Genomic DNA, 138,612 nt, shown 5'->3' with positions numbered 1-138,612 from the left:
TCCGGAAGCCCAAAATGACAATATAACCATTTGGGAATGTTTTCTTTGGATCGGGGGAGCTTCCTAGAGCCTGGCTTTAGTTTTTTTCTAAATTTTCTTCAATATATTATGAAAAAACAATCCCGGCTGGGCTTGGGGACACCAGGAAGGCTGATCCACTCTGTCACCTGTGACAGTAACCCCAGCAACAGCTCGGCTGCCAGCAGAGGCAGGAGAGGATGCTGACTCACTGCCTGCTTCGCTTTCCCAGCTCACCCTTCAGAAAAAGCATCGCTGGAAGAGTCTTGCTATTTGTTTCATCCAACCCTTGCCTTGAAAAAAATAGCTTAGAAACCTTTAACATAAAGGAATGTTTCAAAAAAGAAAAAAAAAAAAAAAAAGTAGCAATGAATAGCAAGAAATTTAGTTCCACAAAGGAATTCATTCTGGTTCAAAAAGCAGTGCCCACCACCCTGAAGTCATTCCAAACAGAACTGACTCTGGAGATGGAAGGATTTGCTGCAAATATAAATCACTGAATTATTAACAGGCTGGAGACAGCAAGAAAGGGAAGGAAACTTGAGAAGACCTTCTTAAAAGAAGAATTCTCCCCAAAATGACTGGAAGTCTCCTCCTTTCTTCCCTTTGACCTTATTTCTTTGCTGCTTGCTTTCTTTTTTAATGCAAATTTTGTGCTTTCTCTGTTGCTTTGTTCCTCTTCTTCTCTTGGGGAAGCACAAAATAAGATCCAGAACAACCAAGAGAGAGGAAATCAGTTGACTTTGTCTTTTTCTCACAGCTTTTCCTCCTGGTAAAGTCATTTTTGCCAGAGAGCAATGGGAATACAGCGCAGGCAGGACATGGTGATGCTGGCCAAAGTGGGACCTAAGGGCATCTTCCAGCATCCCAGGGAGGGAGAGAGTGGGGTGGGAACAGAGACTTCTCGAGGGTCCCCACCAGGACACAATTCTGCAGCTGCCCTTTTAGGAGCAAAGCTATGGGGCATCCCTTCTCGTAAACAGGGAATTTGGCCATGTTTTTTACTTGCCAGGGCTTATTTCTGCTTGTGATTCATCTGTTAGGTCCATAACGAGGAGCACATCCAGGTGCCCCAACACACTGTAAAGCCTGGATGGTCTTGTCAGACGCGGTCCCTCGGTTGAGTTCCCTCTCCTCCTGACCCCAACTCCCGCCACCCAACAGCATTGGAAGACCCTTGCCTTTTGCTCAAAGAGGGAGTTCCCAGCCCTCACACAGAGCCATTAAAAAGTCCTCCTGAAGGTATTATTATTGTTATTATCTTCCAGAAACCTCATGAAGTGCCTACCGATTTAGGGGAGGGGGAAGAGCAGAGGATGAGATCTGACTCACGGTTGGGAAGCGTACGAGGGTGGCAGAGCCTTTTGGAGAAAATTAGCCCAAGAGATCCTTCCTTGCTCGACAGTTATCATAACAGGGAAATCCTGTTAAATCCAATTTCTGCAACACCCACAACCACGTTTAGCGCTGCAGGAACCCTGCGATGCCAGCGCCCAGGGCATGTGGATAACGTGGGTCTGGGGATATGATGGGGTGCTGAAGAAGGTCCGCTGGCCATATGGACCCTATACACACCCTACACTCACCTTTCTTCCTGATTCACCCACACTCATCGTGATAACCATCATCTTCCATAAGGCTCCCAAGGAACATTGATGCCAAAAGGCCAGGACCTTCCACCCTCAGCAAGCAGCATCTGTGCTGTGGAGATGCTGGGGGCAGATCCAGCCTCCTCCTCCTGCTCCTGGCATGAGAAATGTGGTTTTCACCCCATGCCCTCTTCTATGGAGTTTCAGGCTGTACCTGCCTGTCCCTATTGTCTGCTGCCTGCCTTACACAGGAGCTTTTAATAGCTCCATTACAGCAGCAAAGACAGTGCGAGGCATCTCTGCGAAGCTGAATTGGAAATGCTTTTTAATGAGGATGATTCACAGTAGCTCCAGCCTCGTTGTCAGCCGTGGCACTGTGGCCAGGGCGCTGCCTTGCATCCGCGTTTCATCACAAGGGAGCTTGGAAAAAAAAGGTTTACGGCTACGAGCATCTCCCAGCTTTTTGCAGCAGGGAGGAGAAACTGAGGTTTGGGTTTGAGGCTGCCCTCTGCTCATCTGAATCTCCAAAGCAAAGAGGTGAAGGGGGTTTTGGGGCTCCAAATGTTTGCAGGAATGCCCCAAAATATGATGTGTACAATATTAAACCCACCTCCTCCACCAGCCGGACTCAAGGAGAGGAATAAAGCCACAGAGCAGGGACAGGAAGAGGTCCCAGAGCAGCATTTAGGAGGCTCTTTTGCCATTTAAATATACCTGAACTGCAAATATTTGCTGCCCTGGGAAAAGATGAATGTACAGGGAGTTTGCTGGGCTGGGACTACCTGTTAGCCTAGTTCCTTTGAAGAGATCCCAAATATACAGCAGAGCAAATACTCTGCTCCCAAGGTTAGGGAAAGGCTGGGAGGTTCAATCTAGTGCCTATGTTGGGGTCCGGTTTAGCCCATCATCCATCAGTCCATTAAACAGATGACTTTGGGACTATTTCCCAAGATGATGCACAAAATCTGGGGGTAGAGGACTAAATCCCACATCCCCTCACCCCTGTCACCAAGGCTCTTGCAGTGCCCTTGGGGAATGGTGCCTCAGTTCATCTGCAAAACAGGTTGCAGGTATCCCCTTCCCTTTGCGGAGTGCCCTGAAATCCAGGGAAGACGTGATTAGGATGGCGATTATAATTATTTACACTGCCTTAATTGCATTTTAAAGCCCATCATGGTTGTGGCTGGATTTCAGCATTTGCTAGAAAGAGATAAAAGCTTTTTTTTTTTTCCTGGTCGATCTGAAGACTCACAGGCTCTCTTTGATGTGTGGTGGCAAATAGCCCCTTCATTTGATTAATGTTTCTTTCTGCTGTCGGTCTTTAAGAGCTGCCACAGACTTTATGAATGGATTGGAAGAGACAGAGCAGTGATCCTCCCCTTCCCCCCAAAAGCTGCTCCAATTCTCATTAATACAAATCCCCGCAGGGCCAACTCCCAGCCCCACACTCGTGTGCGAGGAAGCCAAAAATAGAAACATTTATAATAAAAATAAATAGGGTGGGTGTTAGAAACCATGAAGTGCTTCTGATGGGGTGTGTGGGGGTGTGTGTGTGTGCGGGAAGGTCCCAAAATGCAAGTGACAGCAATAATTGAGGCTTTTGTCAGAGCAGGAGTGTTAGGAATAATTGAATTGCTGCCTTGTTACATACGGACCGATTTAGACCCTCATTATGCATTTGGCAAGTACTTAGCATAACGAATCGATTTCAAACGGCACATAAGACTCAAGTAATTCATAATGAAACCCCAAATCAAGATTACAAGGCAAGACTAAACCTCCCCAGCTCAAATTGACGGGATGGAGACACAGCCTGTGGTGGGGATGAGCTGAGGGTGGGGAACAGGCTCGAAGCCTCTGCCACCTCCTCCCGCCCAGCGCTGGGTCAGGCATTTAAGCCTCCAGGAGCTCTGGACCCTCATACCAACACCGCACATGTGGTATTTCAGTTTCAGAGAGTATTTCATGCCTGGCTCCCTTCACAAACAAGGGATGCAAGGTCTGGTCTGTGGTCGCTGTTGGGTGTCCCTGGCTGTATCGCATCTCCTCCTCTCTTGCTAGCACGAAATAGACACAAATCCAACAAGTTTCTTCTCCTGAACCCTTTGCTACCGTGGCATTCAAGCTTACTGCTGCTCTGTTGTCCCTCTCTCCTGAGCCACAATACTCGCCCGCCTCCCAAATCCTGCACAGTTCAACAGGATTGAAACAGTGAGATGAGGGAAGAGGCATCAGAGGAGTCGTGTGAGACAGGGTACCTGTAACAGGGCTGAGGTGGAGATAAAGGGAGCTGGGGTTGCTCAGCCTGGAGAAGAGAAGGCTCCGGGGAAACCTTAGAGCAGCTTCCAGTGCCGAAAGGGGCTCCAGGAAAGCTGGGCAGCGGCTCTGGATCAGGGAAGGCAGGGATGGGATGAGGAGGAATGTTTTTCATCTCAAAGAAGGGAAACTGAGATGGGATCTTATGAAGAAATGGTTTCCTGCAAGGGTGGGGAGCCCCAGGTTGCCCAGAGCAGTGGTGGCTGCCCCATCCCTGGAGGTGTTCAAGGGTTGGATGAGGCTTGGAGCAACGTGATCCCATGGGACGTGTCCCTGCCCATGGCAGGGTGTGGGAATAGATGGGATTTGAGATACCTTTGCATCCAAACCATTGCATGATTCTATGATTCTATGCACATAAATCCAGAAAAGCTACACAAACATCTCTACACAGCGTACTTAACAAATCCAGCACACAACGGAAAACTTTAGTGGAAAGGCCCTGGCTGCTGTCTGAGAGGCTTGGAACAAAGCAGAGCCAGACATAAACAGCGCTCAAGACCAGCTTTACGCACCCACGGCAAGAGAGAAACCTAACAGCACCTTCTCAAAGCAGCTGTCTGCTAAGGCACTACCTCGGTGCATTTTAGGAATTATCCAGCTGGGATTGAAAATGCCTCCCACCCTTTCATATTTAAATATAGGTTTTCAGACTAAGCAAAAAAAAAGAAGAAAGAAAATAACAAAAAAGACAGCGACAAGGCTTTGCTCAAGTAGAGCTGAATAATTAAGGATGACTAATACGATGTACTGTGGGAAAGTGCAGAAGAGGTTCTTACCAGGCGGCAGACCCTGGCTGATAAAGCCTACTACATCCATAGGACAGGCCATTTGGGGCTTCTGGGATACTGCTCTTTGGAATTTGCAGCCTATCTTTCTTCTGACTCTCCAAAACGGCTGCGTTCCTCCTGGGTAAAAGATAGTCTGTGGGGAGTTTGCTGGGCTGGGACCACCCATTTCCTCCTGTTTCTTTGAAGAGATCCCAAATATACACCAGAGCCAAGCTGGTACCCTGTGGGACACAGCTGGGAGGGCTGGGAATTCTAACTCGGGGAAAAGAAATAAGCCCATCTGAGAAAATGTATAACTGACAAAAAGCACCCAAGAAACATCCTGGGAATCTCCCGCGCAGGGACTCCTGCTTGGCAGCCGGAGGAAGATGGTCCTTGAAGAATCCCTTTCCTCCAGGTGGTCCCCGTTATCGGGGCCTCTTCTGTGGTTCCAGTGAGTCACTCAGAATGAGAGCAGGTTCACAGGTTGGCACATAACCTCCTCCTGCCACTCTGCGGCTATGTAGGACACGCAGCCTCCAGGGAGGCTCCAGGGCTGATAGAGCATTCTTGATTTACTGAGGTTTCCGCCGCAACGTGTTCACAGGCAGATAGTTTATCTGGGCCAAATCCTGCACTCAGGATACCCAACGCATCTCATGATGTCTTCTTTAATCTTTCCGATCTCAGTGTGAGCCTGAGGTCTGGAATAACCTCCCCTGTCCCCCGTGTAGCCCGGCACACGGACACAGGGCATGGCATGGGGGTGACAGGGCAGGGGGGACACAGCCACCTACAGTGGGGACATCCCTCTTGGCGTGACAGGAGCGCGTGCCCACCCCAGGCACTGAGAAAGGCAGAAGGAAAAGGATGGGTGGCGGGGGTGTTCATCAGCTCCCCAGATGGGGGTTCAAGTTTTTTAAGTTGCATCAGCAGCAGCGTGGCCAGCAGGGAGGGAGGGGATTCCGCCCCTCTGATCCACTCTTGCGAGACCTCATCTGGAGTGTTGTGTCCAGTTATGGAATCCTCAACATAAGAAGGACATGGAGCTGTTGGAACAGGTCCAGAGAAGGCTACAAGGATGGTGCGAGGGCTGGAGCATCTCCTGTACCAGAATAGGCTGAGAGAGTTGGGGTTGTTCAGCCTGGAGAAGAGAAGGCTCTGAGGAGACATCATTGTGACCTTCCAGTACCTGAAGGGGCTACAGGAAAGCTGGGGAAGGACTTTTTATAAAGGCATGTTGTGATAGGACGAGGGGGGAGGGATTTAAATTGGAGAGGGGCAGATTTAGATTGGACATAGAGAGGAAATTCTTCCCTGTGAGGGTGGGGAGGCCCTGGCCCAGGTTGCCCAGAGCAGTGGTGGCTGCCCCATCCCTGGAGGGGTTTAAGACCAGGTTGGATGGGGCTTTGAGCAACCTGATCCAGTGGGAGGTGTCCCTGTCCATTGCAGGGGGAGGGATGGAATTAGATGATCTTTAATGTCTCTTCCAACTCAAACCACTCTGATTCTATGATGGGATGGTCAAAACAGATTTCCACTCTTTGTTGTACTGAGCATTTACTCTGAATCCTCCCCAAATCGCAGATCTTGAGAAGAGCCAGATCCCAGGTGCACGCGTTCAGACTGTGAGTGGAAAAGATTATAAGCCCTTTCCTAAGCAGAACCTGCCCTTCCATCCTCCCAACACCCACAGGAATCGATGTCCTCCCTCTTGCTGGGGAAAAGAGCTGACCTGATTTCCAGCTGTCCCCCCTCCAGAGCAATGAGGGAAGGTGACACACTTTGGAGATCCAGCTGGGGCACACAGTGGACAAGCTGGTGCCTTGGGCTTCATTAGAGCATCCTGCAAGAGTCGAACCGATCTACCAGGGCTGAAATTCTCAGCATCCCATCACCTGCTGCAACGAGCTCTTCCAAAAAGCTGACTTGCTATTGATGCACCCAAAAAGAGCTTTCTGCTGCTAAAAATTCTTGTTCCTGGTAAATGACTGCTCTAAAATACCAATAGCCTAAGTTTAGCTGTTTCTTGGGAAACGTTCCCCGAACTGTGTTCCCAAAGAACAGGCTAAATCCATTCTTATTTGGCGAAGACTTTAAGGAAATAAGCCGGGCTTCCCCACATCTGGTTCCATGGCAGTGCAAAACACAGATTTAAAAGCCAGCAGGAAGGCTTGTCATTGTTTCTTTCTCCCTGTTTAAAGTAAACCAACTTGCCCTGTAATTCCCACATCAAGCCTGGTTTGCAGCAGAGCCGGAGGAGATGTTTAACGTCGCACCTCATCTCAGTGCAAAATTTCCACTCCTTTTTCAATTCCCTTTTTATTCCACAGCTGAGTTTATTTAGCTTCAGACACTCCCATAAAGAGCCCCTTCATGCTGCAGAAAATGGTTGTCTTTGAACTGCAGATCTTGAGGTCTCAGCTGAAAACACGATGGAAATGGAGCCGCTGTTTAAAAGAAAGAGGAGAGGAGAGGAGAGGAGAGGAGAGGAGAGGAGAGGAGAGGAGAGGAGAGGAGAGGAGAGGAGAGGAGAGGAGAGGAGAGGAGAGGAGAGGAGAGGAGAGGAGAGGAGAGGAGAGGAGAGGAGAGGAGAGGAGAGGAGAGGAGAGGAGAGGAGAGGAGAGGAGAGGAGAGGAGAGGAGAGGAGAGGAGAGGAGAGGAGAGGAGAGGATATCTCCCTGCCAAGTATTTTACTGGATACAGAATCATGGCTTAGCCCTGCTTCATATTAATTCTTTTTGAGATGCAGAGTTCAAATGAAAAATGCGATTTTGCTTAGGAAGAAGACTTTATCTCCACAAGCCAGGAGGGAGAGAGGCTGCAGCACAGCCCTCAGCACCATCCTACAGCAAAGATCTCGGCCATCTGAGGTCAAGGAGTTTGTTTCTTATCCTATTTTAACAGCAGCTGGGTCCAGGTGGCAGAAAGACAGAACAAATGCAGGTGGCCAAAGCTGTTGATTTAATTTCTATCTGTCTCCTTCAATTTTGCTCGATGCTGAACCTGTTACTTTTGATACATCCCATGAAGATGCTGCACTGCTCTTCTCGGGAAGCACTTCTGTGCATTATCCAAGCAAAGCAAGCTCAGCAGTGACCAAATCCTTTCTGGTTCTTGCATTAATCTCCACTCTCTCCATTTTACCTAATAATCTCTCTGTTGCTTTATTTATCCTGCTCTGCTGAGCTCCAACTACACAGCCTCCGCTGTATTCCCTGTCCAGGAAAACAAGGGATTAGGCTTGTGAATTTTTCAGTCGTGCAGGCATATACCCAGGTGATGTGTGAAAAACGCTGGCTTTAGATTCACAATCTCATCTGCTCCCTTTTTTTTCTCCTTCCTGATTTTGGAGACTGAACACCATGTGAGCTTTGAGATTTTTTGGGAGCAAAAGTGCCACAGCAGCTTCCAGCCCCGTTTGCAAAGGAAGGCACCCAGGAACAATAAATAGGAATAAATAATAATAGGAATTAATAGGAATAAATAACAATAAATAGGAATAAATAATTAGGAATAAAGAGCTGAGGGTGCCCTGGGTGGTTCTTTCAGTCCTTATCTCAAACTGACGCTACGATAAATACATGCAAAGAAAATAACAGGGAAAAAAAAAACCCACTCTTTTAGGTTCGCTTCTGAAGACTGATCTTTGTGGGCTCAGGGACTGAAGCTCAGTCAAGCATGACAAAGCCATCCAGAAAACCTGCTGCCCTTGGTTATTAGCTCTCCTTTAACACAGATGCTACAGGACTCAGCTCTCTGCCTCTTTAATTGGGAATTCTGTGCTCAGGAAGGCTGTGAAGACACACAGACACTCAGCCTGGTCCCTTCGCCTGCATGTTGAGGCGCTTCCTTACTCACACATGATCCCCGTCTGTTTCTCCGAGGCAACATCCAGAGCCCCAAAGCCTCGTCTGTGTGCCTGGGGCAGGGTGGGGTGTGACAAGCACGGAGATGTTTTCCAGAAAGCAGAAAACCTCACAGATTTCCCCAAGTCTTCCCCCAGACGCCCTCAGCTCCCAACCAGACTCTTCCACAGAGCCACGTGCATTAAAATCAGATGCAAATCTCCCCGCTGCCGAAACATCCAACTGATACAGCCTTTGTTCCTTCCCAGGCATAATTACAATCCTAGGAATACCTCTTCTCTAAGAGAAATGTCTGTTTAACCTCGGTGTTATCTAGAGGTGCTTAAACTCCATATGTCCATCTGCAGCAGCTGATAGGGAAACACTGAGGGAAGCTGATACCATCTTTCATTTCTCATCGGTAACCCCGCGGTCAGCCTGCTGCCAGCCAGCGTATTTCCCATTGTACAAGGCACCAGCTGCATCCTTCTGGGTCCTAACAGCCCACTTTTATATCTATTCAAAGTCTGTTATTTCTACCGGCATCATTAACAACAAGATTTGGGACACAATGTTTTGCACCTTGTTTTTTTTTTACAGTCACAGCTGGGAGAAGGAGGTTTGTTGGTTTTTTTTGCTGTGCAAAGGAAGATGCTAGGAGAATGACAAGCCTTTGTTCTTCCCAGGGTGCTCGGAGAATTGGCGTTTCCAGAATTCGAGTCCACAGGAGGCTGTTCAGACCCGAGGCTGTTAAGAAAATTGATTATAAATTCCATTAAGCAAGTTGAGGCAAACTGAAGCCGGCACCATCGACTGCCAGCCCTGCTTGCCTCGCACCAACACCCCCAAAACCCTGAGAAACCCAGCCACCAGCTGTGAGAAAAACCCTTTCTGAAAAGCAGAGCCGTGCAGCTGCATAGCCTCAATGCAGAAACCCAAGGCCAAGCTTTAGGTTTGGCCCTCCTATCTGTGATGTGTCTGTGACGGCTGAGCCGTATCAGGCAAGCCGGTTGTGGCAGAGCCTCCACCCAAACCCATTTGTCCCTTCCCTGACAAACAAAACAACTTGCAAGCTCCCTAGCAAGAGCTGGAAAATGAAAGGCAACAAACCAGCAAACCCACCACCCGCGTCCTCTGTAGCGACTCCGGCACAGGGATGAAGAAGAGGCACTGAACGGCACAAACTGACTGCAGCAGACGCCTCGAGCTCCTTCCATGGACCCCACAGCGAGGAGAGGTTGTCGTTCCTTGCCGCTGGTCCTTGCTGACCATGAGATGTGCCCATAAACCCTGGAAGGCTCTCCTGGAGAGCTTAGAAAGCAGTGCATCACCATCAGTATCCAACACGCATCCCTAGCATGTTAAGGAGACATCTCTGGGCCTTTCATCAGTCCTTCATGCCATGGAAGAGTCTCTTCTTCTGTGAGCTGATGCTGGAAATCCCCACCTCAGTGAGTGGAGAGTGTCCACCCTTACTCAATACCCAAAAGTCCTCCACCAGGCTCTGCTGCCCACTGTGTCACGTCTGGCTTACACAAAGACTGAAGGGCCATTTTTGTTCCAAGAAGCTACAGCAAGGTTAGCTCTGCTGCTAACCTTGCTTCAGAGAGCGGAAACTGAGGCACACGGTTTCCTCCAGCAGCCTTATCTCAGGACCTATGAGCAGATCTGTCATATCTGACCTCAATGTCCCTGCCACTAAACCACAGGCACCTCTCAGCCCAGCAAGGCACTTGCTTACTGCTGCCAGGGGAGATGAACAGCAGCTCATTTTGATTGCCTTTCCACAAGGATGGCTGAATTCTCTCCATTTTCACTGCTTATGCTGCAGCAGGATCTCTTCTCACCCCAAGCGCCCGGCCAACATCGTCTCACCAGGTGAGATGAGACGAGATCGGGGATGTGTGACGCATCAGCACGCCTCTATTTTAAGGTGCTGCTGTGCGACTGCTGGAGAGGTGTTTTTCTTTTTCCAGATCTTTAGCTGTGTGATCATAGCATCAGGGAGAAGGTGGAGACGCGACCCCACCAGAGCACAGTCACCTGTTTAGCTGTGCAACGGGAACAACGCTGGCGTTTTCAACCTGAGTCATCACAGGCACATGGAGAAAGCAGCCTTCCTTTCCCTTCCTATCTCATCCCATCCCACCTGGGGCTTGGAGAATGATTCTGCTCCCATCTCCAAGCCCCCACCTGTGGCTTGGGATAGGAGAGCTGATGATTTCTCAGGGATGAGAGAATCCTGTGGCCCTTAACATGCAGAGCTCCATCACCTCTCAGTGTTGTGAGTGCCTGATGACAGCATCTTCAACCACTTCTACGTGGCCACCTGGAGACCACCTAAAACTGCTCACTAAGCAAGAGCAGATCCCAGTGCCCGAGGTGTCTGCTCCCATCTCCATTCCAGCGGCTCCGTTTGTCTTTCTACCCACCCCACAAACTCCCCCACGTGGGTGCGCGGCTGAGCTCACCGAGGGGAAAGGTATGCGCCCCACCAGCCCTGCCATGAGAAGACACATTGTGCTCAGCTCCCTCCTGGCCAGGAGTAATTTGTCTTCTGGCATTCAGGAAGGTTATTAACGCAGAAGCAAAACTAAGCAGGCAATAAACCCACAGTGTTAGAGCGGCAGCACATGTTGTTTCAGGAAATGTAAAAATCCCCGTCAACAGGGACTTGAGCCCAGCGGTGGCGAACCCCGTCTGTTGAGCACAGTTGTGTTTATCTTTAATAATAAGTCTTCTCTTAAATTTGCAGTGATTGGGGGTTGCAGAGACAGGAAAGTGAAAAAAGAGGCCATTGAACCTGGAAGCCCAGGAGGGGACCTCTGCTGTTTTCCTTGTGCTGATCAAAATAATCCTAAAAACAAGGAAAAGCTTGTTTCCCTGGCAGCCCATCCTTTCATTTGTGGGGAGATCTAGAAGCCCTTTGGCAGCCCTGGTGCAGCAAAGGAGAAAGCCCTGTACGCTGACTTGCCTCTGATAACTAAGTAAAACTACATTTATAGGATTAGCTCAGCTAATCCCTGGTAAATGCAGTTTTGCCGCACCGTGTTTGAATTCAGAAAACAACTGGGCATAAAATCCAGGACAAAAAGCAGAGCTGTGGATATTTGGATCCCGACAGGGAGAGGCTGGGAGAGCAAGTGATTGTGAACACTAAAATACAGCAATCAACTGAAAATTGAGCCTAGGGGAGAATTTCTGGTAGATGCCGGTAGCTGAGGGAAGGTTTCGGTGGTGCTGCCTTTACACTTGGCTGTGCATTTAATGCTCAGCTCTGTGACACCCTCAGAGGGAGATAGAAATGGGTCTAAGGGCTTTGTTTGAGCTGGGACTTGACCCAAAGCCCACCAGAACTACGTTCAGCTGTGGCACATAACAAGATGCTTCCCCACTCCTTCAATGGGGAAACCCATCAATGCCCCCAGTGAAACACTGCTGTGAGAGAGAGTGAATTTCATAACTCCGCTGACGGACCAGACCCCCGGGGATGTCTCCAGGCCCCCTCTCCCCGCTCCAACCCCTTCTGCTCACTGCCATACCCCAACCTGTGCTTCCCCTATGAGGAAACCCGGAGCAAGGGATGCTCCTTCCCCATCTCAGGATCTCAAAACGGAAAGAGCATGACGCCATCCAGCACATCCGTGGCCACATGAAGAATTCAAATCCCTTCTGCAGACACAGCTCAATGTGTTTCAAACCCCACGAGACCTTAGCCCAGACAGTGCTTTCCTTTCAGGCCTGCAGCAACTGATTCTCTTGCTTTAATGAGACTTGACATGGTTATTTTTTTTTTTTCCAGGTACACTGCCTGTCTTTTCCTCTCTCTTTCTGGTTTCTCGGTGGCTGCAAAGCTGTCAGCGCTGTGGTAACGCCTGGCCCAGCTGTTTGGAGAGGGCAAAGCTCTGCCAAACCAGGCATACAGGGGATTTTCATAGGAGGGGGAGCTACGAGGTGCTGGTTTCTTCCCTTAACTGCAGGAGGAAGGATTAGTCCTTGATCCTTTCTTTCCCACAGGGCCAGCTGTTCATGGGGACTATGTATATCCACAGCACCTTGCACAGGGATACCACAAATCACAGCCAGGTCTCAAAAAAAAATCCAGACTTTACATATTTTAGTGCAAAATAGGGTGTTGAATAGCTGGAGAGACCCCATGATACTCTGCTGCGGCAGCCGCGGAGGAGCGGGGTTGTATGTGACAATCCAAGGCTCATGGACCCACATGGCTTGAGATTTGCTTTGAAGGCAAACACTTCTCACAGCTCCCATCCCTTTCGCCACGTCCCTCCTCAGCAGCAACAGCCTGGCGAGCTCAGACTCAGCGTGCCAGATGGAAGACCTTCAAGCGAGCAAGCATGGTTGGATTTAATGTGCTGAACAATCCTGTAGAAATCCCGAGTCCAGATCCTACATCTGCTCCGGTTGCCCGACGGCGCCTGCAGACAGCCTCCGCGGGGTTCCCTGCGCGTAGGGAATCCCAGTATGACACCGATACTCAGGGTGGTGAGAGAAAACAGGGCTTGGGCAGGGAAATCAAGCTATTCCCATAAAAGCACCTTGGGGATGCACTATCGCAGCCTTGGAGCCGAGTTAAGTGATGCGTGGGGCCACCGGCCAACGTCAAGGCCATAAAACAGGGCTGGGTTGTTGCTCTGCTCTGGCAGAGGCTGCGTATCCGTGCTGCGACGGTAGCAGCAAGGCTGGAAGAGCCTCATGCTCTGCACCAGCCTTTAGGACAGCGTGATAAAGACCTCCTGAACGACACCTGTATTGCCAGCGAGCACCCGAGCCACCAGCACTGTGCTTTCATGCTCTACGTATATATTTTCTCATCCAGAGCAGCAGGGCAGAAAAGTCCCGGGAACTCCAAACCTGTCATCTCTCCAGCACGGTGGGAGACCCGTCGCAAAGGGAGGGTGATGGAGTTGTTGTGGATGCTGAGGGTGGCAGGATCCTTGATGCAAGCTACAGCGTGCTATCTTTAGAAGGAACACATGCTATGCTCAATTTCTTCTGCTCTATTTCCTACCCTTCACGGTGCACGCTTACAGGGGCACGGAGGGAGGAGAGGGTTCTCCGTGTCCCACAGCTAGTGCTGACATGACCAGTCAATGAGCACCGAGCAGGTTGGTATTTAAGCCACAATACCATAATGCATCTCCTCCTGTGAGGGACTTTGTTGTCACTTTATCAAGAGCCTCACAAGCGTGTCACTGCAGTAGGGCATGGAATGGAGCCGCCTTCCGCACAACCACCTGCATCCCACATGGCCAGCGCCAGGTGCGGGAAAGGTGGTGTAAGCCCTGGTGCAAAGAGTAAATAGGATCCATCCTCAAAATCGTAGGCCAGCATCCAGACTCATCCAAGTCTAACAGATGGTGTCTTCCATCCTTTTGTATACTCACAAATGTCAGCCTTTTAGGAACAGCTGTACAAGTGTGCCCTATGGAAGTCTTTAAGGCCAGTAGGTGTCTGCCGGAAAGAACTACTCAGGAAATCATATCATAGAATCATCAAATCATAGAATGGGTTGGGTTGGAAGGGATCTCAAAGCCCATCCAGTCCCACCTCCTGCCATGGGCAGGGACACCTCCCACTGGATCAGGGGCTCCAAGCCCCATCCAACCTGGCCTTGAACCCCTCCAGGGATGGGGCAGCCACCACGGCTCTGGGCAACCTGGGCCAGGGCCTCCCCACCCTCACAGCAAAACATTTCTTCCTAAGATCTCATCTCAATCTCCCCTCTTTCATCTGAAAACTCTTTGCCCTCGTCCTCTCCCTGCCCATTCTGATCCAGAGCCCCTCCCCAGCTTTCCTGGAGCCCCTTTCAGTACTGGAAGCTGCTCTAAGATCTCCCCAGAGCCTTCTCTTCTCCAGGCTGAACAACCCCAACTTTCTCAGCCTGTCCTCCTATGAGAGATGCTCAACTCACAGATCATCTCTGTGGCCTCTTCTGGACTTGCCTGGGGTGTGTGCTGTTAAGTGAAGTCCTTCTAACAAGTTTCTCCATCCTCAACAGAGATGAACTTCAACACCCTTGGGCTGAGGTCCAACCTCTGCTCCCTGGCAGAGTGTTTCCACTCTTAAAACTCTGCTATAAATAGGACAAAAAAGGGCATTGCCCATCTTGCAGAGACTGAAGGAAAAGCGCTGATGTTTTTTTGTGGGATTTGGGTGCAATCTCAGCCTTCTACCCTGTGGTCTTCCTGAGACTTAGTCATACAGTGTCCTGATTAGCAAACTCCAGAGATCAATGTAGCAGAGAAGCTCTGAGCTCAGACCAGCCAAGTCAGCTTCACCATTTCCCCTAGATTTCAGGAGCTTCCATGCTTTATGGGAATCTGTCCTCAAAAGCCATGTGAGGTGTACACAGCGAGCCTTTGCACCACCTAGGAATGGGGACAGGAGTAAGAAATTCCCTTCTAGGGGACAAATTAAACCCTAGTGGAGCCCCAAAGGAGAAAGAGGAGTGAAGAGACCACCAGACTGGCTGTGCCCACATGCTCCAGTCTCGGAAAGTCTTCTCAGTCTGTCCCCACCTCTGAGGTTTACAATTTAGCCAAACCATGTGAAGTAGAAAGAAAAATGTTTGGCAAGGAGTCGGCGGCCACTCTTTCGAGCTGCCAAACCTCATCAGAGCCACCTGTGGGCAAAGCAGGGCTTTGCCACCTCCACGCAGTGCTGCGCACAGCCACCCACCAGCCCCACGGTGGCTCCGGGGCAGGAGGAAAACACACTGCCAGCTGAGGTGAGCAGGAACTGCCCAATTCGCTTGGCTCCTCATAGACCCAAGGCAGGATCTTTAACGGCAAGGCTATTCTCTCTATTAAGAAAAACTCCGTCGAAATAGAGAGTTGGGTCATGTGTTGTCTTCAGTGAATTTAAGACGAATCAATGCCACACTGGTGTGTGATTTATCAGAGGGGTGACAAGGCTGTCACCCGTAATAACCCTGCCCGTTGTGTGCTGACAGGCACCCAAGGCGGAGGCGAGCGAGCAGTCCTGCTCAGGCAGGGCTGGCGGACTCGAGGCTGAGTGGCGAGACAGCTCCGATGACTTCTGGGCCATTGCGTCAGCAGAGGAGTTGCAATCACCGGAGCTTATTGCAGTGAAAGCTGCTCGGTGGAGTTCAAATTCCTCTTTCAGAAGGCACTGCTCAGTGCAAGGTGCCAGCTCCTGTTTACTTTGCAGGGGTTAGGAGAGGTGGAAAGCGGGACTCTTGCACGTGGTTCTGCCTCAGTCTGGGGAGGGAGCAGCATCCATCCTCAGTCCTGGCAGAGATGGAATCCGCCTCCTCTGCTTCCCAGCTTGCCAAAGTAAAAGGCATGCAAGGGGGTTGGAGGTTCTCGTGCTCTCTGGGCGTCTGGAGCACAAGACTGACACATCCATTTCTCACTGAATCCAGGAGGGATCGGGAAAGAGCAGAATGCTCCTTGCAGATATTTATTTCTCCTTCCTGAGAGGAATAAGAACAAAAATCCCCCAGAAGTCTCCAGCAGTAATCAGCCCAGCAGACCTGCTGGCCAGGCAAGCAATTATCACATTGTCAAGGAAGCAGGAGAACAGCCGTGATGATTGCAATTGCAGAGCAGCCTTCAGCTTCTTCCCTTTTGTTTTGGAGCCAGAGGAAAAGAGAGGAAGGAGTCCATCATCCTTCTGGCCGAAGGTCCAATCCGACTTGATCACATCAACACGAAGCAGCCTGACGCATCCTGAACGCCAAGCTGAAATCACAGAATCACAGAATCACCAGGTTGGAAAGGACCCACTGGATCATCGAGTCCAACCATTCCTAACACTCCCTTAAACCATGTCCCTCAGCACTTCATCCACCCATTCCTTAAACACCTCCAGGGAAGGCAACTCAACCACCTCCCTGGGCAGCTGTTCCAGTGCCCAATGACTCTTTCCAGGAAGAATTTTTTTCTGATATCCAACCTGACCCTCCCCTGGCGGAGCTTCAGACAATTCCCCCTTGTCCTGTCCCCTGTCACTGGGGAGAAGAGCCCAGCTCCCTCCTCTCCACAACCTCCTTTCAGGCAGTTGTAGAGAGCAATAAGGTCTCCCCTCAGCCTCCTCTTCTCCAGGCTAAAATGAAATGGGTGTAAAGTGGCTGTAGCCAGGCAGCCAGGGGTTAGCAGCTCTTCTCTGCCTCTGGAGGACCTTAGAAAAGGCCATTTTGTCATCCTAAAATGTTCAGCTATGCCTCCGGCCAAGCAGGGTTGCCCTGACATTTCTTGCAGCTTCCTTCACCCAGCACCAGAACTCCCAAGGGACAAAAACAAAGTCTGAAAGTAGGAGGAGAGGAATAATTTCTCGAGGCATTCCTACTGAAAATTACTTACAGACTTCTGGTTTCAAATCTCTTTGGGCACAGAGGAAAGAAGAGAGCGGACCTGTTCTCCTGGGGGAACCCCAGTTCCTGCTGAACCTCTTCTTGTAGAAGTCATCTCAACCCACGTTGTTTCTGGCTCGAATGCCACAATCCTGCTGGGGATGGGATTTCAAACTGTGATTTTCAGTCTCTGCAGGAATAAATAGGTTTTGGACAGCCTCACAGGGCCTGAGCACCACTCGCAGACAACATCAGGAGCAGGATGGGTGCTCTGACCCTTTGCGTGCTGGGAATAATAAAAGCAGAGGAATTACAGAGCCGCAGAGGGAAGTGTTAAGCCTGTGAAACAAGGGAGGTCACAACCCAGGCCTGGCTTTTTAGATGGTGCAGCAGTGAGTTTGTCTCCTTCTGACCAGGAACGCGCTTGAACTTGGCTGAAACAAGGAGTTAAACAGGGGGGAGGGGGGCAGTTGATTAAATATTCATATAAAAAGCATTACTCTGCATCATAAATAACAAAAATGTGTTCCTCCTCAATTAATATGCATCGCTACTAACTTCTCTAATGAAGGCAAGCTCCGTCCCAGGAACCCAGCGCTAATGCTTTCTGTCAGCAGCACACAGCAGCACTTTGAGGTTATTTTTCCGTCATTTTTTTCCCAAATGCACACAGATGCAGATGGATTGTGATCCAGCTGAGACTGTTTCACGTCTCACTCCACGTCATAGAATCATAGCATCATGGAATAGTTTGGGTTGGAAGGGACCTTAAAGCCCATCCAGTTCCACCCCCTGCCATGGGCAGGGACACCTCCCACTGGATCAGGGGCTCCAAGCCCCATCCAACCTGGCCTGGAACCCCTCCAGGGATGGGGCAGCCACAGCTTCCCTGGACAACCTGTTCCAGGGCCTCACCACTCTCATGATGAAGAAATTCTTCCTTACATCCAGTCTAAATCTGCCCCTCTCCAGTTTATACCCATTCCCCTCATCCTATCCCCACAGCCTTTGTGAACAGCCCCTCTCCAGCTTTCTTGTAGCCCCTTCAGGTACTGGAAGGTCACTGTAAGGTCCCCCAGAGCCTTCTGTTCTCCAGGCTGAACAACCCCAACTCTCTCAGCCTGTCCTCATATGGGAGGTTCTCCAGCCCTCCGATCATCCTTGTAGGCTTCTCTGGACCCATTCCAACAGTTCCATATCCTTCAGAACAGTTCCGTATCGTTCAGAAAAGTCCTTGACCAGTTGTTTGCTTAAATTCTTGCTCTGCATCTTCCACATTAGCCACACAGTCTCTCCTGGAGTCCTTTCTGATTGTCTGGATCTGTCCTTTCACAAAAGGCCAGGACACTCTGCTTGCGGCTCCCGGCAGCTCTCTGCCCCCACCACATAACGCAGCCAGCCGACACCACGGTCTCTCGCCTCCCTCGCTGACGGATGTCGCTGCCTGACTTCAATCACTGTCATTTTCAGCTTGTGCTAACGGGGCAGGCTCTGAACCACGGCAGCGGGATGCAGAACCGTGTGAGCACTGAGCTGCCCCTCCTGCAGGGACATCACCTCCAGGCAGCCGGAGAGGTACCTCCTTCCAGAGCACCAGCAGGATTCAGTGGATCTGGGCTGTCAAAGTCTTTAAGCCCTGAAGATCACAGCTGCTCCATATAGGTTCGCTGATGTCTCCTTAAACCACCTTTAAACCTCCGTGAGCACAATTTGGTGAAAACGGCAGCATCTGCTCTGCCAGTCACAAATTCCCATTGCTTTGGTTGCAGGGAGTTGGCTTTGACAGACACCAGGCAGTCCGCCATGCCCGACAGCACCTCATCATCAAATCAGGGTCAGCTGCTCTCCACTTCTTTAGCTGCTTTGTCCTCCCTCTCCAGAACCCCCCAAAATCAACTGAGATATGTGATTGTAATGACACCTTCCCAGCCTTGCTCCATGTCCAGTGGCAGGCAGGAGGCAGAGGGCCAAATGCCGGCAGTAGTAGTCCTTCCTAAGAGGGAATCTAGGATCTTTGAAGCCAAAGAGCAGACGACAGACCCCTTGCAGCCTAAAGCCTTCAAGCAACTTCAAAACTGCTGTGCTGCTTCCATCCTCCTCTCTCAACACCTGCACCAGAGCGGAGAACCACAAAGGGAGAGCAGAGAGGAGTGCAGGAGCCAGAGTAGCTCATAGCAGCTTTGCAGATGAGTATCTGAGTGAGTTTCTGCATTTAACCCCCCAAAATCAGGCTTGCACCATCACAGTGAGGCACGAATCCCACCCCTACCGACGGGTCACACGGTGTTTACGACACCGCAGTGCCAGAGATTGCACAAAGGAACAAAAAATGATCCCTGGTTTAAAAACTCCTTGCACAGGTCCCACTCAGGAGGACCTGGAATTGACGGTTCCCCAATTTCCTTTCACCCAGTTGGCCAAAACCCTTGGATCTGCTTGAGAGAGACCACAGTAGGAGAGCCGAGAGCAATACTTGTAATCCTGCATTAACTAACATGACTCACCCATTTATTTTCACTGGTATGTTCATGGTTATTTTAAGCTTTGTCTAAAGGATGCCAGCTACTGTATAATAACTGGAATGAAAGATGGCAGTGTTTTTATTTTGCTTTACAACTAAAGGTTTATTTTTAGTTCCTTTAGGAAAAAAAAAAAAAACCAAAACCCAAAACCAAACTGAAAAGTGAAACTGGCCTGTAAATTATTTCAAACGCTTTAGCCCTGATTTCCTAAAGCAGATCCACGTGAGCCAGTCCCGCCCCAGGCCAGAGTCACAACTGGGGAAAACTGGTGTCCCAGGTGCCACCAGCCCTGGATCTGGCTCTGTGCTTCCCTGGGAGTCAGCCTGGACACCAGCACATCCCAGGCAAATTCCACCTCTCAGATCAGGGTTTAAGAGATTCTCTTTGCAGCAGGTTTAGTTCATGCCCAGGTCTGAGCAGTCCTGCATTTCCCCAGGGCACCTGCAGGACACAGAGCATGCCGGTTACCCCAAAACAGCATTGATTTCAGGGACACTTTTGAGTTTAAATATCATATGAGGGACTCAAAAATGTCACATGCAGAGTATCTACTTCCCCACTCCTGTCTGCTCCTAAAAAGACTGCGATGCTTCTTTCCCCCTGGAGCCACCCCAGGTTCCAAAGCCCTTTTTGCCGCAACCCTTCCCATGGCTTCACTCCCACTGTTGCCACCCCAGACCCCACTGGTGGAGGTTCTGCTGCATTTAAGCGGGGTAAGATTAATCCTTGGCACGATGGATCCATACTTGCACTGCTCCCCTTTGTGCAACCCAGGGCACTTCTCACCCAGGGGCTGCCCTTCACCGCCGTGCAAGGTTACACCATAAGCTCGTTTCGGGCGGCCGTCTGCTCCTCACAGTTCACCATCTGCTCCTACAGAGAGTGGGTGGGTGTTGTCTAGGGGTTGGCAGCCTGGAGGATGCGCGTCAGGACTCTCGAGCTCTGTTCCAATAGAAAAATCAATGAAGGGGGGTAAGAGTATCCAGAGCCTAAGGTCATCTCCTCTGCTTCAAAAGTGGGGGAAAAGGGAAAGCACTACCCATCCCAGTCCTGGAGAAATCCGTTACCAAGTAGTCAGAGCCCAAGGTCCAATGGGCGTGCTAGAAAAAAAAAGAAGTGAAAAATCAGCATTCCTGGCTTCCTTCTCAAGATTCAAAGATGCTTGCTTGACTCCTGGTGCTGGGAAAAGAGCTGTGTGGCGCTCAGTCATGGCTTGAGGAGAAGGACAATTGAGAGTCCTGGTTGCTTCCCCCAGACTAAGGCCACAGCATCACTCTGTGCCTCAGTTTCACCAGTGAAGCTTGTTGGATGGACAACTCAAAAGACGCTGGATACCGTGTCTGACAGGAGCTGGACAAAAGGGGTTTAGGCGTCTGTTTGAGTGGGTGATGGCTTTAGTTTTGCACATACAAATTCCTCTTACGGTTTCCTTGATGCTGGCAAACACGGAGCTCTCCAGGGCCAAGGCTGGTGGCTTTACCTGCGCACAGCAGGGTTTTCCCTTGTCCAGATAGAAGCAAAGCAGAGAGCAGCTGCCCTGAGAGCTGCTGTGCACACTCGGGGCGATGGATCTCTCTGGACCCATCGTGCTCATCTCCATGGACACCGTGTACATCTGGTGATGGTTGGTGTTTTGCCCGCACCAGAACTTACATCTTATCCTTCCACCACACCAATTTCCAGGCCAGTCCATTGGCATAAACCACAATTCCTCTTTGGGAATTGGAAACAGGGAAAACAGCGTGTCTGGGACAAGAGGGGTTTGAACTTCAGTCAAGCGAGGAAATGTCTCTTCCAACCACCTCTTCTCCAACCTTCTACAACCTTGAGTGAATACCCTCTCGTCTCCTCCCTTAGGTTCATTCCGCCTCCTCACTTACCCCATACTTGTATCTGGAATAAATCCCCTTTGTCCTTTCCAGGAGACAGAGGGATGAGGATCGCTGTGATTCTGCTCACATGAAAAGCACAACAGCTCACACAGGGTGCTCGCGGCAGGGTTGCTTCTCTTGTTTCTGCTCTCTGCTACGTGTTTATGCCATGCAAATCCACAATGCGCTTCTGCCTCCAAGCAGACCAGAGCGTCCCTAAGAATTTTCCATCAGATAGCAGCGGTCAGGCTCCCAGAGCCACACGCATTTCCACAGCTGCTTTCTGCCCTCTTGTGAAGCTCTGCAGAAATCCACAACCAGAGCTCTGCAAAACCACATTCCCATGTTAGCTGGTTTCCTGGGCACAGACATGAAGAGATCATGACTGGTCCCACCTAACATCCCTAAAGATTTCCTGAGCGTAAGTGAAGACCATCACCTCTCCCGGAAAAAAGAGTGTTGCTACCAGCTCTGCAACAAACCACCCCAATCTCGACTTAATTTATCCTATAACCTCACTTGTTAAAGCACTAAGCCAAGAGATTCACCTTTGCACTGCTGGCCTTGGCGAGACAAAACTCACTCTCTCCATTCAGCCTAGCCCAGGGCTTCCTCAGGATCCCATGGGAATAAGGGTTGATCAATTTATTGATCCCCAAAAGCTTGAGCGTGTCTGTGTGTTCTTTTTACCAACAACTCCCCAGGTGTACCAGCCAGCTTGCTGCAGGTCCATCTGTCCTTCTCTCCCTTTTCATGACCTTATTTTGCATATTGCATCCACGGGACCCCAGGATTTGGTGGTTTATCTGAGGAGATATGGCTGGGAAAGGGCAGGGATGCAGTAACCAGCCTGAGGCTCGGTGTGTTCCTGCCTGCTGAAGACAAAAGTTTTGTCCAGAAGGAGCAGGAACCTTTGTCTCTAACCCACATTTGATGCCAGTGTGAACTGCAACAGCGTGGCTCAAATTCCCACCTCCATCCCATATTTCTCCCATTGGCTGCATGTAGGAACAGAAGGGATGTGACTCATTCAGAAACCGAGACAGACCAGGAACAGAAGGGGAGGTCTGCTGCCTTGCTGTGCACATTGTCCTCCAAGCACACCTCCTCCCCTCCACCAGAACCCTGCCGCCCCACCATCTGATCAACAAGTCATCGTCTCGCTCGGAGAAAATCACACATCTCGCACCAACCCAGCCCAGCCAGGCGGGTCCCTCCATAAATCCACAGCCACAACTGCCCCATGCTTACAACCTGCAGCATCCCTCCTTTACATCAGAGAAACTGAGGCACAAAAAGGCTCTGCCTTGATGGTACCAGGCCCTGTACCAGGAGATTTGCCCACACACCCTGGCTATAAAAGCCACCCTACGTCAAACTCCACACAGCAGTTGGTATTCTCCTCCTTCCTAAAAGTGTCAGTGACAGACGCTGAAGACTCCCTGGGGTCCCTTTCATCATCCCAAGGCATTTAATGCTCTCGGATAGATTGTTACAGGTCCCATCAATTACTTGGTGTTGGCATAATGACGCAATAACAAAACACACACTGCGCAGCCCACTGGCGTTTAAATGTCTTGGACATAGGGACAACAAACTTCTTCCAGTCGTTTATCGTAGCATCATAGAATAGTTTGGGTTGGAAGGACCTTAAAGATCATCTAATTCCAACCCCCCTGCCATGGGCAGGGACACCTCCCACTGGATCAGGGGCTCCGAGCCCCATCCAACCTGGCCTTGAACACCTCCAGGGATGGGGCAGCCACCACTTCCCTGGGCAACCTGGGCCAGTGTCTCACCACTCTCATGGTGAAGAAATTCTTCCTTATCTCCAGTCTAAATCTGCCCCTCTCCAGTTTATACCCATTGCCCCTCGTCCTATCCCCACAAGCCTTTATGAACAGCCCCTCTCCAGCTTTCTTGTAGCCCTTTCAGGTACTGGAAGGTCACTATAAGATCCCTTTGGAGCCTCCTCTTCTCCAGGCTGAACAACCCCAACTCTCTCAGCCTGTCCTCATATGGGAGATGCTCCAGCCCTCGGATCATCTTTGTAGCCTCCTCTGGACCCGTTCCAACAGCTCCATCTCCTTCTTGTATTGGTGATTCCAGAACTGGACACAACACTCCAGATGAAGTCTCACAAGAGAGGAATAGAGGGATGGAATCACCTCTCTTGACCTACTGGCCACGCTGTTTCTGATGCAGCCCAGGAGACGGTTTGCCTTCTGGGCCATTGAAGGAGTGTTTGTTGAAACTCAGGGCTTTCTTCTGGATTGTGTGATTGCATCTGACGGCACAACACCACCTCACTGAGCCTTCTCACTTCCCAGAGCTGTATTTCATCACTTGGGCTTTGAAGCACACAGGTGCTGCCAGGAAGCTGCTTGTATTGACTCCGGACCCATCCCAAAAGCTGACAATTGGCACGATCCGTTGCGTCCGGAGCCACGCGCCAGATGGCACGGCCAGCCCGCTCCGCTCCCAGACAGACCTCGGCGGCTGACAGCCCAACCCGCTCCGACAAGTAAGACAGGAGGAGGGTCAAACCATCTGTTTGCTGAGAGCTCAGTGCCATATTTAAGTACAAGGCATTTAAAGGCTGGAAAGCTGATCATAGGCTCTCCTGTAATTGCTTTAGTCTCGATTCTTCTGAGACTCTGGGAGCTGCAATCGCTTTGGGTGCCGAAGCCGAATGGCCAGATCAAAACCACCCAACACCTACGAGCAGCCACAGGGCAGCTGTTCTGATCAAACTGATGCTCCCTCAGTGACGCATTGTGCCACGAGGCAGAGCCAGACCTGACTGAGTGCCCAGAACGGGAAAAAGGCTCCGTTAATCTCTACTGTTAAAGTTCCTGAAGGCCTTATTGCTAAAATATTTTGATTTCTCCCTACAGTTTCCATCCCTTCCCAGTACAAAGCAGCTGGTGCCTTTCATCTCAAGCAGCTGCGTTTCATGAGATTGTGACTATTGCCAAGTGTTCAGAGGAGCCCTGAGACATATGGCCCATCTACTCAGGCTTGATACTTCTCCAGCAAACAAGGAGACCTTTTCTTTGAATCTTAGCACTCCTACAAACCTAAACTATATATTGAGTCCCCCGGTTTGAACTCCTGGCTCACACGGCTTTGAACAGGAGAGAAGGATTACGTGACCTTCAGATCTCTCAGGCTGAGTTTCGGGCTGTCGGTTACGTCTAACTTGAAATAGGAAAAAAAAAAAACCCTAATAAGCTGTTTCAGGCCCGTTAGGCGGCTCACGTGCCTCCAAGGAAAGCAGTTGTAATACCCAGAGAACAGCTCCATAGAATCATAGAATCACCAGGTTGGAAAGGACCCATTGGATCATCGAGTCCAACCATTCCTAACACTCCCTTAAACCATGTCCCTCAGCACTTCATCCACCGTTCCTTAAACACCTCCAGGGAAGGTGACTCGACCACCTCCCTGGGCAGCTGTTCCAGTGCCCAATGACTCTTTCTGTGAAGAATTTTTTTCTGATATCCAACCTGAACCTCCCCTGGCGGAGCTTCAGACCATTCCCCCTTGTCCTGTCCCCTGTCACTTGGGAGAAGAGCCCAGCTCCCTCCTCTCCACAACCTCCTTTCAGGTAGTTGTAGAGAGCAATAAGGTCTCCCCTCAGCCTCCTCTTCTCAAGGCTCTCTCAGCCGCTCCTCGTCAGACGTTCTCCAGCCCCTCACCAGCTTCGTTGCTCTTCTCTGGACACGCTCCAGAGCCTCAACATCCTTCTTGTGGTGAGGGGCCCAGAACTGAACACAGTACTCCATGGAGAAAAGCCTCAAGGGAAGCTTTCTTCACTCCACCCAACCCTGTGGGCCCTTTCATAGAGTCACTGGGTTGGAAAGGACCCACTGGATCATCGAGCCCAACCATTCCTAACAATCGCTAAACCATGCCCCTCAGCACCTCGTCCACCTGTCCCTTAAACACCTCCTTTGGTGTCATTAGGACCCTTCAATATCCAGTGCACTGCACTGGGACCCTCCTCGTGAAGAGTTTCTTCCTAATGTCTAATCTAAGTCATCTTCCTTCTAATTTAAAACCATTTCCCCATGGTTTCACTCCATGCCCACATAAAATGTCTGAGAGAGATGGGGTTGTTGAGCCTGGAGAAGAGAAGGCTCCAGGGAGATCTTAGAGCAGCCTCCAGTACTGGAAGGGGCTCCAAGAAAGCTGGGGAGGGGCTCTGTATCAGGGAGTGCAGGGATAGGATGAGGGGAAACGATTTTCAGCTGAAAGAGGGGAGATTGAGATGAGATTTTAGGAAGAAATGTTTTGCTGTGCGGGTGGGGAGGCCCTGGCCCAGGTTGTCCAGAGCAGTGGTGGCTGCCCCATCCCTGGAGGTGTTCCAGGCCAGGTTGGATGGGGCTTGGAGCCCCTGATCCAGTGGGAGGTGTCCCTGCCCATGGCAGGGGTGGGACTGGATGGGCTTTAAGGTCCCTTCCAACCCAAACTATTCTATGATTCTAAGAAGGTTGGTTCTACGATTCCATGATTCTATGATCTCACGGGTCTGCTAAGCTTCTCTGTGAGTGAAGCAGCATTTGCCCTAATTTCTTCTGACTGGAGGTGGAGATCTGCTTCAAACACGTCCTTGTCCTCAAAGCCCCGTGTGCACACCTGTCAGCAGGAAAGGGTCTACAGCAGAGGCACCGAGTCTCACTGCCATGGTCCGTTTGTCTGTGAGCACCACATGCTCCAACCTTTGACTGCAGGTTGGTGTCAGGATGAGGTCAGTGTTTTCCATTACTGTTAGGACAGTTCATCTGGCTGCTGTAGACAATGACATCATGTCAAGGTGAGATACTTGTCACGTGAGCAGGGCAAGGGTTTTTCTAATATTAAATGTAGCATAGACTGGAGGGTTGTACACCACATTGCTGTTATATGGAGAAAAATGTATGCTGGAGCACATCCTGGGAACTGCCAAAGTCACAGAAATACTAATTTATAAGGCAAGGTCTGGGATGGGTCATTAATCCTTCTTTTAATTTTCTTTCCTACTTATAATACAGTTTGTTAGTGCCAAAACGTTGATCACGTTGTCAGCTCTGTTGACATTGGTGTTTTGGAAGCAGAGCAAGCAGATGGGAGCATGATCTCTGGAAGCACTGTCAGCCTTTTCTGGCGAGGAGGCAGGGAGGGATTTGTGATCTGACACTCGAGCTGGCTAAGAGGCAGGCAAAGTGCACAACGTGAGCAGAGTGGGCATTGCCGAGCCGGCAGAAATAGCATTTCCCCCTGCGTGGGCAAGTTCAGACCACAGTCAGAGCCACACCTTTCCCCACCGTCCTGTTTCAGTGCACTAAGCTGGGGAGGTGCCAAGGAAATTCCTTGATTAATCACCTTATAGACTGTTGAGGCACAAATAAACAAAACATTCAGCCCATGAAGCTGCGAAAGAAAGACTTAAACTGATTTTGCGACGGTTAGACTCTTAAAGCAGAAGATTTCAACCCAAAATAAAACAGTTATCTTGAATTTCTACAGTGCTTTCTTTCTCCTCCCCTCAATCCTTCACTTTTTTTCTCCTGCTGTAGCTTCAGGGTATTGGTTTGGACTCTGCAGCATCACAGGTTGCTTCTGGTTATTCACAGCAGCAGCAATGTGGGATGGACCGTTGGGGTAAGCAGGACACAGGCGATAAGCGAGGCTGATGAATCCTTGCATGTTGGGATGGTCTTGGTAAGAGAAATGTGAGGCCAAAGCCAGAACTTGCACTCTTTTGTTCCAGACGTGTGACAGAGGCAACAGCGTCTGCTAATCCCTGCTGACCCCAAGGGAGACGAAATAGCTCCTAACAGCAAGGGGCAGTTTGTCCCTGTTCTGGAGATATCGCAGGAGCTTTGCTTTTCTGTCAAGCCTCGAGCTTAATATCTCGTAGTCAATAACATTTGTTTCGGTGCCTTTTACATCAGCAGCTTCAGGGTTCAAAATCCTTCCTGGTCCTGCACAGGTTCTGTCCTGCCAGGGATCTTCCAGCTGTCAGGAGGCTTTTAGATCAGTGTTGGACACTGAGATGAGTACGGCTGGATTAGGAAATCTGGGGAGGTGACTCAGTGCACAGCGTGAATGAGCTCAGCCCCTCCTGACCTTTGCCTCTTGCCCGGAACGTCCTGCCTAGCTAAAATGTTCTGCCTCCAAGTCGATGCACTTAGAGCAGCCAGACACTGCGTCTAAGTGGGGTGAATTTGTGTTATACGTAGCTGAATAAAAGAAAAATATTCAGGAGGATGTGCCTTTTCATTTTTTTCCCAGTCACTGGAGATGATATTTCTGGCCATCCAGTGGTCTGTGTGGGAAGCAACACACCTCCTGCTCCCAGCTGGTGGAATTCAGCAAGGCACAGCGGTACCAGCTCATCCACTGCACGTGTCGTGTTTGTCGAGGTCTGTGCTGATGCTTGAGCCCTGGCAAAGCGCACAGTCAGGTGATTCATTACCCCACAGAAATTAATTCCCCAAAGCCTTTCTCTTGAAAGGCTTTCTCTTGCACATCAGAAACCATCTGTGGGTTAGGAACACCACCGGATTCCCAGAGCAGCACAGCCCTGAAGTCACGGTTTTGTCACCGCAGAAGATCTGTGAGAGAAATGTTTTGGTCTGGCATCGGGTCAATGCTAAAATATACCACCTTAGGGAGTCCAGATAACATCTTGGCATGTGTCAGCCTGCTCCCCGCTGTGTCTGGGCCAGGCTGCTGGGTTGGCACCCGGTTTGTTTTAATGCCGCGGGAGGATATTCTGGGTATTGCCCTGTAGTGTCAGTCATTTGATGAGTGCACACGAGTCCCTTTGCTTCACCTGGCGACCTGAAGTGGTGCTTAAACTGGCTCACCTTGGATGGGGAGTTTGCTGAAGGCCAAGCTTGACTTTTTTTTTCCCAAAGCTAGAACAAAAAAAACATAAAATCATAGAATCATTAGGTTGGAAAAGAGCCTTGAGATCATCAGCTTCAACCACACCTGTCCACTACTAAATCATATCCCCAAACATCTCATCTACCTGCCTTTTAAACGCCTCCAGGGACGAGGACTCCACCACCTCCCTGGGCAGCTGAGATCGCTTTCTGTGAAGAAATTTTTCCTAATGCCCAATCTAAGCTTCCCCTGAGGTTGAGGCCATTCACTCTTGTGCTATCAGCTGTCACTTGGGAGAAGAAACCAACACCCACCTCTCTACAACCTCTTTTTAGGTAGTTGTAGAGAGCAATAAGGTCTCCCCTCAGCTTTCTCCTCACCAGGCTGAACAACCCCATGTCCCTGGGGACAAAGAAGCAGGGCTGCTCTGCTCAGAGCTGTTTCTCACCCACAGATGGAGACATGACACGCCGAGAAGCATAAGGGTGTTTGGCACGGTAAAACAGGAGACTAAAAACTCGGAGCACTGTGCAAGGATGTGCTTGATCCATGTACCATCTCGGTGCAGGGCAGAGAGCAGCCAAGGAACAGCTTCTGCATTTCCACAGCAGGATTTCTCAATTGCTGTTCATGCTATGTGGGTCACTCCTCCGATCACCTGAGGCGGATTTACAAACTCAACAATACAGAGATGGAATTAGGAGTAAAACATGACCTGTGTGGCCTGATCCATGGGTTTGGTTTGTGATTTGGGTAATGCAGCTCTCCCAGCTATGTTTGGAAAGCAGTCCAACGTCACATTTCTAGCCCCCTGCCCATGCTCCTGACTTACGGCAGGAGAACTTGAGCCTAAGGTTTGGGGCAGTGGGGATGTTGTTGCTTCTGCACAACTGGCTCTGTCTTGGTTTTTGCCCTTGTCTTGGAGTTGGGAATCAAAGCTGAGCATCTCAGGAGCTTCCTTGGTGTGGCTCAACAGTGGGTTTCAAATGCCACATACCCTTTGCACCCGACAAACAGCAGCTCCTGGAATTGACTCTTCTCATTGCTGTTAATTCCTAGCGGGTCCCTACACTAAGAACAAGTGGAAAATTATTTCAGGTGCATTTTTCTCTTGACTAGGTGTAGAATATATTTTATTTCTCTTTCCTTGAGTCTTCAAGGGGCGGAGGTGTCTATTTTTCTTTTGCAGTTCAGCAGCGGGATCTGCAAAGGTCACACAAGGTTTGTACAAGGACCTTAATGGCGTGGCTCCTGCGTGGAGCTTGGTGGTGACAGACAGTGTTCCCGTGTGGAATTGTGGCTGGATTAACACGTGCCAACGATGCCGTAACAACAAATGTTGGTTGAGTGAAGACCGTGGCTGCTATGTGCTCATCGGGGTTGTTTTGCAGCCTCTTGCATAGATCAGGGCTGCATCCAGCCACTAAACTCACCCAGCCTCAGCACATGGTGAGAGAAAAGCATCTCCTAGGCGGTCTTGGAAGTCTTTTTACCCAAAGTCATTGGGTAGATTTCCATGTATCTCATTAAATATGTCCAAGCTGTTGTAATTGTTTGTGTTGAGCAACTGTCTCTGTTCTTGCCCATCTTTCAGTGCTCCTTTTCCCCATAGCAGTTTCCCAATGGGTCGCCCAGGTCTGAGGCTAAGGCGGCTTTGCATTTCTGGATGGATAATCAGTAGGACGCTGTGTCTGTCAGACTTTATCCCCACCTTTTTACTTCTTTATTGACCCATTTCTCCACTCAACGTTGACCATTTAGGAAGCAGAATTAGCCACAAGTTGCTACCTGGACCCTGTATTTTTACCCCTCTGAAAGCAAACTCAAACCCTTAAGTTATGAAACCAGGAGAACAGCTTGGGTTGTGATTTCTTTAGTAATCAGGTCACCTTGTCCAACTTCTCCACTCCCTGGGATGGGATTTCATAACAAATGGGGCAAGACAGCTTTGAGCAGCATCTCGCAAGACTCGTATTTCAGGGAGTATTTGCTGATTCCTACATACTCGAGGCTGGAAACTTGGGCTGGGACCTCAGGGTACCTCTAAAGCAGCTCACCAGCCTGGAGAAGCAGCTTTCCTCACTGGAAGGGCTCACTTCTGAGGCCTTCTGACCACCCCTGTGCTGCTTTCCCAGCACATGAGCGTGGCATGTGGGCCTCCACCTTGCCTGGATATTCAGCAAACAAGTCCACACCTTAGAAGCATCTTGCAATGTAGTTGCTGTAATGAGAGGTCTTAGATATTAAGACATCACGCCATCCACTTCTGCCCACTGAACGTTTGGCTTAGAGATCTGTGTCAGAGATATAAAACAGCAAGAACGTGGTCAGAAACGGGAACAGGTTGGGAACAGCCGTAGCGAAAGGGAAAAAAAAACCTTCAAACCTGTCCTGGGCAGCAGCTTTCTTGTGGTTTGAGAGCTTGGTGTTAGCAGAGGTGATGAAGATAAGTGGAAATGAGGGAGGACCTTTCTCTATACTGTTCAGAGGCTGCAGTACCTTGCTAGCGTACGAAGCTGGAGTCTTAGCTGCTTTGAAGGAATTATCACCTAACATACTCAAATCTGCATCCAGGGTCTATGGGGCATCTTCGGGATCTATTGTAGCTGCGGTTGGATTGTGTGACTGTGATATAGGTAAGGGTTGTGCGCTTGCTTCCATTTATTCTGTGTCTAAAGAGATCGAATGTCTGGCGATTTTGGAGTTACGAATGAACATTGCTTTTATAATTATCCTTAATTATAGAATCATAGAATTGTTTGGGTTGGAAAGGACTTGAAATATCATCTAGTTTCACCCCTCTGCCATGGGCAGGGACACCTCCCACTGGATCAGGGGCTCCAAACCCCATCCAACCTGGCCTGGAACCCCTCCAGGGATGGGGCAGCCACCACTGCTCTGGGCAACCTGGGCCAGAGCCTCCCCACCCTCATGGTGAAGAAATTCTTCCTTATGTCTAGTCTAATCAGTGATTAATTCCTCAGAATTTTACTTCTTTGACTTCTTTAAGAGTGGAAGAAATGGGTAAATTAACCAGCACAGAGAAAACAGACTAAATATATTTATTAAATAAGTCATTGCATCTTATTAACTTGAAATAATGGTAAGTATATCTAATACGAAAACCAGAAGTGACCTCACTGAGAAGGCATTTGGGGTTGCTGGTAGATTCCCAAAACACAGAGGGTTAAAATAATATTGAATATAGAGAAGATCAGTGTTGTTCTTTCATGAAATAAAAAACAAGTTGTAGCCACAGAACTGAGACGCAGAGCCAACAAAAGGAAATGTTGAACAAGATCTTTCTGTGAATTTTCTCCCATATCCCTCCAAATTTTTAAGACGTCTTGCAGAGGAAATGGAGAGAATGGGAAAAGAAAACAAAATACTTCTGCCACCTGCAATATTGAAGGAAAATATAAGTCCATTCATGAGAGCCTCAGCCCTAATGAGAATAATGGCTTTCTATGAGAATTTACCAGCCTGGTAAAATGCCACTTTATGAAGTGGAAATGCAGCCCAGAAAGTACCTAAATAATAATATAAACGATGTGGAATGATTGCTTTGCTTTGCTTTAGAGGAAGTGAAGAATTCTTTCTTCCATTATGTGAAACAATCTTCCTGGGTGGGGCTTCTCGGAGGAGGAAATGCCATGAAAATCTTAAAGAAGGTCTTAAACAAACATCTGCCCACCAATGCCCACCAGCTGGTATCTGGCAAGCTGCACATTGTCGTCACCCGTCTGCACGACTGGAGGAGCGTGACGGTTTCAGACTTTACCTCGAAGCAGGAACTCATTGAGGTGAGAGCAGCTACAGCCACCCTGTGGAGAAGATGCCTGTCCGTGTTCCACAGCATCACTGGGACCTCACAATAGTCATAGAATCATAGAATCACCAGGTTGGAAAGGATCTTTTGGATCATCAAGTCCAACCGTTCCTATCAACCACTAAACCATGTCTCTGAGCACCTCATCTACCCGTCTTTCACATATGTTCAGGGATGGGGACTCCACCCCCTCCCTGGGCAGCCTCTGACAGTGTCCAATGACCCTTACTGTGAAAATTTTTTTCAAAATATCGAGTCTGACCCTCCCCTGGTGGAGCTCCAGGCCATTCCCCTGTCCTGTCCTCTGTCACTGGGGAGAAGAGCCCAGCTCCCTCCTCTCCACAACCTCCTTCCAGATAGTTGTAGAGAGTAATAAGGTCTCCCCTCAGCCTCCTCTTCTCAAGGCTCTCTCAGCTGCTCCTCGTCAGACGTTCTCCAGCCCCTCACCAGCTTTGTTGCTCTTCTCTGGACACACTCCAGAGCCTCAACATCCTTCTTGTGGTGAGGGGCCCAGAACTGAACACAGTACTCGAGGTGCGGTCTCACCAGTGCCGAGTACAGAGGGAGAATCCCCTCCCTGGCCCTGCTGGTCACACCGTGTCTGATCCAAGCCAAGATGCCGTTGGCCTTCTTGGCCACCTGGGCCACCGCTGGCTCATGTTCAGTCCCTGTCAACCATCACCCCCAGGTCCTTCTCCTCCGTGCAGCTCTCCAGCCACTCTTCCCCCAGTCTGTAGCTGCACAGGGTTGTTGTGCCCCAAGTGCAGGACCCGGCGTTTGGCCTTGTTGAACCTCACTCCATGCCATGATTGGTGTCCTTGCCACCTTATGAAGCCAAACAGGGTCACAAGCTGAATGTGATAAAAAATCAGCCCTTTTGATTGATGGCTGAATAATCTACAGGACCTGAGCACGCAGGGAGCAAAACGAGGTATCTCACAGGTTACCTCCCTACCTCTCCAGCCCTGGCTGTGGATATCAGACATGCTCTGGTCCACAACAGTCAGCGGTGCCAACAACTCAGGTGGGAGCCCCCAGTTTGGCATTCTCAGATGAGCCACCAGTCCCAAAGGCAACACGTGTTCGTGGCTCTTCGCTCACCTCTGTGTTTTCCGTCTCACCCCCAGGCCGTGTTGTGCAGCTGCTTCATCCCAGTGTTTTTTGGGTTTTTGCCTCCAGTGTACCGTGGGGTGGTGAGTAACGTAGTCCACCCTATCCTGGATCGGGCCAAGGGCCCTTCTGGCCTGTGTCGGCACTAAGCACGTCTATACCTGTGTTTGCTACCAAAGTTTCTTGGTGCTGTGTTCATAGTGTCCGCAGAGGGAAGAACTGAACCCAGGTGCCCCACAACTTGACCTTACTGCAGACAGAACCGACCTTAGAATCATTATTAAGGTTGGAAAAGCCCTCTAAGCTCATCCAGTCCAACCATCAGCCCAACCCCAACTGTGTCTGCTAAACTATGTCCCCAAGTGCCACAGCCACATGGATTTTGAACTTCTCCAGAGATGCAGACTCCACCACTGCCCTGGGCAGCCCCTGCCAGGGCTTCACCACTTGCACAAGTGTCCATCCATACCCCATCCGTGGAGTTAGCTCGACTCCTTTCTGCTGCACTTTCCCCAATTGCATTAAAGAGTAATTTTGCAGCTGGAAGAGAGGATGTGGTGGGCGTAGACTTGGAGCACACTAGACAATGCTCCCTGGAAAAGGTTCTGTGGCTACGGCACCTCAGTCTAGTTTGGACTTGGGTCGGGAAGAAACCTCAAATGCACGTACACATGAGAAAGCAGTCTTCTCTCAGAAAGAAGCAAGACTCAGGGTTTCTTGTTTTCTCTCCTAGCGTTACATTGATGGGGAACTCGGTATGTGGCGAGCCAACTTTATATCCCAGACCACCATCACCGTGTCTGGTTTCGGCGGCGAATACGATATCTGTCCCAGAGATTGCTCAGCTGCCTTCTTCACTTTCCAAATCTCTGATTGCATTTTACACATATCAAAAAGAAACATCTACCGCTTCATGTATATTTTTCTGCTTCCGTCAAACGAAGTGAGCTGCTTCTTCAGGTACCCCAACCCGTGAGGCCCCTGTAGCTGCACCATCTGCCCTGATGGTCGTGTTCCCTCTACAGGTTGTGGACCACTTTTATACCCATGGCTACCAGGACACGGTCTCCTTCTTAAAAAGACTGGGTAAGTGATTGGGAACGATGAGCAGGTAGGTCAGGTGGTTTTCTTGCCAACGTTGGTTTGCTGACGGGCAGTAAGAGATTCTGCCAATGCATCCAGAGTGACCAGGGCAGAGAGATCCCTGCATCCCTGGCTTTGCCAGGATTAGTTGAGTCCCATCCTCTCTATGGTCTTCCTGAAGCTCCCTGTTCACCCCTTACCCTTGGATGACATTAGGTCCCCCCTTCTCTGCCCCACTGGGCTTTCCAGGGAATGCAGGTTCCCAGGACCCAGACACGAGAAGTGGAGGCTCAGGTGCCCACTGTGGTCTTAGACTGATGCACAAAACAGCAATGTTTGGTGATCCCTGACCATATCCCTAATCCCAGAGTAGCCATGGACTGTGTCATTCCCTCCATTTTTCAGTCAGCTCCGGTCATGCCTCACATTGCTGGAGGCCAAAGAGCTGAGCAACAAGCAGCGAGAGCTGGATTCTCTTCCCACCAGGTGAATTTGGTATAAATTACCTTGATGAGGACCGTACGCTTTCGTTGGATCGTAAATCATGTCAGAAAGATGAAAGGACTCTGCACTGGAAACCAGAAACTATAGAACTGCACTCCAGAGCCACCAGCCGTGAGGATGTCACCCAGAAGAATCCGGACACCATTCAGGCAGCAGGTGAAGAGGAAGCCCCACAACACCTTCTCCACCATCAGAAAGGTAGAGGACCAACTCTTTCTTTACGCCATCCGTTTTCATTAGCTAAGTGACACTTGCCCAGAGGCTGGCTGGGCTTTTACAGGCTCTGGCAGGTGAGAACATCAGGAATGGGAGAGAATCCCCTCTTGGGTCAGCAGTTATTAGTCAAGTCTCGTGCTGAACTTGTTTTGAGTGATATTTGAGGACTTAAACTGTGACCAGGTCAGGAGGGCTCTTTGGAGAAGTAGCTCTTTCTGAGAAGAAATCCATTCACTCCCCGCGCGAGGTAATAACAGGGTCTGTCCATGCATCATTTCATGAAGGGTGAGGGAAGGAGTGGTGTCTCAGTGGTCAGAGCTGAGTTTGCTGCTCCGGTCCAATCAATATTTCTGCTGTGGAAATACTTCAAGGCAAGAAAATCCTCTTAGAGCTGCAGGTAAACCTCTGCCTGCATCATTTTTAAGCAACATCCACCAGGTTTAAATCCAAAACTTCTAGTTCGCTGTTAAACCTACACAAAATAATCCCCTCTCCCCTTCCAGTTTTGACACGGACAACTGGTGAACCCTCAGCATCTGAGATTCCAGTTCCTCGTATTGTTTCTGGCGGAATAGGAAGAAGTATGCGCTGGAGTAAAATGTTGCTTGCAATTTTATTATTTATTTTCTTATTCTTTCTGAGCCTTTCAAAGTTTTAGAATTCCTCACCTTAGGAAAAAAATTACGCCACTTTTCCAATGTGATGATGGTTTAAAATCTTGCAACATACATTAAAGAAGTGAAAAAAGACCCAAATAGTGTTCTGTTTATACCTAGGAGGACCACACCAAAGGAGGACTATAAAGAGCAAAGAACAAGGCTGTTACCATTCCAGATCTAAATCTAAGAGCTTGGGAAACATAAAATGAAAGCAAAGAAAACCTTTCCATCAAAAACAAGCCAACTCTACCCATCAGAAGAGACCTGCTATAGAAACGAGGCGTTAGGTTGTGCAATTTGCTTCCATGCTCGCTGTTTTAAAGGCTTCATCAGTACTGACTACGTGGAGCTTTTGAAACAACAGCATAGGAACCACGTTTCTTTGGAGGTTGGGCAGGTGCTGGGCTATCAGGAGTCTTTTTGTCTCTGGTTTGCAGCCGGGCTGCCACATTTTTGGCCTATTTCAGGTCACCTGCAGAAGGAATCAAGACTCATTTGTTAGGCCACAGAGCAACCAAGAGGTCAGTCAGGGCTCTCAGCCACCAAGGAAGCAGTAGATAAGATTTTTCAGTTCTGGGAAGGAAAAGCCTTGATGGTTTAAGCCAGGAAAAGGCTATTTCACTGTTTATCTGTACAACACTATAATATCATTGATGTTACCGGATAAGCAAGGGTATAAACCTGCAAAAACTCACACCCGGTTTCCTAAGTCAGAATGTCTCCAGAGGGCGACTGGAATGTGTCCAGTAGGACCTGCACACCAGCTAGATTCCAGCTGGATAAGCACGTTAACCACAAACATTTGCATTTTTATCCATGTGCCTGCCCAGACAGCTGCACAATGAGTTGCACTCTTCTTAACATCCAAACGAGAAGCAGAGTGGCATCAAGAACCTGCAGCCACAGCCGCAGGCAGGGTTGGGCTCGTGTTTGTTTTCCTTTGGCTCAGTGGCATGGATCAAGCCCCACAATTCCCTTTTCCACTGGATGTGCAGTGGGATCTAGCTTTAGAGAAAGCTCCTACTGGCTTGGGTTGGTCCCAAACTCTTATCCCACCCCCTCACATCTCTGCCAAGTTCAATGCAGACCAGGACAAGCAACAGGACAGTGGTACAAGAGAAATATTTTAAGGATATCAAACCCTGCCGATCCTATTACTTTCTAGTTAACAAGAGGGAGGGAAGCAGCCACGGTCAGACATTTGAATCCAGTTTGCCTCACAAGAACCTTAAGAAGTGTCTGTCAGATTGACCAATGTGGTTTTACTCCCCTTAGGGACAGCTACAGGAGAGCAGTTTTGCCCCCGCTGCTGCCATTGGCCCCAGATCACGTTTAAAGAGGGAAAGAGAGCAGCTTGCAACGCAGCCTGCAGACACGCACCGAGATGCACTGAAGAGGACGCTGTGGCAGCAATGACATAAGCAGGACCACAAACCCATCTTATCCCCATGACCCACCTTTAAAGGAGGTATTTGGGGCTGATGACAGGATCTACTCAGCTGGTTTGAACTGGGTGCAGCTGTGGTTCCCAGCGTGCTTCCCTAAGGGTGAACAAGCTCCTCAAAGCCAAGAGACACCAAACTTCGCCTCTATCCATTGCCTCTGGCAGATCCCCCTTTTGTCATTACCTCCAAGATCACGCAGAGGAGACAGCATCGACTCTGCTTGCTTGACGAGATGGGGGATTAATAAACCAAAAGAGAGCTGATTTCAATGATGACTCATTAAGTTCTTATCTCTAGCAGGTCTCTGCAGCTCTGGAGTGGGAAGGCTCCGCGCTGTGATTGTTTTAGTTTGGATTTTCCTTGTTGGCTGTTTTTTGTTCAAATTCTCCAAGTTTTACTTACTTTTTCTAACAAAGCACCATGCCATGGAGGGGCGGGTGGGATGCACCGGAGAGTTCAAACTACGCTCCTGTTTGTGTCTGAGACTTACAGACAAATTTAGTGTCCAATTCTCATATGGGAATTTTATTTTGGGGGGATCTCAATTCCCATTTGAGTAGAAGTTATGAAAGGGCCTGAGGTGGAATGAAATGGTTCTATACCACCTAGAGGTGGTGGTTGGTCAGCCTGGAGAAGAGGAGGCTCTGGGGAGAACTTAGAGCAGCTTCCAGTGCTGAAAAGGGCTCCAGGAAAGCTGGGGAGAGACTTTGTAAAAAGACGTGGAGTGATAGGATGAGCGGCAATGGCTTTAAATGGGAAGGAGGAAGATTTAGATTAGACATGAGGAAGAAATTCTTCACAATGAGGGTGGGAAGGCCCTGGCCCAGGTTGCCCAGAGCAGTGGTGGCTGCCCCATCCCTGGAGGGGTTCAAGGTCAGCTTGGATGGGCCTTGGAGCCCCTGATCCAGTGGGAGGTGTCCCTGCCCATGGCAAGGGGGGTTGGAATTAGATGATCTTTAAGGTCTATTCCAACCCAAACCATTCTGTGATTCTATAATTAAGTGCAGTGTGAGCAAAAGCCAACACCAGGCTGGCTAGTCCAGCTCTGCCCAGGAAGCAGTGGGCATCTCTCTGCCCTCTCCACTTTGATCTGTGGAGGGATCATCACCACAGTTCAGGAGCTGGTTTTGAGCACCCTTGCTTTGGTGCAGGGGTTGAGAGATGTAACTCCGTCTAGGATGGAAGGGGAGACGGCAGCAGGTTTTGCTGGGTGCAGTGTAAATAAGCATCCGGGTTTATATCAGCAAGCACATTGCAGAGAAAATATTCCCAGGTCATTGATTTCAAAGTGAGACAGCAGAATGTATTATATTAATCTTTTGCTGAGCATTCGTAGTTAATTTTGAAACTGTTTCCATCAATGCAGCCTTCAAATATTCCCCACATTCATGCCTGCAGTCTCGAGGGCGCTTTGGATGAAACTCCCCTCTGTACCATTTCCCTCTGTGCAATTAAACAAGCTGCTTATGCAAATAAACAGCTTGTGCTGTTGTGATCCAGGGAGATCATAAACAAACAGGGAGATGCTCAGTTGGGGTGAAGCCAATCCGTCAGCCTCTAATGTACCAAATCTATTGGGGATGAGAGGAGAGCTGCCCGTTTGTTCTCTGTACAGATCAGCAACACGAGGTGTGTTTGCCTGAACCACGCAGCGTTCATAGCAGGGAGTTCAAGAGGATCACATGGAAAGAACTAAGTGTTTGTGAAAGGTCAGCTCTGCCGGTGCAAGAGGAGACGCAGCCTGCAAGAAAACGGTATCTTGAAGTAGAGGAAGGTTAATATTTAGGTTTCTTCATCCTTCTCCACAGCTGCATATTCAAAGAGGTCCAAATGTGCTCCTGCCTCTTCCAGCAGGAGGAATCACAGAATAGTTTGAGTTAGAAGGGACCTTAAAGATCATTTCATTCCAACCCCCTGCCATGGGCAGGGACACCTCCCACTGGATCAGACTGCCCAAATCCCATCCAACCTGGCCTTGAACACCTCCAGGGATGGGGCAGCCACATCTTCTTGGAGCCTCTTGGAGCAGTCCTCCAAGAGGGTTTGTAGCTCAAGAATGGGTAATTGGTAAAAACCTCAAGAAAGAGGATAAAATGAGTTCCTGCCCATTGTGATGCTCCCTAAGGCTTTGCCATCACTGTTTTCTCCTTGATGAATCTCATTGAAAAGTATTTGAGTGGGAGGCAAACACTTAAAATGTGACATTTCCTGGCAAACGCCTGCCCTGTCATCTGCACGAAAGCAGAGGGAGGGATGCTGTTGGAGATCAGCAAGTGGAGTTCCCGGGGAAAGCTATGTGCGTGCAAGGAAAGATGCCCAGTGTCCCCTGTGCAAACCACAGTTCGGCCGTGTGTTAAAGCAGATCAGGTTTAGGTGAGGGGACTGCAGCAGCAGCCCTGGAAAAGAAATCATCCGGTTTCCCCAACGAAACAAACCCAAAACACTCCATAAAACCCATCAGCAATGCCAGTGCGTGAAATGAGCTCTGGTGGCATCCACGGCTTCTTGGGGCAGCAGAACCGCCTGGCGTCGGAGACCCCATCCAGGGTAGTTACCTAAAGGAACAAGCTGGCAGTTAGTTGAGTCAGGGTCAGCGATCCAACTGGGACCAATAACCCCAGGAATAGTTGATCCTGGAGAGCTTTTTCATGGCTGAGGAACTGTGTAGCTGCCTGCAGGACGAAATTGGTCTGTGCAAAGCTCTGTGCCGTCTGCACGTGAAGGAGCTTGCAAGAAAATCTTGGGGGAGCCATGGCTTGAAAGCTCCCTGTGTGACGAGTTAAATGCCTTTTATCCCTGAGAGTTTAGTGTCAAAACACCTCTCAGGGTTTTGAACACGCCAGATCTCCTGCTAGGACAGATCCCAGCAGGTAAATGCTCTGGAACAGGAATATATTGGTTCGGGGAAGCAGCACTAAGCTAGTTTATAGCTTCTTTCAAATGCCACTAAAAAATAATATCATAGGGACAAAAAATAGCTATTTGTGGAGTACCCCAAATCTGGAATTTTTAGCCATGCTCAGCGTTAGTGACCCATGGGTGAGGTTCCTGGGGTTTCCCCGCTCTGCACCCTGCCCTCCCTCTGCCGAGGATTCGCACCCCGGAGCACCTCACCTCCTGGCTGCCGCTGTCTTAGGCAAACGAGGCACTATGGTTCTGAGGAGCTTCTGGAATGGTTTTACCATGGAGCTGATACCCTCCAGCAACCCCCACAGCTTCTTCACCCTGCGAACCCAAAATAAGGCAGACTTTAATGACCGATAAATGCAGCAAAACAGGGAGGAGGGCGTTAGTGGTAAATGCACGTTGTAATACTCTCTTTTTCAGAACGGAGCACCTATGCTGTTCCTGTTAGCGATGCTCACTCTCCCGGAGAGCTTTGCTTTCGGGGACTACCAAATCCTCCTGCAGAGGAGGGGCACACCACTAAGCCTATCTATGCAGTAGACGTGCATCAGCTTGACGTGGTCTGTAGGAAGGGAGGGAATCGCCACCAGCGCACACTGTCCCGGCGACTATTCCATGTGTTTCCCATAGAGCTGCCTCTGAAGGATGCTACAACCCATTGCACATCTCCATGCTGGGCTTGCAGGAATGCCCGCGTGCCTCGTGCTTATCTTGCACCGTGTCCTTTCAGCTGATTGGCAACTGTTGAAGGCACAACCGCTGGTTTCTGTATCACCCCCAGGTCTGATGTCTCCATCAAGATGTTCTTACCCCTTCCTGACAAAAGCCGGCAGCCTGTATGGTTGCAACAGGACCTTTGAGAGCGGATCCTGCAGTCCAGTCACCTGCTCCTTCCTCCACAGAGCCAAGCCTGTGTCCACAAACGACAACACAGAAGTAAATAAAGACCAGTTATTAGAAATAACCCAATGAATGCAATAATTCCTCTTTCCCAGCAGCTCCTGCTGCAGCTCACCCTGTAAGTACCGGAGCCACTCTTACCTTTGTGAGTGGCTACTCAGATCTAGAAATATTTACTATGATAAATAACTGAATAATGTTTAAATACAATCCCGCCCCTCTCAGAGAGCAGCCCTCGGTGGCCCCAGTCACACTTAAAGCCCGGGATCAGTGTCCCAGATCCTCTACCTGGCAGGAAGCAAGGAGCCAGGCACTGAGGGACCCTTTTGCACAGACCGGTGTATGTCCTTTTGGACTGCGTGGAGTTGTTCTTCCCACACATACTGGCGAAGCGGAAATTGCCATCGAAGTAGTTCAAGCCAAAGGCATCTGTGAGACGTGGAAAGAAGGAGCTGATATCTGCATGTGTGTTACCAGGCTGTCCTTCAGATCTTGGATTAACACTTACTGTTCCTGTAGAGGAAAAGGGCAGTGTCCTGGTACCCCTGGGAGAAAATGTCGTTCAAGACCTGCAAGGAGAAATGCTTGAGGTCACTAAAGAACCCTCCATCCATGCCCCAGCAGGATCTATCCAAGGCTGTTTGACCATGGATGGTCCATCTGGGAAGGCAGCAAGCAGTTTGGTTTCCAACATCTTTGTTGTCCTTTGCAGGATGTCAATCCAGGGTGGACCCCATCTGAAGGTCCACCAAAAAAAGCACAACAAAAGAGTGGGTAGTGCCCCATCTCCTTTGAATCTGATTAATTAATGATGGAGATTGGGCTGAACATCAAAGCTTGGGAAAGCAGGTCCAGCATTAATGTGTATTAACTAAATCAAAGCTGGGAAGAAGACCTGGGGGGCTTACCATGGCGCTAGGTGGAAAGAGAGCATAGCTAATCCTGCAGAGGTTTTCTATGGAGATCTGAATGCTGCCATTGAAGATCTGGAAACAGAAGAAGATAGCGGGACAATCCCGTGGGCAGATATCGAGCTCTCCTGTGAATGGCGATACAGTGATCACGGCTTCCTCCAAACTGGAAACAGGCTGCAGGCCGGTGAATCCTCCATCAACGTATCGCTGAGGGGAAGAGCAGAGGGAAGGTTTGCTCTGAGGATCACAGAATCATAGAATCACCAGGCTGGAAAAGATCTCTTGGGTCATGGAGTCCAACCATTCCTATCTGCCATTAAACCATGTCCCTGAGGAACTCATCTACTTGTATTTTAAACACCTCTGGGGATGGGGACTCCACACCCCCTCCCTGAGCAGTCTCTGACAGTGCCCGATGACTCTTTCTGTGAAGAATTGTTTTCTGATATCCAACCTGACCCTCCCCTGGCGGAGCTTGAGGCCATTCCCTCTTGTCCTGTCCCCTGTCCCTTGGGAGAAGAGCCCAGCTCCCTCCTCTCCACAACCTCCTTTCAGGCAGTTGTAGAGAGTAATAAGGTCTCCCCTCAGCCTCCTCTTCTCAAGGCTCTCTCAGCCGCTCCTCGTCAGACGTTCTCCAGCCCCTCACCAGCTTCGTTGCTCTTCTCTGGACACACTCCAGAGCCTCAACATCCTTCTTGTGGTGAGGGGCCCAGAACTGAACACAGTACTCGAGGTGCGGTCTCACCAGTGCTGAGTACAGAGGGAGAATCCCCTCCCTGGATCTGCTGGTCACGCCGTTTCTGATCCAAGCCAAGATGCCATTGGCCTTCTTGGCCCACTGGGCCACCACTGGCTCATGGTCAGTCACTCAACACCCCCAGGTCCTTCTCCTCCATGCAGCTCTCCAGCCACTAGGATGCTACAGTGTGTGTGTGTGAGGGAAGCATCACTGAGAGTAAAGCAAGGAGCTGCAAAGGCGACACCTCCTGCCATGATCCAGGCCCAGCATATCCTCTCCTCCCATTTGCAACAGCACCTCTTCCCACCCCCTTTCTCTCTATCCTGGTCTTTGCCAGCTCCTTCTACTGCCCGTGGCACCCAGCCAGCTCTTCGACCAGGGGCTGCAATCCACAGCGGTTATTAAAACAGAAATATAGTTATTTTAATTCACAAAGCTTTGTCAAGCTGTTTCGGCAGTACTTGGCCAATTCAGATGTCGCCGAATTTAGTGTTGTATAAATTTTGAATCCTGAGCTCAAGCGGTAGGGCTCTCACATTTAATAATTGCCTGCAGATCCCTGGAGGATTGCTCACTGGGCAAGGAAAATGTAATTTGCTGTATTCCCAAAGGAATCTGAATTTACCACCCACCTCAGTGGGATTTGAGGTTGCAAGGACTGCAGCTGATCAAATTAAATACTTGTGAAATAACAGCGCAGAGGAGCCTCATGCAGCAGCTTTATGGACTTCGTGGGCAAGCCCTGCAGCCCAGGGTGAGCCGGACATCTGACCTGATAGCCAGGTGTGGACATCTGAGGACTACACAGGCTCAGCTGGTGCAGAGCAACCAGAATCAATGGAAGATTCTAGCCCTATCCCAGTTGCAAATCGGGTATGATGGCTTTGTGGGCTTTGACAGAAGCAGGTCATGATGCATCATTGCTCCGTGGTCCCTCTGCACATGCTTCATCACCACACCGCTGTGCTCCTCCTTCACCAAGGGTTAGCAACGAGCCAAACAAGCTGAACTTGTTGAGTTCACTGTGGTGTTTCACAGATTGCAAATATGGTTTGGGGATGATCCTCCCACGATCTTTTGACATTTCAAAGAATCCTAGAATCATGGAATGGATGGGGTTGGATTGGATTGGGTTGGGTTGGATTGGGTTGGGTTGGATTGGGTTGGGTTGGAAGAGACCTCAAAGCCCATCCATTTCCAACCCCTGCCATGGGCAGGGACACCTCCCACTGAATTCTGTTGCTCCAAGCCCCATCCAACCTGGCTTTGAGCACCTCTGGGGATGGGGCAGCCACCACTCCTCTGGGCAACCTGGGCCAGGGCCTCCCCACCCTCACAGCAAAGCATTTCTTTCTAAGTTCTCACCTCAATTTCCCCTCTTTCAGCTGAAAACCGTTCCCCCTCATCCTCTCCCTGCCCTCTCTCATCAAGAGCCCCTCCCCAGCTTTTCCTAGAGCCCCTTTCAGTACTGGAGGCTGCTTTAAGGTCTCTCTGGACCCTTCTCGTCTTTCAGCTTTGCAGATCTGCAGCCGAGTGAATGGAGGCATCTGCACTGCAGACAGATCCTGCCCAGGATAACTGGATTGTGCATCAAAGTCCTGAGTGTGGGCATCCTCTCATCTCACTGTGGAGATCTGCAAGGCACAGTCTAAGTCGCCCAGGTCCTATTCCCAGCCAAAGCAGAAGAAGGCTCTGCAAACGGCAGTTCCACCCTTAGAATAGGATGAAGAATAAGCTGAAAAGCTTTATCCTCCTCCGTTAACTAAAGAAGAAGCCTAGACATGTAAATCCCTCTCTGCTCAGGGAATGGAAAGTTCAAACTCAAGAACATAGTGCTGGGAGTGTATATTTTACTGGAAATGTCACTCACCACGCCCCGGTAGGATGGAGGGATGAATCCACAGTAGATAGGAAGAAAGCAGCTGCAGAGGAGAGCCTGGGGAAGGAGAGGGATTGGAGAAGTAAATGTTCCTGTCAACATTCTCCTGAACAAAAGCTGTTGACTGAGTGCCCGCAAATTAAGGCTTGACAAATCGTCTGGAGCCAGACTGTCACTACCACCTGGTCTTTGCACTTGACTGTGCCAAGAGGAAAAAAATCATGAAAACATCTCATTTCAATGAAATGGAAGACTTCTCTTGAGAAGGACATAGCACTTCTTTTTTTATTTCTATAGCTTCCAGCACTATTAGACTTGTGTATCTCCAGATCACTATTCAAACACCGCCCGTTGGTGGTGGCAAGGTGAAGCTTTGGGGTTATTTTTCATATTTGTGGGATTTTGGACAAAACCAAAACATCCTCACAATGCATCTTCATTCTGCTGGGATTTGTCAATAATAAAACTGTTTGCACTCATTTTCCACCATGCTGGGAATGAGCATCCGGGGTTCACTGAGGACAGGCACCAATATGAGGTTGGAGGTGAACTCCAACGTATCCATGGACTTGCAGTCTTCTACTGGCTCCCTGAGACAAGCAAGCCCGTGACCTCATGGTCAGCTCTGTTAGGGTTGTACCCCAGGATTCCTTTCATGTAGAGGTTAATCAGCTGTGTGTTGTCTGGCAGCACATACACTTTGCCCAGCTCTTTCCTTCGAGGAAGGAAAGTCCTTCGTGGGACTTGGCTGAGGAGAGTCCTGTACGGAAAGCTGAGCGGTTGTGTTACCATCATCACAGCTCTTTGCAAAGTCATTAGCGCTTATTAAAGCTGGCCAAAGCGTCGGCATCGGCTTTTTGCAGCTGGAAACCAACCCACTTTTTTAGCATTATTTCCTCCTACCTGACTGAACCTAAAAACATCTTCTTCCCTCCCTCCCTGCCTCCCTTCAAGCCTCGTGGAGCTCTCTGAGGTGGGACCACCACCCTGGCAGAGCCTCCTGGCACTCTCCCCATCTTGGGTGGAAAACAGTGCAGTTGAAGTCATCAGCGCTTGGGTACCTGCACCCCAAGCAGTAGGGAGAGATCTTCCTACGGCATCAGAGGAAGGTCCCTTCACCTGAATGAGCTCCTCCTTTGAGTTGAACTCAGAGGCCATGACGTTTTGGCCATCCGCCACCCGCGTGAGCGAGATGTGCAGCCGCCCTGAAGCCAGCTGGTAGGAGTCCTCAGGTAGCATCCGCTGTAAAACGGTCTTGATATTCGCCAGCAAGCTGCACTTGGGAGAGAGAGGGCCCAGGATGGTTTTCCTGACTTCGTTTGCCATGGCAAAGAAAAATTCCTTTAGGTCATCTGATGCAGAGAGAGGAAGGAGTGAAGATAGAGAGAGAGTCAATATCCCTGTTACCCTGACAGTTGTATGTTTTTATTGTATATTTTTTTGTATTTTTAACACTCCTCATGTTAATAAAGCCTCACGCAGCCTATGCATCACCCCAGGGTGAACCTGCAGCTTCAATGGGGAACATTGTGGCAGGACAGAAAAGGGGAGACCACCCCCATGATCATAGAATGATAAAATGGTTTGAGTTAGAAGGGACCTTAGAGATCATCTAATTCCAATCCCCCTGCCATGGGCACGGACACCTCCCAATAGATCAGGCTGCTCAAAGTCCCATCCAACCTGGCCTTGAACACCTCCAGGGATGGGGCAGCCACCACTTCCCTGGGCAACCTGGGCCAGGACAATGTATTGCTGATCCCAATGGTGAAATCCTTGTCTACACCAAAGTCCTCATGCTCAAGATGTGCCTGGCCAGGGATTAGGGAAATGTTCCGAGGAGCCCTGGGATGGGGAACACAGGTGCAGACACTGAGTTATCGATGCCGATATGACTTGCACAACATATTCAACCTTCAGATTTTGCCTTTAACCTCAGATTTTGCATGTGGGCAACCCAAGGCTTCACGTGAGAGTTAGGGCAGCTCAAAGGTGAGCATGAGGAGCAGACCCCTGCCTCCTCTGCTGAGGGCATTTCTGCAAGCCATCGCCTCTGCTCCACTGTGCTGGGACTGCCTGCTCACCTGAGCTCCTCCAGTGATCTCCCAACCGCTGTTAATAGTCATTACGTGCATCTGCACATCCCAGAAGGTGGATTAAAGGAGCAGAGTTGCAAAGCCCCAGCCAAGGGCTCAGAAAAAAATCATGTTTTAAAGGCTTTACAGTGATGGGGGAAGAGGGGAGCAGAAAACCCCACAGACACCCTGATTCTGGGGCTTGGTCGTTTTGCTGAAATGGGGAGGAATAGCCCACTTGGGGTGGTTAAACTCCTGCAGAAAAAAGCTCATCTGTCTCCTCAATGCTGCAAAGAGTCATCTTTGCGCCTGGTTGGGCTCCTTGGGACCCTGCACCAGCACAAAGCTGCGGCTTTGCCACGGCACCAGGGCTTTGTAAGGGCAAAGGTTTCTAGGCTGTCTCATGAGATTGCTTTAAAAGCGTGGACAGACAGACGGATTAGATGGAGTGTCCCAAAGGCAACTGGAGCAACACAGGTATTAAGAGGGGTTATAAATGTTTGAGCGGATGTTCAGGCCATGTGGCGTGACGATTAACGCTTGGCAGGTTCACGCAGGGTCCTGGATGCAGAAAGAGAGGGAGACATCCCAGGCAGGTGATGAACTCATCGGGCACTGTCTGGCTGCTCTGTATCCTCAGAATGGGGAAAACCCTGGAAAAACTGCCTGCGAGCCTGTGGGCAGGAGGTCAGAGCTGACCACAGCTCTGGGGGTTTGGCTCTGACTGGGGCTTTGACCAAGGGCTGATCTTGTGTGCAATTCCATGACTGTCCCCACCTGCACCAGCCTGCTGGGGACAAGCATGTGCGCAGGAGGTGACCTATGGGATGGCAGGGGACAGCCTGTCTCAGAGAGCTCAGAGCTCCTCACCGAGACCAGACCAGGGCAGGGGATGGGTACACGACTGCAGCCACCCCACGGACACCCCACCCGGACTCAAGCACACTTTTAACCCTCTTTCTGTCCCAATCCTCCCCAACGTGAATGTGACAGAGTTTGTGCCGCATTCATTTTCCTTAGTAGAGACCCAACCAGAATCGTGACTACTCAAAAAGTTTTTCTTCCCCTGAGGAAGGTGTTTTGGGCACAAGATCATCTCCACGCCTCTAAGTGGATGGTGCCTACCACCTGAAGTAAAGCAGCTCCTCATTTCAGCACTGGTGCCCACAGCAAGAGCGGTTACCATAGCTGATAACTGATTTAGAAACGATTTCTACCTGCTGGACCAGGTCCATACAATTACATCAGCATCAAGGATGAGAGAGGAAGGGTTTGGGACCTTTGGTGATTTGTAGAGGACTTCTTCCTCGTATGGCAGAAAGTTTCCTTTCTACTTTGCTTAAATAAATTTGTCAAAGTTTTGTATTGTTTTTAGCTCTGGTAGAGTGGTTCTAGCATCTACCAGAGGTTCAGGCTCTGTGTGTTTCCTCCTTGCTTTCTCCTTAATTACTTGGACCCTAAAACCTCTGCTCCTCCTAAATGTCCCCATTGCTTGAAGCAGGTCTTGGATCAGCCTTTGAAGGCTTAAATCTTGTGTACTCTTGTTTACAGATGGACACTAATTGGAAATATGGGAGGATGTGATTATTAAAAGTGGATTAACTGCTCTGAATTAATTCTACACATTGATGGTCTCAGGGCTAGGGGGGCTGTTTCCACGTTGTCTAAAGACGTTCAGAGTAAAACCTCTCTCGTAGCAATAAGAGAAACCCCAGTCCCAGGCTGGACCCAGGACCGTAGTTTCCCAGACATGTCCCACTGATGAGCCCTGGAGTTTTTTCCAAGGAGAAGGACGCTCTGCTATCTGGAGATGGGAATTGTGCCACATCTTCCCTTGTGTTGGTCAAGTTGAGTGGGATAATGCCAAAGCCACATGCAAACAGGGCTGTCAGCTCTATGGATGCCTTTGTGACTGCCACTCATGTCCCTTCATAGGTGAGGATGCCAAGGGACCTGATCCATCGGCACAAGGGGGCTTTACATGGGTATATCCATCCACCATGGCCACATGGACTTGCTTTGGGACACAGCACTCCTTAGCCCCTATAGCAGAAGAAAAGGAGATGTGTTCCTTCAGCAGGAGGAGGGAAATGAACCAACAAAATACAGGTACATCCAGATTTACCCACGCAGCATCCGCCCACCCATGTGAGAAGACATTCAGAGAGTGACAATCAACTTTTCCACCTTACACCTCCCAGAATTGCTCCAAATAGGCACCTGATAGGGTGGCTATCAAAAATGACGACATCTGCAGAGTCCTTTTATGCCCTGAGAGTGATAGGAATTGCACCAGGATCACATCCCCATCAGTGTTTTAAGGCATTAGCTTCTCTATTTCTATTTTGGAATAAAATATCAATAGTAAGGAAATCTAGGCAATAATTGTCTTACCGAGGCCGATGCCGCACACCACAGCGGCAGCAATGAGCGAGCCGGCAGATGAGCCGTAGACCTTGCATGCTGACTTGAGGAGTTCAGGAGCCAGCTCCAGGAGGGACTGCACCACCCCGACCTGGTACAGGGCGAGAAAGCCACTGCCCGAAAAGGAGAGCGAGAAACGGGTGCTCGAACCCCGGGGATCCTCCTCAGCCATCTCGGGATCAAATTGCTGTATCCGACTCGATTCCTCAGGTTGTCCTTCTTCCCCAGGTGAACCTCAAGCAATTGCCTCCTCTGCTTTCTCCAGGCTCATCCCTGGATGTAGAGGAGTCCACAAGATGGATTTTCTGCCTCCTTTTATGACGGCTCCCCGAGGCGTTTAGATTCACGAGCTATTTTAATTGCTGCCTGTGCTAAAAACAGAAGTTTTCCCCTGATCAAAACAGCTCTTGTAATCCTCAGCCACGGATGATTCAGATGATTGGGGTTGAATCGAGGGTCCTCTTTTATACCAAGTGCCGCGGGAGCCCTGCTGGGAGTGGTCCTTGAGTTACTGTGCCATCACGCTTGGAAACATCCAGGTAAAATTTCCTCTTTGCTTTGTGCTTTCCTCATCAAGGGTGTTTTCCTAAACAGGATTCTCCACCAATCCCGGCTTAGGCACAGCTCAGCGCTTAGTGGGTAAAGGCTTGTATAAGACACTTAAAGCCAGCGGGTGTTACACAAGGGGTGGATGCAGGGCATTACGGTGGGTTAGGCTTGGAAACGTTCCTTGTGTTTGCTCCCTGTTGGAAGGGTTTTGTCCTTGCTTGACTCTTGGATATTCTTTGTGGGTGGGAAAACAAGAAGCTACTCTTGCTTTTCTCTTTTCCCCCAACACTGTGGATTCTGAGGATGCCCAGGATGCTCTCACCCGCAGGATGCCACAGCAGCACCGTGTTCACTGAAGATGGGGTTACTGAACCAGAGTCAAACCACCTTTGGGCTCTCTAGACGTTAGAAAGAAATTCTTCACGATGAGGGTGGGGAGGCCCTGGCCCAGTTTGCCCAGAGCAGTGGTGACTGCCCCATTCCTGGAGGTGTTCAAGGCCAGGTTGGATGGGGCTTGGAGCCCCTGATCCAGTGGGAGGTGTCCCTGCCCATGGCAGGGGATGGAACTGGATGGGCTTTGAGGTCCCTTCCAACCCAAACCATTCCATGATTCTCTGCTTCCCTCTTTATTGGCTGGGCGATAGTTGAAAAAACAGGGAGAAACTCAGTATATTTCTAGTCTTTTTTTCAGCCTTAATTACCCAATTCGGCTGCCAACACGCAGAATAAAAATGGCCATTTTAAACAGATGTATTTGTTAAATACTGCTAAATACTGTTTCAATTATGTTGTCCAAATAAATACAGAATGCCCACTACATAATGAATATTAGGTATGTTACAGGCAAGGCTGTATGTAAGTATCTAACATGGGCATGTGTACAGCAACAGGCTAGCGGAGAGAGCTTTCCTTCCCTGTGCTGGTGAACCAGCCCGGCCAGGAGAGTGCAGGGAAACAGAGGATGGTCCCGGCATCCTGATGCAACCTTGGAAATGCTCTTTCATCCCAGATTTTCATGCATTTCTCCTTGGCTTCTCCAGCCATCGCAAGGTCCCCGTGTCAAGAGTTGTGTCCTGTGCGATACCCGGGGGCAGAGATTCCCACCTCCCTGTGCAAAAAGTCCCTGGGTTGAAGTTTCACTGCTCACTGCCAGTCAGCAGGAGAACATTGCCTGCAGCTGCCCAAGATAAATGTCACTCGGTATGGCCAAGGCTGTCCTCCACGGCTGCTGCCTGGACAACAGGACAAGCAGGAGCACGCTGTCAGCTCAAAGGTAGATCAAATTGGGATCTGGACTATCCCAAAGGTGAACAACTGCTGGAATTAGGTCATTTGTATGTAACCACATCCCACTGTAGATACACATCCTTACTGAATTTGGTCTTCTCACTGCTTGTCTTTGCAGCATTTGATGTTGTTTTCACATTAACACCTTGCTGGGTGAGTATTCCACTTGCTCCAGCCTTTCTACCAGCCTTCTGCTTATGCCTGAGCTTGGATCTGCGTGATTTCTTGCTGCTGTCTCCTTCAGCCCTTGGGAAAGAAAATTCCTTCATTTAGAGGGCTTTCATCCAGCACTGGCAAACACCCGCAGGTAGAAGAAGAGCAAGACACGCAGCTCTCACTGCGAATGGTCCAAACGCGTAAGTGCGTGAGGAGTGCATGAGTGTTTGCATGCTGGAAGGAATTGTTTCCATGTTCTCCATGTGCTAACTCTGCCAATTATGTGCATCAGGTCCCTAGGGAATTCAACAGGCACTGCATGAAGAGGCATAGGATGTTCCTGCTTCACTCAGCACCTGCATTGCTTTGGTCAAGCCCAGCTCCAGTTGCCAAGCTTTGGGAATGGTATAAAAGACCCCGTGGGACCTGCCGGAACTCGGTCCTCCATCCAGTGCACAGCACAAGGACGGTTTCGCTGTAGACGCTGGACTTGCTACAAAGAGTTTGTGAGGGCAAACCCTGCCCAAGCTGAGCTGGGAGATGTTCTCGGCCCCAGGTTCTCCTTTGAGCATCTTGTAATAATTTCTTCCCTTGCAGCTGCCAGGAAGCAACAAATTAAATAGGATTTTCCATTCCCAGAGCTGGATGAGGAAGGACTGCGTGGTGGCCATTGAAAAGCCGTTATCCCTGCAAGAAGGCAGGTGAGTAGCTCGTGGGGAAGTGTACGGTTACTGCAAGAAGGTCTCCAACAAGGAGAAAACCCAACAGATATCACGGCCCCACATCAAGGAGAGGGAGAAGACAGGCAGGGGAGGCAAGGCTGGACAGACAAGAGGATGAGCATCCATGCACAGTGAAGGACAGGAGACATCTGATCTGGCAAGGGGACGGCAGCACCCCAAAAGCCAGTAGCTCAGACCTGCGAGGGCTTGACAGCATGCTCACACGCTCCAGCCTCCCCTTGAGATCCTCAAAGCCCAGGAGAGGACAGGCTCTGGGGACGCACCTTGGGGATCTGCACAGCCACATCACAGCATTTCCCACAAATCACTCTGTCCTGCAAAGAATTATGGGGGGTCTTCTCAAGAGGGAGATACCAAATCTCACCCGCTGCATGTATCAAGTCCCTGGGAGAGTATGTCAGTGGATAACATCCTTCCTGGCCCTCTGCCATGCTCCCGTGAGATGAAACCTTGTCATCATCCTCTTAGTGACAGCGAATTTTGCATTAATTGGCTCATTAAGTGCCAGGCTGGTTTTCTAAGCCGCCCTCCCCCACCTGTCACTCAGCAAAGCAGGATTAGCGAGGACTAACGATTCGGGAGATGCAAGATCCAAGAAGCAGCCTGAGATGCTCTCAGGAAAAACCCCCCAGCTCGCGTTGAGCTCCGAGCAGGCAGGGGCTGTGCAGAGTGTGGGGCTCTTTCTGCCCAGGCAGGATCAGTGCCCAGATGGCCAGTGTCCGTGATCCCAGGGATTTTCAGGCGAGATGATTGCCTTAGCTGTTTGAAGCCACGGCAGGGCGTTTAGAGAAGGATGAAGATAATACTGACAGTTGGAAACCGATCAAAACCCCAGGGCTAATAACTCACCCTTCTTTAATGCTTTCTTAATATCTTCAGTGCCCACAGGCAATTAGGGTCTCAATTTTATAACCGAGAGACTAAGCCCAAGGTGCTGGAGTCGCTCGCAAGAAAGGACGTGAGGTCCAAGAGCCACCAGCCCTGGGATGCTGCACCAACAGCAACAGTGGCTGCTTCCATCCCCGTCCCATTGTGCCGGGCTGGAGAAACATCTGTGCTTCAGGTTGGGTTACTTGGGACCAGGAGCCCATTGTGGCTGTGCAGAATTCTCTCCTTGTTTTCCCAGCTGCCCCAATGGGTTGGGAAAGGTCCAGCGACCACAGAAGGAGGATATTTCATTCAGCTGTGGCATTGGGAAAAGCACAGGAGAAGGAAATGGGAGAGATGGGTTGTTTTCCTGACCATTTTTTTTGCCTGGCAGGAGCATTCCACATGCCAAGGGAAGATTACGTCCTCCGGGAAGTCAGCAAGGAGACAAAACCCTCTTGTGCTTTGTGCAAATCCCAACCCACACCTGGCACAGCGTGAGCTCAAATGGAAAGCAAATAGGGGCATCGCGTGATCCTCCCGACGGGTCCTCACTGTGTCCCAGGCACCGGCTTGCCCTGTCGCAGCCACAGCCCGGTCCCACAGGCTCCGGGAAAGACGGGAACATCGTGACAGTCTGCAGACAGGCGACAGCAGTTTCGGTTTCTCCTGCAATAAAAGTCTCCCGGTTTGGTTCCTGGCCAAAGGGAAACACAGTGCTGGCACTGTGCTTTTTGCTGGCATCGCCAGGCAGGAGCCAGGAGTGGGATTTGATGCTTTTTACAGTCCTAATTACCATGTGTGAAATTAAAAAGAGGCCCTGCAAGGTATGCCCTCTCTTTGGGGTGATTCTACCCTTTGTGTCTCTACCAGAAGTTTCTCTAAAGGCTTCGCAAACGAGGATGTTGATCAGCACAGGGAAGGGCTGTTCCCTTCTTAGAAGATCTGTGCTTTCTCATTTTGTTTTACAAGGACTGAAAAGATCGTGTCCTCCAGGAGAGGATGCTACGAGAGCGGTGCTGGGTAGATGCAGGGCTGTCAGCCCATGCATGGCACCCGCAGGGTTGTTTGCCACCACCGTCTAAGATCATCCCACCTCTTGCATGCTGCAGGCACCAAAATGTTGTCCACTTCACACCAGGCTGGGTCCGATCCTGGCAAGTGAGATGCATTAATGTGCACCACGCTGAGCACTGGCAATCCCCCCAGCCCCAAGCTGCCTTAATCCATGGCCCTACTTAGGGGTCTGGGCAAAGATTAGCTGGGAACATTCCCAGCGATTAGGATTTAAGCACTTTGACATTTCACATCTTCTTAGACCTCGCAGGTGAGACCCTGGCAGCCGTAAATCCCCTCGGTCCTCGAGGGAGCGACAGCAAAAGCAGCTCCTGCGCCACTTGGGAACAAGCTTTACCCAGTTCTTGGTGTCAGATCAAGCTGCTTTGGCTAACAGATCTCCTTCTGGACAGGGAATGGCTATAAACAGTAAAATCTGGCAGGACCGCAACGAGTATCTGCTGTAAGACTCCCTTTGTGCCACTTCGCATCTGGTTTGAAAGGAGCAGCCCTCATCAGCGGTAGCAAAGCAAATGTCATTCCCTTTATAACATCCATACACATCATACATTAGACAAGTCTGGATGTCATTCAGGAACCAATTTATTTGAATTTTAGTTTGGTTTTTTCCCTGAACTGAACGCTTGGCTGACAGCAGAATCCGCAAAAATTATGTTGTACATTCACAGATATGTATAGAAAAGCAGGTAAATAAATACACATACATGAACACAAATAAACCACAAGGTTTAACACACGCACTTGGTGAGAGCTAAAATGCAAACACAGGGTGAAATTTGGGCGTTGTTTGATTTAGAGTCTTTGCCCTCAGTCAGGTGTGGTTGAAGCATTTCTTGCCGCTGTGGCTGTTGCTGTGCTTTTCCTTAGAAGATTTGAAATCCACAGCTCAGGAAACTACCTCAGATCCAGGTCACCACCAGGGACTGTCCTCCCATCAGGAAATCTGCATCCTTGGGTTCCCAGGCACCGCGGGCCCTTCGGAGCAGCCGATGTCAGTCTGGGCTCTCGCAGTTGTCTGTGCTGAACTCTTCTCTGTTCTGCTGAGACAGAAGGAGACATCCATGAGGTCCCTTCCCAAACTGAGCTGCTGCTCTTGGTCTTTTAGACGGGTTTAGGAGGAAGTTCTCCTTGAGGAAATCTGCTGTTACACCAAGTTGCAGCCCCACAGGGCATCCAGGGATGGGGCAGCCACCACTGCTCTGGGCAACCCGGGCCAGGGCCTCCCCACCCTCACAGCAGAACATTTCTTCCTAAGATCTTATCTCAATCTCCCCTCTTTCAGCTGAACACCGTTCCCCCTCATCCTACCCCTGCCCTCCCTGATCCAGAGCCCCTCCCCAGATTTCTTGGAGCCCCTTTCAGCACTGGAAGCTGCTCTAAGGTCTCCTCGCAGACTTCTCCAGGCTGATCAACCCCAGCTCTCTCAGCCCAGGCTGGATGAGGCTTGGAGCAACCTGATCCCGTGGGAGGTGTCCCTGCCCATGGCATGGCGGGTTGGAATTGGATGACCTTTAAGGTCCCTTCCACCCTAAAACATTCTATGATTCTCTTATCTCCTGGCAGTGGAGACACAGTGGGCAGGGAGCAAAGCAAGTCCTGCTCTTTGTGTTTGCATGAGCCATGCTCATGTTGGAGGAACACCAACCAGCACAAGGTAAGATCCATCACTCAGTCACTGCTCTGGTGTAAGCCTACATTACTGCTACTCACCCACGTCTATCAATCACTTTAAAATTACAGCATTTGCCCTCACTTGCTGCTGGAAGCTCAGCCCGGGACTTCTCCCTACCTGGAGAATTTTGCTGTAGGACAAAGGAGCAAAGGAGTCTTCCAGGTAGCGGGTGCCAAAGCCCATGATCCTGTTCACCGCCTGGTTGCAGATGCCTGCCACCTTGGCAGTGAGGTGCACCGTGAAGGCAAACTGGACCTCTCGGGGGTTGACGTCAGGTCTGCTAGCCGTCATTTCCTCGTGCACGTAGGCATCGGCCAAGTTCTTGAAGGCGTTGTACGACATGTCTCTGAAGAACATCCGTAGCCGTGCGTCTTCCTTCACCTGTTTAAGAAGCAATTGAATACACATTATGAGCAAATCACTTGGCGTGTCATCCTTGTCTTGAAGCCTTCACTCCACATAAGGATTGCAGTTCAGGGAGGACAGACAGACAATCATGCTCACACCCAGCTGGGGGATTAAAAGATGCCATTTCCTTGATTTCACTTAGATTTTCCCTGTCCTGGGGAAATCCATGGTGTTGCTATACATTATAGCAGCACAGAGCTTGGCTCAAACGCCCTCAGCCCACCAAAGTTTTGTTCTCACCTGTCTGTCCAGCTCATCTCCCGCACTCTGGAGCAGGGCAACAATTTTCCTGATGGCTTCATCTGTAGAGAGAGACACTACATTATCTCCAGCCCTTTCTCCAAGCCCCACACCCAGATGATCTAAGGGGACAGCGCTGCCTGTTTAGCCCTCCCTAAAAAACACCCCAATGCATCCACCACCATCACTGCAAACCCCACTTCCACCTCCTGTCCAGTGCCTCGTTATCCTTAGCCGGCAAAAACACACTCCTGCCTTTGAATTTTTCTCTCCCCAAATCAAACCCTACTGCTGAAAACCTCCCCCAAAAAACTTCATTGGGTCTCAGAAGCCACTGGGACAGGACTGAAGCAGGATTTGGGTCCTGAGCTGCGACACAAGTCTCGTACATGTTCTTTCTACACATGCAATGAAGATCTTGCAAGTGCAACACTCACCGACTTCATCGGAGCTGGCTGAACGTGGTGGCTCCCCATATCCACGTGCTCTGCTCCCCTGGCTGTCAGAACCCTGCACGATCAGCCCGATCTCTTCAGAGACTTGTGTGTAGTAGCTGTCAGGCCGCTCTACATCTGCTGGAAGAAAAACACATATTTAGAAGGAAGGATTACTTTTTGCCAGCCATTGACTGAAAGGGAAAAGCAGCTGCGGCAGCGACTGCAGCCACGTGGTGCTTGGTTTCACCCTGGATTAGTGCATACGAGCGGGGAATGATGGGCTGCGCTCTCTGAATCGTAACTGAGCAGCTCTGACTTGCCCTGAAGCTTTGCAGAAATCCCCGTGCCTGCTTTTCATCACGGGAAGCGATGGCCGTGTCCCGTGGGCTCTGCCTGCTGTGCCAGCTACCAGCACCCTTCCCCACCGCAGATCAAGAGCAGCTTCTTGTTGCCCTAAAGTGGTTTAAGATTTAGTCTCAGGTCTTGAATGGAGGTTTAAACTAAACCATCCTTGTTTGCCAGAGGAGGAAAACCTGTCCTTGGGTGATTACTGGGGGTAACTTGCCGTGCTCACAAGCTGGAGCAATGATGTGTGCTCAAAGCACAGGCAGGCTGACCCTTTCTTAGGGTATCAGGATGAGATCATAGCCCCCAAAACCTATCCCAAAGCCCAAGAAAGCATAGGAAGGGTGATGCTTAGGTTAGAAATCATAGAATCATTTAGCTTTAGGTTGGAAGGGACTTTAAAGATCATCCAGTTCCAACCCCCTGCCATGGGCAGGGACACATCCCACTGGATCAGGGCTCCAAGCCCCATCCAACCTGGCCTTGAACCCCTCCAGGGATGGGGCAGCCACAACTTCCCTGGGCAACCTGGGCCAGAGCCTCCCCACCCTCATAGTGAAGAAATTCCTCTTCATGTCCAGTCTAAATCTGCCCCTCTCCAGTTTATACCCATTGCCCCTCATCCTATCCCCACAGCCTTTATGAACAGCCCCTCCCCAGCTTTCCTGTAGCCCTTTCAGGTACTGGAAGGTCGCTATAAGGTCTCCTCAGAGCCTTCTCTTCTCCAGGCTGAATAAGCCCATATCTCTCAGCCTGTCCTCATACAGGAGGTGCTCCAGCCCTCAGATCATCCTTATAACCTCCTCTGGACCCGTTCCAACAGCTCCATCTCCTTCTTATGTTAAGGACTCCAGAACTGGACACAATACTCCAGAGGAGGTCTCACAAGAGAGGAATAGATGGGCAGAATCCCCTCCCTTGACCTGCAGGCTACATAGGAAATCAGCACGAAATACTATAACCTTCCCAAAAGAAACTCAGTGGAGGTCGCATTGGCAGTAGGGTTGGTTTAGGGGTGGTGAGGGTCCTACCTGGTGTGGCTGGTGCCAGGACCTGCCGCAGCGGAAGGCAGCTGGGTCGCTTGGCCTTTTCCCCAGCTGCTGCCTCTCCCCGCTCCTCCTCTGTGTGTTTCTTGAAGGAGAAAACCCTCTTGAGGCTGGGTCTCTTCTTCAGGGCTCTGCATGGTGGTGGGGATGTGTGTGAGTCTCCTCCAGGTCTTTTAGCCCGTTCTGTTTTGGAGCTGTGAGAAGTTCTGGCACTCTTCTCCTTTGCTTTGTGCCCCGTATTTTCCTTTTGGTCCTCAGGGCTCTTCTTGAGGAGCAAATTTAGGAAACTTTTGAACCAGGTGCGTTGGGTTTTGCCCTGGGAAGAGTTTTTTGTGTTTTTCATCTTGGGCTCTGGATCTTCTTTAAGGACCTCTCTGGGAGCTTTGCTGTCATCATCCAGAGCCCCATCCAGGTTCGATGCTTTGGGACTCTCCTCCTGGTCCTTCTTGGGGCCAAGTCTGGCACATGAATACTTGCTGAAGTCACTTTTTGACCGTTGCAGCCCATCTGCCTTCTTCCCTCGCCCTCCAGCTCTCTCCTGAAGAGTTTTCTTGGTCATCAGTGACTTTTCACAGCAGCTCAATGAGCGCCTGACGTAGATCTCCAGCACTTTCTTGGCCCCTTGCCTGTCCAGCGAGAGGATCTTGCCCGACGGCTGCTTCCCCACGTCCCACGGAGGCTTCTCCACAGCCAGAGCCTGCATGCTGCTGTGGAAGAAAACAACATTTTCAGCCTGAGTTTTGCTTTCCCCAGGGCACTGCATGGTCAGGTTGGGTATGATGGAAATCACCTCTGCTTTGGCACCCAAGGGTGCTTTGCGTGTCTGAGGCTGTTTTTGTTCAGCAAATGCTCAGCCCCTTTTATAGTTGTTCTCTCAGTGCTGCTTATGCCGACGGTGCACACAAGGTTTTATGATGGGCTATAGACACCACTGATAAGGGAAGCGAAACTGTGGGAGGTGGAGACACACAGGGGACGTCTGAGAGCCTGGCGATCATCCAGAGGGTTAGATCCAGCAAGGGTATCACCCAGGTGCCATCTTCCCATTGCAACATAACCCCCATGCTGTGATGAAAAACTACACACTGAGAGCATCTCTCCCCCGATGAAGCGACAAAACAGATTTTGTAGTATTTCCCTTTGAATTATTGGCTGCTTAGAAAAAAAAACCACATTCCTCAGCAGCCCTGGATGCTTCCAGCCCTTGAAGAAGCCAAGGGCAATGTGGGCTCTTGCTAATACCCTTAGTCACTACCAACATTGGATGAGCATGTTGCAATGACGCAGCCCCTCCAAGAGCTCTCACCAGTTTAAGGCTCCCAGCGGAGCTTTGGGCACCCGGTCCTTGCCTTTCCCATCACCCTTTTCCTCTATATTTACAAGTAAAATGAAGCAGGAGATATTACTATTGAAAAAAACTGCACCATGCCTGTGCCTTGTGTTGCCTCTGCTCCTAAAACCAATCTCACCCTTCAGGAAACCAGACCCAAACCAGACTTTCTCCACCAGTGAACAGCACATGGGAAGCCAACGCTGAAACCCAGCAGGCTCAGCTGTACAGAGCACCCTGGAGCCAGGCACCACCCTCCTCTCAGTCTAGATGAGCATCATCACAACGCACAAGACCGCCCGCCCACCCCAACCTGGCGTCTTTTTGGATCAAGGAGGCGAGTTTTGTGCATCCAAGCCAACAGCAAAGCCATCCAATAACAAATAATTCAACTAGATGTAATCACAGCCAAACAACAGCCCTCATCCTACCCCAGTTGATTCCAGTACATTGGCCACATCATGCTTTGTTTGCTGCTTGATATTTACCTTTCCATCAGTATTTCTGCCCTTCTGGGTATACGTCAAGACAAGCTCCTTGTCCACAGGTGCTAAGTGCTATCAGACTCTCCTGGGAGGTGCATTTTTATACCCAGGGCCAGTGCCTGGCTGAGTTGAGTCCTATTTTTAGCAACCATTCAGGTAAGAGTTCAGCGAGCGCTTCCGCCTGGGTTCCCCACTATCACCTTCCTTGTGGTGGAAAACAAATGGGCGTGAGTTTCGCTGGAGGAGAAACCAATTTCCTTATGACAAATAGCAGCAAAACAGCATAAAAATCACCTGTCACCTGGTGTAAGTGCTGGCCTTTGAAACCAGCTATCTAAACCAGATTGGCATTCCGTTTTGCTTTGGGTTTTATTGTTTTTAATGAGTCTGATGCCATGTATGGGCTTTTCTGGGTTGTTTTTGGGCAGAGAAGGTATAACTGTCACAGAAAAATGGGGGTTCGATGCAGCAAGCAGATAGAATCACAGAATCATTGAGGTTGGAAAAGACCTCTAAGCTCACCCAACCATCAGTCGAACCCCACTGTGCCTGCTAATGTACATCACCAAGTGCCACGGCCACACAGTTTTTCAACCCCTTCAGGGACGGAGACTCCACCACCGCCCTGGGCAGCCTCTGCCAGGGTTTCACCACTCTTTTAGTAAAGGAATTTTTCTTAATATGAAGTCTAAACCCACTGGTGCAACTTGAGGCCATTTCCTCTCATCCTGTCACTTGTCATATGGAAGAAGAGCCCAGCACCCGCCTGGCTCCAACCTCCTCTCCAGCAGCTGCAGAGAGTGATGAGGTCTCCCCTCAGCCTCCTCTTCTCCAGGCTAAACAGCCCCAGGGCCCTCAGCTGCTCTCAGATCCCCTGTTCTCCAGACCCTTCCCAGCTCCGTTCCCTTCTCTGGATGTGCTCCAGCCCCTCAATGTCCTTCTTGGAATGAGAGGCCCAAAATTGAACCCAGGATTCAAGGTGTGACCTCTCCAGCACCGAGTCCAGGGGTCGATCCCTTCCCTGCTCCTGTTGGCCACCCCATGGCTGATCCAAGCCAGGATGCTGGTGGCCTCCTTGCCCACCAGGGCACACTGCTGGCTCATGTTTATGAGCCAGATTACGTTTATGTTCAGCTTGAATCCCAGGAGCTTCCAGGAATGTGGATGTCATGACTGTTGCAGGGCCACAGCCACTCTGGGACATGGTGCTATCAGGTTGTTGCCTAACTCCAAGCATGGCTGGGTTATAACATCTTTGAAAGCCATCCTGGTGTCCTTCAGACACAACACATCCTCATGAACACATGGACTCGAACCCTTTGCACCCACATGGCTCCCACTCAGCGTAGCCCAAGGGCAGAGCATCTGCCACAGCCCAACCCACAAGACAGATCTTCTGCACATTCCAATATCTACAATCTGCCACTGGGCCAAACCAATCCCTTTGGTCCCACAGCCACCCCCTTGCACCCTCCTGCAGGTTGCTGCCTGCCATCCTCATTGCTATTTTGCCATCTGATGGCAATATTTCGCACTGCACCTTGCAGGAACGGATGAGGATGCTTTTGCTGGGCATGGGCTTCCAGCATGCTGGCTTTGGAAAACCCCTTGGCCAGATTCCCACCTGAGGAACGCTGCACTTTCTCCTGTTTACACCTGGGATCATGTGCTGCCCAGGTTCCTCCCAGATAAAAATAGTCTTTTCCTGATAACAGGTCCATCTTGCAACCGAAACAGTCCAGGGTTGTTTTCTTTCTGCTTCTACAAACTTTTGATGCTATAATTGGAGGAGATCCAGTCCGTTTCCCTCTGCTTCTCCTGAGCCTACGCTGATGAATCAGTCTGGTATTGATTAGGAATTACCTGGCTTTGTTTTTCAGCATCCCCATCTACTTCCGATAAATAATTAAACCATCTCCAGGAGGTCCATGGTGCTAACCACCATATGACCACATCCTTACATAAACCGGTCGATTCCAGTGGGTGAGGAAGAGTTTCATAATCCATTGTTGTTGTTTATTCTTCTCTGCAAAACGAAAAGCCACATCCACTCTGGCTACGGGGCACAGTCTGGCCATCTCCAGTTTGGAGATCTTGCCACTGGAGACTATCCAAGGCTGAGTCCAAAGACTTTCCCTGCTCATAGAGGAATTGTCACGATTAAACTGGGAATCAACGTGGACTTAAGGCCTCTTGCAGGCTTTTCCTCTTTGTAGCAGGCTTTCTGGACACAGCTTGACAACAGGATATCCAAAGTGACACCAAAAACATCTTGACCTGAATTGTGATTCTGGATCCAGACCTTTATCCAAGGTCAGATCCTTGCTGTGATTTGGGACATACACAAACCTAGCGGGAGAGAGGCATAGCCGAGTCGCCTTCCCTGGAGGTGTTTAAGGAACGGGTGGATGAAGTGCTGAGGGACATGGTTTAGGGAGTGTTAGGAATGGTTGGACTCGATGATCCAATGGGTCCTTTCCAACCTTGTGATTCTGTGATTCTGTGATAAGAAAAACGTGTTTGGAAGAGACCCAAGACAAACCAAAAGCCCATTAACAGAGCTGGGGGAAGAGATCGGGATCCAAATTTGTCCTCTTTTCTCATCAATTCTAGGAGGGAATGAGGTGGTTGGAAACACAGTCACATGGAAGGAGCACCCAGAGCCAAGGTTGGTATCTTCAGAGTGGCGACGCTGGATAGAAAAGCAGAACTAAAAGCATGGGGACACATAACTGGCTCATTTACAGAAACTTGCTCCAGAAGACGGAAAAAACAAGGAGGAAGTATTCCTGCAAGGTGCAGGAGGCTACAATGGGATCAGGAGAACGCAGGAGCCAAATCACCCAGATTTCTTGGGAACAAGACAGGCCACAGGCTGAGGCTGGAGATCAGGATGGGTGGGACAAGCTCAAGCAGAGGAGATGGGGATCACCACCCTTGGAGGCCTTCAAGATCTGAGTGCTGGAGACATTTGTGTTTTAAAGTGGGCCACAAAGGTCCCTTTGAGCCAACACCAGCCACGTGGGCACAAAAATATCCGCAGTTTCGGATCTGTATCATGACAGATGAGGGCAGCCACTGCCCCCTGCACCGGCCACAGTTTGGACAGACAGCACAGCCAACACGTGGCCTTGGTGGAAACCTCTCTGTGTGGCTGTGCGGTGCCTCTGGCTGAAGCAGGTGGTGGGCACCCAAAGCAAACCCTCTTTTCCTCCAGCCCTAGGACTGATTTTAGCTGCTGTCCTCAGCAGATGAGCAGTGCAAGACAGCAGCAGGCACACATGGGCATTTGCATCTGCTGCTGTGCAAGACCTTGCCTCAAACGCCACCACACCTGGTGCTGCTGAAGTATGGACGATGACCTGCAGGGAACGAAGGACCTGCAAACCTTCAGGAAAGCCTGTGAGGGACACCCGTCTGTCACTGCCCCTGGACTTCAGCCATGGCAAAAGTTCCCGACTGCTGTGTGCTTTCCCTCCTCACAACAAACACCCCGGCACGAGTGGCGTTTACTCAGCTGTTTACCGAGAGGGATGAGTCCTTGTTCCAGGAAACCAGCAGGTTTACAGCCCTCCTGCTTCTGCTTACTGCAGGGAAAAGAGCTACATTCGGCCGGGAAGGAGAGGAGGGCTTCCTGGGAGCATGGAAAGAGCCCGTCGGTACAAAGGTGCCCTTTGCTTTTCACCCTCCAAGATCCCTCCAGGATCCCTTTGGAGCTGCGCTGGCACATGGTGGAACAAGGAGGGTTGAGTGCACTTGGCAGCTTCCCAACAGGAGAGGAAATCCCCATCCAAGTCCAAGAGGAGCCTTAGTCACTGCTAGAAAAACAGGTGAAGAGAGGGCATCTTGCGTACTCCCTGCAGCACGGCACAAGCGCCAGGATCACCGATGGTCATCTGCTCCAACAAAACAAGCCACGCAGGCTGGAGAGTCATCAGAGCTCTTCCCATGGCAAGAACTATCTTGATAGGAGAATATCAGGAATAATGCACCCATGGAAGTGCATCGCAACAGCAATGCAAGGCCAGGATGGAACAGTTGGCAAGGAAGGAGGTCAGCTTTCCCACCAAAGCTGTGCCTCAAGGCTGGGCAGAACTCTGACTCTCCACTGAATTTCACCCCAAGAAAAATCTGATTTTAGTCTTCTCTGGGACAAAAAAGCACCCTTTGTGGAACGAAGGATGAAGTCTGGATGCTTCAGTATACCTTCTCAGTGGGGTGCATCCCCAGGCTGCAGCTTGGCTGGAAAACCTCCAGCTCCCTCTCCTAGCAGATTCCTTCCTAGCTAGGGGACCTCCCAAATGCTGTGACACCATGCCTATTTACCCCACTAGAGTTTCTCATTTCCTTCTCCTCCACAGTTTGACTCATGAAGCACCTTCATTTTGCCAACAAGCTGGTGATTTTTCTGGAAGTGAAACTTCTCAGCCAACGTCTCTGGAGATGTCATACTGTTGACATTTTGCCAGCCAGCCACCATGTGCCTCCACCACCACCTCTTGCTAAGTGCAAGAGCTCATCAGCTTCCTCAGGCTCTTTTTAGAGGTTGTAAAGTAGTTTTGGAGGAGCAACACCAATTACAGCAAGATGGACTGTGGTTTCAGATTGGCAACAATCATTTTTGGTGGAAACCTCAGTCACCAACCCTTGCCAAAGCTTCCTCATGAGACTGACAGTTCCCAGACCCGGTCACAGCAGTGCTGTGCCAAAAGCTGTGCTGATGCCGCTCTGAGATGGCAACTTGAGCTTGGGAAAGGGTCCAGAGCAAAAATACCTGGCAGCAGGATCATTTCTGCAGTGGTGCAAAACCAATTTGGAAGGAACTCCCCTTTCCCATCAGCCATGAAACATGACACTGCGTCACAGCCTGTATCTGTACTTGTTCACGTAGCTACAAAACACCATGTGTTCACCCATCTGCTGAGCAGCTCAGAGTGTCGCCTTTGGTTTAGGGACCGCTGAGCTTGAGGACAAAATCTGTGTGCCCACACGAGCTGGTTTTAAATGAGGAAGGCTTGAAGGATGCAAGGGACAGGATGAAGGGGAATGGTTTGAAGCTGAAAGAGGGGAGATTGAGATGAGATCTTGGGAAGTAATATTTTCCTGTGAGGGTGAGGAGGCCCTGGCCCAGGTTGCCCAGAGCAGTGGTGGCTGCCCCATCCCTGGAGGGGTTCAAGGCCAGGTTGGATGGTTCTTGGAGCCTCTGATCCAGTGGGAGGTGTCCCTGCCCATGGCAGGGGGTGGAACTGGATGGGCTTTGAGGTCCCTTCTGACACAAACCATTCCATGACTCTATGCTTCTATAATTTGGAATCAAAGCAAATAACCACATGTCCATTAAGTATGGTCATATTCATAACTGACTTCATTCCTTTTCACATTATTTAGCCACTTAATTAGAAAAAACATGACATGGAGTGAAAGGAATTAAAATGAGACACATCTTTGGGCATCCATGCAGCCTGGAGCTCCAGCCAGTCCCAATCCAGGGAGATATTTCAGCACTCTTAATCACAGGAGCAATCTCACCGGCTGCTGTGAGGTTACAGGCAGCGTATCTGCAAATTAAGTCCAATCTTGAATCAGGGAAATGGCTCAGATTCTGAGCAGCCTGTTCTCCAAGAGCACTTCGGTAGATGCTTAATCCAGATCGCATCCTGTGGTGTTCTCCGCTCAGCGTGTCTTGCTGTAAGGAGGGAGCACTCTTTACCAACGAGTTTCAGCTTTAAAGACAAGCATCAACATTTACAGAGCAAAAGTACTACATTCCCTCCTAGAGGACAGAAGAGAAGCAAGCAGAAGAGTAGCCCACACGTTCACCTGTATTTTCCAGGCTGGGGGACAGTTTGTGTGTGTTTTGCTGATGAAGAGATGTTGCAGCTTTGGCTCGGGGCAGGTTTTGTAATCCAGGACCAGATCTGTGCTCAGGAGATGCCAGAGACGCTGACACCTCCCAGGGGAGCACAAATCCGTCTGTGACACACTGCAAGTGCCACCTTCACAAACTTCCTATGGTAAAACCTCCAGTGGGTCTTCTTTCAAATCCTCACTGTCCTCATTCTCCAGCTGCTCCAGTTTGCTGGATTTCTCATAGATGATCTCCCCAGGAGTCTTCAAAAACCTGCAATTCATTTTTAGAGGCTTTAAGTGCATGTCCAAACCCATCCCCAAACCAGGTTGTCAATGCTGGAGCCCTTGCTGAGCTGTGGGGCTTGTTAGAGGGTATCTGCCACCCCTGGGCTTTGCTGAGGATCTCTTGCTTTGCACCCAGGGTTCTCCAAGCCCAGGGAGACAAAGCTCAGCACTCATGAGCCCAGCTCTGGCATTTAAAGTCCAAACTAGCCCCAAGGAAGCGGACAGCACTGAAAACGGGAGGTTCTGACTTATTTCCACCCTCTTCTTCCATCTGGAGTTGGACTTCAGATCTGGTGTCGCTGGGGAACAAGAGGGAAGTTTCCAGCTCTGCTGGGTTCAGGGACATTTCCAGCAGCACCAGCTGGACTCCAGGTAAGAAAGCAGATGGATGCTGACCCCAGGGCATGTTGCTGGCTCACAGCCCTGGAAAGTGCATCAGATGGGACCTGGAGCCCAGGCTTACACCTGGACGCAAACCCAGCGGGTTGAAACAAAGAGAACAGCAACCACTAAGGTTTTGCAAATTTAAAACCAGCCCAGGCTTTCACACCTCAACGTGAAGGCTGATTCCAGCTCCGAGATGAGCACAGCTGCTGTGGGATGCCCGAGGTACAGGAACACGGTCTAGTCTGGGACCAAACCCAATCTCCTTTCCAGCACCATAAACCCAGAAGACTGGGGACTACAGGGAAGCTGGGGAGGGGTCTTGATCAGGGAGTGCAGGAATAGGACAAAGGAGAATGGTTTGAAGCTGAAAGAGGGGAGATTTAGAGAAGATCTTGGGAAGAAATGTTTTCCTGCGAGAATGGTGGGGCCCTGGCCCAGGCTGCACAGAGCAGTGGTGGCTGCCCCATCCCTGGAGGGGTTCCAGGCCAGGTTGGATGGTTCTTGGAGCCTCTGATCCAGTGGGAGGTGTCCCTGCCCATGGCAGAGGGTGGAACTGGATGGGCTTTAAGGTTCCTTCTAACCCAAACCATTCTGTGATTCTATGAAGACAGACCATGTTCCCATGCATTACTCCAACCTATGGCAAAGATGCTGCAACTTCAGCTCAGTGTGGACTATGAAGGATCCAGCAAGATGAAGCAGCTGCCAACAACTGGAGCCCACTACCTTCCCATGCCCCATCCACACTGTCCCAGGCAGCTCACTTCTCTGATCTGTTTCATCTCACCTGAACAACAGCTTCTGCCCGGGCTCCTTCTTGATAATGTTGAGTTTGTAATAGTGTCTGAGCGCTCGTGACATCTTCTCATATGTCATGTTCATCCGGTTCTGAAAGAAGGGAAGAATTTGGGGCAGTTGAGTAAAAGCAAGTGCCAAAACTTGGCTTAGGTCCATCTGCACATGTGGGACATTCGAGGTTCTTGGGCATTGCAGAAATGATAATTTTTTCCTCAATTGCACTTACCTTGTGGTTCCCCCAGAGCTGGGCAAGTCCACTTGGGTTAACAACACGGAAGACCTTGGCTTCCTTGTCTTCCCACTTGATGTAAGGCTCATAGCGGCTGTCGGAGAGGAGCTGGTACACATAATCCCACAGCAACCTGCAGTCTGACCATTGGTGGAGAATAAATAGTCACAGAGCTCCCTTTAAGACCCCTACGCTTCAGTGAGGGTCAGTCGGCAACACAATTGCATGTGGTAGCAACAATAATAAATAAGAAGAGCCCAGAGTTCACAAACAGAACCTCTACTGCTAGATCTCAAAATACTAGTGGGAAACTGAGGCAGGGAAGCACACACTGATAAGTGGAATAAATGGAATGGAGATAATAGGCAGACAGGACAATGCACAATCTCGTTTCCCCAAGGAATCAGGCTATAAACCAGTCACATTTACCTGCAATTTTCCCATCCACTGGGGCTGACTGGGCTGTAGGAAAAGAGCAGATGGCATCTGCCCCGCAGCTGCCCTCCAAGCCGTTGGGAGAGAGGTTCAGTGGCTCCACGTGGCTGCGGGACACAGACTGTTCTGCACGATCCAGGGAGGAGAAAACAGCAGCTGGGACAACCTCAGCTCTACAGTCTGCCCCTGAAAAAAAAAACCAACCCTATGGTGCATTATGGCAGTTCCAAGGAGATCTTCCAAAGCCCTGAACGAAGCGTGGAATGACACCCCAGGCTGGTCACCAGCCCAGTCAGAAGCAGCCAGTGCTGAGGGGAGCCTGGGATTTTCCTAAGACAGGAGCAACAGGAGGCCCAGGGGAGTTTGAGGAGACACCAAGTAGGGTAATGGTCATATTAGAGAAGAAAGGTTGGAATAGGAGAATGCACCAGAGTGCCTTGAAAATCATTGTGGGGGCTTATCTTGCTCATAACTCTACATCTGAGCCAGCAGAGGAGCTCCAGAAAGCACTAGGGCCTCTCCCTGCTCCACTCATCGCCCAGAAGCTCTATTTGAGCCCAATCCCAACTCCTTTCCCAGCTCTGCTACAGGAGGAGTAGTCTCCAGCAGGACTGTGTCTCTGCCTGCCTACTGACCCTCCCTGATCCAAATCTCAATCTGCAGATAGACTTCCTAGTGGCTATAGCCTTGCATGGTCACCATGGATCCACCTGGTGTTGTGTAGGCTGATTCTGACCAGACCTGCTTCGTGTGATCCAGTGGGAGATGTCCCTGCCCATGGCAAGGTGGGTGGAACTGGATGTACATTAAGGTCCTTTCCAACCCAAACCATTCTATGATTCTATTACTACAAACTTCCTTGATGACCTGGACTTTGTCGGAGCTGGCTGCCATCTCCAGGATTATCCTGCTTGCCTTGCTCAGGTTGTGTGGGATGGGTTCAGCAGGTTGAGCTCCAAACCCCAGGCGTGTGCAACTTGCTATAGCTGAGGGCAGGCTCTGCTTGATGCCATTCTCCATCATACCTTCCTCTGTGCTCCTGGCTTCCCCAAAGGGTGAGCTGGACAAAGGACTGCACACCAGAGCTCTTCTTTGAGTCTTAACATACTGGAGTACTTCATATAACACATCACCTGCAGGGAGGGAATGTCTACTCAGATGACTTCATATCATAGTAGAGACTCTCTCAGTGGACGTTGTTGCTTAGGTTTCTGTGCTACGGAGTAAGAGGTTATTCCCCATCTCAAAGCATTTGCAGTCCAGATGGACTAGAGGAAGGAAGAAGGTTGCTCTTGTCTCCAGCATTCAAGCGCGCAGGCAGAGTTAAAGCCTGGTCTGCTGGGACCCATCCAGCCCCTCCCAGCAGACCACAGGTCACGCTGTGCCAGTCCTCCGCAGCTCCCCTGCACTCGGTCTAACCTGAGCTCGGAGCTCGGTGTCTGAAGTCATCCTTGGTGAGGATGCACAGGGCTTTGCCGTTCATTTCAAACTTGCTTTCATCGATTTGTCGAAGGGAATACTCTTTCTCAGCCCATCTTAGCCAGTGGATCACATCATCCTTGCTCCACAGGGAGGGTTGGATTCCTGAAACCAGGGACAGCCTCTGAAACAACTCAGTTTCCAACCTCAAAACTGCTGAGGGGCAGGGCAGGAGGCTAATCTTCTCCATCACCAGACTTGCCCTCTATAAACACTCACCGGTAAATAAAGCCCCAAAGAGAGAAAATGAATTCTGATAACTGCTCCAGCTTGTTCCCCTTGACAGCAGGGAACGGTCCCTGGTTGGTACACCACACCTGCCTGGTACCCACCATGTCCCACCCTGTGGAAGCTCCTTTTTTAAGCAGTGTTGACTTGTTCAACATCTACTCACTCAGCCTGCCTGGAAGCTTGAAGATCTCCCCCTCTCTGATGGGTGTTTGGCCGGCCTGGGACAGGGGTGCTAATGAAGCTGCGACAACAGGGCTGGAAGAACTGACTGCCAATTTACCCTGGGGAAAAAGAGAGCAAACAAAACACATCAGTGGGGGCAAATTTCCAGCTCCGGTCTTGCCTTTGCTTTGGAGATGCCTCCATTGGAGTAAACACTACTCTGATAGTTTCTAACTGGTTTCTCATAGCAGCGTGATGTGCTGTCTGAAGCTGTTCCAGCTCTCTAAGTCCTTTATCCACCCAGGATGAATCTCTGGGTGCCCAAAACAACATTAGTAGCCAGAGATCCCCCCTTTCTTTCTCCAGCTCTTTTCTTTAGCGAAGGCACCTGCTCTCATCCAGGCTCTGGATGTGGGTTATCCATCCCCACTGCCCCATGGCTGCAGGGAAGGAGAAGACTGGCAAGATGGAGCCAAGACCTTGGCTTCCTGCAGGATCCCCAGATGCTTGTTGGATGTCCTGGGTTGTAGGACAACACTTTAGAGTTGTGAGAACACAGCTGGCAACAGTGCTTAGGTGTCTTAAAAACATGGTATGAAGAGATCTATAACTTTGTCCTTAGTGATCATTTGGACACGAGCGGAAATAGTCATCCTGCGGTTTAGGGAGATGTCCACTCATCTGGCTCTCCTGCCAGAAAGTCCCAATCCCTCAGGAATTACTCCACCCTCTTGGTTGCTCATTAAGGAGCACCTCCAACCTCACCGATTGCTCATTAAGGAGCCCCTCCAGAGTCACAAAAAGGGTGAGATAATCAGCGCTGGGAGGAGAGGCAGCCGCAGCACCGCTGTCAGGCTGAAGGTTCAGCATTGCCCCCACTCTGTTTCTGGGCTCTCATTCAGAGCACGTGAGCCAGAAGGGAGCTCAGATCCTGCTTTCAGCCCCATCTAGATCTTGAAATATCACTGGCAGCCGAGCAGATAATGTTTCCCCTTTAAAATCTATTAACATGAATCCCAGCAATTTCTCAGCTTCATTCTCTGGAAAATGAACGATTTTGCCTGCAAATGGTATTTTCCGAAGCAGCCACCAGCTCTGAGCACTTCAGGTTTTTATGGAGGTGGTTAGAGGAGACAGCGCTTCTCAGAGAAGTCATGGTTGCCCCATCCCTGGAGGTGTTCAAGGCCAGGTTGGATGAGGCTTGGAGGAATCTGATCCAGCAGGAGATGTCCCTGCCCATGGCAGGGGATGGAACTGGATGGGCTTTAAGATCCTTTCCAACCTAAACCATTCCATGGTTCTATGAGTCTGGAGTGTGTCTGGGGGTTGAGGAGCTGAGCCCCCCAGAAAACCAGGGGCGAAGGAAACCACTGCGTGCACTGGCAGAGCAGACGGTGGTTGGACACATCTTAAACACAAAGCTGGTGTCCTCAAAGCTAGGAGCATGGGAGGCAGGAGCAAAGCACTCCAGCCTTTTCCAGTAGAATGCATCCCTGTGATCTGGGCAAGTTAGAGCAGGAGAAAGGCAGCAGTTCGGTGATGGGTGGTGGGGTTGTCATCACCAGAAGGATGGGAGTGAGCAGTTTGCCTGTCAGCGGAGCCATGGTCCCCGGCTGCCTTGGGGCTGCTCGTTTTAGCAGCTGCATGGTATGAAGAACCAGAGACACTCCGCAATAAACTCCGTACAGGCTTGATAGTAGCGTGAAATGTGTTTCAGATTCAATCTAAGCAATAAACTACGGGAAAGATAAAAGTGAAAGAATTTAGCTGTGTATTTTGCCTAGAACTCCCCCAAAAAGCTGTTTTGGTTTTCTCATAACAGTTTCACTCCCTTAAAATGAGATTTACAGTAAAACCAAATGTTTGAGTTTCTTTCTTGCTCCTGAAGATTGTTGGAACGAGTCCAGAGGAGGCTACAAAGATGATCCGAGGGCTGGAGCATCTCCCACACAAGGACAGGCTGAGAGAGTTGGGGTTGTTCAGCCTGGAGAAGGCTCTGAGGAGATCTTATAGTGACCTTCCAGTACCTGAAGGGGCTACAAGAAAGCTGGAGAGGGGCTGTTCATAAAGGCTGTGGGGATAGGACGAGGGGCAATGGGTATAAACTGGAGAGGGGCAGATTTAGACTGGACATTAGGAAGAATTTCTTCACCATGAGGGTGGGGAGGCCCTGGAACAGGTTGCCCAGGGAAGCTGTGGCTGCCCCATCCCTGGAGGGGTTCCAGGCCAGGTTGGGTGGACCTTGGGCAGCCTGATCCAGTGGGAGGTGTCCCTGCCCATGGCAGAGGGATTGGAACTGGATGGGTTTTGAAGTTCCTTTCCACCCAAACTACTCTGATTCTATGATTCCCAGGGCACACAAGCCACATTCTGAATTTTCATTGCTTCGTACCAATTCTGTTCTTGCTTTTTTTCCCCACTTAGCTGCTTTCCCACATGTTTTGGAGCCGGCATTTTGTTGCTTTGAGTGGGGATATTGTCAGGGGAGGGGAGAATAAAGAGAAAAATAAAAATAAAGAATAAAATTAAAAATACAATTCATATATACTACATTTTCACATGGAGAGGAGAGGAGAGGAGAGGAGAGGAGAGGAGAGGAGAGGAGAGGAGAGGAGAGGAGAGGAGAGGAGAGGAGAGGAGAGGAGAGGAGAGGAGAGGAGAGGAGAGGAGAGGAGAGGAGAGGAGAGGAGAGGAGAGGAGAGGAGAGGAGAGGAGAGGAGAGGAGAGGAGAGGAGAGGAGAGGAGAGGAGAGGAGAGGAGAGGAGAGGAGAGGAGAGGAGAGGAGAGGAGAGGAGAGGAGAGGAGAGGAGAGGAGAGGAGAGAGGGAAAACACTGGCCGAGCCAGAGCGGCTTTTAGATCAGTCCCAAAAGAGAGGGAACGGAGATGGAGCCCCTCCGGGGCAGCATCATCTTCCAGCCGCTAATTGAGGAGGGGTGGCTCTTACCTGCATCCCCAGAGGCGGAGGGGAACCGCTCCCACCCCGGGGGTCCCGGTCCGTCCCGTCCTGGCTCTGCGGCCGCTGAGGCTTCGGAGCGATCCTTCCGGGAAACGAAATCGAAACGATCCCCGGGAGGCAGGAGAGCGGCCGGGGCAGCGCCCGGGCCGGGGACACCGGGACACCCCTCGGGAACGGGGTCCCGCGGGTCCCCCCAGCCCGGCACCGCCCGGGGACCCCGCCCCGAGCATCCCCGTGTCCCCGAGCATCCCTGTCCTTCCAGGGGATCCCTGTGTCCCCGAGCATCTCTGTGCTCCCAGGGTATTCCTGTATCCCTGAGCATCCCTGTCCTTCCAGGGGACCCCTGTGTCCCTGAGCATCCCTGTCCTTCCAGGGGATCCCCGTGTCCCCGAGCATCCCTGTCCTTCCAGGGGATCCCTGTGTCCCCGAGCATCCCTGCCCTTCCCGGGGATCCCTGTGTCCCCGAGCATCCCTGCCCTTCCAGGGGATCCCTGTATCCCCGAGCATCTCTGTCCTTCCAGGGGATCCCTGTATCCCTGAGCATCCCTGTCCTCTTAGGGCGGCTCTGTGGAGTCCCCATCCCTGGAGGTGTTTAAATGATGGATGGATGAGGTGCTCAGGGCCATGGTTTAGTGGCAGATGGGAATGGTTGGACTCTGTGATCCAAGAGGTCTTTTCCAACCTGGTGATTCTATGATTTTATGATTCTATGATTTCCATGATTCCGTGACTCTACGGTTCTATGGTCCCACGATTCTAAGGTTCAATGATTCCATGATTGTATGATTTTAGCATTCCACCATTCCCCGCACAAACGAGTCCGCCCACAGCGGCGGAAGGACACCTGACCCCATCACTGACCGCCGCACCTCCGCCGCAGACACGTGCCCGGTCCCCACACGCGCCCCGCCCCTCCCGCTGTCCCCATTGGCCAGCGCGGGGGAGGGGCGTGTCCTGGGGTCAGGACCAATGGGAATGTGGCGTGGGCGGGGGGAAAGGGGCGGGGACTGGGAAGACCCCGCCCCCCGCGCGCGCCCCGGAAGGAGCGGCCTCGGCGGGGACTTGGTGAGTGAGGGCTGGGGGGGGGCATAGGGGCCCGCTCCGCCCTCTGAGAGGATTGGGGGGGACTTAAGGCTCTTCTCAGCCCTCTATGGAGTTCGAGGGTCCTGCTCTGACTCTCTGTGAGGCTTTGGGGTGCTTAGGGGCCCTCACAGCCCTCCATGGGACTTGGCAGGCCCCGCTCCGGCTTTCTGTGAGGATTGGGAGGGGCTTGAGGGCCCTTCCAGCCCTTCATGGGGCTTGGGCGTCCAGCTCCAGCTCCCTATGAGGCTTTGAGGGTGCTTAGGGGACATTCTAACCCTCCGTGGAGTTTGGAGTGCCCAGCCCTGGCCCTCTGTGAGGCTTGGGAGGGCTTTAGAGGCCCTCTCGGCCCTCCATGGGGCTTGCGGGGCCCTGCCCTGGCCCTCTATGAGGCTTAGGGAGGGTGTAGGGTCCCTCCCGGCCCTCCATGGAGTTTGGGGGTACCACTCTGGCTCCCTATGATTCTTAGCGGGGCTTTAGGGGTTCTCCCAGCCCTCCATGGGGTTTGGGGGTCCAGATCTAGCTCTCTATGAGGGTGCTCAGGGGACTTTCCAGACCTTCGTGGGGCTTGAGAGGGCCCTGCCTTGGCTCTTTATGAGGCTTAGGGGGGCTTTAGGGGTTCTCCCAGCCCTCCATGGGGCTTGGGGTACCCTGCTCTGGCCATTTGTGAGTCTTGGGATGGGGGGGAAGCCTTGAGGCCCTTCCCAGTCCTCTGTAAGGATTGAGAGGGCCTAAAGGGCCTGCCCACCGTCTCCATGGGACTTGGGCGGGTCCCCCATCAGCCTTCTGTGAGGCTTGGGGGGGGCTTCAGGGATTTTCCCGGGCCTCTATGTGGCTTGGGGGTCCAGCTCCAGCTCTCTGTGAGGCTTTGAATGTGCTTAGGGGTCTTCTCAGCCTTCCTTGGTGCTTGGGGGGGGGAGATTTAGGGGTTCTCCCAACAGTCTCTGGAGTTTGGGGATCCTGCTCTGGCTCCGAATGAGTCTTAGGGGGGCTTTAGGGATTCTCCCAGCCCACTATGGGGCTTGGGGGTGCAGCTCCAACTCTCTGTGAGGCTTTGTGGGGTCTTAAGACCCTTCCCAGCCCTCCATAGGGCTTAGGGGGCCCCACTCTGGCTCTTTGTGAGGACCTGGGGGGGCTTATGGGCACCCCCAGGCTTCCTGGGGCTTAGAAGGGGGTGTGCACCTATCCAAATGGATGTAGTAGGTGAGTAGAGAGCCTGCCTCTGCTTGTAGGCACCTTTTTGTGTGGTGACTGTCCCCTCTCTGATCTTGTTCTCTTTATGGCCTTTTCAGTGACCTTAGGCTTTTCAGGGAAGGGGGAAAAATAATGCTTGGGCATAAACCTGAGCTGCTGTGAGCGCACCTCTGTAGGGAGCGGGGTTTGAATTACTTTGCCAGGTTTCCTGCAAACCTGAATCCTGTTGGAGCAGTAGGTCATGGCTTTAAGGCAGAAAATTCAGCTGTGCTCCCCCTGCCTGCCTTATCCTCACCACAAAGTTGCAATCCTTCTTGCGGGCATTAACAGCAGTCACGAAGTCTCTCGATTGGGAGGAGATTGTGTCTGGGGGATCAACAGAGAGGCACGGTTCTCCTGTTTCAGGTGACTCATTGTTCGCTGCAGTACCCAGGCAGCTCTGCTGAGAATCACCTGGGTTCAAGGGTTGTAAATACTCCTGCCTCAGTTTCTAGAAGCGTTTTCAGGGATGTAGGCATAAAAACAGCAAAATATTTGGCTCAAAACCTGTGATATAGTTGGGAAGCAAAACATTTTGTAAGGAGTTGTTATTCTTGAGACTGGATGGGCACATGCCTTCACCACAGTTGAGCAATTTTATTTAGGAAGACAATCGCCTTTTACTGAAATAATAGACTGGTGCTGTTTACAGCTTGTACGCCCTTATGTCACTGAAAAGGAAAGCTTTTTTGCAAAGCAGCTTGTACCACAATTGCCCCTGCTGGCACCATTCTTTTTATTTTCTATAATAACAACCACATTATAGGGGCTTCAATGGCCTGATCTTATGATTGAAATGGAGCAGTTTATGTAGACTAATCCCTGGGGAAACCTGTGCAGGAGGCTGTGTCCAGACTTATACCATCTTATCTTAAAGCAATTAGGAACAGGTTGAAGTCAGTTATGCTTGCATGGAAATAAGTGTGCGCTGAACTTTCTAAATTGGTGCTTGTTTCAATGTAGGTTTATTTGCAGTGCATGAAGGACTTTTTGGTCTTTTTCAGTACTGTCTTTTGCTGCTAGTGTTGAAGAGGATGAGTTTTCTGTTTGATTTGTGCTTAAAAAGAGTGACCTTTTTGGTGGGTTTTGATCGTATAGTTTTATTTTCGGGGACCTTTCTGTTTTGTAATTATTCTGTATAAAGTTGGGCCCAGTCAAAGTGCAGGTGCCTACCCAGAAGGAGTTGTAGTCGAAAGGACCAAAATGCTTATTTATACACTTGTCAACAGTTTTAGTGAACACATTTGAGCTGTTTGATATAGATTTCCCTACAGGCAGAGAAGGTGGTGGGGTAGTTTGGGTTTTGTCATGGGGTTGTTTTCTGGAAAGGATCTGTGATAGCTCTTTGCATGGAAAGTAAGGTAGTAATTCCAGAGCCTTAAAAATACAACACCTCGTCATTGATTGCAATTGTGTGAACAGAAATATATCCATATGAATGTGGCCAGGTTTGCTGGATGCGTCCAGAATAAAATTCATAAAATCACAGAATGGATTGGGTTGGAAGGGACCTCAACACCCATCCAGTTCCACCCCCTGCCATGGGCAGGGACACCTCCCACTGGATCAGGGGCTCCAAGCCCCATCCAACCTGGCCTTGAACACCTCCAGGCATGGAGAAGCCACCACTGCTCTGGGCAACCTGGGCCAGGGCCTCCCCACCCTCATTATGAAGAATTTCTTCCCAATGTCTAATCTATATCTTCCCCCTTCCAATTTAAAGCCATTCCCCCTCATCCTATCACTCCGGGCCCTTGTAAAAAGTCCCTTCCCAGCTTTCCTGGAGCCTCTTTCAGTACTGGAAGCTGCTCTAAGGTCTCCTCAGAGCCTTCTCCAGGCTGAACAACCCCAAGTCTCTCAGCCTGTCCCCAGTGCAGAGATGCTCCAGCCCTGGGATCATCTTCATATCCTCCTCTGGACTTGTTCCAACAGTTCCATATCCTTCTTATATTGGGGATTCCAGAACTGGACACAGTACTCCAATTACTTTATTCTTCTGTGCTCCAGAGGTAGCCTTACCCAAGATGTACACCACTGTAATCTTTTTCCCTTCCCTAAAATATTTTTAACCATCAGAATTGAGAAAACCTCCCCCTTTAGCTGGTTTGATCATAAATCCAATTTTGACTCAGTCTCTTTGCAGTGCCTTTACATCTGGGCATGTTCACCCTTGCCTTCCCAGAATCCAAGAGGTTTTGTAACACGTGCCCATGATGGGCAGCTGATTATTTAGCTCACAGTGTGGCAGCATTGTCAAAGGAAGCAGAGTATAATATTATTTAAAAGCAATGCTATTAACTCCGCTTTAAACTCCTGAAAAACAATAAGTAGAAAATTTGGGTGTAGAGAAAGGTAAATAATACTTCACCCTTTGTAATAATTTTGCTGTAAGACTTCAGTGCTGACTAGCAATTAACAGCATCTCTGTCTCCGGTGCCAAAAGTTGTGATCATAAAGGGCTATTTGCAAGCAGCAGGTAGCTGTGATGTTGTATTAGTAATTGCATCACGAAGTTGCAGTCCTGTTACAAAAGTCACTGCATGGTGACAGGCTGACTCAGCAGCCAAATAACTTGTGAAAGGCAGCTTGCAGAGCTACCTGAAATAGTGCGTCCATGTGCGCTCTTAGTTAGGTATTCTTGCCAAAACTGGTGTTGGAAACTCTTCCTTCTACTAGAAAGTAAAATCTTCTTTAAATAAATGTAAAGCAAGCCTCTCTAGAACTTTAGCTTGGGCACAGACTGTGGGACTGCTGCATTCTGCTTAAAGATCCCAGAGCAGAGCATGGATAATGAGCTCTTTCTTTACAGGAAAAATGCTGAATGGGTGCCTGCTGATAAAGGCCGCTTCAGCCATCTAAAAGATGTCCTGATTTTTACACAAATTACTTAATAGAAAGTAAATTTAGCCAGAGGATCAGTTCGTTACTGGCTGATTTAACGCTTATCTGGAAAAGAAGCATAATAAATACTTTTCTGTGGGAAAATATAAAGGGATGGGGAGCCACCACCATGTTTTCTTCCACCTTATTCCTAAATAGCATAACCAGAGTTAACGATGAGTTCAGAAATTACCAAATTGATAAAAGGAACGTCATCTTTAGAAACAACATGATTGCAATAACTGCTTAGGGGGCTGGCTAGGCTGTAGCTGAAAGCCCCTCTGATTTCAAGCTTGTGAACCCAACATCCCCTCTGATTCCATCATGACAACTGGCACTACCGTTTGTCAAAGTTAGAACAGTTTTGGGTCCCTGGCTTTTAGAAGGCCTTACCATGGGAATTATTTACTAAACATCTTCCCAGTTTTGAAAGTACCCAAATTTCAGCTCTGTTCTGTAACCCAGACTGATTCCATCTGCGTTTTGAGGAACTATATTGCTTTCCAGTGCTTGTTCTTACTGGTATCTATATAGAGAAGCAGAGACTTGTAATCTAGGCAGCTCAGGTGGGATGAATCCAGTTCCCGTGCTCCAGGGTAAACAGGGGTCACTTAAGTGTGCGCTATGCAGCCTTCCTTTATCCTGGGGAAAGGGAAGGCAAGCACTTCTTGAGTATGCTCCATGAGGAGGACCTAAGGGAAGGCCTCCATCCAGCCTGCAGCACAGAGGAAGACAGATCAGCAGAGTGAATTTCACCACTGCAGATCTTGGAGATGAGAGTGACTTTTGGCTGATCTCTGCCACGGAGTCCGACATCCTGATATTGCTACCACATGTTCCTCAGGGAGGCTCCGGGCGGCTCACAGCGAAGGTGGAGCCTTGAGATGTGTCCATGTGTGGTGGGAGGAGAGCCGTGGTTTTGAGGGTCAACGCGTGTCCAAGTTCCCAGAGAAGGGCAGGACGCCCTCCCATAGCAGGAGGCTAGAGGCAAGGAATGTTTCTTGCGGTCTCAGGTCTGGAAGTAGTGGGTAAGGGTTTTTATCAAGACTTGATGCGGTACCCACGGCACTGGGGACTGGAGTTCCTTTGCAGCAGGCTGGTGACTGAGCTAGGCTGGGTTGTATTGTAGCAGAACCACAAAGGCAAAGCAAAGTGGGGTTTCAGATGGGCGTGTTTCAGGAGACTTATACAGAGAAATAATTACAGATGCTGTGAGTAACACAAGCCTTACCTTCCTTGGGACTCATTTTGGCAGCTTTTGTGGCCGTTCTCCCCTTGTCTCTTGTTCAAGTTCAAATTTACAGTAGTGATATGTCCTCTGATGTAAGCACGGACTGTGTGGTTTTTGGCTCCACTATCAGCACAGAAAAGGGCTCGGACTTTTGAAGGGCAGCCATTTCATGAGAGCAGGCCTGAAAATGAGAAGCAAAATCAATGGCTTCGAAGAGGCGTTGACCATAGGCTGTAGCCACTGAAGTTCAGCATTCAGTAATTTCGTCTGCAGTGACTGGGATTGGGTTTTTCTCTGGCTTATCCTCACAACTACCACAAATGTGTTATCTTCAGCTATTAAAAATGGTGTGAATCCACAGATTGCTCCCAAGTGTGAGAATGTTCAGTCATTGCGTCGATTTTGCTACTGAATGTGCAAGTATAGTAACATCCTTGTGAACTCTAAATTGGAACAGGACATTTGTATCCCACTGTCAGAGTGACTAGAGAACTGGCTTGCAATTTAAGAGTAAAATACTGCCAGAAGAAGCCAAATAAAAAGATGCTAAGGAAGTTGGGTAAAAACAGAGAAGTGAGAGCACAGCTGTGCATATCAGGTCTGCCTTTGTCCTTTGTGGATGAATAATATGGATTAAAATTTATTCATCATACTTTTAGTGGTAAAAGCGTGTATTAACGAAAATGGGGAAATGAATGCAACAACCAACCAGCTCTCATAAAATAGCGCTACATCCCTTAGCCGTATGTTGGGATGTGGTAGTTTGATCTGTTGAATCAGAGCTTTCAGAAGGAAATAGAACTCGGTAGCCGTAAATGTAGCAGAACTGAACCTCGTGCCTCACGCTTGTCACAGCGGAGCAGAGTGAGAACGTGCCAGTCTGGTGGCAGCGTGCTCTTGTGACAGCAATAAGAAACGGTGTGTAGTACTTGGTGAAGTTGACGTAGCTTTGAAAAACAGATTAGGCAGGCAGAAACGGTGAGGCCATATTTAATATTTTATTTATTTTATTTAATATTGCTGGCTGAACATGAGCCAGAGGTGGCCCAGGTGGCCAAGGAGGCCAACAGCATCCCGGCTTGGATCAGCCACAGTGTGGCCAGCAGGAGCCAGGAAGGGTTTGTCCCCCTGGACTTGGTGCTGGTGAGGATGCTCCTCAAATCCTGGGCCCCTCACTCCAAGGAAGATCTTGAGGGGCTGGAGCACGTCCAGAGAAGGGGAGTGGAGCTGGGGAAGGGTCTGGAGCCACGGAGTTCTGGGAGCGGCTGAAGAATCTGGGGCTGTTTTGTGCAGAGAAGAGGAGGCTGAGGGGAGACCTCATCGCTCTCTGCAGCTCCCAGAAAGGAGGTTAAGGCCAGGTGGGTGCTGGGCTCTTCTCTCAAGTCACAAGCGACAGGATGAGAGGAAATAGCCGCAAGTTATGCCAGGGGAGGTTTAGACTGGATGTTAGGAAATAATTCGTAATTGAAAGGGTTGTTAAACATTGGCAGAGGCTGCCCAGGATAGCGTGGGAGTCCCCATCCCTGGGAAGATTTAGAAGACTTGTGGCTGTGGCACCTGGGGACATGGTTTAGTTGGCCCGGTGGGGTTCAGCTGACAGTTGGATTGGATGAGCTTAGAGGTCTTTTCCAACCTGAATGATTCTATGATAATAAAAGAAGGGTTTCCTCAATAAATATAATTCTAGATATAAAAAGTGTAGCTGGGTCTGTTGGAGCTCAGCCCCGTGGCTCATTGCTGGGGCACCAGCTAGGAATGCTTCTCGACATTAATCGGAGAGCCACGTGATGCCATAGGATATCCTGGTAGTTGTCCTGAGGAGACGGGTGCTCTAACTTCAGTGATTTTCTGAGTTTAATAATAATTGACATTGTTTTTCTCGAAGTGATACCTGTTTCAGAACTTCAGTGACTGCAGTTCTCCCTTGGGGTGTTCTGAGAGCTTGGAGAAACTGGGGTGAAATGTCCACAAGAGGGATGAGTAGGGACAAGGCAGGAAGAGAGAAGCTGTTCCCAGGCCTTGTGTTCCATAACAGGTTCTGGTAGGGCTGGAAGCGAGCTGGGTGGATTTTACAGTTCTCCCAGTTCACGTGTGGTTCCTCTCTTCTGATAGTTTGACATAACTCAACAATTAATGAAGGAGAACAGAACAAGAAAGCTTTAGCATTTGTGAAAGCTGCCTAATTTCTTCTTCCTCTGGGTGAGTGGATTAAAAACGATGGCATTGCATAATCTTTAGCCAGGGAAATGGTTACGTCTGCCTGGAATGTTATCTGCGGCTGCAGTTGTTAGTTATGAATGAGTTCCCTGATCCATTGACTTAAATGTTCTGACAGGCACTTGCAAACCTGTGGTAGTCTCATGCCTTTTGAGAAGCCTCAGGTGTTGGTGACTGATACAGACTCCGGAGAGGGAGATTTCCAATAGCAACGGCCATTTTTACAAATATGGTGTTTAGAAAAAGATTTTGCTGCTTGTATTGGGGGGGGATCTTTGGAGATATTCAAAATGTTTGCCCTTTCTTGGAACTTTGCTTAGGAAGTAACTAGGGAATAGAATAGAAAAGAAATAGAGGTGGTTTACATTACAGTAAGTGCCGATTTCTATTACGTTTGATTTGTTGCATCCATGGAGTTTCTCTAATATGTATGAGCACAATCTTTTATCTTCTTCAGGCTGTTTTCTGAAGGATCTACTTTGTCTTTTTTCATTTCAGAGAAGCCAAATATCAAAAATCATAAGATTGTTCAGTGATCTTCAAATCAGGTGATCCATCCATATTTATGAAATGGTTCAATTTGACAATGGAAGTGCCTCAAAAGCTCAAGTTTTTACTCATATCTGGAGCTTCTGAGATCTGTTCTTGTGATATATGAATTAGCTAATGATTGAGTCATTTTGGACTAGAGAGGTTTGAGCTTTCACCCTTAGTGCTGCTCATCTCTGGATTAGATTGTACTGCACAGCAATTTAAAACCTTTTTGAGTAGGATTGAAAGCCATCGATTGGGATCCTGCACTAATGGAGAAAAATATTGATGGGCATTTCTTGGGCGTGTCTGCAGCATGTGGGAGAGGAGCTTTCTACTGACCAGTGCCTGAACAGTTCCCATTCCAGACTCTGTACTGGGGCCTCAGGATGTGTTTGCCCCCTCAATGCCGCAGCCTGTCCATTGCCAGAAGTGCGGGTGAGTCTGTGGCTGCCGTGTGGTTCTGGGCACTGGGAGAAGGTTGCTGTGACTCAGTGCTGGGTCACTACTTGCAGCCACCAGCCTGATGCAGCCAGTCCTCTCTTCACAGGGCTGTACAATGTGACGCTCTCCGAAAGACCTCAGTGAATGTCTTTGATAGCAACAAAACGCATTTCTGTGCAGCTTTGCCATTGGACCTGAGGAGCAGTGCTAAATGCTGCATTTTAAGCAGGTTTGAGTGTGCTGTGCGAGATACTGAAGTGACACCGGTCTGGTTGTGTGTGGTACCTGGGATTGGATGAGCAAGGGGGAAACGACTTCTCTTTACTGGGAATTGTAAAGCTGTGGAGAAGTTACTGCATTAGGGCGGTGCTATACTTAAACGGTACCCTGTCTGTCAAACGTCCCTGTTACAAAGTGTTCTGTGCCGAGATCCTGGGGTGAGTGTGGCTTTTTAAAAGCTGTTTGTGAAACTCTTAGTTGTTTTTAGAAAATCAGTCAATATGCCCTGACTGTGGCATGTCTGTCTGTCTTTGCGTTGTGCTGTAAAGTCATTCCAAGACCATTTATAGGTGGCATGGACAAGTAAGGGAAATGCTATTTCACCACTTGTGGATTGGAATTATTGTATTTCTGGAAGATAGAACTGTTATGAGTGCAGAAAATAGACTCTTCCCCAGTCTCTCCCCCTGTGTGTTGCAGACATTTGGTGCTATCTTTAATTAGGAGGCTGTCACAGCTGAATTAAAAATAACAATTCAAAACAAAGCCCCCTGTGGGCTCAGATCGGTCGTATTGACAGCCCTGAGACAGAAGGGCTTTACTTGGTCTCATTGCTGCTGGAGCCCTGATGGTGGGGATGCAGGCACCCTCAGGCTGCCTGGCCACTCACCGCAGATGCAGCCTCACGAGGCTTACACAGCCTCTGGTGTCAAGTGTGCTGGGACATCTGCCCATGTGAGTTTTGTGCTGGGTTTATCACCAGAAGGTTCTGTTAGCGATGGTGGTTTCTTGTGAGTGTCTTGTTTGGCAGCCAGATTGAAAATAGCAAACTCATTTCATGCCATCCATGTTAAGAGCTCTAAAGTGTCACGGTTTTGCTTGCATCTGACCAGGGTTGAGTTGAAATCCTCGGGTTAGAGAGAGCTTCTTTGTGCATTAGTAGACCTGTTAATTAGCAGGCTCCACAGCAAGACCTGTCTACCCTCTCGTTAAGGGTTCATTAAAATCACGCATGAGCTTTGCTGCTGGAATATGCTGATTTATTTGTGAATCTCTTGTATTACTCAGCAGAGGAGTTGGATGTTCCTCACAAGGACAGACTTGGAAGACAGTTTCTTTAAAATTAATAGATTTTTAAGAATCCTAGCTTTGCTTTTGTTTGTTGCCTTTGAGATAAACACCGAACCAGCTGCAGTTCTGGCTATAATCATAGAATGATTTCCGTTGGAAGGGACCTCAAAGCCCATCCAGTTCCAACCCCTGTCATGGGCAGGGACACCTCCCACTGGATCAGGGGCTCCAGCCTGGCCTTGAACCCCTCCAGAGATGGGGCAGCCACCACTGCTCGGGGCAGCCTGGGCCAGGGCCTCCCCACCCTCATTATGAAGAATTTCTTCCTAATGTCTAATCTAAATCTTCCCCCTTTCAGTCTAAAGCCATTCCCCTCATCCTATCACTCCAGGCCCTTGGAAAAAGCCCCTCCCCAGCTTTCCTGGAGCCTCTTTTAGTACTGGAAGCTGCTCTAAGTTCTCCCCAGAGCCGCCTTTTCTCTAGGCTGAACGACAAATCAGTAGGTTGCTTACCCATCAAATTAAAAGTTGTCTGGATTGGACTCTTCTGGAATACAGTTCAATTTTAGAACTTTCCACTTTCAAGAGTTACCTTATTCAGTGCCCAAATGGGCACCTTCTTTGCACGAACACCTCATTATGTCTGTTGAAATAGGCCTCGTCTCTGCTTTTTCAACTTTGTTTTTTCTTTAGTGGTATTTTCCCTTTCTTAAACTTCCACACAATACAGCTACAGTTCCTGGCTAATTTTGCTGGAATATGACGCTAGCCAAATACTTTCACAAAAGAATTATTATGCACATGAGAAAGAATGTAACGGAGTATTCTTAGAAAGTGTTATAACTATGCTTGACATGTGAAATATGTATCCAGACATGTAAACAAGAGGTGTCCTGCCAGGGCACCAGCATAAACCTTGGTTATTTTGTACTCTTGAGCAAGATGTTTTTCCATTCTTGAAAACACAGTATCGAATTCTCTGCTGACATAAATCAACAGAGTGCAAATGGTTGCCTTTACCCAGCTGAAATTTTAGCCCCTGCGCTTGCCTCCATAAAAATAAATCAAGATGTGCTTTCCTGAAGAGTACTAATTGTGCTAAATAAAACTCTTCTGTTTATTTTGGATCACTTTAGCATTACTTGTGTTTACCGATGCAGTGGCACTCGAGACGGCAGGCCGTGTGTTTGGTTTGCTTTTTGTTATCATCTGTATCTTAATGTGAATTAAACAACTTGCCGATGCAGAGAGCTTCCTTGTTTCTGCACACACTGCTGATAGCCTGCGCTGTGCGTGTGCCTCCGTGTGCAGGGAGGGTCTCGGCCCTGCGCCCGCACGGAGCAGCTGGAGCTGCAGCGGCTTTATCTGCACTGGCTTCCAGTGACTTGTCCTGCTGGCTGTCGTGGGGAGATATGGGTTCGCTGATAGCCACCCATGCCAGCCTGTCTCCTAATAAAGTTACGCAAAGATCTCCTGTGTTGACACATGAGTTTTGCCAAGCCTTGTTCTCCTCACTCCAAGAAGGATGTTGAGGCTCTGGAGTGTGTCCAGAGAAGAGCAACGAAGCTGGTGAGGGGCTGGAGAACAAGACTGACGAGGAGCGGCTGAGAGAGCCTTGAGAAGAGGAGGCTGAGGGGAGACCTTATTGCTCTCTACAACTACCTGAAAGGAGGTTGTGGAGAGGAGGGAGCTGGGCTCTTCTCCCCAGTGACAGGGGACAGGACAAGGGGGAATGGCCTCAAGCAGGGGAGGTTCACACTAGATGTCAGAAAAAAATTTTTCACAGAAAGGGTCATCGGGCACTGGCAGAGGCTGCCCAGGGAGGGGGTGGGGTCACCATCCCTTGGGGTATTTAAAAGAAGGGTAGATGAGGTGCTCAGAGACACGGTTTAGTGGCAGATAGGAATGGTTGGACTCGATGACCTAAGAAGTCTTTTACAACCTAGTGATTCCGTGATTTTCACACTAGACCAAACTGTGGCTGAACCTTTAATGGGTGACAGCAGTGCCTGGCCCAGAGCTCTGTGCTGCAGGTGGAGGAGCTGGCTGGCTGCGCTGAGCCCTCTTCCCGTTCGCATTTCCCTCTGCCAGCCCTCCTTGGGTCCTGAAACAGGGTTAATGGTGTATGGGTAGATCGGAGCTTGTTCAGGTCGAGCAGCAAGCACTGAGCTCCTCCAGACAGTAGCACAGATAAACTGATTTTTCAAGGCTGGAATATTTACTCTCAAATTTAATAGCATTTCATTAACCAGTGTGCGGCTTCCCTGGTGTGGAAGGCTGAGTTGTGGCTGCCGTGTGGTTCTGGGCGCTGGGAGAAGGTTGCTGTGACTCAGTGCTGGGTCACTATTTGCAGCCACCAGCCTGATGCAGCCAGTCCTCTCCTCGCAGGGCTGTACGATGTGATGCTCTCCGAAAGACCTCAGTGAATGTCTTTGATAGCAACAAAACGCATTTCTGTGCAGCTTTGCCATCGGACCTGAGGAGCAGTGCTAAATGCTGCATTTTAAGCAGGTTTGAGTGTGCTGTGCGAGATACTGAAGTGACACCGGTCTGGTCATGTGTGGTACCTGGGATTGGATGAGCAACGGGGAAACGACTTCTCTTTACTGGGAATTGTAAAGCTGCGGAGAAGTTACTGCATTAGGGCGGTGCTATACTTAAATGGTATCCTGTCTGTCAAACGTCCCTGTTACAAAGTGTTCTGTGCCGAGATCCTGGGGTGAGTGTGGCTTTTTAAAAGCTGTTTGTGAAACTCTCAGTTGTTTTTAGAAAATCAGTCAATATGCCCTGACTGTGGCATGTCTGTCTGTCTTTGCTTTGTGCTGTAAAGTCATTCCAAGACCATTTATAGGTGGCGTGGACAAGTAAGGGAAATGCTATTTCACCACTTGTGGATTGGAATTATTGTATTTCTGGGAGATAGAACTGTTATGAGTGCAGAAAATAGACTCTTCCCCAGCCTCTCCCCCTGTGTGTTGCAGACAGTGCTATCTTTAATTAGGAGGCTTTAGGTCCATCAGTAAGCACTGACCTCCTGTGCACTGTAGCACAGATAAACTGTTTTATCAAGGCTGAAATATTTATTTTCAAATTTAATTGCATTTCATTAATCAGCGTGCAGCTTCCCCTGTGGGGTTTTGGTGAATAGCTGCTGAAACTGCATTCAACTTTCAAAACTCTGCCATCTATTGTTGTTATTTCCAGCTGGTGCCTTGTCATTGGTTAAAAATGAATGGCAGTTGGAGTTGTAGCAGATGAGCTGGGACTAAGTTAGCAGTTACAGGTTGGGATCCCTTCCAGAGGAGGAAGGTGGAGTTTAGGCTGCTCCCAGCCCTTCTAAAATAAGAGTCAAAGCCAGTAGGTGCTTTTTGCTCTCAGTGAAACATCAACTAAAGTATTGCAGGAAGCTGAAAGCTCAGTAAGTGAGGAAAGGAATTGTGTTTTAGTCTGAATATTCTCTCAACCAGTGCTCTGCTGTGAAATAATGCGCTCCTGTTAAACCGTGATGTACCCCAGTGTACACTGATTCTTCATACACTGATCCTCATCTCAGGAGGATCCACACTGCATAATTGCTGCCCCAAAAGCAATTGGGGCAGTTTATCCTTGCTGCTGCTGCAGGCTACGTGTTGGTGTTGGGACTCCGCTTTGCGGGTCAAAATTGCAGGTGATGATGGCAGCAGTCTAGCTGGTCTCGAGACGCTGTCTGCATTTTCTTACTCTCACTGTGAGTAAGGCTGGAGGGGTGTTCGGCCTCCCAAGTGTGAGCTGAAGTGCTAATTTGTACCCTGCTGTCTCCTCCTTGTAGATTTTAGGGGTGAATGCTCTTCTGCATGCTTTGAAAGTGCTACAAGCTGCCTGGATCTTGAGCATTGTGTGCTTGGTGGAGATTTTCATCATCCTGGATGACAGCAACCTGCCTCACTTTGTGTGGGCTGATATGCTGCAGTGATCAGCGGCTCTTGCTCTGTTTTCATCCCCTTAGCCTCCATACTGGGCTGCAGGTGCTTTATCGCACCTCTCTGGCCAGACTAGAGAATTGAGCATTAAAGAATTCACACCAAACAAGTGCTTGCAATATGTTGTACGTGTGGGCAGTGCAGACATGAGTGAGTAAATCAGTGACAGCTTGGTTTTATTATGTTGGCTTAATTGGTTTGGTTTTAAGCAAGATATCTCTTAAGGCATTTTTTGGGTTATCAGATGCTGTGTAATGATCAGACTTTAAATTGTCAGCGCGCACACATGCTTTATCACTGGCATGAGTCAGGGTAAAAATAGTTTCGTACTTCTTCAGGTTCTGCTTGCATTAAAAATTACCTATTATTGACGGTATGTGTTGTGTTGGATTCTGTTGTTCTGTGTAATTGTGTTTGGAGCAGTCACTGGGCAGTGACTTAGGGGAAAGCATTAAGAATAACAGAATAGATTGGTTTAATATTTGAACTGATAGACGATGGCCTTTCCAGGTGACAGGAACGTGTAATGCCTCCGCAATGAGCGCTGAGAAGACGTGGTGTGTTTTTTATTGGGGCCCATTAGGGCATCTCGTGGGCATTGACATCTCAAAATAACTCATTTTGTCCTCACTTCCTGTAAGTTTGTTTGGGCCAAAGTCCAAGGCCTTCTGGACTGGGGCATCTGTGTGCGTGTGGTTATGTACATACAAATTCTGGTAGTTGATTCCTTTCTGCCCGCGTGATGGACCTGTGGCAGACGAGTGGCAGGAGCGTGTTTTAACCACATGGCATGAAGGGTTAAATAAAACTGTGCCTTTTCTACCATGTGATTCCTGGAATCTGGGCAGAGAGATTTGGGGGAGCTTTTGCTGAAAGTAGGAGGCTTAAAATAAAGCTATTTGTTACCTCACAGCTTTGTGTATTCCAACTCCTCAGGAATCACCTGAGGGGGATGAGGACTTTTAAAGTGAAATATTTACATGAATCAGACCTCTGGGGTTTGGGGGAGTGACCATCGCTGCACAAACAGTTTAAACTCAAAGCTTTGCTCTGACTTAGTGCTTCACTCTAGTAAAGACGGATTCGGAATATTGGTGCCGGTAGCACTGAGAACATATGAGCCGCCAGTAAGTAAGGAGCTGCGTTGGTTGAGAGGGGGTGCTTGGCAGAGGGTTTGCTCCAGAGCTACGATGTGAAACGCGAGTGGTGATGTCTATTCTGGTGGCTGCAGGTACATCGGCTTTGGGGTTAGAGCCTGCTCAGAAATAATTTTGTCCTTATGTTTTTTTCCTATAGCTTATATTTAGAAACTTGACTTCTTATAGCGCAGCTGTAGGAACTGGTATGAATTTGAAACCATTTTAGAATAAGCTGCCTAAGAAGAAAAATTGAGAAAGAAAATAGCTTTTTAAGACTTCAAGGGTTTAGGCAGGTCTTACTTCTATGCTTTGTTGAAACATGGTTGTTTTTTTTTTTTCTGAAGGCTTAGTAAGTAGCTTTGTATAAAATGGTGAGACAGAATATAGGGGAAAACTCCTGTCTGCTGCTATTGCTTCTGTTGAAAACTTGTACCTAAGTTTTTGTAGCTTAATTTAACACTGGTGAATATGAAGTGTAACTCATAGCTGTCACCTGGCTTAAAACTTTATTTGGCTCAGTATTCTGTATTTTAGCAGGAGAACATTTAGGTTTTCCTGTCTCTACAGAAGAAGATCCAGCTTGTATTTGCAACAGCTCATCTTTCACCAGGGTTTTCGCCTTCCCCTGGTCACACCTTCATACTCTATCCTTCTGCCTAGACAGGAGGGATACATTCTGGGTTGGCATGGCCAGCTTTATTGAACTTGCTGACTGATTTTAATCGGGTAGCACTAACAGAGCTGCCTGTACTGTAGAGTTAAGCTATTTATGAGGATCAAATATATATCAACTATAATTTTTCAACTAACTGTCTTAAACCCAGTAGTGTGAATAGTGGAAACAGCCTGAATGGGTTGCTTGACTATGCTCTTTGTACCCAGAGCCTCACAGGGAGGGAAATGGCCCTGGCAGAGCATTAACCTGTTGCCTTAGTCAGAAATTCTGAGACACCTGGTGGGAGAACATTATTGGGTGCAATTCATCTGTTCCAGCTGATGCCGCTGCCACAGGATAACTTCCCTGTTTTGGAAAAGTTACTTTGAGTTAATAAATCTCAACAAGTTTTCTGTGTGTATTGGTCTTGGTTATTATAGGTTGGCAAAAGAAATGATTCTGTTGATGTGGGGGAATGGTGTGGGTCGGTGCCATCAGCAATGATGTGACCTTGCAGCGTATAAACCAGGTCCGAGCAGTTATAGGAGAACTTGGTGAACCATGAGTTTTCAATCCATGTGTGGATGTGCAGCGTTAAACCATTCAAACCATATTGCACACTGTAGTTTTGAATTGCATTTGTAGAAAGTGTTTTTTTGTTAAGACTCAAGTAAATGAGTAAGTCTGAACTCTGCTAACAGTGTAGTACTATGCACAGAATGGGACAAAACAATTGATCATTTCATCAGCCTTCATGCTGTCTCCTGCCAGAATTTGCAGGCTGTCCTTGCATTGCATCAGTCCTGCTGGACATGATTTTCCATCCATATTTCAAAGCCAGATGGAAAATGAATCCTCTATATACTGATAGAGTTATTTCATAACAAGGGAAAAGCCTTTTGTAATGTGCCCGTTCTGGTTCAACCTATAAATCACTCTTCTATTGTCTGCTTATATTCGCACCTATAGCAGAAAGCGAAGTGAGATCATTAGCAAGTACGAGAAAAGCACTTTCGAGGCTCCAGGTAGGTTTGCCATCTGATGCAGTTTGGGTGAATGCGCTTTTGTGTTGTTTTCCTGTGGTATCAGCGTATCTGCAGGTGCCGGGGAACACCCAGAGCTGCCAGGTCTGACAGAATCACAGAATCACCAGGTTGGAAAGGACCCACTGGATCATCTAGTCCAACTATTCATAACACTCCCTAAAGCTTTGCGCACCCCTGGTTTTGTTCTGTCACACAGAGCAGTGCTTGGTGCTCGGCCCTTCCTGCTGGAAGGTGCGCTTGTCCAGGCCAGCTGGGTGACACCACGCGTGGCCCTTCACCATCTGGAAGAGGATAAATATCAGTCTCCTTGACAAACCTTATGCTCTGAGGTAGGAAGCATAAAAGAGAGGTAGGAAGTGAGGAACAGATTTGTACTTCGCAACTGCAAAAATGCTTGGAAAAGAAACCAACCCACCACCTGGTAATGAGTGAGGAGACCCTCTGAGTCTGAAACTGTGGAGAGACAGCAGAATTTGACCAGCGACAGACAGTAGGATTTAAATTAGGATATGTCATGGCTTTAGGTCTTCCGATGTAAACTGTGTGATGCCAACAATGTGGGCTTAACAGCTTCTGCTGGTTTGATGGGAGATAGAGGGTCCTTAGCTTGTGGTTACGCCAAGCAACTTATAAAAGGAAAGGCAGCTTCTTGCATTTTCAACTTTACTTTTCTACAATATGCACTGAAGATGTGTTTTAATAGGCAGTTTTTACACTTCTTTTGTCTATTCCAATTTCCTAATGGTGCTGTTTCTGTCTTGCTGGGAAGGCAGAAGGGACGGAAGCAGAGTGTAAAACAGGAAGCTCTGTCAAGACTAAAGCAGGCACAGACAAGCAGGTTGTGTTCCAGTGCCCTTCTGTGCTGTTTCCTTTCCATATTTTCTCCATTTTATATTTTAAAATCTTCAGGAGCTCCCAAGTTGCAGGTGTGGGGATGAACAGAAGCTGGGGCCAAAATTCCCAGGGTTTGACTCCGGTTTCATTCATGCGAATTCAAACCTGCTGTTTTCAGGGGATTTCCTTCATATTTGCTGAATGAGAACCCAGATCTGTTTTCAGGCTTTAATAGAACAGAAAGGTTTATTTTTTGCCTTTCTTTCTAATGATTGGATTACTCTCGTCCTGCAGATTCTCTGGAATGCTTCCCTGCACTAGGGAATTTTTATTGCTGCTGAACTGAGCTGACAGGCAGCATGTGGGTTTTTTTCCTTCTTCCTCCCTCTCTCCAGGAAAGCCTTTGTATGACGTTTAGAAGGAAATAGTTTTTATGAAAAATAGAGTTAGATTGCTGCCTATTTGCCAATATGCTATTTTTTTCATAACAAGCTTAATCTCTTCTTTACCAAATTCCAGAGTTGTGTAGAGTGCATGAGAGCAGGGCAGCTGTGGGGAGGTGGATGTGAGTGATGGGTGCTGCCTGGGAGAGGCCAGGTTTGCTCACTCAGCGTGGCAGGGGACCAGTACAGCCAGGCTGTGTCTGGCCTCCAGCTGACAGACCCTTGGCCAGCAAATTGCTCGTGGCTTGAGTATCTTCATAGGAGGCCACAAAGATGATCCGAGAGTTGGAGCACCTCTTATGCAAGGCCAGATTGAGAGTTAGGCTTGTTCAGCCTCAAGAAGGGAAGGCTCTGGGGAGACCTTAGAGCAGCTTCCAGTACCGAAAGGGGCTCCTGGAAAGCTGGGGCAGGGCTCTAGGTCAGGGAGGGCAGGGAGAGGACAAGAGGGAAGGGTTTTCAGCTGAAAGAGGGAAGATTGAGATGAGATCTTGGGAAGAAACGTTTTCCTGTGAGGGTGGACAGCACTGGCCCAGGTTGCCCAGAGCAGTGGTGGCTGCCCCATCCCTGGAGGCATTCAGGTTGGATGGGGTTTGGAGCAGCCTGATCCAGTGGGACGTGTCCCTGCTCATGGCAGAGAGGGGTGGAACTGGATGGGCTTTGAGGTTCCTTCCCACTCAAACCATTCCATGATTCTGTGATCTCTGCGCTGCACTCCCCATTGGAGTTTAGACATACCCTGTACTGATTCCCTAATCCTTATGTGCAGGAAATTCTTCCCGTTGTTTATCTTAAGCTCATGAGGTTTCCATTTTTCTCTCCGGAGGAGGAATTCACTCATTACTGATTTGTTTTCCTGCTTTTATGTTTAGAGAAACTTTTGGCATGTTCCAAGGATATCTTTTTAAGAAATTAAAGCAAGGCTGAATGTTTTTGAAAGGCGTGCAATTATATTAGAAACACGTCGTGTTCGCGGGTAGCAGAATTAGGTCAGGCACACCCTGTGTGTGTCTTTCCTGCTTGCTCATATTTCTGAGAATAATTGTACATGGGAATGTTTTTGTAGATTTAAAGGAGTGTTGTCACCTTAAAAATGAGTTGTTTGGAGTTTTATTTAAGTCATAGTGAGTGGTTACGCTGTGGTTTAGGCAGAGGGGAAGATTACTGACGTCGGATTCCCTCCCTCTGCGCTGGTCATTCTTTGCCATTCGCAAATGAAGGGTGAAGGAAGGTTACTCACTTCTACTATTTTTACTCACTCTGTCTTCCTTCTCGTCATGCCAGACAGAAGATGTTACAGTGAGGGGCATTACTCTTTGTTGCATTTTGACAGCTCGGCTTTAATGGCTTTTCTTAGAAGTTTCTGTGAGTTTCTATGAGCTTGATACCAAAATAATTTTATAATGCCTCTTGGAATAAAAAATCCTGAGGGTAAGAACAAGTCAGACAATAAATAGTTAGAAACCATCAAGTCTGCAGTGACGCTTTTGTTGCCTTTTGCTTAATAGAATGTCCTGCATCTAAATGAGTTTTCTCTGCCTGAGATATTGCTGTATTTGAGTTTTTCTGTTAACCAAACAGCTCAGTACTGTTTGTGTTGGCTGTACAAATTATGCCATTCAGCGCCTTCCAGTAGGTGGGTGAGACCTGTATACCTTGGGAAGTGGGTTTGGATGTGCCTCAGCTTCGTTAGGGTGCGGAAAGATCATCCCAGCCTTTTTACATTCCAGTACATTTCCTTCTGTCTTAAGAATTACATGGAACAAGGATCAGCCTCTTTATTTCTGCAAAAAGTTTGTAGCGTGAATTGTTTGTGCCACAGATGCGTTGAAGAAATAAAACTCTATTTCCAGTTTGTGTTTTAAAAGCAAATATTTAAATATCACTTCTGTATTTTTCTCTCAACATATGTGTTTGCTCTAAACAAGCTCAAATAGAGGTGCCTTCACCGGGGTCATTGTACATGGTTTGGAGAATAGGGATGCTTGTTGTGTTGCACGGCTCATTCTTAACACTGTTGTGTTCTGAAGGGAGGAGGGCCCTCCTGGCTTCAAGCTAGGCAAGACCAGCGGCTGGAGTCAGATGGGAGTTTTGAGGTTTGACTGTGCTACCAATTTCCTTTCCAAAAAAATACCAATATCACCGCCTATTTAAGAGCTCTTTCTCTGATCTTTGGTGCTGAACATGACACTGGGCTTTTGATATTCATGTGTTCCCAGCTCCCAAAAATCTCCGCTGGCCACAAGCCCTGGGTCTGTAGCTCCTCTGCAGGCCGGTCCCTACCTTCTCCTTCAGGATCTGAGCAGACCAACAAATTATTGAGCAGTGAGCTGAGAAGTCAGAGTGCTCATTTACTGCTCGTGATCAATTCTGTGGTACCAGCCCAGTTTATGCTTGCCAGAGGCTAGAAACGTGCTGGAAACAGACCTCAAAGATGATGGTAACCTGCTAGTGTTTGTCCTGTGAGCCTGGAGGGTAATGGCCAGGGAGCTTAGGACTGAACGTGCTAAAAGTCAGCGTAACGCCTGGTTAGTGGACCTGGTGCTCGGGCTGCTCCTGAATATGATGGTTCCTTTGCTGTGTCCCTGTTTTGTCTCATAAAAGACTTCCCTGCAGTGCATCACAAGACTCTTAGGAGTAATGAGCAGTTAATAGTTATAAAAAGCTTTGAAGATGAATAGTGCTTATTTTTAGGTATTCGTTCTCACCACAGGTAGCTCACCTTGATCCTAGGCATGAAAGGAAACCAGGACATTTGTAAGCTGGTCAGGCTTGAGCGTGGCCATCTGAAGTCTTTACGTGCTGGTTTCCCTGCTGGGTTGTACGCGTGACTGCAGTGTATTTGTCACTTTAAATGACTGGCTTGTGTATTTATTGTACCAGCCAGATGTGCTGAGGGAATCCTTACTCATTTCCCTCAATTCTGCTGACACACTCTGTGCCAAATTTGGGCATGCCAGGAGGAGACAGAAGAGAGGAAAATGCCATTGGCCTACCCCAAGTCAGATTATCAGCAGGGCTGAATGCTCAGCTTCCGCAGATTTAATGAGGAAAGTCAGGTTTGATGCTTGTAAAAGTCACCACAACTGTGAAAAGCATGTTTCTGAATTTCCCAGGTTTTAGCACCTTTCACTGGCACTAAACTTTGTGTAATAGAAAAGAAGAAGAAAAAGGTGTCAGATGGCTGGGGCCTTTTTTCCTGAAAATCCCACTTGGCAGATTAAGCAGAAAACAGAGAAATAATCAGGGAAAATCCATGTATTGTAGTGCCTGTGTATCTGATGGGAGTTCTGCAAATACTGTCTGGAATCTTGTAGTAGAGGGCTTTGCCGGCAGGCGCACAGAGTCTCTTGAACTGCGCATGCTTTGAATTCAGCACTTAAGGTGATGAACAAAGATTGCAACATTCATCACCACTTCGTGCTATTTGACGTCACTTAAAGAATCATAGAATCATAGAATGATTTGGGTTGAAAGAGACCTCAAAGTCCATCCAGTTCCAACCCTCTGCCATGGGCAGGGACACCTCCCACTGGATCAGGGGCTCCAAGCCCCATCCAACCTGGCCTTGAACACCTCCAGGGATGGGGCAGCCACCACTGCTCTGGGCAACCTGGGCCAGGGCCTCACTACTCTCATGATGAAGAAATTCCTCCTTATGTCTAGTCTAAATCTTCTCCTCTCCAGTTTATACCCATTGCCCCTCATCCTATCCCACAACCCTTTGTAAACAGCCCCTCTCCAGCTTTCTTGTAGCCCCTTAAGGTACCTGAAGGTTGCTATAAGATCCCTTCGGAGCCTTCTCTTCTCCAGGCTGAACAGCCCCAACTCTCAGCCTGTCCTTGTTTCGGAGGTGCTCCAGCCCTCAGATCATCCTTGTAGCCTCCTCTGGACTCATTCCAACAGCTCCATCTCCTTCTTATGTTCAGGATTCCAGAACTGGACACAGTACTCCAGATAAGGTCTCACAAGAGAGGAATAGAGGTGCAGGATCCCCTCCCTCGACCTACTGACTACGCTTCTTTTGTTGCAGCCCACAGTTGGCCTTCTGGGCTGCGAGCACATATTGCCAGCTCATGTTGAGCTTCTCATTGACCAGCACCCCAAGTCCTTCTTTGCAGGGCTGCTCACAATCACATCATTCCCCGTCCTATACTGAAATCTTGGATTGCCCTGACCCAGGTGTAGGACCTTGCACTTGGCCTTGTTGAACCTCATGAGGTTCACACAGCCCCACTTCTCCAGCTTGTCCCTGGGTGACATCCCATCCTTCCAGTGTGGTGACTGCTCCACTCAGCTTAGTGTCATCTGTAAAACTTGCTGAGGGTGCACTCAATCTTGCTGTCTATATAATTGATGAAGATATTAAAGAGGGCTTAAAAAGTCTAGAATTTCTGGAATGTCAAGTGTCCCTGGATAAAGCTGCTGTTTGCCTGAATATAAACTGCTTATTGATCCCACTCCCTGCCTATATTCTCCTATGAAACAAGAGAAGAGGGTGTGAGATTATACAGTTTTTATCACAGGGGTTTGTATTGCCTTTTGCTTAGGCAAAACAAGGTGGATTTGTTCTCACGTGATCAAAAGCAAGGCAGCGTTCGTGGGAATTGGTGGGCTTCTGGTGGGCTCTCTCCAGAGTCCAGGCAGCCAGGTCCAAGGAAGCAGCCAGGAATAAGCTTGGAGTGGGTTTTCTGAGCCAGCGTTGGGTGTTTGCTGGGAGGAAAGGTGGGCAGTGATGCGCTCTGTGCTGTTAAGCTTGCGGGAACCGGGATGACCCAGGCAGGCTCTGGATGTTGCTGTTCCTTAGCAGCCAGCCAGAACCTTGGAAAAGGAAAAAAGACAGTGTTTTTTCACATGGTTTGGCTGTTGCCAAAAATCTCCCTTCTGATGGTGATCGCACGGTGTGTAAGCAACAGATTTTCTAAAAATATTCCGATATGATAATGCTGGCAACTTCGTATTGGTTTTACAGAACAAGAGGAAGGAATCGTTATTCCTTTTATTAAATTTCTAATTATGAACAAAATGCTTACAGTGACTGCCAATAACGATGGACTCAAAACCTACCACAGAGCTGCTCATTAAGGCCTCATCCTCAGCAGGTCTTGACCGGAAAACTCGCCAACTCGGATTTGGCATTTTGTCATTTTATTAGGGCTGTATTTTGTCTGGTTCCTATCTGGCCACGGCAGTGTTCTGCCACGCTTTATAGATGGCAACCACAGGCTCTTCAGTCTTAATCCAGCCGAGGAAAAGACACAGGACAATTGTTCTGCAGGAGGGAAATTGGGAAAATTCATTAATGAGGAAATTGGTGTTTTACATTAGAGAGAGTAAAAGGAAAGCCATTCAAGCCAAGTAAGGAGAGATGTTTCTTGTCCAGGGCAACAGCAGGACAAAACATGTGCCAAAGGGAGAGTAAGGGAGAGAGACAGCAAACAAAATCTGTTAGAAGATACAAAAGAGTAGAGTGAAGTGAGTCTTAAAGATAAGAACAGGGAAGAAAAATTTCAGTCACGAGCCAACCGTATCCTGCCGCATCAAAAGAAGCATGGTGGGCAAGGCAAGGTATCCTCCCCCTCTACTCCACTCTTGTGAGACTCTACCTGGAGTCCTGTGTCCGGTTCTGGAATCCCCAACATAAGAAGGAGATCAAACTGTTGGAATAGGTTCAGATGATGATCCGAGGACTGGAGCACCTCTGCTATGAGAACAGGCTGAAAGAGTTGGTGTTGCTCAGCCTGGAGAAGAGAAGACTTCAGGGAGACCTTAGAGCAGCTTCCAGTACTGAAAGGGGCAACAGGAAAGCTGGGGAGGGGCTTCTTACCAGGGCCTGGAGTGACAGAACGAGAGGGAATGGCTTTAAATTGGCAGGGGGAAGATTTACATTAGACATTAGGAAGAAATTGTTCACTATGAGGGTGGGGAGACCCTGGCCCAGGTTGCCCAGAGAAGTGATGGCTGCCCCATCACTGGAGGTACCAGATACAGGGATTTGAGCTGCAGTGCTTGGGAGTTTCTTCCCAAACTAACAACCTGGTATTTTCTCTCCCAGCTCATCCCTTAGAAAACGCAACTGTCTCCTTAAGGCACGGAGGCCCAGCATGAATGTTAACTGTGCTGGTGGGACAAACTGGTCAAGAAACCTGGAGTCCAAGTGCTCTGCGGAAAATATAACTGTGACGGTCCATGAGTCGGAAGAAAGTAATATGGTGCTAGGAGGACACAGCCCTGCTGGAGTTCCCAGGACTGAGGGTAAGGATAACGCCTTTACCGTACAGTAATCTTTAAGGGAAAATTCTTTTTTTTTATTGAGGAGTTTTATGTTTTGGAATAATTCCAGTATTCCAAGACAGTTTACACTGGGGAGTACAGAAAGTATGTAAAGATACATAATATTTGCCAGCGAAAGGATGAAGGTCCACCGCAGAGTTTAGAGTCTTGCTGTCTTGGCAAGATCATCACACGGCAGCCAACTTGCAGCTCTTCCTGAGGTCTTTCCTGGACAGGTAAACTTGAAAGTAGCTGGACAGTCCTGATCAGCTGGTGCGAGCTGTGAATTGGGCATCAGGCACTGCTGGCTCAGCCAGGTTGGATGGAGCTTGGAGCAACCTGATCCAGTAGGAGGTGTCCCTGCCCATGGCAGGAGCTGGAACTGGTTGGGCTTCAAGGTCCCTTCCAACCCAAACCATACTGTGATTCCATAAAACCACCTCTAGTGATGTGTGTGCTTCTGTTTCAGCTTCCCTGTGAGAGCAGGACTTAGTGTCTATCTGTCTGCATTTCTGGCCTTGTTTGACTCCTGTGCTCCTGCTCTTTACCCACCAAATCCATCTGGCTTTAACAAGGACTGTGGTTTATCGGTTTATCCAAAATCCGAATGCTGGCTCAGTTTGAAAATGCCATCTTACCCTGGCAGTTATGTAGATTGACATCCTTTGTTATTGTGTGACTCATTTGTCTCATCACAGTAGGAAGTGTTACTATGAAATTATGTTTTTCAATAAATTATATCTTACACTCGCAATATTTTTCCCTCTCAGGTTTAGATTCCGAATGCCGGCACAGCACTTGTCCAGTAAGTCTCCAGATCAGTAGCATGTTTTCTGCTCCTGCAGACACACACAACTGTCATTTCCAAGATGGAAATAAGAGACAGTCAGAGTATTTTAATACCCAGGAACGCCATGGATGCTGCGCTTTGTCTTCAAGCAACAATTCACAAACAGTGGCCCCAGAGAAAGTGACGCTTGTGGTTGATGGCACTCGCTTTGCTGTGAATCCACAGATTTTCACCGCTCACCCTGATACTATGCTGGGAAGGTGGGTGATTTTCACCATTTTCAGGATTCCTGAAGGAGTCAAATCTTTGCTAAAATGGAACAAACCCCCGATGTTTGTTTTGCGATTTCATCCGTACACACAAGCGAAGCAAGGTTGACCTCATTCAGAACTCAGCTGCGAGTCGGGCATTGAAGACATGACTGTGTGTAGAGCGAGTTGGTAGTTCTCTAGATAACATTCTCCCTTCAGTCCACTGCCTTCAAATCATGTGTTAGACGTGATCCACTTTCCCCTTCTCTTCGTTTGCTTTGTTAGTGAGTAGTACATCTGTTCACAGCTAATATTTCCCCTTCCAGAGCAGGGAAAATTATAATGCTCTATCCCCCACCCGCTATTGTTTTTTGATACTCTTCCAAAGAGAAGTTACTCAGCTCCCTGTAACGTAGCTTAAAGGCTGGAAGGGATTGATGCGGCAAGAAGCAGTTGTTTTCAGTATTGCCAGCACTTCCACCCATCTCTGACCAAAGGGAACCAGGTTCTCTTGGGTTGCTGACCCTCGCAGAGGTCATTGTGTAAAGCAAGGGACCAAAAAGCACGCAGAAGTTATTTTGTGTAGCTTCAGTGAAAGGGCTTTATTGCCAGGGTGTTTTCTTCCCCAAGGTTGAGTGTCTCTTCCTCCGAGCTGTGGCTTATTCCTTACGGTACCGTAGCTGTGGTGACAGGTAGAGTCCAGCTGTAGGAGGGCTTAGCTGAAACAGCGCTTGTTGTTTATTTACTGGGTAAGAGACCCGAGTATAGATTTCAAGTTACTGTATATCTGTGTCACTGCTGGATTTGTTTAACCTCAGTGCACCTCTTGGTCTCTAGAATTAATACATTTAAAGTATACTTGTACACTTACACAGATTTTTGTTTGTTCAGAATGTTTGGCCCAGGAAGAGAATATAATTTCACCAGGCCGAATGAAAAGGGAGAATATGAAATCGCAGAAGGAATTAGCTCAGCTATGTTCCGGACTGTGCTGGTAAGGAGGTGTTTTTTGCAGATTGAAAAGAAAAAATCCAATCTGATTGTCACGTGCAAAACCAAGCTGTTTCCCAGGCAGCTGCACCCCCACAGCGGGTTCTTACGTTACTCTTTTGCAATGTGATTTAAAAAAACATTGATAGACTTTGGTACGAGTCATCATTTCAGATATTTGCTCTTGTTGCCTTCTTACCTTTCTTATGTTGTGCCGTTGTAGTTCTGAGCTGTGTCCTGACCTCCAGGTTGCGTAGAAATGACTATTGCATGTGAGATGTTATGAAACCCTAAGTCATGGGAAAAGTTTTAACTGGAGCTAACAACTTATTAGACCCAAGAGGATCGGCAGTGTCATAGATTCTTGGCCAAGCAGGGCTGTTTTTACTGTTCACAGGCCTATATTTAGCCTCTGTAACTCCCAAATGTTGGTTAACAAAACAAAGAACTAATTAAAAATGATCAGACTACAAAATATTCTTAATTTTTCTCTCTAAAAACTTTTTATTTGCAGGATTACTACAAAACTGGAATCATTAACTGCCCAGACGGGATTTCCATCCCAGACCTCCGAGACACATGTGATTACCTCTGCATAAACTTTGATTTCAACACAATCAAATGTCAAGATTTAAGTAAGTATGGAGAGAAATCAACCCTTAGGAGAACATCTGCATGGTGTTGAGCACTCTGATCTGATTCAGTGATGTTCTTAATCACGTGCTTTAGTTTAAGCATGAAGGTACACACTCCACTAGGCCTCATGTATACACTGCATTTAAATAGCTTCCTTTGTTTCTGCATCAATCCAAAATAAAGTGATTGAATCCTGCAGGAACGCGGATACTTAGTTCAAAAAAGCAAATTGAAATTGTAAAAATTCTAGTCTCTTGGAACAGAGGCTTAGAAGAGCAGCTTGCTGTTACAGCCAAATAAAACAAAGGCTAAAAGCAAGGTTATAACTTCATCTAAAATGTACCAAAGAGTTGCAAATAGCTTTTAAGCTAAAGAATCATGGGCACAGGAGGAACCAAAGGTGCCAAAGCTGCAAAATAGTAGAGAGTTCCTGGTTGTGAAGGGATCTGATTGGGAGCAATACTTTAGGCAAATCTGTGAAAGGGTGGGATTACCTGTCCTGTCCTCTGATGAGTGACTGCAGAGAAGGCAGAAAGTGCACTTTCAAGGACAGAGGTTGTAGCTGGAAATTCAAGTTAACTACTTTAATGAATGAATTAGTCAGTTTATTACTGTTTTGCTCTATTGACTGGACCTTGGTGGTTTTTCATGCTAATGTAATGGTTCTACAGTGTAATTTGCATCCTATTTGCAATGCAGTCGCATACATCTGATTTTGCCCATTCTGGAGCTAAACACCGTTTGTGCATCTGAGCATGTGTTAAGGAGTTTGCCTAAAGAGCGCAGGCTGTGCTCTTGAATGTATCTAAAAAGCATCGAGCTGGGATGTATTTTCATACTGTGTAAGAAAGCTCATCATATGATTTATGTCTCCATAGGTGCTCTGTTACATGAGCTCTCCAACGATGGTGCTCACAAGCAGTTTGACGGCTACCTGGAGGAGCTAATCCTGCCCATAATGGTGGATAGCGCGAGAAAAGGGGAACGGGAATGCCATATTGTGGTGCTGACAGATGAAGACACTGTAGACTGGGATGAAGATTATCCACCTCCCATGGGAGAGGAGTACTCACAAAGTAAGGGCTCTGCGTTGAGGCTTCTGGCTCTGTGTTCAGCGCGCACCCAGACATCTGGCCAGAAGGAAAGGACCTGTTGCCCAAACAGCAGTCTTCTTCCTCCAGGAGGAGATGGTGGCACACGGAGTCCTGGTTTGTACGTTCCTTCTGAACTGGCTGCTGCTAGAGGCAGGATACCTGGCTATTAGAGCTTTGGTCTCAGTGCCTGCATTGGTGATGACAGCGCACACCGCATCATTTCCTTTCATTTGTCACCTCCCCCTCAGCCTTTTCCTGGCTCCCTACTGAGGGAATATTCTGCTTTGCACACTCATCACCACCCATTCTATCCAGACTGGCTGTCACTACCCTCTCTCCAAGGGAGTGCAGCCAATGCCAGGGACAAGAATAGAAACCAGGCTTGTTTTTTTGCACTCCCACAGCTGCACGTGTCAAAAATGGGTCCGAGGTCCCTCCTTGTAGATTGTAATTGCCTTTTTATTTCTCAAGTCCTTTACAGTTCCAAGCTGTACAGATTCTTCAAGTACATTGAGAACCGCGATGTTGCAAAAGCTGTGTTAAAGGAACGGGGCCTGAAAAATATTCGTATTGGCATTGAAGGTAAAGTATTTCTTCGGCAAAGGAAATTCTAGAACAGATGATTCACAGTCAGCAAAACTTGGTTTCCTCTGGGCTCTAGGCATTTCCTGGTTTACTCTCTGTTTTACTAAGCATTTCTTTTCATGAAAATAGTAAAAATTGGGCATTTTCCTTCAACTCTTTGGCCAGGAGGCTTAAAAGTTAAGGGAAAACAGAAGATCTGTCACATGTACCAGTAAGTCTTGTCTCTCTTTAGGACCAGACAAACAGGAAAGGGGAATTGTGCTTCTGCACGCTGTTCCAAGCATTCCCTTGGGGATCTTAGGGAACATCGTGCTCTGTCCTGGGAGACTGTCTTATTTTTATAGTAGCTATGTTTGCTTACAAAGTAGCTAATGCTGTGCAGGCATTGATTGTGTGACTACACACAACACGGCACCCTCTTTTCAGGAGAAAAGAGAGCAGTTTTCTGCAAGCCGATAATGGCGATTATGGAACACGAGCATTTGTGTACCAGTTTCCCCCCTGGCACCGTAATCACTCCAACGTGTTCTTCTGGGATCTTGTTGTGCCTCTGTGCAGATCTGTGGTGCAACTGACTGTGTGTCTGTGTTTCAGGATATCCCACCTGTAAAGAGAAGGTGAAGAGGAGGCCTGGGGGCCGGTCAGAAGTGATATACAACTATGTTCAACGGCCGTTCATCCAGATGTCGTGGGAAAAGGAAGAGGGCAAAAGCCGTCATGTTGATTTCCAATGCGTTCGAAGCAAATCTTTAACAAATCTAGTCACTGTGGGGGATGACGTTTCAGAGGACCACGAGATTATAATGCACCACCCTCCACAAGTAGATGAACTTGACAGGCTCAACGCACCGTTCTCCCAAATGGCTGTTAACGATCTACCAGATTAGACGTGGCTCAGGGTGGATAGTCCTCAGTTTCATTCCAACACAGACTCCTGCAAGGTGCTGTATCCTCGTTCATGCTCTTACTACGTTATCATATTTCAAGCATGTTAATAAAGAGCCACACTCTATAGCCTAATTGTACAATCAAAAGCAACATCTCAAACAAAAAGATATTATGCTCTTTGTTTCTACTACAAAGGCTTCCGAATTGGTGGGTGCTGAATATTTTACCTAAACTTCTTTTAGAAGTGTGGAAGTATTTAGAAATATCTTGTTTGACATGAGAGAGGAATTTCTGGGCCTGTCAAAACAAAGCTTTTCTTTGCCGTTAGGCACTTAGCTTTGCTTTTATGATAATCAGTTAGAAAGGACTGAATGTCAGAGCGGAACAGATGATGCCCTTTCATCAGTGAGCAGAAATGTAGCACAGTTGGAGCAGCAAAGTCCTGAGTGTGGAGGAATCTGTTCACACTGCCACCTGGCTGTGCATCCAGCGCGCTGTACTGCTGTCTTAGGGAAGGATGAACTAGTGTAATAGGAAACACATGCCTGGTCACAGGAATTTCCTGTATATACTTCTCCATAAGATGGAATCACTGTCTTTAGGGATATTTTCTGTTAAATTCTGTAAAACAAGTAGATAATACTGAAGGAAAAGCCAAAAAGTAAAGACTGTACTTGATATTTTACTGACAAAGTCAGTCTCTTTAGTAGCCTAATAGATGTAAGAAGCATTCTAGAGGTGACTGTGCATGCTAAAGACTTCCAGATGTCTTCTCCGTCCCTGCTAAGACAAAACAACCCAGTGGAGGAGCTCCAGGACAGTAAAATCCATCGTCACATGAACCCTAAGCAGTCCAAATTTCTGTAGACTCTCCAAGGAGCGCTCTGTTGTTGTAGCTTTAGAAGGCCAGCTACATTCTTCCCAGTTTGGAACTGGCTGAACCATTTTGCTGTCAGTCAGGTCAGAAATACCAATAGTAAAGCAGCCTTCAGCAGAGGAAACCACCTACACCTAGGAAAGGCTCTCCTTTGCTGCTCTGCTCCCCACCTGGAGACCTCATAGTGGCCTTCTTGTAGTGAAAGGGACTACAGGAAAGTGGAGGAGGGACTCTTGGTCAGGGAGGGCAGGGATAGGACGAGGGGAATGGCTTTAAACTGGAAGGGGAAGGTTTATATTAGACATTAAGAAGAAATTCTTCACAAGGGGCAGGCCCTGGCCCAAGTTGCCCAGATAAATGGTGGCTGCCCCATCCCTGGAGGGGTTCAAGGCCAGGTTGGATGGGGCTTGGAGCCCCTGATCCAGTGGGAGGTGTCCCTGCCCATGGCAGGGGTGAAACTGGATGGGCTTTGAGATCCCTTCCAACCCAAAACTTTCCATAATTCAAAAGGAGGGAGGGAGGTCCCTTGCAAAGTTAAGTTCAGGTCAGTTTTGCTCTTGCAGTTGACTGCTGTTGAAACCTCTACCACTTATGCATTGAGTTACTGGGTCATGCTGGGGAAAACAGAAGTAGGTGTCGGTCTGCCCCCGCAGGGTTTAATCCTCTCTTGGCAGAGAATTTGTTATTATTCTCCATCTGTCTGCAAGGTGTGGTAGACTTTGCACCGAAGGTTGCGGTTACTGTTTGCTGCCAAGGATGTTTGGTTCTTTCAGCGTTAGCAACATGACAGTGGTAAGTGCAGATTTTCCTGAAGGTTTAGAAGTGTCGTTTAGGCAAGAGTGATAGAATCTCTGCCAAGACATGGACTTGCTGACATTTTAGTTCCCATTTGTTATGGATAAAGGTTGCACTCTTTGCAGGGTTTCTGTTCTTCTCTTCTTTCCTAAGTGCAACAAATAGAATTTCTTCTTTTTATAAGTGCTTACGGGAAGAGTTCCAGCAGTGATTCAGGACCTCCTGAAAGGTCCCGGGGGTTCAGATGCCCGGGCCCACCTGCCTGCATTTGAAAAATCCACCCTATGTGTCCTTGGGTCAGCACGGAGAGGTGTCCTTCAGCAGCGGCACAGAGCTGGGGCGCAACCACTGGCCATTAGTGCTCTAGAGGAATTTCTACTTTTGTAGTAAAGAAAGGCAAACAGACAGACTATTAACCATCCAGACCAAACCTACTACCTGCCTTGGTAACGAGCTGTTCCCGCAAGTGAAGCAAAGGTACCCGTGAAGCCATCTGCCCAGCAGTGGCAGAACTCGCCCCCAGACCCTGTGTTTTTTCTTTTGGTGTGTCTGTGTGTTTGCAGCAGTGTAAGTTTTAAGTAAATGTGTATTGGGAGTGACCGGCTGGCTGGGAATTGGAGTATCCGCATGTTCTTGAGCACTACCCTACAGGACTGTGTCAAGGCATCCATACCGAGCATCTGCCATCAACAGCACCTTCCAGGATCTGATGGCCATGTCCCGTGTTCAGCCGAAGCTGATCCCACCACTGTCTGCCCCTGAGCCGAGTGTCGGCTCGGCTGCTCCAAGGGTTGGGCCAGGGTGGCCTCAGGCACTCGGCTGCCACCAGCTGTTGTCAGTGCACTGTAGGAACTCGTTGGTGCTCTGTGTGATCAATTTGGACCTTCAGCTTAGGATGGAGGCATCCACCTTCTGGGATTTCTATGCAATTTTATCACTATAAAAAGCCACTGTGCTTGATTGGCTTTCCCAAGTCATTAAAGATGAATTTTGGATTTTATTTGATTTTATTTTAGTAGTGAGTTCCACTGGAACACTACATCAATCTAAAAGTGTGCATTCACTTTTCTCCTCTCTCGGTCACCTACCGTTGAGACACAAGGTCGGGTTTTGTCTTACTCTAGATGTACGGAAGTGTTACCTGTGGTCTGTACTACCTACAGTTGTATCATTTCTTTTCTGTATTAAAGTATAAATTATGTGTGGTTTGTTTGGTCTTTTAAATGTGGAGTAGAAGGATGGATGAGGATAGACTGCTAGAAGGCTCCATGAAGTAATCGGAGCTTGTGAGCCCAGAGTCTTGGGAGGAGTTTTGCATCAGACAGAGCTGGGTTGCTTTGGCAGGGACCTTGTAGGTAGCATCGCTACCAACACCTTGGAGTTTACCAGCCTGTCACAGCAGTGCTCTAAATGCAGCGCACAGCACAGGTATGAGACACCACTAACCCCAGAGGCTCTGCAGCATCGATAGCAGGCGCTGAGGTTTGGGCTGCACCTGGGAGGACACTCTCCACTTGTTCTTCTGTCTTTAGAACACAACAGCTTTGGAGCAGCTCTGACTTCCATTTCCGTGTTCAGTGTTGGGTGTATTTCAAGAGTTCTCTTGAAGCTTGAGGGCCCCTCGCTCCAAGGATGATGCTGAGCCTCTGGAGTGTGTCCAGAGAAGAGCAACGAAGCTGCAGAAGGGGCTGGAGAACAAGAGTGAGGGACCTGGGGTTGTTCAGCCTGGAGAAGAGGAGGCTGAGGGGAGACCTTATTGCTCTCTACAACTACCTAAAAGGTTATAGAGAGGAGGGAGCTGGGCTCTTCTCCCCAGTGACAGAGGACAGGACAAGGGGAATGGCCTCAAGCTGCGCCAGGGGAGGGTCAGACTGGACAGCAGGAAAAAAGTGTTCACAGAAAGGGTCATTGGGCACTGTCAGAGGCTGCACAGGGAGGGAGTGGAGTCCCCATCCCTGGAGGTGTTCAAAAGACATGTGGACGAGGTGCTCAGGGCCATGGTTTAGTGGCAGAGAGGAGTGGTTGGACTCAATGATCTCAGAGGTCCTTTCCAAGCTGGTAATTCTGATTCTATGAAAGTTGTTTGAGTTTGTGGAATTTAGTAGAATTACCGAGGTGATAACAGGAACTCACACTCAGAAGTGGAGCTGTCACAAATGAGAAGCAATGCAATACGAACTCAGAGTTGATTTTGGCGTGTTACAAACGGGTAGGAAAAAATTAAGGGTTGTAGCTTGGCTCCCCATGTTGCTTGCTCACTGCTCGTTATCCCTTTTAAAAATACAGTAAAGATTGGAAGAACTTGCCCTGAAGCTGATAAAGTGAAAGAACAATGCAGACACCTCGCTGAGAGGGGCCAGGGTGCTCCAGCCTGGAGCTTTCTGCCCAGGGAGGCTCTGTTTTGAACATCAGCTCTGCCTTTTATCATTTCTCCATGTCTGCTCTATGTCTTCACCCCAGGAGTTACCACTCCGTTCCCATGCTCCAGCTCGTGATCCTAAAACTCAGTTTTAAGTCTTAATAACAACAAACCTGAGAGATTCCCAGCTGTTAAACGAGGCACTTGGCACCGCTGTGATGACTTAAGAGGATTTTATTTACACAACACAATGCAAAGATCATTCCATAAAAAGTTGGCTCCCTCCGCCCCCCCCGGGCACACACAATACAATTGCCAAATTTTACAGTGCAATGTAGTAACGGCTTTAAATATTTACAGACCACTTTTTCAGCTTATGGGTTAAGGCAGAGTCAGGGCACAGTGATAAGGAACACTTAGTGCAGGTTTGCGCTAGGTGTGATGTAGAGGTGAACTGGCAGCATCTGAGGACAGGCAGACAGAGGTGGGGTTGTTCAGCCTGGAGAAAAGAAAGCTCCGAGGAGACCTTAGAGCAGCTTCCAGTGCTGAAAGGAGCTCCAGGAGAGCTGCGGAGGGGCTGTTCCAAGGGCCTGGTGGGATAGGATGAGGGGAATGGCTTTAAATTGGAAGGGGGAAGATTTCAATTAGATAGTAGGAAGAATTTCACAATGATGGTGGGGAGGCCCTGGAATAGGTTACCCAAGGAAATAGTGGCTGCCCATCCCTGGAGGGGTTCCAGGCCAGGTTGGATGGTTCTTGGAGCCCCTGATCCAGTGGGAGGTGTCCCTGCCCATGGCAGGGGTTGGAACTGGATGGGCTTTGATGTCCTTTCCAACCCAAACCTTTCTGTGATTCTCTGTTCATTGAAAATTCAGAGTGGAATTACTCCTCGAAGTCCAGCGACTGCTTGCAGTTTATAAAAAAGAAGAGCTATAAGATACATAAACCTCAATACACACAAGCCAGCAGCAACAAAAGTGTTTGGCTAAGGTGGGAGATGGAACAAAAATCCTTATCTGTTAGCAGTGATGTGTGGATCCTGGAAAGACAAAGCTGTACTTCTTTTGTCATAGGACACAGGCTTAGGATGCACCCGAGATCCAAGAGGATCTGTACTCAAAGAGATCCACCTTCTCCTGCATGACAACAGGAGGAAGGTACCCAACTGCTCCGCGTGCCTTTGAATAACTTCACCTTCCCCTCAAAAAGTGACTAATCTGAGGTTCCAAAAGACTTTAAAACACATGGACTAAAAGCACACATTACATATTACTATGGAGGGTTTTTCCCAGCACGTTGTCACGACTTAAAACTGTGTAGTTTCATCTTTGGTATTGATAAATAAAAACACCAGTCCCTTTTAGTAAAGGGCCAATAATGCAGCTACTCAAAACCATTTGTTCCTAATCCACAGTAGCTTTGAATAATTTTGATATTATTTTTTCTTTTAATTTTAAGGCAGTAACTAAGCTGTTCGTTTAAAAAAAAAATGCTTTGATATTAATAATACCTCTTGGTTTTCTGATAAGGCAACACTTTCAAATGGCTCAAAGAAACTGCAGGAGATGGAGCAACTTGAGAAGCTGCTATCAGTCCTTTATAAAAAATATCAAGGGAGCAGAAGGTGATTTTACTGACCAGTTGATAAAAAGCCTAATCCTATAACTCATGACTTCAGTTAGCCCTTATTCGTCTGAGTAAGCCCCACCGACCACAGTGGTCCTGGGACGTCTAATTAAGGCTATTTTTTTTGCATTTCAGCTCTGTAGGATCCAAGTGGTATCTAAGCTGCTTATGGCAATTCATTAAACGCCTAAGACACAGACAAAAAAAAAGCACAAGGGGTGGTTAGGGAGAGGATGCTAACGAGTTATCACCCCGTTTTAGCTATATCCCATCCTTTCAATCCCCTAAACGGCTCTTCACGATGGCACTCGGTTCAAAAGACATCTAAGTAAAAACTCCCTAAAAGCACCTATTAAGACAAGTTTCACTACAAACCCATTTTCTTTCATTTCCTAATCTAGAAAGTTAGGGCTAAATGTAACAGAAAGCCTTATTTTTACCTTGAAATACTGCTCGAGTTTGGTTTCTGACCAGCAGGGGGGTGGATTTCGTCTGTGCTCTGTAGTGTTCAGCACCAACGGGAGTTCGGAAGAATCCAGGACAGTTCAAACTGATTCGTACTTTTAGAAACCTCTAAAAAAAAAAATCTAATTGTGAATTAACGATTGGAACAAGGCAGGCGTAGAGGTTAATGCCATCTGCACCTGGAAGCACAGAGGTAACTACAAAACAGGCGCAAAGCAGAGCTCACGCTCATAGAAAGGGATTCCCAACAGCTCAACCAAGGGAGACTCCTCCCTCCCAAAATGCGGTCGTGTTCCAAGAGATGCTTAAGCAAGGAAAGGCACTTTGGGGCTCTCCTGGAGAGCAGCCTGATCAAACGGAGCGTATGTTTTATCGATCACACAAGGCAATAATCCAAGAGTGGATGGGGTGGGTTCCACTGCCCAGAAGTGAGTCGTGAGGCACCGTCTCCTTGGAAGCCTCTACGGGGACAGCTGGAGCTGGCTTAGCCGCCAGCAAAGGAGTTCTGGAAGGAAGAGCGAGCCCAGGAAGCTTCCGTCATCAAGATTCACGGAAGAATCTGATCCTGTTCCTCTCAAAACCAAGGCGGCCACAAAAAGAGGCTCCGTCTCTAAACAGAAGAACACGCAGCAGATCTTTGAAGCGGCCAAAAGATGGCATCAGCAGGACCAGGAGCCTCACAGCTCACCCCCACTACATGAGTTGTCCAGCAATGATCAGGTTAAACGAATTTCCCTCCCTCCCTCCCTGCTCTAATTCCGGATCCACCTGTGGCACCAGCTGTAGCTTCTATCTCCTGCCGTCCCTTCACATGGTAACTGAGAGCTGCCGGCGCTGGAGGAGCCGATCCCTTTCTCCTCTCACCTTCTAGAAAAGAAAGTGTCACATCCATTTTTAATACAGAAAAAATACCCAATGGCTCGAGGGTCACTGTCTTAGTACCAAAAGTAAAGTGCACCACAGCTGGAGGCCGCTCAGAGGTGAGGAACGCTGCTCAAGAGGCTTCCAAGTAGCATTATAAAAACCAGCACTACAAACTAAGGTTAAGGCAATGCAAGTTGTGTCCTTCTGCTGGAGAGTTCACTGGAGAGTTGTCCATCTCAAGCTTTAATTATTGCTTTGTTTCCTCCGAACTGAAGTCTTTTGCCACGGGGAAAGCAGCGCTGGCAGAATTGGCAGGTTGAATTTGTCACTTTAACGCAGGACTGGCAGAGCAGCCCGTAGACCATCGCGGGCTTTGTACGTCAAAGCATCTCCTCTCCCGATGGCCTCTACAGTCCGGCAAAGAATAGAAAATGCAAATTGAAACTGTTGCTCCGGAAGCAGCAAAATGTGCTCGCAGCAGAGATGACACAAACGTTTTCAATGAAAAACCCCTCAGTGAGAAGCAGGGCGTGTAACAAAGGTCTTGAAGCGTCTTCCAAGAGTTGATAGCCCTCAAGATTTCTTGAAAAAAAAGAACAAGTTCTTTTATGGGAATAAACCCAAAGTACAGGAACATAATTCCACGGCTCAGAAGTTGTCCCAGGTAAAGACTGATTACTTTCCTGCTTTCATGTAGGATGGTATTGCTCCTCGGGCTGTCAGACCTTCGAAACGCTTGTAGGTGTAATTGATAAAAACCCAGTCTTTGTTCTTGTAGTCAGTCTCCGGATGGTTGACTGTTGCCACTAAGAAAAGACACAGACGAAATAAAATCATCCTTTGAGGACTGCCAGGTTGATTTTCATACAAAACACGGGATGTGGAAGCGGGGAATGCTTCTAAAGAAAGGAATACCATAAATGTAGGCATTTGGTTTCATTCATAGAATCATGGAATGGTTTAGCTTGAAGGAACCTTAAATATCATCTAATTCCAACCCCCTGCCATGAGCAGCGACACCTCCTGCTGGCTCAGGGGCTCCAAAGCCCCATCCAACCTGGCCTTGAACCCCTCCAGGGATGGGGCAGCCACCACTGCTCTGGGCAACCTGGGCCAGGGCCTCCCCACCCTCATCGTGAAGAATTTCTTCCTAATGTCTAATCTAAACCTGCCCCTCTTCGACCTCAGTCAAGAACTGCTGTACGGTGTTGGAGCAAATGCTTGGCTATGCTTTGACACATAAATACAAGGACCCTGTAGAGACTGGCAGCAAAACATTCCATCTCCTTCCATCCTCTTCCTCCCTCCCTGCTATAAATATATATGTTGGAACGGGTCCAGAGGAGGCTACAAGGATGATGTGAAGGCTGGAGCACCTTCCATCTGAGGACAGGCTGAGAGAGTTGGGGTTGTTCAGCCTGGAGAAGAGAAGGCTCTGAGGAGATCTTATAGTGACCTTCCAGTGCCTGAAGGGGCTACAAGAAAGCTGGAGAGGGACTGTTCGTAAAGGCTTGTGGGGGTAGGACGAGGGGGGACGGGTATAAACTGGAGAGGGGCAGATTTAGGCTTGACATAAGGAAGAAATTCTTCACAATGAGGGTGGTGAGGCCCTGGCCCAGGTTGCCCAGAGCAGTGGGGGCTGCCCCATCCCTGAAGGGGTTCAAGGCCAGGTTGGATGGGGCTCGGAGCCCCTGATCCAGTGGGAGGTGTCCCTGCCCATGGCAGAGGGTTGGAACTGGATGATCTTTAAGGTCCCTTCCAACCCAAACTATTCTAGGATTCTATAGCGAGTGCCAGCCACACCAGCAAGAATCAGTTGCTCCCAAGAGGGACTCACAGTGCTGGGATCCCGGGTCCCACCAGGATCCGAATCTGCCGGGAGCGCTGCTGCCCCTGAAAGATGCCCTTCCTCAAACCGCTCCCGCACCATTTACACTTTGGCATCCCCTCTCCCAAAAGCCAAACTACAGCTTTCGCACCCCTGCGCCACGGGACCACCCGCCAACCTTTGGATCATGACAAAAAAAACCTGGAATCTAGTTAGATTCCTCTGATGATTAATAGCAAAGTTACGGTTTTTAACTGGAGAAGGAAGGCTTCCTTACGTGCAGGATCAAAGCATTTACCTGTTGGTTTAAGGATATCAGATTCTGGAAATTCATCAAAGTTTGATGTATCATCAATGCTTTTAATTTCTATCGAAATCGCAGCGGGTCTCTCTCTGCCAAGAAAAGCAGATTTCAGCGTTAAGGCTTAAAAGAAAGCAGCATTCAGCCACTTTTCATTTCATAACAGAATCAAACCCTTATCAGATCAGGTACCTAAACCTTCGCAAGCTTCGGAAACGGAACAAAATACTCTCACCCACACCTAGACATAAGAAATGCCAGTCAAGCTGCTGCCTTCTGTCGAACAGGCCCGGCTTTAAAGAGTCTCCAGAGAAGAGCAGCTTGCTTTTCTGCAAAGCATCTTACCTGATATGCTCCCAATCAACCCCTTCAAAGAATGGGTTACTCTTTATTTCCTCCACACCCGATGCACCAATTCTGTGCTCCCATTCACAGCAAAATCTGGGATGGAAGGAAGAATGAAAATGAAGAATGAAAACGAAAGCATTCCATCCAGAAATGGAACGGCTTGCTGAACTGATACAACTACGGCTTCTTAACGTCTAAATGGAGAAGGTTAAGAACTCCCAAACCGCAAAACCAACGCACGCGGTTATGCTTTGGGAACGTTATGTCAAATGCTACAGTTGAGATGTAATTTTTCACAACAGGATAATGTGCCCTTTTCTATTTCAGGACCAGTGTGGAGCAGGAGAATATATAAAGCCTAAAAAGCTAGACCTTTATATTTCTGTCCTGAAAATAGATAAAGTGACTGGAATTATAAATGAACGAGCAGGAGTCTGCATGCACTGGGATACGTTTGTGTGCTCCAGTGCATGCATCCAAAGCATTGCTATTGTAAGAAGCGAACTCTGGCAAAATGCTCTACGTTGCTTCCAGGAGAAGCTCACGGACAAACTAAAGAGCAGAAACATTCCTATTTTGCCAGAGCAGCAGCACTTACATGGGAGCTCCTTTTAACGTGGCTTAGTTGGGGGAAGCACTAAACGACCTCTGAGAGACAAATGTATTTGACAATGGAGCTCAGCGTTTGGTGCATGTGCAGAACAGGGCGTGGCACGGGTTTTAATCCTCTCATGGAAGCCATGAGAGGCGCACGCTACGGTGTGCAAGACAAGAAAATGAGTGCTATATCAACTGGCATATGGCTGGCACCTTAAAATAAGATCCTTTGCTTTATCAGATACTGGAACTTCCGGAGGAAATGTCAGAGTCTCTTTCCAATTCATCACTTTCTTATAAGTTTCTTGAGGAGTCTCCGAACAGAACGGGGGATAACCTGAAAAGGAAGAAGAATACCATCTTTTATAAAGCAAGAACAGCTCCTATAGTTACCAAAGCCCACGATGCAGCAGTTCAGAACACGCCTCAAACCACGCAAGGAACAAACGCTTTGAGATCCTGATCCCGAGCAAGCGACTACAGCCCATGTCCTCCAGCCCACGTCCTGTTGCCAACTTGCGCCCTGCCTGTTCCTCACCGATCAGCATCTCGTACATGATGACCCCGAGCGACCACCAGTCACAAAGCTTGTTGTACCCGGTCTGCATGAAAACTTCAGGGGCGATGTAATCTGGAGTCCCCACGGTAGAAAAAGCCTGGAACAAACAGCATCAGTTATGAATCCTTAAAGAAAACCGCTCCGTACGGATGTGGGAATTTGTGCGACAGTGGTTATTTTGAGGAACACACCAGATCCTTTAGCAAAGCAGCTTAAAGCTTTACTTCAAGATGTTTAGACAAAACCAACGTGTTTGTGTGAAGAAGTCTTAAAATATTTACAGAGAAATGGGAAAAGGGACAACTGGCACGGAGGAATGGGGCATTCATTACGTTGGAAGTGGCAAGAAAGACATCAAATTGCTGGTGTGTATCCAGAGGAGGACAACGAAGCTGGAGAAGGGTCTGGAGAACAAGTCTTACGAGAAGCGGCTGAAAGACCTGGGGCTGTTCTCTCTGGAGAAGAAGAGGCTGAGGGGAGACCTCATCACTCCCTGCAGCTCCTGAAAGAAGGTTGGAGCCACACGGGTGCTGGGCTCTTCTCCCAAGTGACAAGTGATAGGACAAGACAAAATGGCCTCAAGTTGCCCCGGGGGAGGTTTAGATTGGATATTGGGAAAAATTTCTTTACTAACAGAGTGGTGAAGCCCTGGCAGAGGCTGCCCAGGGCAGTGGGGGAGTCTCCATCCCTGGAGGGCTTCAAACACCACATGGCTATCGCCATGGTTTAGTAGGCACGGTGGGGTTGGACTGATGGTTGGACCGGGTGAGCTTGGAGAGCTTTTCCAACCTTAATGATTCTATTCTAAGAACTGTTATTGGGAGCTGGGAGGCAGCAGCTATCGGAGCACACCACAAGGGCAGCGCTACCCCAGGCACACGGCAGAGGCACAAAGGACAAACCACAGCCATTGCTCTTTTTAGAAGAAAAAGCACGAATCGCTATTTCAGCCCCGTTCAGAACTCTGAAATGGATCAAAGCCTTTCAACACACGACCCATCGGATGCAACAGCTCAGAGAACATTTCCAACCAGGTAAAATGTACTTACCAGCTGCCGTCTGTTTCTCTTCCAAGTCTCTGCTTTCCTTTTGGAATTCATGTTCTGGAAGGCTAAAGGAGATTGGAATGAGGTGTTTAAGGAACGGGTGGATGAAGTACTTAGGGACATGGTTTAGGGAGTGTTAGGAATGGTTGGACTCGATGATCCAATGGGTCCTTTCCAACCTTGTGATTCTGTGATTCTGTGACTATCCTACTGGTCACCCAACACACATTTTTTACCCCCAAAGCACTGCCCTACAAATCTTTACGACATCAGAGAAGGCACCCAGGGCTGGATAGACAACCCATGTTGTGTTCAGCCGTCCTGGTGAGAGGTTACGTCCCCAGTTGCTCACCACCAGCCCCTCTGGCCACTGGTTACCCCCACGGTGAAGCCGGAGGGTTTGTGGAAGCGTTCCCCTCACTGAAGATGAGCCACATCAGCAGAGCCAAAGTAGTTAACCTGGTTCTAAAGAGCTCATCCTCCTCAGCCTCCCTGGTGCAATCTCTGGAGAGCCCACGATGGCAGCTCAGAGTGGTCGCAGGCAGTGCAGGAGACAGTTGAGAGCACAGCAAGGGATGTGGCCTCTTCCACCAGTCCAGATCACAAAAAGCACATCTGTCAAGACCCAACTGGAAACAACGTGGCCAGCAGGACCAGGGAAGGGATTGTGCCCTGTGCTCAGCACTGGTGAGACCGCACCTCAAATCCTGGGTTCACTTTTGGGCCCCTCATTACAAGGAGAACATTGAAGTCCTGGAGAGTGTCCAGAGAAGAGAACAACGCTGGGGAAGGGGCTGGAGAACAAGGGTTACGAGGAGCGGCTGAGGGACCTGGGGTTGTTTAGCCTGGAGAAGAGGAGATGAGGGGAGACCTTATTGCTCTCTACAACTGCCTGAGAGGAGGTTGTGGTGAGGTGGTGTTGGGCTCTTCTCCCCAGTGACAGAGGACAGGAGAGGGAATGGCTGCAAGTTGTCCCCGGGGAGGTTTAGATGGGACATTAGGAAAAAAGTTCATCACTGAAAGAGTTCTCAAGCACTGGGACAGCTGCCCAGGGAGGTCCCCATCCCTGGAGGGGTTTAAAAGACGGGTAGAAGAAGTGCTTAGGGATATAATTTAGCAGTGGACAGGGACGGTGGGGCTTGATGATCTCAAAGGTCTTTCCAGCATAGCAATTCTATGGATCTAAACCTATCAGCAACTTCAAAACCTACGTAATAGTGATAAAATTGTATCAAGCCTTTCCTTAGCAATCCATGCTCTCAGAGGGTTTTAACTTCATGATCAAAGTCATTTCCCTTGATAAAATTACTGACTCTTCGGAGACACTCTGCTCTCACTTAGTAATGTAAATGACACTTGAGATGCAGCCCGCAGCCACCAAGTCACACTGAATTTTCATTTGAGGTCTCTTATACAGGCAAAAAAGGGCTACAGCGGAGTCTACTTCAAAGTTAAACTTCTGGAAATGAAGGTGGTTTTGCCTATTAATGTAACTGCAATTATTTTTCTACAGGTGTTTTACACAAGGAAAAAAACGACACCTCCAGATGCAACATTGATTATTGGACCTCCTTATTGTGAGGCCTTCTAGGTTCACATCCAAACAAGCAATCGTACAATCATGGAATGGTTTGGGTTGGAAGGGGCCTTAGAGCCCATCCAGTTCCACCCCCACCATGGGCAGTGACACCTCCCACTGGCTCAGGGGCTCAAAGCCCATCCAACCTGGCCTTGAACTCATGGGATGGGGCAGCCACCACTGCTCTGGGCAACCTGGGCCAGGGCCTCCCCACCCTCATTGTGAAGAATTTCTTCCTAAAATCTAATCTAAATCTTCCTCCTTTCAGTCTGAAAGCATTCCCCCTCATCCTCTTCCTGCCCTCCCTGATCCAGAGCCCCTCCCCAGCTTTCCTGGAGACCCTTTCAGCGCTGAAAGCTGCTCTAAGGTCTCCTCAGAGCCTTCTCTTCTCCAGGCTGAACAACTCCAACCCTCTCAGCGTGTCCTCAGAGCAGAGGTGCTCCCACCACCGAGCTCAGGCACCGGCAGCTCGTACACAGATCCCCTCCACACCACAGAACTTACTGAAATCACTGGGAAGACTATGGTTCAAGTTTCGATAGAATTCTGTTCTGTGGGCTTTCTTTAGCCCAGTACAGAGACCAAAGTCCGAGAGCTTCACGTGGCCCTAGAAACAAAAACAAACCAAAATATAAAACCAGTAGGAGACGGCATCACATTATCATAGCAAATCATAGCATGGAATGGTTGGACTCGATGATCCAATGGGTCCTTTCCAACCTTGTGATTCTGTGAAATCAACTTCTATACTTCTTCCCATCCCCTCATTTTGTCAAATAAAACGATGCGCTCTTTTTGCGTTAGTTTAGCCTAAGATGGATGCGTACACAAATCTATTAATTAATATCTTAATATTAAAATTTTTACTAATAATTGTGAATATTAAATAAAATTGTGAATATTAATATTAAAATTCCTCAAGGAAGTTGCAGCTGCCCCATCCCTGGAGGTGTTCAAGGCCAGGTTGGATGGGCTTGGAGCCCCTGATCCAGTGGGAGGTGTCCCTGCCCATGGCAGGGGGTGGAACTGGATGATCTTTAAGGTCCCTCCCAACCCAAACTATTCTATGATTTTCATCACTACTACACAGAGAAAGCCCAGTAATGATTTACTTCAAGAAACCTCTGCTCCTGCAAGTTCCTGACCATCACAGGGTGAGAGCAGACGTCTCCATTGACCCCAAGAGAGAAACACCTGAAATTCAGCGATTGGATCCATCCTAGCGCATAACACGTGACCACACCACCTAGATGTGATTTTTACACGGAGATCTAAAATACCCTCCTTTTCAAAGCCCTACATTTATCTGTGTCTAGATGCAGACACGCTGAATTACATCACGAATTGGGGTAAAGTCATTATTTACTGTGGGTAAACTTTTCCCAAGCAAGCAAACTTGGGGTGAGGATACTGAAACAATCAAGCTTTTGGCAATAACCACCTAGAAGCAATCGAGGAATCTCAGCAGCCTTCAGAAACACATCAGAGAGAGCATCTCAGCGTTCAGTGTCACTAATGGAACTACATCCTTCATATTTATTCATCTACCCAACAGCTGGCAAGTGTGAAAGTACCAGATGTGAGCCCAAAAGGAAATGTCTTTGACTAAAAGGGGAGAACCGAAACCGTGTGTTTGAAATTGCAGCTGAAATAGCCAAAAATAGCTTAGGAACTCTTTTCTGACAGTTGTTTCAATGAGGTATGAACACAGCTGGAGGTGGAGGAGAGGTCTGGCTCGGCTCAGCTTTTTTTGCTGCCATCAATACAGCAGATGTGTCTTCGAAAGCTGGAAGGAACGGGGCCAAGAGCAGCAGCATCTTATTTCCTAACTGTCAACCCTAGTTCAGGTCAATCCGAGCCGGCAACGTGCGCTCACAGCCCAGAAACCAACCATGTCCTGGGCTGCATCCAAAGCAGCGTGGCCAGCAGGGAGGGAGGGGATTCTGCCCCTCTGTTCCTCTCTTGGGAGACCTCATCTGAAATACTGTGTCCAGTTCTGGAATCCTCAACATAAGAAGGAATGGAGCTGTGGGAATGGGTCCAGAGGAGGCTACAAAGATGATCCGAGGGCTGGAGCACCTTCTGTATGAGGACAGGCTGAGAGAGGTGGGGTTGGAGAAGAGAAGGCTCCGAGGAGACCTTATAGCGACCTTCCAGTACCTGAAAGGGGCTACAAGAAAGCTGAGGAGGGACTGTTCACAAAAGCTTGTGGGGATAGGACGAGGGGGAATGGGTATAAACTGGAGAGGGGCAGATTTAGACTGGGCATAAGGAGGAATTTCTTCACAATCGAAGTGGTGAGACACTGGCCCAGGTTGCCCAGAGCAGTGGTGGCTGCCCCATCCCTGGAGGTGTTCAAGGCCAGGTTGGATGGGGCTTTGATCACCCTGATCCAGTGGGAGGTGTCCCTGCCCATGGCAGGGGATGCAACAGGATGATCTTTAAGGTCCCTTCCGACCCTAATTATTCTATGATTCTATGATAATATAAAAAATTATAAGACCTATTTACCACTCCCCCGGCAGAAGGTTAGCACCCACCTTGCTATCCAGAAGGAGGTTGTCTGGTTTTATGTCTCGATGGATAAAACCCAGCTGATGAATAGAATCAATAGCCAGCACGGTCTCAGCGATGTAGAACTGTGTCTCTTCTTCTGTTAGAGTGTCTTTTTTCATCAACAGTGTCATCATATCACCTGGAAGGCACCCCACAAACAGCAAAGGTAAAGACAAAGCCACACAGACCCCACTCAAGACTCGGACTTTAGTTGGATTCGACTTCCTGCGACAGCTCGATGGCCTAAAGATCAAAATAGCAGCACAGAAACATCCTTGGAGCCAGCTGCGGACAGCTGTTATCACTACACAGCTCAATCACACATGACAATAGACATTTTGAGCTACAGAGCTGTTACAGATGGCCTTTGTGTAGTATCATCTCAAAAAGCATTCTTGCGGTTTAATTACTCACAGATATCATAGGCTTTCAGAGAAACTTTCTTTAGTGAATTACAGTAACACTGTTCAAGGACAAACATCCTCTGAAAAAGGACTTAAAAGTTACTCCCGTTGCAGGGCAGCTACGAGCAAAAAGTGAGAAACTCAAAAGCTGTTCTGGATCCGCAGAGAGACAGCGCACAGGGAGGGTAGGAATTAGCAGAGCATTAGGGCCACATTCCAAACATCTACAGCCAAAAGATCCAAGTAGACAACGTCAAGCCCAGCCCCAGGACCTCAGCAGCCGACCTCCTAAAAGCAGACAGCTTGTTTCCTCGCAAAACAATGCCCAGCACAAACATCACTTGTTGTAACCGCACGCACTCTCGTCCCGCACTACAGTTGTAATTAAGAGGTTAGAAATCCACCAGCGAAAGGAAAGCAGTCTTTTGATTTCAGGCCGTTACCTCCAGGCAGGAATTCCATGATCAGGTAGAGGTTTAGCTTGTCCTGAAAACTATAGAACATTTTCACAACCCACAAACTGTCTGCCTCCACTAGGATGTCCCGCTCCGCACGAATATGGCCAACCTGGAGATACATAAATGCGTTCAATTAATTACAAATCTCTGGTTTATTACCTGCATTTATTTCACAGACAATTCAAGTTAGATTGAAAGAGTCAAATATTGATAAGACTGCTGTCAGAATTCCGCAGGAGGGCAGAACACCCGCCATGGGCAGGGACACCTCCCACTGGATCAGGGGCTCAAAGCCCCATCCAACCTGGCCTTGAACACCTCCAGGGATGGGACAGCCACCACTGCTCTGGACAACCTGTTCCAGGGCCTCCTCACACTCAGTGTGAAGAACTTCTTCCTAATGTCTAATCTAAATCTTCCCCTTCTCCAACTTAAAGCCATTCCCCCTCGTTCTATCACTCCAGACCCTTGGAAAAAGTCCCTCCCCAGCTTTCCTGGAGCCCCTTTCAGTAGTGGAGGCTCCTCTAAGGTCTCCTTGGAGCCTTCTCTTCTCCAGGTGTCCATAGATGCTTGTTGTTCTCAACGCATCACAACTACCATTGACATTTCAGATGACTTTGCAAGGCCCGTTGCTACTCGGGGTGGCCACTCACCTGCTCCTTTTCAAGCATATCAGCTTTACGCAGTATTTTCATGGCATAAACATGCCCTGTATCTTTCTTCTGGACAAGCCGCACCTAGGAAACACAGCATTAGCACCGCAGCTCTTGAGAAATTTGGCTATCAGGCCCTCGGCTTCCATTTAATAAACCATATCAGATTATAAAACCAAAAGCATTACATAGCGCACGGGAACGGCAAACGAGTTTTGTTTATTTTGAGATGAAACCATTTTCACAGCGATGACACATTGAGCAATCGGACATTTAAAGCCAAAGGTCCACATCGCTTTCTTTGAAGGTGGTCACCAGAAGAGACGACTGCGAGTACCCCTCCAGCTCTCCCTGTCTCTAAGGAGGTCAGAACTAGAGTCGGCTGCCAAACCTGTGTTTAGCTCACCCACCGCGTCCTTTCCGACAGCTTTTACCTTCCTTTAAGGCACATCGTGACTTTTTTAAATGGACTGATTTGGCACAAAGCCAGACGCACATAATTCTTGGGCTAAAAATCAATCTGAGGTTGTTATAACATTTATCCTTCCCTTGTATAAACAATGCAAGTCTTTAACCAGTGCTGCTTAAAAAGATGTTTAGGCATCTTTCCCCATCCCTGGAGGAGTTGAGGGCCAGGTTGGATGGGCCTTGGGCAGCCTGATTTAGTGGGATATCCCTGCCCATGGCAGAGGGGTTGGAACTGGATGGGCTTTAAGGTTCCTTCCAATCCAAACTATTCTATGATTCTATGACCTTTTCTGGACTTACCTCTCCAAATGCTCCTCTGCCTATTACTTTCAAGGATTCAAAGTCTTCCAAACCAAGCCTTGTTCTTTTTAGACGAAGAAACTCCGTTTCCTTTTGCGCGTGTGCTGACCTCCTGATTCTTTTCTAGAGTTTAGGAAAGAAAGCAAGAGTGAGAATTCTCCATAGAGAATCCCAGCACTTCCACGTAAAGATCCCAGATCTCCACTTATAAAAGAAAACCACTTGGTTTTAACCATTAAGACAGTTTTCCCATTCCTTACCTCTTCATCTTTCAAGCCTTCTTCTTCCATCATCTGTTCCAGCTTCTTTTGTCTACAGCAGAGACAAATTAGAAGAATAAATCGTTATTGAATTGAAAATTGAATCGTTATAACGTCGTTTCTTAACCACACGCTCATCCCCAACACCTCTGCTTTACGCTCGCTGTGAAAGGAAGACGTAATAATAAGTGCAAATAAGATATTTGAGACTCAGACATGAGATTAATTTTGAACAACGCAACATTAAAGCTTTACCGTTACAGCCCTGTCCTCTCCGACTTTGACGCTCTAAATCCGCCTCAGGTCTCACATCCTACTCAAGATTACGTTTTTGTTGTGTGCAAATACAGATAGAGGAGATCTCGGTTCAATTCTTGTTTCTCTCTTTGACGTCTGGGTAAGTCACTTAAGGCCAGATAATAAATATTTAAGCACTAAAGTCTCACTTAGAAGTGGCTCCTTAAACACAGCTGTGGATCTGCACCCACATTTCTCTCCATTCCAAAATGCAAAATGAGAACGGTTACTTTACATTTTCTACCACCAGAGATGCTCAAAATATTGGAGCAGAAGAAACACTCCTGCGCACACGCTCTCCCTTAAAGAGCCCAAAATATTTACAGCCTTCGTACAATAATTTGGGAGAAAAGGAAAAAAAAAAGGAAGCAAAGCTTCAGAGCGAGGAAATGCTTCAGGGATGTTTGTAATGATCACCCTCTGAGACCTTCTTCCTAACCCGACCACGCTGACAGCGGGCTGAGCTGGGCTTGGTGGTTTTGGGGTTTTTCCTCTCCCTGCGTGTTTTTCTTGGTGTAACATTACAAATGCACTAAAAAAATTCCTTCTCTTTACGCAAGTCATTCTTCGCAAGATCCTCTTCCGGCCTCCTGGGCCGCTACGCAGCTGCTGCGAGGCGATAATATTATGCGTTATCATTTCCATAATCGGGTACATTGGAACCGCTTCGCCCTTATTCCAGTACGCAGAGAGCCTTGCCCGCTCCTCTCATTCCATCGTCCAAATTGTGACTCCAGGAGCAGAAGACGCCTCCTGCCGTGCACAGAATTACACAGCTCAGTGTGAGCAAGCGATGCTGGAATTCCCTGGAGAAGAGGAGGCTGAGGGGAGATGTTATTGCGCTCTACAACTACCTAAAAGGAGGTTGGAGAGAGGTGGGTGTTGGGCTCTTCTCCCAAGTGACGGCTGATAGGACAAGAGGGAATGGCCTCAAGCTCTGCCAGGGTAGGTTCAGATTGGACATCACAATTTCTTCACTAAAAGCGTTCTCAGACCCTGGTAGAGGCGCCCAAGGAGGTGGCGGAGTCCCCATCCCTGGAGGGGTTTAGAAGGCAGGTGATGAAGTCCTTGCCGATATGGTTTAGCAGTGGAGAGGTACGGTTGGAGCTGACGATCTCAAAGGTCTTTTCCAACCTTCTGATTTTATGATTCCCCCATATCCCCACCAGGTCCTGCCCGTGAACCTGTTGTCAACACCATTTAAACGCCGAACGGCACAGCCACACACACATCTATCGTTAATAAGAGCAGATAACTCAAAGTCCAGCAGGTTTGTTCAGACAGACTTGATCGAAAAGAGAAAAAAAACTTTGCCAGTGAGGTTTGAGGAGCAGAAAACAGTGCTCACAATAAAAAATAACGAGAGCTACGTGAAGAGAAAGGAATGAACTCGGTGATAACCTCGATCTCTCCTTACTAATTTGAAGCCTTGAAGAAAACATGCGTGCAAGTCAGTGTTTATTACTAAACGGCTCCCTCGTTCCTGCCGTTACAGTAGTTAGCAGAATCCAGGGAGGGGGTTGGCAGCAATCTGCCAGTGAGCCAGCCCTGAACCTTTTTGGAAACTCTGATTATAGACTACGGGGTGAGCTGGGAGAACAGCAGAGGTCCCAGCGCCGCAGCTTGAGGGTGCTCAGCAAATTAGAGGGTTCCAGCCAGAGGGAGGCAAAAGCAACGCTTCTCAACATCACTTGTTGTATTTGGCCTGATAGAATCATGGAATCATAGAATAGTTTGGGTTGGAAGGGATCTGAAAGCCCATCCAGTTCCACCCTCTGCCATGGGCAGGGACACCTCCCACTGGATCAGGGGCTCCAAGAACCATCCAACCTGGCCTGGAACACCTCCAGGGATGGGGCAGCCACAACTTCCCTGGACAACCTGTTCCAGTGTCTCACCACTCTCATGGTGAAGAAATTCCTCGTTATGTCCAGTCTAAATCTGCCCCTCTCCAGTTTATACCCATTGCCCCTCATCCTATCACTACAAACCTTTGTGACCAGTCCCTCTCCAGCTTTCTTGTAGCTCCTTCAGGTACTGGAAGGTCATTTTCAGGTACTGGAAGGTCACTATATTTATATATCTATTTATATATTTTTATATTTATTTATTTATTATATTTCTTTTTATATTTATTTGTTATATTTATTTATTATATTTAAAGAGACGCCAACTCCCAGATAAGAAGTTAGCACGAAAGGACAGTCCTTGCAGAAGTCCCTTGGTGTCTTTGAAAAGATGATCTTCTCTCTATCAGCTGCCTCAATCGCACATTCTAACCCAAACTGAAACCAATGCTCTGGAGTGAGCTTTAAATACTACAGTCAGGAAGAGAAAAAGGGAAGAGGCAATAGGATAAACATTTGTAAACGCTGGCTTTGTACTTCAGAACTGTACTCGCACCATCCCAAGCACATCTCAAAGTCAGTTCCCGTTAGTTGCATACTCAAATACGCGGCGGGTTTAAAAAACTCGGTAACAGCCATCTCACTTCTGCATTTGCAAGGAGAAGGGGATGATGTGATTGAGAGCTGCCCTGCAGAGAAGGACTTGGGGTGCTGGGGGAGGAGAAGCTCAACATGAGCCACAATGTGTGCTCACAGCCCAGAGGCCAACCGTGTCCTGGGCTGCATCCAAAGCAGTGTGGCCAGCAGGGAGGGAGGGGATTCTGCCCCTCTGTTCCTCTCTGTGAGACCTCATCTGGAGTATTGTGTCCAGTTCTGGAATCACCAACATAAGAAGGAGATGGAGCTGTTGGAACGGGTCCAGAGGAGGCTACAAGGATGATCTGAGGGCTGGAGCACCTCCTGTATGAGGACAGGCTGAGAGAGTTGGGGTTGTTCAGCCTGGAAAAGATAAGGTTCTGAGGAGATCTAGTAATGACCTTCCAGTACTTGAAGGGGCTACAAGAAAGCTGGAGAGGGGCTGTTCTCAAATCCTTGGGGTGATACGATGAGGGGCAACGGGTATAAACTGGAGAGGGGAAGATTTAGACTAGATGTAAGGAGGAATTTCTTCGCTATGAGGGTGGTGAGGCCCTGGCCCAGGTTGCCCAGAGCAGTGGTGGCTGCCCCATCCCTGGAGGGGTTCCAGGCCAGGTTGGATGGGGCTTGGAGCCCCTGATCCAGTGGGAGGTGTCCCTGCCCATGGCAGGGGTTGGAACCGGATGATCTTTAAGGTCCCTTCCAATCCAAACTATTCTATGATTCTATGACTCTATGAACTCAAAAAGCTCCATCCTAAACCCCTCTGGGATTCACAAACCCAGCAACTGTCCCTAGATATCTGCACCAAACCTCATCCGGGCACCCATCCCAGGAGTTTTGGTATACGTTCAGCAAAGATGGGTTGGTTTTGCTCTGGCTCCAGAGGACAACATACAGGTGACATATGGGTTTGGCTCTTATCCGGTTTGGACAGGAAGCAAGAAAGATTTTTACCTCATTTCTCGTTCTTCATGCTGAGCGATGAGGTTGCTGTAGAAGTTTTCCAGTGTCACCTTTGTCATCGTAACACGCTCCTTGGTGTGGTTGCTCATGGACGAGCACGGCGTCGGGCCCGTCATGGCCATGGCTGTTGGGAAATGGGAAAGGGAGGGAGCATTTAACACTGTAAATGACAAATAACCGTCAAACGAGAGCTGCAATCAATTAAGTGGTGCTGAATCACAAAGGTAAGTTGTGAACAACAAGCACTGACAGCCCAGTTGGCAAAACCGAGCCTGAGGAGGGACGGGGCTTACAAAATAAAAGGTTCAAACTTCCTGTTTTGAACATTTTTGATCTGAAAACAAGAGGGAAGGAAACTTAAGAAACACGATGCCTCAAAAACCACAATTTCAGGCAGCGCTGCAAGTGCTGATCTCTCTCCATATATATTTTACTTTCAAGAAATGGTAAAAATTCAGAAACGCTGCACTGAAACAGAGAATCACAGAATCGTGGAGGGCATTGGGTTGGAAGGGACACCAAAGCCCATCCAGTTCCACCCCCTGCCATGGGCAGGGACACCTCCCACTGGATCAGGGTGATCAAAGCTCCATCCAACCTGGCCTTGAGCACCTCCAGGGATGTAACCCTGAGCTTCCCCTTCCTTTGACCCTTACTGGAAGAAACCCTTCCAGTTGCCTCTTGTCTCCTCTGCTGCAATATTGATCAAAATCCTGAAAGCCACCCGATCACGGCACAACTGAGGAACATAAAAAGGCATTTTGTGGCTTTTAGGCACTCTGACTAGATGCCTTCACGCAGAAACCGGGCAAAACCCAGAGGGCCACTGTCAGAAAATCCCAGTTTAAGTATCTCATACTTCCCCAAGGGATCATGTATCGGAGCAGGCTGCTCCCAGCCCTGCGGCACATTTGCCAACTCAGCTCTACCTTCTCAAATGCATCGAAAGGTAAAGATTGCAGGTGTAGAACGAGCCCTTCACCTGGTTCTGCAGCGCAACGTGCAGGAAAACAAACTGAGTTCTGCAACTCTTGAGAGAAACTCCAGGGAAATCCAGGTCGGGCACACAATTCCCAGTTTTATGATGTTTGGGTGCTGGCAACCATAAAACCATGGAATGGGTTGGGTTGGAAAGGACCTCAAAGCCCATCCAACCCCCTGCCATGGGCAGGGACACCTCCCACTGGCTCAGGGGCTCCAAGCCCCATCCAACCTGGCCTGGAACCCCTCCAGGGATGGAGCAGCCACCACTGCTCTGGGCACCCTGGGCCAGTGATCCATGATTATTCTTTTCTGTTGACACTTTGCAGGTCTTTTCACAGCACCGTCCCTGCTCCTTTGTGAATTGACTCCTTTAGAGACGGCAATCGTTGAGTTTGCTGCGCTCACGGGCTCCTCCACGGAGACACTAACAGCGTAGGAGATGGGAAGAGCCTCCAGCGGGATAGTTTTTGGGATGGAGGAGCAGCTCCGAGTAACAAGGCCACGTTCTCCATGCATCACATCCCAGTGTGTTGTAAGCAGGGAGGCGTGAAAGCCCTGCCTCGGGATCCTGCTTCCCAGAGAAGAGAATAGGGAATTCTCTGACAGGAGCAGATGTAAAAACAAAAGGAAGGGGAAGGAAAGAGGAAGCAGCTGGTTGGAAGGTGTGAGACATCTGTAGGTGCGAGGGTGCCCTCTCTGCAGGGAGCGCTTGGAGCCAGCCCACAGGGATGGACTGGGATGCTCCCCAGCACTGGGAACGGACCATGATGGCTCCCAGCACTGGGGATGGACCGGGATGGCTCCCAGCACTGAGGATGGACCAGGATGGCTCCCAGCACCGGGGACGGACCTGGATGGCTCCCAGCACTGAGGATGGACCGGGATGGCTCCCAGCACTGGGGATGGACCGGGATGGCTCCCAGCACTGGGGATGGACCGGGATGGCTCCCAGCACTGGGGATGGACCGGGATGGCTCCCAGCACTGAGGATGGACCAGGATGGCTCCCAGCACTGGGGATGGACCGGGATGGCTCCCAGCACTGGGGACGGACCGGGATGGCTCCCAGCACCGGGGACGGACCGGGATGGCTCCCAGCACTGAGGATGGACCGGGATGGCTCCCAGCACCGGGGACGGACCAGGATGGCTCCCAGCACTGGGGATGGACCGGGATGGCTCCCAGCACTGGGGATGGACCGGGATGGCTCCCAGCACTGGGGATGGACTGGGATGGCTCCCAGCACTGGGGATGGACCGGGATGGCTCCCAGCACCGGGGACGGACCGGGATGGCTCCCAGCACTGAGGATGGACCAGGATGGCTCCCAGCACTGGGGATGGACCGGGATGGCTCCCAGCACTGGGGACGGACCGGGATGGCTCCCAGCACCGGGGACGGACCGGGATGGCTCCCAGCACTGAGGATGGACCGGGATGGCTCCCAGCACCGGGGACGGACCAGGATGGCTCCCAGCACTGAGGATGGACCAGGATGGCTCCCAGCACCAGGGACGGACCGGGATGGCTCCCGGCATGGGTGATAGGGTGGGATGCTCCTAGCACCAGTGGCGAACGGGTGTGGTTCATGACACAAGGGATGGACCAGGATGGTTTTTGGCACTGGTGATGGACCAAGATGCTCCCAGCACTGGGGGATGGACCAGAATGGTTCCTGGCACTGGCGATAGGGTGGGATGCTCCTGGGACTGGTGATGGACTGGGATGGTTCCCAGAAACAGCAAGAGACCAGGATGGTTCTTGGCACCGGGGATGGAGCAGGGTGGTCCGGGCACCAGGGATAGACTGGAATGGTTCCCAGCATGGGGGATGGACCAGGATGGATCCTGGGACTGGTGACAGGGTGGGATGCTCCTGGCACCAATGATGAACTGGGATGGTTCCCAGCACCAGCAACGGACCAGGATGGTTCCTGGCAACAGGGATGGACCGGGACGCTCCCAGCACTGGGGATAGACCGGGATGCTCCGGGCACCGGGGACGGACCGGGATGCTCTGGGCACCGGGGATGGACTGGGATGCTCCCAGCAACAGGGATAGACCGGGATGCTCCGGGCACCGGGGACGGACCGGGATGCTCTGGGCACCGGGGACGGACCGGGATGCTCCGGGCACCGGGGATGGGGCGGAGCCCCCCGTCCCCGCAGCGTCACCGGCCCCGGACAAAGGGAGCGCAAGCTCCGCGAGTAACGGGGGAGGGGAGGACGCCCGGGGGAGGGACCCCAGCCCCGCCGCCCCGGGAATCGCGAGGCGCGGCCCCGGCTCCCCCCGCCCCGGGATCGGCGGGGATGCGGAGGGGGGCGCGGGGGCGAAGTGGGGGCGGCTTACCGGAGCCCTCGGGAGGAGAGCGGCGAGGAGCTGCGGCGGCGGCGGAGAACGCGGGGCAGGACCGCGACGAGCTGAGTCCCCGCGCCGGGACGCGCACCCCGGGCCGCGGCAGCGCGCCTGCTCCGCCCCGCCCCGGGACAGGCCACGCCCACTTGGTAGACGATCGCCCCGGACAAGCCACGCCCCCGGGACGGGCACTCTCCAGGGCGGGCCACGCCCATCTGAACAGGCCACGCCCCTTGGTAGAGGCCTTGCTCACTTCAGTGGGCCATGCGCACCCCCCCCAACAGGCCACGCTCACTAAGACAGGCCACGCCCACTGCACGGCTGTCCTCAGTCGCTGAGCCCTTGGCCCCGCCTATCGAGCTAGGCTCCACCCACGGAGCCATCTGGGGCCCCACCCGATCCCTATTGGCCATGCCCGCTTACCAATTGGCCACGCCCCCGACAGCGCCCACTGGCCCCGCCCACCAAGCCATATGGCTCCATCTACCTAGCGATGTGACCCCGCCCACTGAGCCGTCTCACCCCGCCCACCGAGCTAGGCCCTATCTACCTGCCGCTGCGGCGCCTACTGAGCCCATGACCCCACCCACCGAGCCCTGATCACGCTGTCCTCTGGCCCAGCCTATAGAGCCCTTAGCCACGCCCACTGAGCCCGGTGGACACGCCCATCGATCCCCTAGCCCCGCCCCTCGTGCAGGGGATTGTCCCCGGGGCGGGGGCGGGGGGGGGGCGGGGAGGGGGGGGATGGGGATGGGATCTCTGTTTCATTTCAGAAATGGCCGTTAGTGAATCACAGAACTGCTCAGCTGGAAAAGACCTTAGAGATCATGGAATCCAAGCATCCCTGTCCACTTCTAACACAGATCCCTGAGCCCCTCATCCACCCATCTGTTAAACCCCTCCAGGGATGGGGACTCCAACCCCTCCCTGGGCGCCTCCGCCAGGGCCTGAGAACCCTTTTGATGGAGAAATGTTTCCTAATGTCCAGTCTGACCCTCCCGTGGTGCATCTTGAGGCCATTCCCCTTTGTTCTATCACCTGTCACTTGGGAGAAGAGACCAACACCCACCTCTCCACAACCTCCTTTCAGGCAGTTGTAGACAGCGATGAGGTCTCCCCTCAGCCTCCTCCAGGCTAAACAACCTCAGGTCCCTCACTGCCTCTCCACTTGTTCTCCAGCCCCTTCCCAGCTCTGTTCCCATCTCTGGATGCGCTCCAGGACCTCAATGTCCTTGCAGTGAGGGACCCAAAACTGACCTCAGGATTTGAGGTGCAGCCTCACCAGAGAGCTCTGAGGGATGGAAATGTGATTCCCTGCTTATCCCACATGTGTGGAGATCTTGGCAAAAGAGGGGTTTGCTTCATTTTTCACAGGAAGGGTCATAAGGCCCTGGCAGAGGCTGTCCAGGGAGGTGGTTGATTCTCCATCCCTGCAGGGATTTAAAAGATAGGTGGACGAGGTGCTCAGGGACATGGTTTAGTGGCAGATAGGAACGGTTGGACTCAATCTAAGAGGTCTTTTTCCAACCTGGTGATTCTATGATTTATTTACATTCCTACCAAAAAAGAAAGAAAAAAGAAAGAAAAAAGAAAAAGCAAACATAATGCAGAGAGTGAGAAAGGTTTTTATTAACAACAACATCAAGGAGTTTGTGGGGTTAATCACGCAAACGGCTTTGGCACATGCATAGCGGCAATAGAGGAATTTCAGGATCTAAACCAGTGTTTATGGTCCCTACATGACGGAAACACTGAGATTTGTAATGCAGGTGACAGATTTAATGTCTGAAAGGCTCGTTTTCCAATTAAACTGGAGCGTGGTTTGCTCAGACAAAGCCAATTGGTTTGATCTGAAAAGGGAACGGCAAAATCCTGCACTGCCTCGTTCAGGAGACCGAGCTGGTGGGATGAGGCCAGTAAAAACCTGATGCACTGTGGGAGCTCTTGGATTCACATGAATAAAGAGATTCACATGAATAAAGAGAAGGTAGGAAGTCTCGAAACAAAAGGGTCGAGCAGGGCCTCTGGGAGCTGATTCTCATCTCTCCCAGCAGCAGAATAAGGAGAACTGTAGAGGGCTTTGGCTGGGAGGATGGGGATCACTGCCAGCTTTTGCCCCTCTGGAAAACCTGAGAGGCTTAGAATATGCCGGAGAAGCAGGAAAAACAAACCTAAAATGTAGGGACAGTCATTGCAGCTGCAGAGCAGGGCAGAACCGCAGGTGGGTGTAAAATGGAAGGGAATCTGTAGGAGGAAGCAACGGCCTCTTCAGGTTGTGCCTTGAGGCTGCAGGAGATGTGCAGATGAACAAACCAACTGCAACTACTGCAAGGGCTACAAGAGCTACCAGGACCTTCAGGTGTTGGTGACAGAGAGGGAGGGCCCTGCTGTGGGGAGGGAGAATTCTGCTCTGTGTAAAACGACCCTCACAATCCCAGTACTCAGGCTGCCTGGCAGGGAGAGCGCCGGGTCTTTGTGGGCTTTATTCAACAGCTACAAGCAATGAATGGAGCAAAAGGACACGGGTTTGATTTGCAGTTCACCTTTGTGCTAGAGCTGTTCCTTACAACGTGGCATGTCTGAAGCAATGGACGGACGGAGCTGGATGGAGACTAGTGGGAAGAGTTCTGTGGCTGAGTGCTGGGATTGCTCTTGCTGCCCAGCTCCTTGATTTGAAGGAGGTCGAAAAGGTCTTGTGGGTTCCAGTGACCCTTTGGGATCTTGTCGTAGCGCAGCAAATCCAGCTGCTTTAACGAGGGGGAGCCGAGCTCTTTTTCTATCAGTTCCATCAGCTGCTTCATCATGCTTGAAGTCTCATCTCTGCGGAGATCTGAGGGATCTTGGCTCTTCTGCGAATCCCACGTGGCATCTGAGAGCGAAATATCCCTGCTGCTGGCTGTGTGCACACTGCCTAAAGCGTTGTGGAGCCACATCAGGCGCTTCAGCCCTTGGAACGCCCTCCCTTTGTCGTGCATGAGCTGATGTTCCGTCACTGCCCTTCTGCTGCCATGGGAAGAAAGAGCAGGTTAGGAACCAAGCGCAGCTGGATCTAAGTTCCTGTGTAAACCGATTTGCATCCATCTGCCTGGGATGTTTCTCTGAGGTCAAGCATTCGTGCAATCCCTTCCCGGGATGTGGAAGGCAGCCCTGTGGTGCCCCTGGCCAGCCTGAGCACTCCCATGTGTTGGCTCTGGCAGCCGCTGAGGCATCCCAGAGGATGGGAATCTGCAACACTGCCATTCCCAACAGGTATACAGTTACCTTGAAAACCCCTTTTTCATGACCTTAGTGTGCTGGGATTGTTGGGGTTGTTTCTTTCCTTCCAGAGCTGTGCATCAGCAGTCATTCAAGTGAAATCAATCGTGTCCATGAAATGAAAACAGATCTGTATTTTCTTCAGAAATACCAAAAATTTTGAGCCAAATATGGCTGGGGAAAGCAGGCTAATTCTGGGATGCAAATATTTCTGCATTTCAGAGTGTTTAGGTAACAGCTGACTGCAGCTATAGACTCCCACTGCAAATTTGGATCTGAATGGGAACCTAAATATGGAATTTTAGTGTATGCCATTTCCATGGCTTGCGTTGAAGCTCCTGATATGGTTTGCTGCGCTGTGCTTAAGAGCATCAGCTGAAATGTGGTACAGATTATGCACCTAAAAAAGCAACCGGTCTGATTTTATACTGCATGGAGGACGATGTAAAATGTTGTCCTATCAAGCACGGAAAATTTTCCTTCCACCATACCCTGAAGTAAATGACAGCAGTGGAGAACGCAGCCCACTAAATCAAAGCATTAAGTAAAAGGGTGATATTACTTACTTTTCAGTGTCTTGACAAGTTGCAAAACAGGCAAAAAAAAGGATTGCCAAAAATGTAACCATCTGCAGAGATCTCTGGGGCAGGACCATTTTCTCTGTGCTCCACGGGACAACAAGCTGACAGCAGGATCAGGAATTTTTCTTTCTCTGTTCCGTCTTTCACCTGACAGAAGGAATTTCAGCCTTTAGACGCTGGTCAAAGCGGAGCACTGTACTGTGGGATATCATTCCAGACCTCCCAGAACACCAGCATGTGGATGTGTAACATCCCCAGTGGAAGGTGAACGGATTTCAGAGTACATTTCCTTCCCAAAAGCCCTAAATCTCCTTTCCCCCTGTTGCCTCTCAACATACTGCTTCTTACTCCAGAGCACTTACACGCACAAGAGATTGTTCCATTTAGGACTGACCTTCCTGATAAAAACTCAGCTGAACTTTAACAGTTAAAGGATCAGGATCGCTGCCTAAGAAACCTGTCACAAAACTCAGCAGGAGTTTGAGACTGGAGCATGCAGATCAAGTTAAAAGGTGTGTACAGCCCCAGGATCCGGACCTTTAACAATACAGCCTTTCGCAGGAGCAGTGCAAGTGCTGACAGCCAAACCTGCCAGCGCACAAGGATGCTATTAGGCTGACACGGTATTTCTTTTCTGGAAGAAGTAGATTTCTGACTTAGGGAAAGGACACCTGGAAAAGGGAATTGTGTCATGATTATTTTCATCCAAGTTATAAGTGCATTCAGTTCTATATGTGCTCCTGGCACTAGTGTGCCTCTATTAACCCATCCTTTCAGCTCCACTGTTCCTGTGTGCCAGGTTTATCCCAGGATTTCTGCCAGGTTTGGACCCTCTTGGCTGTACCCTGCCTTTAGGACTGGCCCAGCCTTTCCCTTTAGTTATCAATTAGCAAATCCTGTATTCATTGTTACATCAAAACCTGAACGGACAACAAAAACAGCTGTTGCAGCATTGAAGTTGTTCCATAAGAACATTAAAGATGCGTTCACCTGTAACTCATTCCTTGAAGAAATACTTATTTTGTGCAGAAGCAGTTTGGGTTAATAAAAAGCTCAGCATCTCCTCAGATGACTTTTCTATATGTTATCTTGAATATTGAATTGTTACTGACTGGATAGAAAGGCAAATTATATCTTTGGTTGTAAAAATTAGGCTTCTTCTTAATAAGCCTACTCCACTAATTTGTGAGTCATTTCCTTGGACAATATGCTCAAGTTAAACTAGACAAGAAAGAACAAATAGGTATTAGTTTCAATTAGAATATTTCTGAATTAAATATAGATCTATACACAAAAATATATGGATATGTACATGCCGTGTGGTATTTTATGTTATGCTAAAGTAGAAGTCCTGCTCAGGCATAATGGCTAAGCTATACTTCCCTATCCTGACGAGCAGTAAATGATGTACTAACTAAAAAGCACTTCCCAGTTACAAAAGGGCCATTACCTACTTACCGATGATCTTGTAGAGATCACGGCAAAGTTCTGATCTGCACAGGTCCCTCTCCTTGCCAGTCCCGTTGCGATGCTCCAGTTGCACCGAGTGCCTTTCGCCTTCTTTTATACCTGCCCAGAAACCACAGAAACAATAGGAATGATCTCCACAGCGCTTTGTGACTAAGACCTTTCCTCCCATGTCAGTGAAATGAGACAGCTCCCTCTCTCCAGCGATAATAAATCTTGGATTCTGAAATGTTCTGTTCAGCTGTGACTAAGGAGAAAATCACAAGTTTGCGGACAGTTTGTTATCGCTTTGCTGTCTCTCCTGTTCTGTGAGAACTTTTTTATTCCAGCACAGTGTTCCTGTGCCCCGAGATGATGGAAAAGGGATATTCAAACCTGTTGTTCCAGGCTTGATCCAGAAAAATATCTCTGGTGTACAAAAGAGATCTCCCTCCTTTGCTGTCCTCATAGATCCACATCTAGGACATTAACACTGCATGAGAGGAATCCAAATCAACAATCCTGGTGAACTCTGCGATGTTAGCTATCACGCAATCAGCATAACGGGGCGGCTACTCAGAGAAAATCTAACTGAGCAGCTGGTGAGCTCCCACTGGGATTAATCATAGTGTCCTGAGTTGGAAGGGACCCACGATGATCATCAAGTGTAACTCCTGTCCCTGCATAAGACAACCCCAAAACTCACACCATGTGTCTGAGGGCATTGGCCAAATGCTTCTGGAGTATTGTCAGCCTCGGTGCCGTGACTGCTTCCCTGGGAGCTGCTCCACTGCTCCACCACCCTCTGGGGCAAGAACCTTCTCCTCATGTCCCACCTAACCCCATGCTGTTCAGTACATGTTCAGTACAAATATCATTTAAATCCATTGATTGTACCGTAGAGAGGTTTGGTTTAAATCTTGGGAACGGTAGAACCTGACTAAACAGTAAAACACAAGTAGTAGCTCAGGCAAAAAGCCCAAATCTTCTACACTTTGCAACCCTAAGAGGGGATGCCGTGCAAGGGTTGGTACTTGCTTTATGGTCTCTAACCAGGTGATTTCAACAGAATTTGAATGTTGAGGATGTGGCCGGACCATTAGGCTGAAGCACTGTTGTGTTCAACAGGACCGGTTCCTATTTCTCAAAGTGAAAGAAAGTGAATGCGTTTGTTATCTCCGAGGAGAAATTCCCTGGAAAGATTGAAAAGGTAATTTGCTTAATGTCAATCAGAAGGTACCGATTCCTTTCACAGAGGCACAGACATACCTTCCTATTAAAGCTACCCGCAGGTGGATGCAGACACATTGTCCCAGTGGAGACAGACCCTATTAGCAGAGCTCACAGAGCCTCATCCGTTCTCGCAGCTTCTATCATCAAATTCCTCTTGTTTTATTCCTCGTGACAGCTTATTTGGAGCCCTGCTATTTCACAGCAATCACATAAGCATTCCTGATTTCATTACACGAGTTCCAATTGTTAAGGAGAGAGTCACTCATTAAAGACAGCAAAGTGTATCACCAATTAAAGATGACATTTGTTAAATGTTGGTAAAACAAGGGCGTGCTTCACATCTTGGTTTCCAGGGCAGCAGTTACACTGAATTATCTACCTGTGAAGCTGAGGTTTCTTGGTTACACCTAAGTTACACTAAGGACTAATAAGCGTTGGCCAAAGCCATGTCCAAAACATCTGCTCTAAGTCATCCTTGAACTTTTCGAGACTCCATTATACAGCAGGTTTTCATTAAATGCAGTTACCAGCATCTCTGATGGAAGAATTAATATCACATTAATTTGAGTGACTGCAGGCAGGACAGAGACGCTGACACGGGATTAGTAAGTGGGTGCTTGAGGCATTCTGTAATGGCCAAACCACATTGCCATGGCCACGCTCTTCCAGTGGATATTTCTACCCAGGGACTGAGAATAAGTCAAGATAACCCTGGATGTGACTTTGTAACACCTCCCTGAGAGGTGTTACAAGGACAGACTACTTCAAAGTTAGGATACATCTTTGAGAAGCAGCCTGCACGAAGATTAGCAGTGCAGAAGGGAAGAGATACTTGCAGGGACTGATTTCCATGATTTGCAATATTTCTAAAGAAAACATAAAACGTATCACAGCCAATAGAATCATAGAATAGTTTGCGTTGGAAGGGACCTTAAAGATCATCCAGTTCCAACCCCCCTGCCATGGGCAGGGACACCTCCCACTGGCTAGGGCTGCCCAAAGCCCATCCAACCTGGCCTGGAACCCCTCCAGGGATGGGGCAGCCACAGCTTCCCCGGGGAACTTGTGCCAGTGCCTCCCTACTCTCATGGTGAAGAAATTCCTCCTTATATCAAGCCTAAATCTGCCCCTCTCCAGCTTATACCTTTTCCCCCTCATCCTATCACCACAGGCTTTTATGAACAGCCCCTCTCCAGCTTTCTTGTAGACCCTTTCAGGTACTGGAAAGTCACTATAAGATCTCCTCTGAGTCTTCTCTTCTCCAGGCTGAAAAAACCCAACTCTCTCAGCCTGTCCTTGTAGGGAAGGTGCTCCAGCCTTTATAGCCTCCTCTGGACTCGTTCCAACAGCTCCATCTCCTTCTGATGTTGGTGATTCCATAACTGGACACAACACTCCAGATGAGGTCTCACAGAGAGGAATAGAAGGGCGGAATCCCCTCCCTCCCTGCTGGCCACGCTGCTTTGGATGCAGCCCAGGACACGGTTGGTTTCTGGGCTGCGAGGGCACATTGGTGGCTCATGTCGAGCTCCTCATTGACCAGCACGCCAAGTCTTTCTTTGCAGGGCTGCTCTCAATCACTTCATGCCCCATCGTGTACTGAAATTGGGGATTGCCCCAACCCAGGTGTACGACCCCCAGGTGTATGACCTTGCACTAACTATACCGCAGCCGCACACACGGTTGTTAACACTTCCAACTCTGATGGGAACGTTCCTAATTTCGCAAGAAGAAATTGTACAAACAGCACCACCGAGTGATATTTTTAGCTGGTATGGATTCATCTCTGCCAGAGCCCTGAAGTGCGTAGCACACGCGAGGAGCTTGTTTTGCCAGGGAAGTAACCAGCAAACCCAGCGGACTGGAGTTTGGTTACCTTGGGGGCCTCCTTCCAAGCACACCTGAAGTCATCAAAGGTTTCAAAGTTGGCTTCAAAGCCTTCCCTCCTTGCTCTCTGGCTTGCTTTTAAAGCATGACTTGGTGATAGAGGGTGCCTTTGCTGTTCCATCACCTTTTTCAGCGGGAGTGTTCGAGTGAGGACGGCTGGGCAAATGAAGGTTTCCCAGGGAGCGATTCTTTTGTTTTGCTTTCCAGTCCTCTTCCCCAGGGAGCCAGGTGGGGGAGGAAGGAATACGGGCTGCAGAGCATGAATGGAAAAAAGGAAAGAAAAAGCCCAGAGGCCCAGTTGAGGGGGGAAGAAGGAATGGGGGAAGGGAACGGAAAGCGAAGCGAATGTACAAAGCAAATAGCCTCCTTAGGGCAAGGGGGTTCCTCTTGCCTGGTGTTAGAATACTTCATCAGACAAAGGCTGGACTGCATCAAGAGACCCCTCATCCGGGTAGGCTGAAGGGCAGCTTCCAGTACGTGGGGAAAAGTACCTGAAAAGCTGTGGAGGGACTTTTTACAAGGGCAGGTACTGATAGGATGAGAGGAATGGCTTTAAATTGGAAAGGGGATACTTTAGGTTAGATATTAGGAAGAAATTCTTCACTATGAGGGTGGGGAGGCCCTGGAATAGGTTGCACAGAGAAGTGGTGGCTGCCCCATCCCTGGAGGGGTTCAAGGCCAGGTTGGATGGGGCTTCAAGCAACCTGATCCAGGGGGGTTGGAACTGGATGGGCTTTGAGGTGCCTTCCAACCCAAACCATTCTGTGATTCTATGACAGAGAGATCCAGGGAACACGCTGTTCTCTGTTATTCACCAGTAACAGGAGCATGAGTTCCAGAAGGCTTTGTGCTTTTCTAATGTAAAAATCTACCTTGTTTTTTTTCTGTCTCTTTCTCCCCTAGCTGCTGTTCACCTGGCAGAGTAAAACTCTGAGCATGAGCTGCTCGATGCGGCTGTGGGAAGGCAGACACCGCCCAGCTGAGAGGAAACTGCCTGACCACACTTGGACGGTAAATGCAGTTCCCCTGGGCTGGTGGCGAGGCAGTTGCCAATGAGTGGCTGCTCTCCCTTCTTGGCCTCCTGAGTGCGAGGAGGAAATGACATCTGGCAGCAGATCCGGAGGCCAGGAAGGCTGTGCCCCACCACACCCACGTCACTCAGCCCCATACGACCACCATCACCCAGCATGACCACTTGAAGCGGACAAAATTCAGCTCCTAGAGAGCAGGCTCCCGGCTTCCCCTCCGTCTGAGTGCTCATAGTTCTGCTGTATCACCCTCCTGTTGCTGGAGGAGACAGTCTTTTGCCGTGCAGAAACTGCGTTGGGGTGGCTGGCTCTAGGGTCAGCATCTGGGCAGTGTGGGCAGTTTGGAATCCTAATCCAATACGTACTGCAATATCCCAGGGAGAACCCCCATCTTCCAGGAGATTAAAATTGGTGTAGAACAGCAGTGAGTCAGGCTCATTGTTCTAATTCTCCATTTTCTGATTTCAAGCCACATTTACAGCAGTGCCTGAGAATCACAGCTCTCTGAACACAGTACCGTCCCTGCAAAACCTGCCTAGAGCCAAGCCGGGGACTGACTCTTTCTTTTTCCTTCCCACAATAGTCTCCAGATGGAATATTTTCTGCATGCAAAACTAATTCAGGTGAAGCTGTGACAAAACCTCTGGTCCCTTGTGGTGCTTCTGTAATGCCCACTGGGCTGTGTGAGCTCACCTCTGGTCTGACATTGCCTGGAGAGGGCTGCTGAGAGCTTGGGCTGAGCCAACACATGATGGAGGGGCTCCCAGGGCCGAGAAGGAGCAGGTCTGCTCTTGCCAGTGGAGAACAGGTCAGGGGCAGCCTAAATCTCGCCTGGGAGCAGGGGAGCCCTGAGGTTGCCCAGGAACCAGAGGTCCTGTCCCTGGACTGGACAGCTTTCTGCTGGAAGGGAGCCCTCGCTGATATCTGTAGGACCAAGAAGGTATTTCTTAAAGAACTTAATTGGACAAAACCTGATCTGGAT

General features: G+C 49.1%; 7 protein-coding genes across 16 annotated transcripts; 2 read left to right on the top strand and 5 right to left on the bottom strand.

The window, feature by feature from the left end:
* The first annotated feature begins 30,508 nt into the window (after positions 1-30,508).
* Positions 30,509-37,905, top strand: LOC128854441 (omega-hydroxyceramide transacylase-like). Of its 2 annotated transcripts, none has more exons than XM_054087871.1 (7): positions 30,509-30,787; positions 31,731-31,954; positions 33,108-33,173; positions 33,824-34,033; positions 34,116-34,176; positions 34,660-34,875; positions 36,828-37,905. In XM_054087871.1, exons 1-7 carry the CDS (start codon positions 30,592-30,594, stop codon positions 36,971-36,973), a joined length of 1,119 nt encoding a protein of 372 aa, XP_053943846.1. In that variant the 5' UTR covers positions 30,509-30,591; the 3' UTR covers positions 36,974-37,905. The 2 variants fall into 2 exon arrangements, with proteins under 2 accessions (XP_053943846.1, XP_053943845.1); XM_054087870.1 differs by lacking the exon at positions 36,828-37,905 and adding an exon at positions 35,397-36,378.
* Positions 37,906-39,474: 1,569 nt separating this feature from the next.
* On the bottom strand, positions 39,475-49,462 carry LOC104062299 (omega-hydroxyceramide transacylase). The gene is made up of 9 exons (XM_054087869.1): positions 48,806-49,462; positions 45,456-45,688; positions 44,328-44,393; positions 41,713-41,925; positions 41,313-41,373; positions 41,093-41,233; positions 40,715-40,814; positions 40,112-40,222; positions 39,475-39,552 (listed from the first exon to the last, which is right to left on the bottom strand). Exons 1-9 carry the CDS (start codon positions 49,005-49,007, stop codon positions 39,549-39,551), a joined length of 1,131 nt encoding a protein of 376 aa, XP_053943844.1. The 5' UTR covers positions 49,008-49,462; the 3' UTR covers positions 39,475-39,548.
* A 4,827-nt stretch (positions 49,463-54,289) lies between these two features.
* On the bottom strand, positions 54,290-64,671 carry LOC104062298 (apoptosis facilitator Bcl-2-like protein 14). Of its 4 annotated transcripts, XM_054087989.1 has the most exons (6): positions 61,341-64,671; positions 57,648-58,369; positions 56,272-56,409; positions 55,835-55,896; positions 55,304-55,567; positions 54,290-54,554 (listed from the first exon to the last, which is right to left on the bottom strand). In XM_054087989.1, the coding sequence occupies exons 1-6, from the start codon at positions 61,364-61,366 to the stop codon at positions 54,507-54,509; spliced, it is 1,260 nt and encodes a 419-aa protein (XP_053943964.1). In that variant the 5' UTR covers positions 61,367-64,671; the 3' UTR covers positions 54,290-54,506. The 4 variants fall into 4 exon arrangements, with proteins under 4 accessions (XP_053943964.1, XP_009562636.2, XP_053943962.1 ...); XM_009564341.2 differs by lacking the exon at positions 61,341-64,671 and having other exon boundaries at positions 57,648-58,529; XM_054087987.1 differs by lacking the exon at positions 61,341-64,671 and having other exon boundaries at positions 54,290-54,551; positions 57,648-58,529.
* ETV7 (ETS variant transcription factor 7) lies at positions 64,666-72,399 on the bottom strand. The gene is given in 8 exon segments (XM_054087990.1): positions 64,666-65,598; positions 66,787-66,887; positions 67,024-67,166; positions 67,456-67,647; positions 68,487-68,594; positions 68,881-69,045; positions 69,335-69,452; positions 72,279-72,399. Coding segments are annotated over 8 exon segments (1,209 nt in total). The 5' UTR covers positions 72,285-72,399; the 3' UTR covers positions 64,666-65,222.
* Positions 72,400-73,285: 886 nt separating this feature from the next.
* On the top strand, positions 73,286-105,648 carry KCTD20 (potassium channel tetramerization domain containing 20). Of its 5 annotated transcripts, XM_054087706.1 has the most exons (9): positions 88,143-88,281; positions 97,324-97,523; positions 98,312-98,346; positions 98,449-98,591; positions 99,474-99,576; positions 100,087-100,207; positions 101,087-101,416; positions 101,774-101,884; positions 102,482-105,648. In XM_054087706.1, exons 1-9 carry the CDS (start codon positions 88,271-88,273, stop codon positions 102,772-102,774), a joined length of 1,347 nt encoding a protein of 448 aa, XP_053943681.1. In that variant the 5' UTR covers positions 88,143-88,270; the 3' UTR covers positions 102,775-105,648. The 5 variants fall into 5 exon arrangements, 4 of the variants coding, with proteins under 4 accessions (XP_053943680.1, XP_053943681.1, XP_053943682.1 ...); XM_054087705.1 differs by lacking the exon at positions 88,143-88,281 and adding an exon at positions 73,286-73,355 and having other exon boundaries at positions 98,312-98,591; XR_008453508.1 differs by having other exon boundaries at positions 88,142-88,281; positions 98,312-98,591; positions 101,087-101,420; positions 102,482-102,497.
* A 1,385-nt stretch (positions 105,649-107,033) lies between these two features.
* STK38 (serine/threonine kinase 38) lies at positions 107,034-128,325 on the bottom strand. Its single transcript, XM_054087766.1, has 14 exons — positions 128,195-128,325; positions 124,856-124,988; positions 121,119-121,170; positions 120,859-120,981; positions 120,091-120,174; positions 119,423-119,546; positions 118,560-118,714; positions 116,524-116,626; positions 114,444-114,505; positions 113,374-113,491; positions 113,049-113,172; positions 112,236-112,331; positions 111,888-111,982; positions 107,034-110,567 (listed from the first exon to the last, which is right to left on the bottom strand). Exons 2-14 carry the CDS (start codon positions 124,984-124,986, stop codon positions 110,437-110,439), a joined length of 1,398 nt encoding a protein of 465 aa, XP_053943741.1. The 5' UTR covers positions 124,987-124,988; positions 128,195-128,325; the 3' UTR covers positions 107,034-110,436.
* Positions 128,326-129,828: 1,503 nt separating this feature from the next.
* On the bottom strand, positions 129,829-136,836 carry LOC128854422 (parathyroid hormone 4-like). 2 transcript variants are annotated; one of them, XM_054087708.1, is made up of 4 exons: positions 136,727-136,836; positions 133,495-133,605; positions 132,022-132,183; positions 129,829-131,203 (listed from the first exon to the last, which is right to left on the bottom strand). In XM_054087708.1, the coding sequence occupies exons 3-4, from the start codon at positions 132,108-132,110 to the stop codon at positions 130,813-130,815; spliced, it is 480 nt and encodes a 159-aa protein (XP_053943683.1). In that variant the 5' UTR covers positions 132,111-132,183; positions 133,495-133,605; positions 136,727-136,836; the 3' UTR covers positions 129,829-130,812. The 2 variants fall into 2 exon arrangements, with proteins under 2 accessions (XP_053943683.1, XP_053943684.1); XM_054087709.1 differs by lacking the exon at positions 136,727-136,836 and having other exon boundaries at positions 133,495-133,638.
* Between the last annotated feature and the right edge of the window lie 1,776 nt (positions 136,837-138,612).

The sequence above is a fragment of the Cuculus canorus genome, chromosome 24 (genome assembly GCF_017976375.1).
Source record: "Cuculus canorus isolate bCucCan1 chromosome 24, bCucCan1.pri, whole genome shotgun sequence".
Lineage (NCBI taxonomy): Eukaryota > Metazoa > Chordata > Aves > Cuculiformes > Cuculidae > Cuculus > Cuculus canorus.
The sequence above is the reverse complement of the archived record's forward strand: the minus strand, read 5'-3'. Positions and strand labels throughout refer to the sequence as shown.

Coding starts and splice junctions, on each gene's coding strand:
- LOC128854441 (XM_054087870.1), top strand. CDS start 30,592: ATGAAGATAAGTGGAAATGAGGGAGGACCTTTCTCTATACTGTTCAGA. Junction 31,955..33,107: donor CGAAGCAGGAACTCATTGAG/GTGAGAGCAGCT, acceptor TCTCACCCCCAG/GCCGTGTTGTGCAGCTGCTT. Junction 34,177..34,659: donor CTCCTTCTTAAAAAGACTGG/GTAAGTGATTGG, acceptor TCTTCCCACCAG/GTGAATTTGGTATAAATTAC.
- LOC104062299 (XM_054087869.1), bottom strand. CDS start 49,007: ATGGCTGAGGAGGATCCCCGGGGTTCGAGCACCCGTTTCTCGCTCTCC. Junction 41,926..44,327: donor CTCCATCCTACCGGGGCGTG/GTGAGTGACATT, acceptor TCTTCCCCTCAG/CGATACGTTGATGGAGGATT. Junction 41,374..41,712: donor TCTTTCCACCTAGCGCCATG/GTAAGCCCCCCA, acceptor TTCTCCTTGCAG/GTCTTGAACGACATTTTCTC.
- LOC104062298 (XM_009564341.2), bottom strand. CDS start 58,425: ATGCAGTGCCCTGGGGAAAGCAAAACTCAGGCTGAAAATGTTGTTTTC. Junction 55,568..55,834: donor GAGATGAGCTGGACAGACAG/GTGAGAACAAAA, acceptor CTTCTTAAACAG/GTGAAGGAAGACGCACGGCT. Junction 54,555..55,303: donor CCTACAGCAAAATTCTCCAG/GTAGGGAGAAGT, acceptor CTTCTGTCTCAG/CAGAACAGAGAAGAGTTCAG.
- KCTD20 (XM_054087704.1), top strand. Junction 99,577..100,086: donor CTATGTTCCGGACTGTGCTG/GTAAGGAGGTGT, acceptor TTTTATTTGCAG/GATTACTACAAAACTGGAAT. Junction 101,417..101,773: donor TGGTGGCACACGGAGTCCTG/GTTTGTACGTTC, acceptor TTATTTCTCAAG/TCCTTTACAGTTCCAAGCTG.
- STK38 (XM_054087766.1), bottom strand. CDS start 124,986: ATGGCCATGACGGGCCCGACGCCGTGCTCGTCCATGAGCAACCACACC. Junction 121,171..124,855: donor CATGAAGAACGAGAAATGAG/GTAAAAATCTTT, acceptor TCTCTGCTGTAG/ACAAAAGAAGCTGGAACAGA. Junction 120,982..121,118: donor AAGGCTTGAAAGATGAAGAG/GTAAGGAATGGG, acceptor CCTAAACTCTAG/AAAAGAATCAGGAGGTCAGC.
- LOC128854422 (XM_054087708.1), bottom strand. CDS start 132,110: ATGGTCCTGCCCCAGAGATCTCTGCAGATGGTTACATTTTTGGCAATC. Junction 131,204..132,021: donor ACTTGTCAAGACACTGAAAA/GTAAGTAATATC, acceptor TTCCCATGGCAG/CAGAAGGGCAGTGACGGAAC.